We start from the raw sequence: 144,179 nt of genomic DNA, 5'->3' as shown, positions 1-144,179 counted from the left end.
TGTTATCTACTAACGTACAAGTTCAAACAAAGTTTTGACAAACAAGGTTTTATAAAAAGATAAACCTCACATATTTCAGCCTTTAAATCATTTTTATAAAAAGAATGAGTCAAAAAAGATAAATAACTGACATTTACAATGCACATTAGCTTATCTTTTATTATTAATAGTAAAATTCGGTCCGATTTTCCCGTGGCATCTGTCTTTGCTATGCAACCATATGCTCTCCACAACGACAAAGAAGTTTTTGTAGCTAATGGATTTCCACCACCGAAAAACGCTTGCTGTAGCTCTGCTACAAGATTTATTTACGGAGAAGAGAAAAACACCCGCAGTGTTTGGGTGCACCCCCATCCTTCATGTTGACTGAGCTTTCAATGTTGTTACGGAAAGAGTGAAGCTGATTGGTTGGTTCTTGTCACATGAACTGCGGTGCGCTCGCGGCATTCTGAAAATTTGAGGTGTTTTCATCTCGCTGCGCCTGGAAAAATGAGCGCATCGCTTCAATTATGAGCGCGCTTGCACAAGCGCCTACATTTGAAATAACGAACTTGAGCGCGCAAAAGACGCGATATGTGAACGGCCCCTTGGCGAGCTACCTCCAATCAGGCCACGAGCTACTGGTAGCTCGCGAGCGACATGTTGGAGACCCCTGTCCTAACACCACAATCTATGGTGTCCCCAGAATGTGTCTGTGAAATTTCAGCTCAAAATACCCTCCGCATTATTTATTATAGCTTGTCAACTGTGCCCTTTATTGGGTGTGAGCAAAAATGCGCCGTTTTTGTGTGTGTCCCTTTAAATGCAAATGTTCTGCTGATCCCCGCCTTCGTTCAGATCCTTTACACGAGCATCGGATATTCCGACAATAACAAAACGCGAATTTCATTCATCCAAAATCTCAGAAATAACAGTAACGGCAGCGGAGTGCAGCCTTACAGAGAGACTCAGGAAGAGGTTGCAACTTTTAGACGCACCTGGACATTTGAATGGTTAGTGGACACGTTTATGTAGTCGTTATGGAGTTGCATTCATCTCATCGACTTAACTTTTACACAGGTTGACACAGTTCCCTGGGGTCTTTTTAAGACAGCTGTGACGTTTTTTGATCAAATAGTGTTCTGTGCTTGTCTGTGCAGCCGATGACAGAACAGTTTGCATGCTTTGCTTGAACTTTTGTTATTGTGTTAGAACTGGTTATACTGTTGTCGCTTGCGAAAACCAAAAGGCGCCGCTGTGCGTGTAAACGTGCCGATTAAGGGGCGGTGATATTATAATAAGATTAGGGCTGCACGATTTGGGGAAAATGTCATATTGCGATTATTGAGGTCAATATTGCGATGCGATTGCGATATAATAAACAAATGGGTTCATGAGTCAACTTGCTTGGTTCTAAAGCAAAATGCACACACAGATTAGTGATAATTCTGAAATGTGTATTTCTCAACTCAAACTAACAACAACAACTAAATGATTGATAACACCTATAATGATCAATAAGCCATTGATGTCTGGATAAAAAATAATTTAATTTTAATTTAAGTGAACTTCAAACAATCCTCACATAAACCCATAATAAATTTCATATTTACCTGTGCTCTTCCTGTCTAACAGGTAGGACATATACAGAAATGGAATAAAGTTATCAAACAGTCTGCGCTGCATAAATTATAAATTATATGGACTAAAATCCTATTTAAAGCTACACAAGTTCTTTGGTCAAGAGCAGTGAGTGTTTTTCTCTGTTTCCTTTGTTCTTTGATTAACGTTACTGACAGAAAGCATTATTGGATGCTGGCCCTTTAAGATTTGCTGACAGAGACCAAAACAAAGTTGGGTTGTCACTTTTCAGGTTTTCTGGGTTGGTAGATGCACCGGGGACCCGATTATAGCACTTAATCACGTAAAAAGTCAGTTTTTCATGATATGTCCCTTTTAAGTCTTTGTTAGGTTTTCTGCCAGGACCAATACAGTAAGCGCTGCCCAAATCTTCAATGACAGCTTCTTGTCAAAGACTGCATTACATTGTTAAAAAGTTTCCCCAAACAATCTGAAATCTGTTAAGGTCGGACTGAAGTGATCAGGAACCTTGGAAAAAAAAATCCATGACATCAGAGATCGGCACAATGTTTGGCAGACTTCCCCAACATCGTATTGTTGGCTATATAACTACTGGGATAAAACTATTTTCTTTTTCTTTTGTTAAGAATAAATGTAGTCCTCCTTACTTGATCATGTGTGAGCTGGCCACAATTGAATAGCCAGACTAAATGTTTTGTACGTTTGGGTAGATGCTGAAATGGACAATATGGATGTACTGACAGCATCTAAAACTGAAGCAATTTAATGCAGGGGTGGGAAAAACAGTATCTCTTGGATGTGGCGACTACTAACTCATCTCAACCACTTCTCAAGAAAATAAAATGACTACAACAACAACAACAACAAACTCAAGACTACAACAGTTTCGGAAGCTTACTGACATAGAAAATAACTCTCTTTTGAGTGGACGGTGTAACTTTGCAGACCTTTTTTCATGCTCAAACAGCAACAACAGTACACACTGAAGAAAGTTGAAAATGTAAAACAAAAGAGAGCATATTATAATAATGACAGTCAAGTCAATTTTTTCAAGCAGGATTTTATATCAAATAAATGTTGGTTCTACAAATAGTAGTACATCAAACTCTTTCATTTCGAACCAACAAGGAAAAACTTTCATTTATGCGATTATAATAATCACATATTAGACTCATGTTATCAATCTTTGTGCTTGATGTTGTTCCTTTTGCAGGGCAAGTTACTGTGTATTTTGTTTTCAGAGCGATTAGTATGGCATATGATGATTTCATTTTATTTGAAATATAAGCACTTTTTCCAGTATCATTTTTTTTACTAAAAAGTGTATGCTTTGCAAAAAAGTGCAGTGTTTCAGATAACTCAACTACATTATAACTTCACACTCCTAAAAAGGCGAAACTAAAAGAGGTTTGATATTAATAACTTCGCCTTTAGTCCACAAAGAAAGCGAGGACAGTCATTAGATGTGGAAAGAGACAAAGGGTGAAGTAACATTTTCCAAAAGTTGCTAATGTTAGCAAGAACCTATAGTACATTCAGACACTATTGACTCTCACACCTTAATGGTAACACGTCTAGACATTTCCAGGCGCAGAAATACCTCAGTGTCTTATTAATTAATTAAAAACACTGTGGCGTCTGTTAAGATTACATCAGCATGCTTCTAGAGTCCTGGGATACTTCAATGTGAAAAGTCTTGGATGTTTTATACATTCAGTTTCTGCCAAACTGATATGTCCTGATTCTCTCTGCAAACTCTTGTCCCAGATATCAAACCTTTCTAAAAAATTATTCACTCTGAATCCAGAGTACCTTTTTAAAAAAAAGAGTTCCAAGCATTAAAAAAAGACCTAGAACAAATTGTCTTCATATGGCTAGTTTGTAGACACCAGCATTAAAAGCCTCGAAGTAAAACCCTTGTGAAAATGGATACTTTATCAATATATTTTAAAAGAAAAGAGTTAATTGTGAATTGAATGTAATGTTTTTTGACACTTAATTGCATGTTATTTACAATAAAATAATACCATTTATATTAAAATGCACTTTTAGTCAAACTTTAGTGTGCTTTTTTAGACTCAAGTACAATTTGTATGTAATTTCATAAATACTTTAATGTAATTTCTGTTGAAACTAATATGTATTTAAAAATAGTTGCAATGTAGTGCATTTAAAATATATTAGCATTCATTTAAAATAGCACATTACAGTTAAAATTATAATCAAGTATTTTGATGTGCTTTAGTATGTCAGTCAACACATCAAATTAAGTGTACTTTAAATTACAAGTACAATTAAAACAATGATTAAAAATGCACGTTAAATTAAAACTTTTCATTTGACATTATTACAACGTGCACTTTTTAAAAGTGTACTTAAGTGTGTTAAGAAACAGTGATTTTCTATTTAAGTACACTTAAGTGGACTTTTATTTAATCAATGTTATATTATCTGCAAGTACAGTCTTTTAAAAATATATATACTTTTAAGATTTGAAGTACACTACAAGTGCACATACAGTACAATTAAACACAATTCTTTTTCACATGTTAAGTCAGAATTGCCCCCCTCCAATCCAACGCTAACACAATAAAAATGGCATTCTTCTTCGGTTGGCCTGTTTGTTGTTTGTGCGCACCACAAAATTTCCTTTCGTTTGTCACATCTTGGTGCTCAATCAAAGATTATCTCCTCAGCCCATAAAGAGCTTTGTCACTTCTAGATGTCTAATTCTGATTGAGAACCCTCCCTCCTCCTTTCCTGCCATCCTTTTCTCCAAACTAATCCATAGCCTATAGTTTAGCCTTTCATAGGAAAGATTACAGAGAAATAGCTATTAAGGCTTTGGCGCTATCAATTCTGATATCGCAAAGCCACTTAAGGACCCAGCAGACTCGGTTAGGATTCTGGACCCAACTCTGCTGTGCAAGGAGTGAGAAAGAGAAGAGGGAGGGAGGAAGTCGAAAGAAAGAGAGAGTTATCTTGTTTAGAAAGATTTAGTCAATGTGCCCCTCTGTAGACCACTCTCTGGTCTTCTTTATTAAGATACCTACCAAAAATACATTCATCAGAATAGCTGTAGATTTGGTATGGGGATCCCACCAAATGTTTTGAAGAGTTTGATTTGTTTCTCTTAAAGGGATAGTTCACCCAAAAATGAAAAATTTGTCTTTATTTACTCACCCTCAAGTTGTTCCAAACCTGTATGAGTTGCTTTCTTCTGTTGAACACAAAAGAAGATATTTTAAAGATTGTCGGTAATCAAACAGTTGACGGTAGCCATTGACTTCCATAATAGGAAAAAAATAAATACTATGGAAGTCAGTGGCTACCATCTACTGTCTGGTTACCAACATTCTTTTAAATATCTCTTAGTAGAAATAAATTCATACAGGTTTGGAACAACATGAGAGTAAGTAAATGATGAAATAATTTTTTAATTTATTTTGAAATAATCTTTTTTTTCTACATTAAAAATAATTTAGTATGAAGGTAAAAGAACTATGGATAAGGTTTCTGATCAGTCATGCAGGTGATGTACTTTTAATAGTTGCTCATCAAAGTGCTGATAAATGAATTTACAAAGTATAAATTCTCAATTAATCTGAGTTTCTGAAACTACGGGTCCTATTAAATACCCGGCGCAATGCGGCGCAAGTGTCTTTTGCTAGTTTCAGCCCTACGCAGTTATCATTTTCACATCCTGCGCCACGTTGTTTAAAAAACAAATGCATTTGCGCCCATCTGTGCACCCATGGGTGTGCTGGTCAGAAAACGAGGTGTGTTCAGGTGCATTGTTAGCACTGACACCTGGTCTAAAGTCAATGTTGCAATATTTCTTTTTTGTTATTTAAAGAGCGTGTTAGTAATATGCGCCTATAGGCGGGTGCACAACGCGTGTATGCTCTGCTTATTACACACACAGGGACGCGCAGCAGCACACAAACATGTCAAATATTAAAAATAAATGGATTACAATGTAAAAGATTATTATTGTGTACATAAAGACATGATGGAATCAGGCTTGTCCCATAGACGGCCTGCTTGCGCGCTTTAAACTCACGCACGATCAGATCTTTTTCCTGTCTGGAAACGCGTTCGGTCTTTCCGCTTGCAAATTCTGCCATGTAAATAGCGAATCCGCCATGGCTCGAGCGCAACTGGCTTTTAAAGGGAATGGGAGATGAGACTCTGATTGGTTTATTGCACTTTACGCCTAAAACACACCCGTTACTCATTAAGAGAATAGGAACAACCCTTTTAGACCATGTGCCAGGCGCGCCGACCATTTTTCCCGTAGTTAAACTAGCAAAAGTGGATTCGGACACGCCCTAACTGCATTTGCGCAGTGCGCTTTAGACCATGTGCTTAGATCATTTAAATAGTCCCCTACATTTCTAATAATAACAATATGGGCTCTAACGTCAAGTCAACTGCATATTTACAAACCAATTTACAGTTAAAGACTTCATCAAATAGAGTGCTTCAGGAATGATGTATTTTTTTAGGCCAAAACCCATAAACAATTAGCATTTTGAAGTCAATGGGTTTTTGTTTAAATGCCTGAAATAAGGTCTGTGGTAAACTCAAACTCCAGATATTTTCACATTTTATTCTACACCAAAAATACACCGTAATACCCCCTTTGTGATTTTTTTTTAGATATGTTAGTGCAAGTTGATTTCAGTTAAAACACCTCAAACATGCATTATAGTCTGGGACTAGGCTTTAGCCATGTCTGTGTAACCAGGGGAAAGAGTTGTTGGAAGCTTAATGGTGGTGACGTTGAATTCATGGGACTGTGGTGAAGTTTGTTTATATGTGTAGCTTTTTACTTCTGCCGATTATATTTAGGCTTCAAAATGTTTAATAGTTGTATTGATTTGTTAAGGTGATCAAGATAAACAAAATCAGAATCATGAACTTGTGTTTGGTCACAGAGCTTATTTTCTGCAATAATCCAAAAGCCAATGGAAAAATCATTTTGTGTTTTTGTAGAGGGATCCAGGGTGATGCTAAATTTTGGGTTGTCCTACAAAAACATGTAAAAGCATTCAATAAAGCATTCAAGTGTTTTTACCACGCAAGTGCATAGTTTCTGTGCACTTGTGAGCTGCAATTTCTGCTATACCTCAATGGAAATTAAAGTTTAGGGCTGGTTCAAATAAACTCCTCCTGTTCAACTAGTCAGTTCACACAGCAACGCATATAACATCCAGCTGTGACTTTTGGAACAACTTGGTATTCAAGGTTGACTACAACATACCAGTTTTATAACTTCAACATTTGTTACCTTCTATAGTTTAATATAAAGTGTACTTTCTTTTTTACTGGGAAGGGTGTATTTTCAAATTCAAATGAAATGTTCGATTCTGTTCACTGCATTCTGCCGACACTTACACATAAAACAAACACAACAAATGGACCAAACATTTTGAAACAACGTTATTATAGTTTCCATTGAGTTGATAGCACCATTCTCCAGGCTCCCATTTTTGAAGACGCTTTAGTTGCCTCCTTTACACTGAGCAAGTCCTGGAGGACACGGCGGGAAGCCTGAATCCAAACAGCCAGCGTAATCAGTGAAATAGAAGGCTATCTATGGCCACTTTAGTTTTGTTAAGATACCAGATGAGAGCGGAGAGTAGTACATGAGCACATGAGCTGAAGTGCTACACAACTTACACTAACCACTAATGTAATGGAAGCAAGGCTTAGGTTGTCAGGTCGCACAGTGGGCAGCCGCAGCAAAGCTATGTGCCACTCGGCCTCGTGACTGCTCGCTGTTCATCCTTGGATGTGCTCCAAATGACACCCTATACCCTTTGTTGGGCGCCACATGTGACATCACCAATGGAGTGGGTTAAAAGTGTGCTAGGGGTCAGTCTGTGAGGGAACATACCATTTAGAAAGCCAAAGGCCAATGAAAGTATAGTGAAATGGTGACGTGTGGAATCAACCTTTGCTTTATTATCTCAGAGAATCAATGGTACATCCATTGGCACTTAAATGATATTGGCACGACTTTCCCAATTAAAGCTGGTCATTAAGCTTACACTGCAATGACAGCGACCATGAGTAACATGCATTTATGAGTCTTGGCATAACCTCATTCAGTCTTTATGCTCTCTTTACGAGGCCGTCTTTCAAAGAGTTGGAAACGTGCGGCATATTAATTTACTTTTAAAACTTGTTTGATTAGGATTGCTAAGACTTTGGCCACGTACACACTGCAGCTAAATATGGTTGTCAGTTCATCTTTTAGTGCTTAATCCTGTTCTGTACCAGGCCCTGTTCTACGGGGGTTTCAGATGGTGCTAAGAACCCTCAGTTGATACTGTAGTTCTATATTGGCAAAACAGATTTGGCAAACTCTCCAGTGCATATTTCTGTTTGCCCACTGGAAAACATCAAAGGTATCTATTTACAATGTGTTTTTGCAGTGGTGAGCAATGTAGCCTATCACAGACATAGTTTGTCGATCTCTTGAATGCAATGGCCAATCAGTGGTGTTTAAAGGGATACTCCACTTTTTTTGGAAATAGGCTCATTTTACAACTCCCCCAGAGTTAAACTGTTGAGTTTTACCGTTTTTGAATCCATTCAGCCGATCTCCGGTTCTGGCGGTACCACTTTTAGCATAGCTTAGCATACATCATTGAAGTGGACAAGACCACTAGGATTTCTAAAAAAAAAAAAATGACCAAAGAGTTTCGATATTTTTAACTCTGGGGGAGTTGTAAAATGAGCCTATTTCCAAAAAAAGTGGAGTATCCCTTTAAGTTAGTCAAAATCCACTCACCGCTCAAAACGAGTTTAAATTTATTCAGTGCTGAGACTTGCCTTAACAAACGTAATGATATGACGCAGGCTCTGAAAATAGGCTACCTTCCGTCAACACAACGGAACTATTTTCAGGCGCTGCGTCATATCATTACGCCTGCTGCTCTCATGGTACGGCAGTAAAGTTTCTTTATTATTACGCAGGAATGAGAGTATAGTTCCTAGCCATATCAGCCTAGAAAATCGCAACTTTACATTTTCCGTCGGTCTTAGTGCACGATGTAACTACAGAAGAGTCAAGTTTTAAATAGGAAAAATATCGAAACTCTTTGGTCAATTTTTTTTTAGAAATGCTAATGGTCTTCTTCAATGATGTATGCTAATGCTTAATGGTCCACTTCAATGATGTATGCTAAGCTATGCTAAAGTGGTACCGCCAGAACCGGAGATTGGCTGAATGGATTCAAAAACGGTAAAACTCAACAGTTTAACTCTGGGGGAGTTGTAAAATGAGCCTATTTCCAAAAAAAGTGGAGTATCCCTTTAAGTTAGTCAAAATCCACACACCGCTCAAAACGAGTTTAAATTTATTCAGTGCTTAGACTTGCCTTAACAAACAAATTGTAACACAATGTAAGAAAGAGATGTATTGTGCATTGTTGGCAGCTTCATTGATTATAACCGAACTTTGTGAGATTGCGATAAACGGACAACATTATAATAAAGCATATATAATATAGTTTTGTAAGCAACATCTACATATAAATGCTGGATTCACTCTGCATGGGACATAAATATGACATGGTAAAATAGTAATGCATTAAAGCAATGTAAAGGCAGACTAGATTAATGGAAAAATATTCGTTGCAAAATATTTTTGAAAATCTATTCCAAATAATCTTAAATGTCTCACTGTACACTGCTATGGTGGAGCCGTTGCTTATAGCCTACATCTGCACTTTAGAGCACCCTCAGTGATTTGATTCTGGATCCGGGCCTGTTCTGTACACACACAGTTCAGTCATTTACAGGAGTGACAACCGCATAACAGGTAAAAAATTATCGCCCTACAAAAAAATTGCTTATAAATTTCTCGGTATGCTATGTTATCACCAAATATTGGATTCAATCTTTTTGTCAACTTTTATTTCAATTAGGACAGGTTTTGTGGTACTTTTTGGAACTGATTGATCGTCTCATTGATCTAAGCTTAAGCACCTCGGTTTTTTAGTGAAATAAAGTCATTATGGATAATTTTGGCAATATTCAACAAAATATGGAAATAAATGGCACTGTTTATCACACTAATGTGCTTTAATGTTTAACCAGGAAGTTTTGAAATGCTTTTATTTTGTACAAAATGAGACAAAGTCACATTTGTGGTGTTCCCTGTCAAAAAATGACCGGCCTACAAAAAATTGCTTATAAATCTCTTGTTAGGCAATGTTATTATCACCAAATAATAGATTCAAACTTTTTTCACTCGAAAACTGAGGTGCATAAGCTCAGATCAATGAGCCCTACGATCAATCAAAGAAAAAAAGTGCAAAAACTATCCTAACATTTTTGGGAAGTAGCGTCATGCTGCACTTTCCCTTTCAGCGTGAGCAGACAAATTGGTGCTGACAACTTTACGTGTTGTGCCCGGTTAGGACATGTGCAATCTTTTGATTCATAGAGTGAGTGAAAGAACACGTTTGTTTCTCTATTACACTTTTGCTCAGTGTGTTTGTGTCTATTCAGTCCCCTTGTCCTTTCCATTCACTCAATACAAAACCAGTGAATGGAAAATAGCAGTGCTCGGTGGAAAAGTACATCGTACTCTCATTATAGTGTGTGAGTTTGATAGCACTTCTACCCTTGAAGGAGGAAACAGCAACAACATGATATAAAAACATTGAAGTACTTGCATATGAAATCTAAATTAGGCTAAATGGTTGCACCTGTTGAGGGTGTTTGCGTGGTAACTTTCTGTATGCCATTTGTGGAACGCAGTTTTGGCATTTCCCCTGAATACAGAGAAATGGAGGATCCATTTTGTATAAAGTCAATACACGTGACTGTACACCTTCCAGTCATTTTGTTAATTGTCCCTCCTCCCCTCCCATCCCCTTCCCTTGCTTTATAGCCACCGGTCTGTTGCTGTGTGCCACCTTTAAACCCCTGCTCACTTTGGAGGCAAAAAAAGCATTTTTAGGCAAGACTCCAGCTGGCCGGCAATCTCTCTCTCTCTCTCTTTCTGGCTAGAGATGGACAGAAGGTATGGTGCCATGATAAGGACAGCTGGCCCCAGCATTACTATGAGCCTGCGTGTGAAAGCACAGATACCTTTCAAAGCACGTTATCCTCTCTTAAGGAAAGCGATAATGACAAAGACAAAAACAGAGAGGGGGATGGGTTTGTTTACTGCTTCGGTTGTCAGATATTGTCAGCTTTTCCCAAACTGAACTTGTGCTGTAGAGCACAACGTGTAATTTTCTGATTATTCCTGTAACACTTAAGCAAACAAGTGCAATATCAGTGTTACTAAATTATAAAATTATGGTTAACATGCACATTTGCATGATGGATGGTTTTAAATAGTCACCAGCCGGAGTATACATATTTAAAACTGGCAATGTTTACATACTTAACACATATTCCCAATCTTACTGTGTACAATTCAGTGGCATTTTTGGTAATCTTTCATCAAAATGTAATAACTTGCTCCACCTCTGAAACGACTTTCCTTTCAGATGATGTCATCGGGCCTCTTTATTTTTCAACCAACCACTTTTTGAGAACTAATCATTTCAGGTCCTGACCTACATTTTTCCGCCCACTCTAACATACACATCACATTTTGGAAGTAAAATAGATTGCAAATGACTTTTTACATTGACAGACTTCATGATCTTTTGGTATTCGGTAGATCTATTAGCAATACTTCACCCGACTTATGAGTGAACAGTTGTCCTCATTGATCACTGGACAACATCCCCCACCCTAAACATAGTTGTCATTCTGACATTATAGAAGAAGAACATGTCCACTTCGCCAACCTTCTTGACTAGAATAGATCAGTATAATTAATTTGCTCAGGATTATTATAAGGTGGCACAAATCCGCGGATTGAACTGATAAGGAGAGGTGGCGTCGTTGATGCTGTTATCAGTGAAACCATTATCCACTTCAATTAAGATGAAGATGTAAATCCCTAAAGAGGAACTGCTTGTCAAAAGAGACTGGGGATTTGTTTCAAACTCTGTAAAAAAATATGTTATACTTGTAGCATGTAGCTATGACTTTGTTTTAATTCAGGGGCTTATAAAAAAGTGTGGCTACCTTCATTATTTGTACTGATTGTGTGTCTGCTCAGGTTTAAATATATGGAGAGATATAAAATTAAAAAAATTGAAAACACACCTCGTTTTCAGTCCAGCACGCCCATGGGCGCACAAATAGGCTCAAATGCATTTGCTATTTAAACAACATGGCGCAGGACATGAAAATGATAACTGCGTCAGGCTGAAACTCAAAACACACTTGCGTCGCGCTTGGCGCTGCATTGTGCCGGTTGTATGACAGGGCCCATTAACTCGCAATTCTGAGGAAAAAAGTCAGTCTTTTTTTCGTTAGAATTGGACTTTATAACTCACAATTATGAGTTTATGTCTTACAATGCAGCACCAAGCGCAACGCAAGTGTGTTTTGCTAGTTTCAGCCTGACGCAGTTATCATTTTCACGTCCTGTTCCACATTTTTTAAATAGCAAATCCCTTTGCGCCTATTTGTGCGCCCAAGGGCATAGCAGCACACGAAGTTTAACATATGGATATTTTTCTTACACGAACGCTTCACTTCAGAAGGCATTTATTAACCCCCGGAGACGTGTGGAGCCCTTTAATCATGAATAGGTGTGCTTTGAGGGACTTCGAAAGACAGACACCCATTCACTCCATTTATAAAGCTTGGAAGAGCCAGGACATTTTTTAATATCACTCCGATTGTATTCAGCTGAAGGAAGAATCTAATTTTCACCTAGGATGGCTTCAGGGTGAGTAAATCATGGCCTAATTTTAATTTTTGGGTGAACAATCCCTTTAAAGTCGTTATTTTGATGCTAAGTAACATAGTTTACCAAAAATTATTTTCGATGCATTGGGCAGTGCATTATTTTAGACAATAGAAGTAATTATGAAATTACATACCGTTTAGGCCTAGTTTCACAGACAGAGTAAGCCAGGATTAGGCTTTAGTTCAATTAGCTTTGATAAACGTGCCTTAGAAGAAAAAAAAAACATTACTGGTGTGAAACTTGAGACAACACAATGGCAGTGAAGTATTTTAAGATCTGTCAGTGCAAGTTGCTTTCAGTTAAAACAGTTCAATCATGCATTTTAGTCTGGAACTAGCTTTAGCCTTGTCTGTGAAACTGAGGGATAAATATGTACAACTTAACTGGGTCAAAAAGGACTCTAAATTTGGGATAATTGTGTTTAATATAGATTGCATTATAATACATATTCATTTACGGTAATTTCAATTAACATGGATTTAAGTGTCTTTTAGTACTCTATAAGTACTCTTCTTAGAAGGATGCTAAAGTGTACTTTTTCTCATAAGGGAAAACAAAAACACTGACATTTTTCTTTTCAAAATATCCTTCTTTACGATCTACTGAAGAAATAAGGTGATACAGGTTTGTAACAAGTAATTGGTGATAGAATTTGTATTTTGGGGATAACTATCCCTTTAAACATATTGGGCCCTATTTTAACGATCTGAAACGCAAGTGTCAAAGCGCAAAGCGCAAGTAACTTTGTGGGCGGATCCCGGCGCTGTTGCTATTTTCCCGGCGGGATAAATGCCTCTTGCGCCTGGCGCAAATCTAAAAGGGGTTGGTCTGAAGTAGCTTCATTATTCATAGGTGTGGTTTGGGCGTAACGTGAAATAAACCAATCAGAGCGTCATCTCACATTCCCTTTAAGAGCAGGTGCGCATGTTGCATGGCGAATTGCTATTATTATGGCGGATTTACCAGGCGCGCGCCAGGAGCGGTTCACAGCCGAGGAGACCGACGTTCTTGTCAGGGCAGTGAAAGACAGAGAAGTGACGTTGTATGGGGATGGGAGAAACCCACCCAAATCAGTGTCGGTTAAACAGGCGTGGGAGGAAAAAAACTACATTTTTTTACATCTTCATGGACACCGCAATGATTTCCCTCATGTGTTAATAGTTTTCCTTGTTATAATGTATGATTAGCAAAAATAAAAACTGCTGCATCTGTGTTGATGAGAGAATCAAAGTGTATGCGCGGTGTTCACCCGCTACATAATGGCCAAGCATGCGCGCTTAAAATAGCATTATGAACAACGCGCAACGCGCCACTGACTTTAGACTAGGTTTTTTCTGGTCAGTGGCGGAATTTTTTTCTGGAACTGCAAAATAGCACCAGCGAATATTTGCGCCGAAACACGCCTCCTTTTTGCGGCGACCCGCCCAGGGAGCGCAAGTTCATTTCCTAGTTTACCGACGTGCGTCTGTGGAGGAAAAAGCCTGCTTTGCGCGGGTGCAAAATAGGAATGATACATGCGTCAGTGTACAAAGTCATTTGCGCCAGGTGCAAGATAGGGCCCATAGTCTACTACATCAAAGTATTATGAATTATATATATCATTATATACCTAAGGAGGAGGAACCCCATAATAACCGATCTGCTGGGTTGAGATCATCCCCTATTATCATGTTAAATGATGCTGTCATGGTGCTGTCTTGAGCCTCCAGAGCATTGAACTGTTACTTTACATAAAGTTGTCGATATCATCAAGACTCATTCGATTACGAGCACAGTGATAGGGGTGTTACTAGACTTTGATGCGTGCCTTTTTAAATAGAACCCTCATCTTTCCACGGGCCCTGCTCTCGGCATGTCAACAACACACCAAATTAGTGTTTATTGAATCATTGTTCTATATGGGAAATGATAATTGCAAGAGCTGGTGGCCTTGCACATTACGCAAGTGCTGGTTCATGACTTTTCGAGAAAAACGGGCTGCCTTATTAAAGCTGGCTGCCCCAGCTCCTAATCTATTTCTAGGATTTCCGAAGTTTCAGCAAACTGGGGATTAGAGTTTTTTTTTTTTTTTGCTTCACAGATTTAGCCTCTGTCCAGCGCTCTCCTTGCTCCCAGATGGAGCAGAGTTGTTTGCGTCTGCGGTTTTTGTGGTAGTGCCTGTGTTTTGTCTGTATGTCTGCGGTGCTTTTGAGGTTTGTGAGGTCTTGCTTGTAAAACTGTTTGAAGCACAATAGTCCCCTGTGATAGATGTATACAGAAATGCAGTCAAAACATATTAGCATATTTTTGCAACATTCACCAAAGAAATGTGTCTATACAACGAATTTGCATGCGTGGTGCAATAAAAACATCATACAACAATACTTTTTTAATAATCAGCATTTGTTTTCCATTAATCAAGAGCTCCAATACACTTGCTCATGTGATATGCGCTCTCTGTAATGGCACCTGTCCTGTCTTACACATCACACAGGCTTTTTGCTTATTGTGGTCATCCAAATTCCCAAGGCACGCCACATCTCCTAAAAGCTTTTCTCTGTCCAGTTTGATTTTCTTTTGTCTGCCGATATCAGAGTTGGAGGTTGTCCTCAAAAGTGGATTTTGAATGCATCCCATCCTCCAAATAAAATATTTACTACTGATAATATGTGTGTCTTTGATAAATTAAATAATATGATTAATAAAACTACTGCCACAACTAAATGGCATAAATCATGCATTCACATATTTATTTGGTCAGTCCAGCTGAATTGCAGCTTACCATTTCTATTTTCATTTCTATAGTTAACATCAAAAGTTCTATATTCTACATTCTATAGTTTGCATGCAATACAAGTTATTGGGTAACTGTCAAATTCACTTTCCCCCCTGGTTTATTAATTATATTAGGTCAAGATTTGAACACACATCCCCTTGATCACATAATACATGTATGAATAATCAACGCATTCTCATCCTTTGGCGTCATATAGGTGACGCCATATGACAAAACGGCGAAATACTACGCACATGGCACCCTTTAGCGTGAATATAACACGCACTGTGATGGGTAGGTTTAGGTGTGGGGTAGGGTCTGCGTCTCATATTCACGATAAAGGATGCCAGCCAACTTTATGACGCCTTGGGTTTGCGTGTTATATTCACGCTAAAGGGTGCCATGTGCGTAGTATTTCGCCGTTTTGTCATATGGCGTCACCTATATGACGCCAAAGGATGAGAACGGGCTCGAATAATGTGTGTGTTCATGTTTGTCTATCCCAGTGGGGACTTCAACCTTCAACCTGAATGCACACTGACTCATGGGGACTCGTGTCACCGTGGGGACCTAAATTAAGGTTCCCATGAGGAAACAAGCTTATAAATGATACAGAATGAGTTTTTTTTGAAAATATAAAAATGCAGAAAGTTTTGTGTGATGGGTAGGTTTATGGGTAGGGTAAGTGTAAGGGGATAGAATATACAATTTGTATAGTATAAAAACCATTAAGTCTATGGAGAGTCCCCACAAAGATAACAAACCAGTGTTGATAATTTTTTGTCTGTAGTTCTTTTCTTGAATGTTTTTTTTTTCTTGTAATATTTGGTGGCTAACAGTTTAAACCTTCCTAATTATATCTTTACACTGAATGTATACTGTTACCAAGGGCTAAATGAAATCCTTGCATTTAAAAGTCGACTATGAGTATCGGCTAGCTGGCGGTGGCTTAAAATTCAAAGTGGCCTTGAAAAACTACCCCATGCTGATAATTGCAAGTGAGGAAAAAGTCAACATGGCATCTAACACATGAACCGCATCTTTATGACACAACAGCCGAAGAGATCAGAGCAAAACATGGAGGTCATGGAATCTGTCAAAGGTCAATGGCCCCTGATCTTTTAACATCCTGACTTGTTTATGTGTGAGTGTGAGAAAGCTGGGCTTTCAAAAGACTTTGCATATGAATTTTAAATATGAATACCATGAATACCTACAACCCATGCTTCTGTCTTGAAATAAGAGTCCAAAAAAATCTGAAACATTTTGTTGAACCTTTTATTTTTATTGACATTTTTTTTTAAATCAAAAGGAAAAAATATATTTTGTTGTTGAAAATATTTGATATGTCAGCCTTTCATGGCTCATATAGTATGATATAGCAGAATATGGAGCTCATACTCATGGAGGAAACATGGAAACATTAAAGAATAAATGTTCTTGTTCTTCAAAAGCCTGATGTATTTAAAAAAATATGACTACAAAGTTGAAATTGTGAAATTAAAAAGTCACGATTAAGACATAAAAAGTCGAAATTCTGACATACTAAATCGAAATTATGTGATTAAAACGTCAAAATTATGACTTAAAAATTCATAATTATGACATACGATTTTGAAATTATGATAGAAAGTCAATTATCAGAAGTCGAAATTATGGCAAAGTTACAATTATAAGATAAAAAGACGAAATCATGACGTCATAATTATGAGATAAAAATGTGAAATTATGACGTAAATTTAGACTTTTTAATCTCAGTCATAAGTTTGATTTGGTATGTCATAATTTCAATGGTTACACTTTATTTCGATGGTTCACTTTAGACATTCTAAGAACTATAAGTAACTTTGTCAACTAACTCTCATTAGTGTATTAGTAGACTGTAGTAGACTGTTACTGTTAGGTTAGGGTTACATGTTAGGGTTAGTAGAAGAAGTTGACAGTTGCAAAGTTACTTACAATATAGAATGTCTGTTGGGGAACATCAAAATAAAGTGTTAGCAGATATTAAGCAGACAGTCTACTAATACTTTATTGAGAGTGATTTATTTATGGTTAGTAGAATGTCTGAACTGAACCATCAAAAAACTATTACCATTTCAACTTTAAATTTTTTTTATCTCATATTTTCGATAATAATTTAATACAAAATAATAATTCTAATAATTTTGACTTTTTATGTCGTAATTATGATTCAGTATGTTATAATTTCATAATTATGACTTGCCAGAGCATGATTGAATGATTGATTGACTGATTGATTAAATGATTTTTTTTATGTGGTGGAAATGGGCTTCCATAATTCCATAAGAAATAATGTATGGATAATCAAGTAAACCTAAGTTGCTTCAGCCCAGTAAGTGTTCATCTTGAAATATTACTAACACTATAAGTTATTCATACACTTACTCAATAAAAATCAGTAAAGCAAGCTTTTTGTCAAAGCAAAAAGACACGTGTGTCACGACCTGGAGGGGGACATTTTAATTAATATTTTATGAATTTAATTCATATCTTCATTACATACGTCAAAGTGTGTCTTTTAATGCTGCTCTCTCCCAGCCTAGAATAATGGAAACGGGTGTCCCTCAGGGTTCTTCCCTAGGGCCCCTTTTATTTTCTATTTTTATAAATGATCTCCCACAAGTTTGCTTAGACTGTCAGATTCATCTATATGCAGATGACACAGTTATATACATCTAAAAACAAGATTCAAACCTCACTTCAATTTGATTTCAATCTTATTCAAACATGGTTCTCTTCTAATCTGCTTTTATTGAATAAAAAGAAGTCTTATAGCATGCTTTTGCAACCAGATCTGCACTCCATAAGCAAAATAATTCTCTTGAGGTTAAATTCCTGGATGGTACACCTCTAATGAATGTTGATGAGATTAAATATCTGGGGCTGGGCCTTACTTTCAGACCTCATATTGATTCTATTGTAAAAAACATAAACTGTAGCTTAAGAATGTTATACCGCTCAATTAATTGTTTTACAAAACAGATTCGATTAAAAATTATTACTCAACTATTATTACCTATAATTGATTATGCGGATGTTGTTTATCAGAACACAGCCGTAACCAATCTTAAACCTTTGAATGTGATTTTTTGAGGTGCCCATTTAGAACTCATCACTGTCAAATGTATCAGTCATTGAATCTTCGGTAACACTTTATTTTAAGGTGCTTGTAATAAGCAGTAATTAACAGTTAATAAGACACTTATAAGACCTTATAAGATGCATATAAGATGCATATTATCGTTAACTAATGATAATAAATAAATTAAATAAAAAAATACATTTCTCAAGTATCAATACATTGCACTTTTAGAACAGCCGAACAAACATAAATGGTAACACAAACTCCCATTCACTTAAAAATTGACCTTCCCAAGAGGGAGTAGTTTCCCTGATCTCTTCAGGGCCTGGACCTTTAATTAACCCGTATATGAAGTAGTTAATGCTTATATGCATCTTATATGCATCTTATAAGGTCTTATAAGTGTCTTATAAGGTCTTATAAGTGTCTTATTAACTGTTAATTACTGCTTATTACAAGCACCTTAAAATAAAGTGTTACCGAATCTTCTTTCACTAAATGTTAGACGACAGTATCATTGGTTGCAGTTTGTTCACAAATGCATTTTTGTCAAACTACCCATCCTATCTGAAACAATACTTGACTCCATATCAAACATCCTACAGCCTAAGAGACACTGACCATCTTTTCTTTTCCGTACCAAATATATCGAAAGAAAGTGGGAGTAGAGCCTTTAAATTTTAAAGCCCCTTCTGATTGGAATGGTTTACCTAAGTCTTTTTTTTCTCTTCTCAAAATGAATGACTATATGAATGACCTTAACGGTTTATTGCCTAATATCTAATGGTTGGATTGGGGAAGATATGGGTGGTTTTGGTGTGATAGAGATGCTTTTTTCTTTGTTCTGTAAGTATGTATGTATGTATGTGAAGTATGTTTTTCTTGAGGTCGCCTCGAAAACGAGATGTCACATCTCAAGGGGTTTTCCTCTTAATAATAAATTTAATTCATTTTTACAATTATACTAAATGTTCTTTTACTTGCTAAAAAAAACAAACTACATATCAGTCAGATGACAGAAGGCGTGTAGTAGAAGTTTTGATCATTTTGATCATTTAGAAGCATTGGAAATGTGTATAAATGTGATACATTAGGCTTTGTGGGGTTAAATGACCAGATAGCTCTATTCTGCAGAGCAAATGCGCACTGTGTGTCTGGGTGTTTTCAGCTGTTGGCGTCCTGCAATGCTGTCAACACACTGAAGGTGCTCAAAACACTGTTAATACCAAGTCTTGAGGACAGAAACTCTCCACTGTGGCCTCCTGTCACACAGTGTCCAATGTGAAACATTTGGCAGTGCAGCTCTTAAAAAGGCTGAAGGAACTGGAAGAGGAACGGGCTTTTAACTGCTGCAGTAGCACTTGAACGGAGTGGATGTGAAATTATATCTGGGGCTTTGACAAAGCGTATCGTGGGGAAGCTGGGGGCATTTTGGGGCACTTTAGAGAAGCGTGACGAGAGGGACAAATTGGTCACATGTATGTTTATGGTCTTACATGGCTCTGTGGATCCTGTGCCTAATCTTTTTAACAAGCAAACAAATAAAAAGTCTGAGATATTTATTTTGGCTGCCTTAACATTCACAAAGACTACAGGTATATCCAATATCAAAGCCGGCTCCAAATGCATGCTGATGCACCTGGCAGTGAAAGGGATTTTGATATGACGTTTCATTTGACTCGCACACAGAAAGCAAATGTTCTGCCCACCCTTTATATTACATCTGTGTGTCTCTGCTACACAAGATGTGTTTGATTAAACTACTCTAAAAGAATGTGCCATCATCTTCCTTTCAGTGAATTAAAAGATTTAGATAAGCTGTAGTGATTAAGAGTGGAGGACGGGTCTGCTAGCAAATCCCTTCCGACAGCTCCTCAATGTTTTTTTTTTGCATTTTGCATTTTGCATTTTGTGATTTATGACATTAAAACCAACATATTAATGCCATGATATCTAGCCAGTTCTTCTGCTACTGACATCATGTAGTGCTATCAGTGCATTCAATGAATAACAAACATTTAAGCCATGTTATCTTTAGTATTCCAACATTATAACACTCTGCTAATGAGATATCGGCAGAATAGTGTATTTTTAGTACACTAGTATTACTAGTATATAATATATAGTGGAAAACACGTTTCATCAATAGTCTGGTGAGAATTGTATAAGGCTGAATATGTAACTCCCCTGGGTTCAAGAAGTGTGACTGACGGGAAAGACTGCGGTCTATCATCCTTGTTAGCGCGCGCGCCTCCCATGCCGGAAACGGGGGTTTGAATCCAACTTGGAGTGGTGCAAGTAGAACCGGAGAGGTTATATTGGTGTCATGACCTGGATGGGAGTGAGGTTTAGGGGGTGAGTGTAACAGAGGGCAGCTTGTAAAGAGCTTTGCAAGTAAACCTCACTCCCCTGGCCTCAAGAGGCAAGCTAAAGACTGTGGGGTTTTTTTGTGTCCTTATTATTGCACCCTCCTCCCATGCCAGAAACGGCAGTTCGAATCCTGCTCTGAGTGGTGCGAGTATAACCTGAGGAGTTACACATACATAGTATAAATAGTCCGAAAATGGGCTAAAGGCCCTTTGTCCACCAAAGTGTTTTTTTTTTTTTTCTTCACGTGGCTGGCGTATTAATCCAATTGTTTTCAATGGGAGCGCTGCATTTTTAAAACTCCATGAGCCGCTGAGCATTTTTTTTACCGGTCGCCTAGAGTTGAAGAATGCTCAACTTTGGGTAAAACGCAGCGCTCATCACTGTCACTTTTTACCCAGCTGTCCAATCACAGTGGAGAAGGGGCGGGACAGAGACCACACCGACCAACTGTGACATTCTGCTTGTTCACCGTCAACAGATGACAACGAGAAGCATAATAACGGAACAAAATTATTTAAAACAAGAGCCAGAGCAAGTACGTTATATTGTATCGACATTTTTATATAGCAACAACACAGAAACAAACAATCTGTGAAATAAGTTACTAACACTTCCGTGGATATTTCGTATCATAGCAAGCAAAGCGTCTCAACTGAAAAAAACCCCCCCGCTGCGCTGCCAAAACACTCTCAAGCGCCCACAGCTAGGGGTTTTCAGCAGAGCTCCTTGCGTTTTCAGCTTCGGTGGACACACAGCCTTATATTTATTCTCACAGTTATACTCTTTTTTTTCCTCTTAATTATGGGTTGAAATGGGACCTGCAATATGTTTCCTTGAGATTCACAAATTCACTTGCTAAAACTGCATGTACTGTAATGAAACTGAAGAACAATGAAATGCATCTTGAAATGCTTTTTTTAATTGTTTTTAAGTGTGACGTATCACAATGGTTGCGTTCATGACGTGAGGTGCTAAAAAACGAACCAGTGCAACAGTCGAAGACATCCATCTAGCATATTTGCATAATAACATTTATCAGTGCTGACTGCTGACACAAGAACACGCCCTGTGTGGACGGTCCCTAAGTAAATCAAAAAGAGTGATTTTATTAAGTTTAAGGGGTTACGCACATTCTAACCCACTCCTTCCTCTGTGGCACCTTGTGATTATCTGACTCGGTGTGACATTTGTTGTGTGTATTGACTCTAGCCTCACCATTGTGTTCACTTATTGCCACTTTATCAATAAAAGGATAGTCCATTCACATGCCAATCAAGAGCAGCCACACTGGATTACTAAACAGATTGCTGACCTTCCCCCACCACCATAAAACAACGTCCTGCACAGGGACACACTTCCTCCTCTACTGTCCTTTCTTTTACAAGTTCTCTCTGAGGGTCAACTTGTAGCAGATTCGGCTAATTAACTGCCCTTGTGTTGAGCAGTGATAGCCAGTGAGGATCCGTAGATGCTTTGACAATCAATACAGCCTTGTCCTTTTCATTCCAGTTTGCATTTGGTAGACAATCTTTATCCAAAGTGACTCACATAAGTAATCAAGGGTTAAAGAGATGAAAATGTTATCGTCATTCAGCCTACTCATTTCAGGGCTCCAGTCTGCGACAAAATGGTTGCATTTTGCGACCATTTTTCCTGCCGGTGCGACCAAATTTTGATATAGGTCGCGCTGGAGTGACCACAATGTTGCCGAGCATCGAATACCAAACGAAATGAAAGTGGAACGAAACTGCGCTACTCATTTGTGTTTCACGGACGTTTATTAGTTCGGACCAATAATAGACAGTGCAGCGCATAGACATAATAAATACATAGACGGCCTATTGGCCGCTGGAGCGTACGTCAACGGCGCCGCCATATTGGGGATGGCAACTTTCCCATACCTCTCATACCGGGAAATGAGAAAAATGCCTGTTTTGTGCGCTGCTTGGGGCTGTACACATTGCCACACAATTGAAAACAGCTTTCGAGGAATCACCTTTCACAAGCAAGACTGAACGTTTGTTTTTGGTTGTATTTGGTCATGATTTAATTAGTAGTAACATTCAGAGGATAAATTAAAAAATACTACTGTTATTGTGTCACGAAATGTAGTTTTAATAGTTTTTCAGTCGACAATGTAGTTGTTTAAAGCTCAAATATGTGGTTTGTTTATAAAGATAGCGCCTATTTAAAAATTTGATCTGACGTTTACGAGTTGTAAGATGCGATCAGCGCTCGTCTACCCCGCCTGGAACAGCCGTACCTCGGCCAGTGCTTCTGACGTTTGGCGCTGGCTCGGATGTCTTTAGTCTAGTGGTTAAACGTGAGATATAATTAGTCTTGTGTATATCTAATGGGCGATCTTTGGTCTCATTAATCTATAAATGGTTCCCTGGTAAATCGTTTTGGCTGAGGGCAAAGTGAAGTTTCATAACTTTATATTTAGGCTATTTTAACGTTGTATCCTGCTGTATGTTTGACTGAAGCTACTTCTGTTATAATGGCTATTACTGATCAATAAAACTGAAATTTAACAAAAAGAGTTAAATATTAAAGTCACTATTTAGCTTATTTTTTATTGTGTATATTCTGTAATTGATATTTCTTATTCTATTGCTATTATTATAGTATTATTAATAAACTATGTTATTATCAATATTTTTATGATTGTATTATTGTACTTATGATATTATATAATTATACTATTCATTACTATTTTATTTGCTGTATACTATTTGTTTATTTTATTGACTAAACTATTTACTATTACTTCTCACTTTATGTTATATTTACTATTTGCATTGCACTGTAGTTGTACCATAACATATGTATTATCATAAAGGATCCATCAGTTATCTTTGTTATTGCTAAAATCTGGTCAATCACAGAAAATGCTTTTTCCACAATAAGAAAACTTAAATTATATCTCAGTATGGGGGTCTTCACCATTCTTATCCAAGAATAAAAAGCCAAATACATGACAAGCCTGAGCTTTGACCATTCTTTATTAAAAAAAATATATATTTTACAAGTCTAACTATCGAGATTTTAAATAACTAGAGATGGAACTTTTTGTACACCACATACAAACCACTGAAATCGGTTGATAAATGTAAAAACAGTTTGTTTTTATCCAGAAAAGACGCAGCTCATCCGTTTACTTACATTTGATTACAGTGCAGTCTTGCCCTCCGCAAAATGGCGGACCCGTTGACGTATTGCAGCAACATTCCAAAGCGGCCAATAGGGCGTCTATGTATTTATTATGTCTATGGTGCAGCGCCGCGATCTACTCGCAGTCGCGGGCCGATCTCGATCACGCGACACCGTTACTACACAGCGCTGGGAGATCCAGTGAAGAATTCCATTGAATTTGCCACAGAATTAATAACATCGCTGCGAGATCCAGTGAAAAAACATTCAGATTCGGATTTCTCTGTTATAAACCATAGATATCAGATCAAACAGCGCTGACTTGAAAACCAGGAGAAACATTGTGCCATGAATTAACAAGTTAGAGAAGGCTTTAAGTCCACAGATCAGCAACATTCACCATGGATTTAATGTAGTAACACTAACCGTAGCTATGGTATTGTGACAGAAATAGTCAAACGCTTACTACACATCTTTTTCCAGCACTTCAAAACTAGATTATCATATTTAAATGTTATTTTTAATGTGATGACCAAAAAATATTTTTTGTTTATCCTTCAAATATTGTCCATATTTATAAAATTAAAAGTTTCAAGATGTAACGTTTTATTTAAAAGTAAAAATAAACATTAAATTACCATTGGAAACGGGTAGCTGCAGACGCTTATTGGCTATATTTTCACTCCCTAATATCTATTTTTTTTCAGTCTGGATCCCTGAATTTCGTTCCAATCCTATATAACTTTATTTCTTCTGTGTAACACACACACACACAAATGGATATTTAAAAAAAAAATGTCCTTTGTCCACACAACAAAAGTCACTGCAATCCAATGTTGTTGTTTTGGACCATGAAAATCTATAGAAAAACAGAAAGATACTGATAATTTTCTGCCAGGACATTATCCGTCAAGTTTTTGGACATTTCCAAGTATTTTCAAGTATTTTATTGAAAACAAAGCATGATTGTTTCACATACAATATTGCCAAAGCAATGACGCATATACAGTGCATATACATACACACTAAAACAAATACTGTGATACAAAAAGATAATAACAACAACTACAATATTATTACTAATAATAATAACCCAAACACAACACAATGCAATGCGTAATTCAAAACACAGGTACAGTAAGACATTAGTAAAAGATAAATATAAAAAATTCTTTCTTATTAACACAGTACATTGTGCCCTACTTTTTTGGACTTTGAGTTTCATTGTACAAGCAAAAGAGTTGAAACTCTTCTTTTGTGGAGGGTGAGTAATTTATGATATCCTTTTTTGGGTGAAAGATTTGAAATCCCCTGCATAATGTGATAGCAGAAAGTCTCCAATATTTCGGTCACGCCCGTACCTGAGATTGAACATACTGTACTCATTCGCCTAAATAACTATGAGAGGTCTGTCATATGCCACAGTTTTAAATACACAGTAATAGCTGTGATTCAAACTACTTACTGGAATTTCACGAGATTTCAAGCAAAAACTACACTTAAAATGGACTACATTTCTCAGAACTATGTTTATGGAAAGCTGATTTGATTCTTGGTAGTGGAGGTTAGAAAATATGTGGAGCAAATTCCTGATTGGAAAGTTAATGTGTTACTTTATTTGAGATGTGTGCAGTGGATCGAAATGTGAAGTTACTAAAAATACTATATATAGATTCCACTATATTTAACAGGCTAGTTTAGAAAAGAATGATCGTGTTTCATCGTCATTGTAAAAAGGAATTGACAACAAAAGCTAATGATTAACTGCAAGTAAAGGCTTAATGATCCAATAAATGGCTTTGATGAGTAATTAAGAGCGCAGTGTTAAAGCGTTAAAATATAAGAGACAGAAACTTTGTTCTTGCGAGCCACACGTAAGTTGGTGTCTCAACATGGTGTTACTTTTCGCACAAATTACTCGGCTGAAAAGGCTTGTTTGAAAGTCAGGAAACAAAACATTATAGGCCATTATTAGGAGTGTCTGGGCTGGTGTGTGGTCATGACAAGTCAAACAGTAGCTAATTGGGATTGTCTCATGTTGGTCTCAGGCTAGGGTTCTGAGAATCAGATCTTCCCCATTTTTCTTCGCATAGCCAATGTTGCATTGCTACAACACAATAAACATAAACCTATACAGTACTAGAGCCTGTGCTAAATTGTGGAAAGAGTACAGCTAAAAAGCAGTGTTATAAGTGCAATATATATATACAGTGTATATATATATATATATATATATATATATAGCCCTTTATTGGAAACATGATTGTTTCACATATATTGAGAAAGCAACAGAGTGCATACAGTATACACAAAAAACTGTGATGACAACAACAATATTAATATTTTTATTGTTGTTGTTGTTGTTAAAACTGCACTTGCAGATAATATAATAATGATGAAATAAAAGGCCACTTAAGTGTAGAATACTTAAGCAGAGTACACTTTCATGACTCTTTCATTTAGTGACCTTGTTACATATGTTACATTTACTCACCATAGTAATAACAGTAAATTATGCATAATTACATGCAACTTACCCTCAACCAATCCCTAATCCTACCCTAACCCTATAGTGAGTACATGTTGTTAATTAATATTACTCAGTACATAAATATATAATTACACTGTGAAAGTGACACCTTAAAAATGTTTAACCCTATGTTTCTTAACACACTTAAGTACACTTTTAAAAAGTGCACATTCTAATAATGTCAAATTTTTATCTTTTGTAGAAGTACACTTATTTTAAAAACGTTGACTCACATACTAAAGTACATGTAATATGGTCAGAATTTTAACTGCAGTGTGTCATTTGATATTGCATTTAAAGTTAATATATTTTAATGTACTGGATTGCAACTTTATAATTAGAAACCTTTGATTACAAAAATATTTGAAATGCAAACGTTTCAATGCAAATGACATTAACATCGACTTTAATCATACTGCAAAGACAATAAAAGTAATAATGAAAGGACATATAATGATGTACTTAAGTCCTATCCTAAATAAGTGGCTCAAAAAAGCACTCTCAAGTTCAACTATTTGCATTTAATACAAATTTAAACTATAATACATTCTCATTTAATTGCAGTAAACATGCCGTTCAGTTTACAAAACTTTACATTCAGTTCTCACTTTAAATATAGTATTTTTGTTATAAGTATTTTTAAAAGTATGCTAAAAGGTACTTATTTTTCACAGGGGCTCTGGGATTTAAAGTAGAGATTTCAATACAAATTCAAACTATGCTCTAATTCAGATTGAATATAATGTCCAGATTCATCAATCTTTGTATATTAACAAATTTCCACTTGCACTTGTAAAACCACTCATGTGTAGGCTTCACCTGAATGGTCCAAGCGAGTTATTTGGACAAACCTGTAAACCAGTGCAACATTTTAATCTCCCTGTGTGCAAGCCCATCTTACAGAAACATATGAAGTATGTTCCAAGTACAGTGCTATCAAATCCAAATCTTATAGCGTGGCATAGGCCAGAGTTTCAGGTCAATACTCACGCTAAACAGTACAAACAAACAGCTCCTGCACTAGATCATTACTCATGTAAAATATGTGCATGTGACATTTCTTGCTGGGGGAGAGGATGTTGTGCACACAGTATATGGTTCATGCAGGCCATCAATTGCATTTCATGTAAAAGGGCTTTCTCTTCAAGGATATTAAATCTGTTGTGTATATAAAGCGTGTTGTGTGTAATGCCTATTTATGAAGGACTGTGAGTGATGTGCTGTGCTTATGTGTACTATATCTGCTAAGGACATTACGCCTACAAAGCTCATGCCCTGAATCATAATGCCCGTGAATGTTTTCACTGCATTCGACTATCGCACTGGAAGTGCAACGTACAACATCAGACATGTGATGGTCATGTGGAATATTTTGGCGTGTTTGTGTGTCAGAAAAGACAGGAAGTGAAAGGGAAAGTACGTAGACTGTTTTGACATAAACTCAGATCACTGTTTTCCACGATATTTCCTCTCTTGGATGTTGCTAAGACAGACCGAGGCTTGCTTTATAGAAACAAGTTCAAGGAAGCCATATTGTGACATTAACAATTAGCGTTGCTGCTTAAGGCTAATAAAAGAAGTCCCACTCCACCTTGAAATGTCAAGTTTCCGAGATTAATTTATGTGAAAGCGACACACTATGAGTCACTGTGAGAACAAAAAAAGCTCGGCACAAAAGCCTCGACTGGTTTCTGTAAAATAAGCATGTTAAACGCTGTATTTGCTGGAGTAACTTAATCTTCGTGGCATGAAATGGTGTTTTGGGGATAGGAAGTAAGGCAATTTGCATGTCAGAATGATGCGTTTAATAGGGACTGTAAATGAGGTTACTTGATATTGGACAAGTCCGCAAATCTGGTTTCCTAGCAATCTTGCATGAAAAAGCATACACGACTTAAAATAGCCAGTGCAGAGCCAATCATAATACTTTATTTTGAGAATGTAATTTTCTCAAGCCTCGCCAGTAATTAACCTCGCTACAAAAAAGGTATTGGAAGCACCACACTCACAATTCCAGCTACAGCACAGTAAAGGACCGGCCATATGATAGGGAGGAATGAGAGGGAGAGAAAGAGAGTGAAAAGGATTCAGCTTTATCTGTGAAACGTCGCTTCTTTTTTTTCCCGTTCTTTCTCTCCAATTTTTATTTAAAACTTCTTTCTTTGGCTTCTGCTGAATTGGGGAGTCATATTGTTCAGAGTTAATTCACTTCCAGCTCATTCTGAGCCTTCTCCGAGCTGCTGGGATCGCTTATAATGATGGTGGTCAAACACCTCGGCAGATAATTGACTGCAAGTGGTCCGACTTGTTTTCCAAAGGCCTAACAATGGAGACAAAGACCATTGAGGGGCGAAAAGAGAAAAGACCTGAATCTTGAAGCTCATTGCGTAGTCAAAGTGAGAAGAATGTGTCCACCTGTGCCAAATTGCTTCCTTTTGCTTGGTGCCAGACTGGAGACATGAGCTCTGTTCCAAAATCCAGTGAACTGTCTCACTGCCTAACAAAGGCAGCATCCCAACTCTCATGGAACCCTGATAAGAGACCGATTTTGGAATACTCCCACCACACATATAGCCTATGCTTAAAAGAAACTCGACTCAATTAATTTTGGTAGAGTTTGAAATTAGCATGTTGCCAAGCTAGTAGCATACAGTATAGTATATATACTGTATATATACAGTACTGTGCAAAAGTCTCAGGCACGTTACTATTTTCATTAAAAAATAATAATAATAATGCTTTTAAGCCATTAAAGTTATTTGTATCTTTTGCTTTAGTATGTCAGTAGGAAATATCAGTTTACATTTCTAGACATTATTTTTGCCATTAATTGTAATAATCCAGTGAGATGTCTGAATGCACAAGGAGTCTGACAATAGCCGGTATGCTCCACGCGGAGATCTGATCTCACCATTATCGGGTCGGTCTGAGATTACATAAAGAAACAGAATAATCTGAAACAGACAAAATCCAAAAGAACTGTGGCAACGTCTCCAAGACTCTTGAAGAAACCGACCAGCAAATCTAGAGTACTCTGAAAAGTTTTAGGCTCTAGTGTAAAAATGCTGTAAAATGAGGATGCTTTCAAAAATAATGTCATAAATAGATTTTATTTATCAATTAACTCAAAATATATTTTGAGCATCCTTTGCGTTTAAACCAGCTTTTGTCCTAGGTGAGTCTTCCAGGCCTCTGCTTCTCTCACTGTGCTTACTAAATAACCAAAAACGTGAACTGAAATTAAATCCACTACCCGTTACTGACAAAACAAAAATAATGACAATGAAGAACATTAAATATATGTTACTCAAAAGATGAACGAAAGCACCAAAAAAACAAACAAATAAAACTATAATGAAAATCTGGATCACTCCAGCGAAGCTGAGAGAGGCGGCCAGCGATCCCGCCATGAGGAAAAAAGACCATTGACCCCCTCAAAGCCTATATATTAGGAATCCATGATGATGTCACTCCACTCCCATTGATTGGGGAATCCCTCTCTAAACACCACCTATGGACTCACTTGTAACATCAAGCTAATTGAACCTCTTGCAAAAACAAAAAACAAATCCTTGTGACTATGAAATCATAATGATCTGTCTTTCTACGAAGGCTTGCTTTGGTAAATTCATAGTGTATAAGTGTATTCAACTACCTTGATACATAATAGAGTAAACAGCAATGCTGCTGAATGTTATGACAGTAAGCTTATATTTGAAATAGACATATTCCTGGAACTCTAGTTCTATCTGAACAGACAGATTCATGCATTATAAAAGTGATACGTAAACTGCTGCTCGCATTTTCCCAGAATCAGCATCCCTCCAATTTTTCAGATATAAATGGGTTCAGATGCAGTGCTATCTATGAGGGTTAGACAGTGACCTGACGGCGGACTGATCTCACAGTGGGCAGCCGGCCACTATCTGGTATCTAATGTTGTACTTTTTATACACCAAGGGTTATTTTTAATGGCCAGCATGCCTCACAGTCTCCTGATGTGGCATCACCCTGTGTTGGCTCATTGGCAGTTACACCTCTGACTTAGCTGCCATTTAAACTAAGGGCATACGGTGGTCAAACCAAGTAAAACTAAAAACTTTTTTTTTTTTTTTTTAAACACATTTTCGTTACTTGAAATAATACAAAAACTTATTTTAAACTTATTTTATTTCTGCTAGTTGCTACGGTTAAATAGATACCTGGGACCAGATTTACTAACAGCTTGTGCCAGCGCAAACCCTCTTTTGCCGTTAAAAAACGGCTGTCAGGATTTACTAAAGACGCAGTGAAAAAGGCGTGGACCAGGATATTATTTGCGACTGACCTTATTGCATATGTATTTGTAGGAGTTTCCCTTTCAGACGCAAAATGAATGCGAGGAGAGTATTTAATAATTTAGGTAATTCGCTCTGCTCTTGGTAGATTGTGTTGGTCATTATGGAAATTATCCGGCTGCGTCAGCGTTTTTTTATTTGTGCGTCGTCAGTAGATCACACACATAACTTCCCTTTGTTTAGTAAATATATCCCCTGATGTACTAAAAATAACTAAAATTGAAATAAAACTTAATACAAACTATAGAATTATATGAAAAAAACCTGACAGAAACTAAATGACTGATGTCACAAACTACCTTGTAACCAATCACGTCAATGTGTGATCATCAACTGGTGGATCTCTGAGCTGATGTGAGTGAGTGGAGGCGGGGTCAATTTGCATATTCATAGAACCGTGTATACTAAATGTGGCAAGGGTGTAGAGTTACATTCAAGCTATTTTAAGGCATAAATAAAAATATTTCAAGGATAAAACGTGTAAATTTGTCATTTTGGTGATCAAAGATTAGTTTTAAAGGATAATTCCAGTATTTAGCACTTTGAGTCTATTTTCTAGTTTGTTTGGGATGAACTAGAGTGGTGGACATATACATTTTGACGATGGGTCCTGTCTCGAATTTTTGACTCTTTGACCGCTTCAGAGTGGCTGTCTACCGGCATGCACAAACTTGTCCTTAAAACAATCCTTAACGTTCGTTTTCAAAACTGTGCAACTCACCGAGTGGTTAATGGTGTTCGTTCATGTTCCAAAAGAAGTAGCGTAGCGAAATACAGTTTCTGTCGTGTTTTATTTGGCATTTTTGTAAAATCGCATTGATTTCTGTTGGAGGACTCATTGCTCATTGATTTTACTGAGCTACCGGAAACGGAAAAGGGGGCTGTTTACATTTGGTTGTAGTCTTTTCGCTCGGTTCTCCGTCTCTCAAGAGACCTTTTTTTACTGTCTGCGCTAGACACCGTGTTCCGTACAGCGTCCTTGTACGGCAAAGTGGTTGTCGCCATCAAGTGGTCGTCAAGTGTGCTAACGCTTCAGACTCAAATATCGAGCGGAAGTTTATTTGCGGTTGTGAGGTTTCTGAAAAAAATAGTTCCCTATAGCAAATAACACGGATTGAAATCATACATTGTGCCGATATATTTGTTTTGGAATATCAACGAACACCACTAACCACTCTGTGAGTTGCACAGTTTTGAAAACGAACGTTAAAGGGTTAGTTCACCCAAAAATGAAAACTCTGTCAGTAAGTACTCACCCTCATGTTGTTCCAACCCCGTAAGACTTTCGTTCATCTTCGGAACACAAATTAATATATTTTTGATTAAATCTGAGAGCTGGGTCACTCCTCCATAGGCTTCTTAAGGGATCGAAACTGGCCGGCCCAAAAGTTATGAAAGACAACGTTAAAATAGTCCGAGTGACTACAGTGGCTCAATCTTAAGTTTATGAAGCGTTACGAGAATACTTTTTGTGCGCAAAAAACAAACAAAAATAACGACTTTATTCAACTACTCGTTTCCTTCCCTGTGGGCCGCCAGTGAGTTCACGTAGTGATATTGCGCAAAGCTTCTAGGTTGTACGTCACACGCATTACACACATGACCAGCGTCGGCCAATAGTGAGCCTACGTGTGACGTGCAACACAGAAGCTTTGCGCAATATCACTACGTGAACTCACTCGAGGCCCACAGGGAAGGAAATAAATAGTTGAATAAAGTCGTTATTTTTGTTTGTTTTTTGCGCACAAAAAGTATTCTCGTCGCTTGAAAAACTTATGGTTGAGCCACTGTAGTCACTCGGTCTATTTTAACGATGTCTTTCATAACTTTTGGGCCGGCCCGTTTCGATCACTTAAGAAGCCTATGGAGGAGTGATCCAGCTCTCAGATTTAATCAAAAATATCTTAATTTGTGTTCCGAAGATGAACGAAAGTCTTACGGGGTTCGAACAACATGAGGGTGAGTGATTACTGACATAATTTTCATTTTTGGGTAAACTAACCCTTTAAGGGTTGTTTTAAGGACATGCTTGTGCATGCCGGTAGACAGCCACTCGGAAGCGGTCAGAGGCGATTCTAAAAGAGTCAAAAAGTCGAGACAGGACCCATCGTCAAAGTTTCTGTGTCCACCACTCTAGTTCATCCAAAACAAACTAGAAAATAGACTCAAAGTGCTAAATACCGGAATTATCCTTTAAGGGATACAATTATTGACTACAGGGGGGCTTTAAAATGACTATGACTATTAACACTGACTATCCCACACAAACCGAACATATTTGAAGCAGCTCAAATGTATTAAGTCAAACTAGTCCTTCTCTCACACTTCCATTTGCACAATGGGAGTTACACTCCCTCCTCACACTCTTAAATGCCTTTCTCCTTTTCCCTGGTTGATACCTTAATTACCTCTTTCAGGGCCTCATCCCGTTCAAACCTCTAGGCTGTCGTTATAACATATTCATCCTGCCAACACTATTATTCAATGTGACTCTCAATGGCCATAAAGCAACAACTGCGTGTGGGCTCATTGTGACATTCTCACTAGTGTGCTAAATGGTGGGGCCGGTCTTAACGTACCCTCTCCTGACACACACTTATGGCTCCAACAGTTGGGCTTAGCAAAAGGGCAAAGGATGGAATGTTGCCTTTTAACTAAGGCAACCTTGACAGCACTAGCCTTGAAAATTGTCAGATATACCAGCCAACCATTGTCGTCCTCTCACACAGTGCCATAAATAGGTCAATGTAAATGGAAGTTTTTAGGGAAGCAACTTCCCTTTTAGGAGACACCGCTTTTTTGAAGAAAAGGAACAGAGGGGATGTCTTCTTTTGTCATAGAGAGAAAAGGAATAATTCAAATTCATCCGGCGACTAGCTGCTACTATTCTTTGCCTTCCCGATCTTCTCGGAGCCTTCACAAAGTAATTATTTTTGCATGCCCCATTCAAAATGACTATAAAAACACCACGGCAATGTGATACCATGATAATACGCTAATATCCTCCGCCTGCCTCAGAAATTAGTATATGATTCATCGATCCACAGTTTAGTAACTGGGGGAAAAAAAAGAGTTTGTTCACTGGCTCATGAGTCATATAAAGCCACTGTACTCTTTCCCCAACCTAAAATAGCAAAACTGCCTAAATACAGTCACAGAAAAGAGGACACGGTTTATGTGATGTTAGAAAATGTCATCACATTGTTGTGTTGTACTGGATGTTCTTTGCACTGAGACATCACAGAATTAGTTGATGTAGAGGAATGTGACTGTTGTTGTTGAGCCTATAGTTGTTGATACAGTATAAGGATGAACATGAGTGTAAGACTAATTGTTTATATTTATTTGATAATAGATAAAAGCATTAAAAAAGACAAACATTGTGAATTAGCAGTGCCCAACGCAGCCATTACATTAGGAAACATAATTTTTCATGGACCAGAAAATGTTTAAGCATGCAGAAAATACAAAATAAGTAAATAAATAAACTCTTTATCATACTTTTATACTTTGAAAGAATATACTTGTGCAAGCTTAATTCTTTGTCATTTTTAATAGTTTTGTTTTAAGTGTACTTCTTTAATGCATGACAAAAGATTAAAACATAATTATTTCAAATGTACTTTAAAGTAAAACTTTTAATTTGACATGCTTAAAAAGTGCACTTTTTTAAAAGTGTACTCTAAGTACACTTAAGTGGTATTTTATTGTATTAATATTATATTATCTGCAACTACAGTAAAACTTTTTAGATCTGAAGTACACTACAAATGCAGATATGATACAATTAAGCACACTTGTTTTTCATAACCAATAATGTGCAAGTCTGAGTAAGCTGAAACGATCTTGGCTAAACTTCTTGCCTTTTCAACACCTATTCAGCTGATAGGTTGGAATGCAAGCATGACGCATGGAAATTATGTTTGGTTTATCGATTATTTCCTTGTCCTGTGTGTTTGGATAAGCTAAGATATGGAACAGAGAGTTCAATTTTGAACCCAGTCCAAAAGTATTATCAATGCTTCACACAGAAATGCAAGATGGAAAAGTGTGAAGGCACAAGTGCTGAACTTTTATGATGACATTATCTAATGACAGGCCAAATGAACTTTCAGGCATCCAGAGTATTAAACTGACAATCTATTCTGTCACTCTCACATTTCACATTTCACAATCCTTTTAATTGCCAATCGCTTTTAACGCATAACACCGTGTCCAACCCAGAAGGGCTTAATGTGGTTGTTTTCATTGCCTCAGTTTATAGACAAATGTACAAGGCAGAGATCACCTAGTAGAAGAGCCACTCAAGGCACTGGTATTTTTTATAATAGGGTTTGAAGCTGCCAGGTTACTCTCATATACGTTAAGGTTCGGTTCCCCACAGGTTTTTAGAGACTGGCACAGAATGAGATGCCAGCTGGCTCCCACGTGATGCCAAGTATACTGGCATGCCCAGTAAAGCTCTGCTGGCCATGCAATGCAGAGCACCCACACCATGCCTCTTCATGCACTGAAAGGTTTCGATGGAAATAATCTTTCCGTCTTGATTTGCAATATGTCAGTGCACACGCATGCTATCCATTCATTTTCTGACACTCTTAAAATAATGGTTCCAAAAGGATGTTTTTTTTTTTTTTTTTACAGGAATGCCACAGAAGAACTATTTTGGGTTCCCCAAAGAACCTTTTAGCCAACAGTTCTTTAAAGAACCATTCAATAATCTGAAGAACCCTTTTCCACTATAAAGAACCTTTTGTCAATGCAAATGTTCCAGGGATGTTAAAGGTATATCATAGATGCCAAAAAACAGCCGTTATTTTTAAGAGTGTAAGACATAGGACTGGGGATCGTTCAAAAAATTTCCGATAACGATACCTTGACTTCGATAACGGTTCCTGAACGATACTTTTTCCGATACCAATTTTATAAAATCCGTTTAAAAAAAAATACATTACATTTATAAAAAAAAAAAAAAAAGGTCCAATGACTCACATAGGCCACTGGGGGCCGGGATATATGCCGCGCACGCATAAAGCTTGCTGCAAAGCACTGGCAAAAGTAACCTACTGGTTATGAATGTGTCGGGAAAAAATAGCAAAGAGACATTTTAATTGTTATTAATAAACTAGGGTTCCCTTTCAATTCGAGCTGCGTTTGAGACGCGGTGGGAACGCTCTGCGTGATTGCGTCATGAAGCACGTGTAAAATCAGTCCAATGGAAGCCCGATACGTCATAGGTGACGTCATAGACCAGGAAACTATAAAGCACCCTTGAAAACAGACCGCGCCAGCTTCTGTTGTCTTCAGCAAGCGCTCTCTGTGATTCTGTCCTTGTCTATTTATTGTTGTCTGTCCGATCATATTATCTATATATCTCATGATGGCGAGCAAGCAAGATTTCAAACGTTGTGTGGTTCCCTGCCCTCGTTTCATTACGGGTGGGGACACACATCAGATGTGTGTTGCTTGTTTGGGAGTGGAGCATGCCCAGTCGGTCCTCGAGGGGGCTGACTGTGAGCATTGCATGAGTTTGTCCATGAAAACTCTCCGCTCTCGCCGGGCATTCTTTGAGGAGGATGGTTCGGTTCGTGTTCCCCGAGGTGCGGGTCCCGCTGCTGCCGAGGCACAGCGGCGGCGTGCATCTTGGGGTTCACAGATGGATCTAGTAGCGGCGTTTGAGACAGGCCCAGCCCTTTCTCAGCCCTTACCTGCTGGTTCCGGTGTCCCAGCCCAGGAAGGAGCCCGCTCTGCGGTTTCTCCTCCCCAGGTTGAGGCACCAATGTTGCGGCTATCCAGTTCTGAGGAACTGGATGTCGTTGATATGGGGGAATTTGAGTTTTCGCCAGCTCATACCCCTGCTGATGAGGAGCTTATGGAGGTTTTATCTCGTGCTGTTACTAAATTAAATATTGAGTGGCCAGCTGATGATATTGATGTTGAATCAAGAAAGAGTCTTCTATATGAACGTTATTTACCATCTAGATCACGACCTCCTCGTCGGGAACTCCGTTTTTTTCTGATCTCCACACTGAGGTGTCCAGATCATGGAATAAACCGGCGTCTTTCAGAGTTCATAATCCTCAAACTAATAATTACAGTAAAGTTAGAGGTATTGATAATTATGGTTATTTGACAATGCCTCGTGCGGAAGAGACGCTTGCGAGCTATCTCTCCCCCGAGTCAGCGTCATCACTGAAAGCCCCGACGTTACCCACCAAACCATTAAAGAATACATCAGTGCTGGTGGGTAAAGCGTATTCGGCAGCAGGTCAGGCTGCGGCATGCTTATATACTATGTCGATATTACAAGCTTATCAGGCTGACCTGCTGAGGGACATGGATGATTGTGAGGAAGTTAGTGCTGATTCAATTCGAGAATTACGTCGCACAACAGATTTATCTCTCCGGGCCACCAAGGAGACGGCCAAATCTGTGGGCCGTTCTATGGCAGCCCTGGTGGCCACGGAACGTCATTTATGGTTAAATCTTTCTTAAATTAAAGATAAAGATAGATCTGTTCTTCTGGACGCACCGCTTTCTCCTACAAGTCTGTTCGGCGATGCTATAAATTGTGTTGTCGATAGGTTTCAAGAAAATAAAAAACAAGCGGCTGCGTTTCAGAGGTTTCTTCCTCGCCGGTCCAGTGTCCCCGAGGCTGCACGTAATATAAAGGTTGAGCAGCCTCGTCCGTCTACGAGCTCCGCACATAGATTCCAGCAGAAACAGAGCGTCGCTGCTCGGGCTCCTCCACAATCCGGGGTTCCCGAGTGGCGTTCGCAGTCCAGGCCTGTTGGGGGAGACAGGATCTGAGGACTGTCATCTCCAAGAGAGCCTGGACTAAGAAGAAGTCCTGACGCCAAGTGTGCCAGGCTTCTGAGGGTGGTCCCCTCCAGGGAGGAACGATTCCGAGGAACCGTTTCTCTTTGGCGCCCTCCGGGGGGCGATTCTCCGAGGAGAGTCGCAGCGTTGCCACATCAGTTGTTCCCTGCCGGTTCGCCGTTTCAGGGCGCCGATGTGTCAGCGTCCCCGTGCAATCCTCTGAGGAGGGTTGTAGAACGGTCAGTTCGGTTGTTCCCTGCCGGTTCGCCGCTTCAGGGCGCCGAAATGATTGTTCAATCAAATCCAGAGGCCAGTCTCGAGAGACTGGTTCCCTTATCAGAATTTCTGGCAGCGTGGAAACTTCTGCCAAATATTTCTTTATGGGTCCTGCACATAATAGAAAAGTCCAAATGTCCAAATGCCCAAATTATATGACCTGAAAGACGCTTACTTCCATGTATCTATCCATCCTCATCACAGGAAGTTCCTGAGGTTCGCTTTCGGGGGCGAAGCTTACCAGTATCGGGTTCTACCGTTTGGCCTAGGTTTATCACCCCGCACCTTTACAAAATGCGTGGATGCAGCTCTGGCTCCCTTGAGACTCCAGGGCATTCGCATATTAAATTATATCGACGATTGGTTGATTTTAGCTCAGTCAGAGCAATTGGCAGTTCGGCATCGAGATGTCGTTCTGTCTCACATAAAGGAGTTGGGGTTGCGGCTCAACATCAAGAAGAGTGTTCTCCTCCCTGCTCAGAGGACCACTTTTTTAGGTGTAATTTGGGATTCGACCACAATGCAGGCACGTCTATCTCCTGCTCGGATTTCTGCGATTCTCACAGCCGTAAAGAATGTGAAACTAGGCCAGTCGCTCACTGTGAAACAGTTTCAGAGACTATTGGGGCTCATGGCAGCAGCGTCCAACGTGATTACTTTTGGCCTGCTGTACATGAGACCCCTGCAGTTGTGGCTCAGAACCAAGGGGTTTTCTCCGAGGGGAAATCCGTTCCGCAAGATCAAGGTCACGCGGCTATGCCTTCGTGCCTTGGTCATGTGGAAGAAACCTTGGTTCCTCGCCCAGGGCCCAGTGCTGGGGGCTTCCTGTCGACGCGTCACGCTTTCGACGGATGCTTCCCTCACGGGATGGGGGGCGGTCATGAGTGGCCGCTCGGCGCAAGGTCTGTGGCAGGACCATCAACTGTCATGGCATATAAATCGTTTGGAGATGATGGCGGTATTTCGAGCTATCAAATATTTCCTGCCAGACCTGAGAGGCCATCATGTGTTGGTTCGTACGGACAACACGTCGGTGGTTTCATACATCAACCATCAGGGGGGTCTGAGGTCACGTCACCTTTGCAAGCAGGCCCATCAGATCCTCCTATGGGCCCAGGGGAAGTTGCTATCTCTCAGAGCAGTTTACATTCCGGGGCGTGGGAGCAGATATACTGTCAAGGCAGGGGCTGAGGCCCGGGGAGTGGAGACTTCACCCCGAGGTGGTGGAGCTCCTGTGGGAGAAATTTGGTCGTGCTCAGATAGACCTTTTAGCATCCTCAGATTCAACCCATTGTCCCATGTGGTTCTCTCTCACGCACCCAGCTCCTCTCGGACTGGATGCGATGGTGCAGATGTGGCGGAGGCTGCACCTGTATGCATTTCCCCCGATATCGTTGCTCCCGGGGGTTCTGGAGAGGGTTCGCCGGGAAGGGGCCCGTCTGCTACTAATAGCCCCTTACTGGCCGACTCGAGTTTGGTTCTCGGACTTGGTGTCTCTTCTGAACGGCTCTCCCATGGAGATTCCAATCAGGAGGGACCTGCTGTCCCAGGTAGAGGGCACGATTTTTCACCCTCGGCCGGAGTTGTGGAAACTGTGGGCCTGGCCTCTGAGGGGGCCAGGCTCATAGAATCCGGTCTCTCGACTGAGGTCGTTGAGACCATTCTCCATTCCAGAGCCCCGTCCACGAGAAGACTGAATGCACTGAAATGGAAATTATTCTCCACCTGGTGTGGTGAGCGTCAGTTAGATCCTGTTAACTGCCCTGTTGGTTCAGTTCTCGATTTTCTGCAAAACCGTTTCTCTGCTGGATTATCTCCTTCCACCTTAAAAGTTTATGTGGCGGCTATATCGGCCTACCATACCCCTCTGGGGGGTACTTCTATTGGGAGAGATCCTCTGATTACTCGTTTTCTCCGTGGTACATTGAGGTTGAGACCTGCACTGCACTCTAGAGCACCGGCTTGGGATTTAGCCATTGTACTTGAGGGTCTGGCTCTGGCTCCCTTCGAGCCTATTGAAGAGGTTTCAGAAAAATTCCTCACTTTGAAAGCTTTATTTCTCCTTGCTATTTCATCTATCAAGAGAATTGGAGATTTGCATGCCCTGTCGGTTGCTCCTTCATGTCTGGAATTTGCACCTGGTATGGTGAAAGCATTTCTATACCCTAGACCGGGTTATATTCCTAAGGTCCTAGTTAATGTTGGGGGCCCAATAGTGCTGCAGGCCTTTTATCCTCCACCTTTTAATACCCCAGATCAGGAACAACTGAACCTGTTATGCCCAGTTCGGGCATTGGATGCCTACGTTCACAGAGCTGCCCTGTGGCGTAAGTCAGAGCAATTATTTGTATGTTTTGGGTCACTCAGAAGAGGGTGCCCTGCATCTAAACAGGTTATGAGCAAATGGATAGTCGAGGCTATTTCATTAGCTTATGAAGCGACCGGTCAGCCTTCACCTATGGCTGTACGGGCCCATTCTACTAGGAGTATGGCGGCCTCTACGGCCTTAATTTCGGGGGTTTCCCTTCCTGATATTTGTAATGCGGCAGGTTGGTCCTCTCCGCATACATTTGTCAGGTTTTATGACCTTGACCTCTCCACTCCAGGGGCGAGGTTGCTTGCTTCTTAGTGTGCGCTGGACTTCTCACAGAACGGGCATTTGTCACTATGGCGTAGTGGGTATGGGGTTCCCACCGCGTCTCAAACGCAGCTCGAGTTCCCTTGAAAGGGAACGTCTCAGGTTACGTATGTAACCCTGGTTCCCTGATAGGGAACGAGACGCTGCGTTTGCCTGCCATACTTCCTGCATACCCTGATCGACTTGCTTCAGACTTTTCAGAAGCTGGCGCGGTCTGTTTTCAAGGGTCCTTTATAGTTTCCTGGTCTATGACGTCACCTATGACGTATCGGGCTTCCATTGGACTGATTTTACACGTGCTTCATGACGCAGTCACGCAGAGCGTTCCCATCGCGTCTCAAACGCAGCGTCTCGTTCCCTATCAGGGAACCAGGGTTACATACGTAACCTGAGACGTTTTCTGAGTCAGTGTTGGCTGCAAAGATGAAGTTGACGTTGCTGACTCATCATCTCCGCAGTACGGTTAACCCACGTGGCTATAGAAAGAAATGCACCGTTTATTTGGATTACATAACCACATAACCAGAGAGTATTTTTTTTTTCGATTCGAATTGGTTAATTTTAAAGTAGACATTTTAAGCTTTCTATATGCCTATTTCTCATGTCTGTGAGGCAAATATCCTATACGACGACACAAATTTTCGGTTCATTTGTGACATGCTCCAGTTCTTCTTGCAGTCGAAGACGGAGCAACTTTCTGCTCTTAAGTTTATTCAGTGCACTGTCAAGTGCTTCATCAAGTTTGTCGTGTTGCCTGTCTTGGCAGCAATTATCTTGTTGTAAATATTGCATTGTGCGCTGTTGGCATCGAGCCTGGTGAATTGTAGCCACACTTTTGATCTTTTCCACATCTTTTACATCTATGGGGTTTGGGACGCTTACAGCATCACGTGTGAGCCACGTCTCTGGGCGTAACCAGCGTAAACTACTGTTTTTCCTTGATGCCTCGCCACAACCAATCATGCTGCATGCTTATTGGCTCACTGATATTGACAAGATTAACCCCTTATACTGTAAAAAGTGATCAGTTGACTTAACTTTTAAAAAGTTGAGGAAAACCGTTGCCTTACAATTATTAAGTAAATAAACTTAAAATTAAAAGTAATGTGGAATTGTGAAGTTCACATAACTTATTTTTTTCAATTAAGCATTAAGTTTATTTACTTAATAATTTTAAGTCAACGGGTTTACACATTTTTTTTAAGTAAGTGACCTGAACACTTTTTACAGTGCGAAATATACCCAACTACAATTTTTGATTTTAGATGGTATCGAGGCAATTCAGTTGGTGCCTAAAAAGTATGGAACTTAATACTACCCAGCCGTAGTAAGATAACACTTTGATGATATGGAAGACATGACGCCCCTCATGACATGCATTTTGTAGTCAAACTCAAACAGATTGAGTTCTCGCCAAAAATCAGCTGACGGTCAGCAACGGAGGTCAAAAAGACCCAAAGAATATGTATGGGCCCTGCTGACGTCTGGATGAATCAGGCAGCATTAGCATAAAAGAGTTTAGTAACGAAAGTGGCCCCACGATGGTTGAAATCTGCATATTGCTCTTTTATTCACCTTTTTTTTTTTTGTCTTGTCACCATCCCCTGAATCAGAACGACTGTATGGTCTGGAGATATTTTCGCTAGCTTCGCATTTACTATTCATTTCAAAATGATTGTATCCTGAATAGGAGATTAACTTTACATTCAGGCTTCAACATGACAGGCGTTCAAATCTTTCGACTATATTTCTTGAATAGAGATGACTTCCTATCAACTCTCTCTGACTTTATCTTTATTTATTTAATTGTGACCAGTTAAAGCACTTTAAAAGTGTACATTTTCTGCTTGAACTTTTCATGAGAAATGAGGTTATTTGATCCTTAGACTTCAAAAGGAGTGTGTGCGTGTGTGTGTGTGTGTGGTACATCCACTGAATTATAACAGTATCCTGTGTAGCGAGGAAGAAAAAAAATCCGCTAAATATCTTGCATTATGAATTATTTAAAGAATCATTGATGATGTCCTGTGATGGTGGATAGGGAGCTTCATTTTTTGTTGCTAACTAATATCTATATGCTTATGGGGTGTAATAAAAATCCAATTACGTAAAATACCTGTGTCATTAACCTTACAGTGTTCATATAGGAATCAGCAGGAATTAATAAACAAACGCAGTAGTGCCTTCCACATGTGGGCTTATTAAAAATGTGCCATCATTATTTTTGTAGCGCACCACTTTTGAAGGCAATACATAGGGGGGCTTTTGTGAGTGAGAAAAATGTCATTGTATAGTCAGTTTGCTACTGGGATATATAGTTTATGATTAAGCCCACCTAAACTAAAACAGAATTCCACAGAATTCAAATGCAATTTAGTTGAAATGAGTTGGATAATCTTTAAATCCATTCTGTAGAAATTCCATGTATTCTCAATTCCTCGTTCCGAAACAAATCTGCAGATTCCGTCTGGACTTGCTTATGACATAATATTGACAGCCTTTTTCTCCAGAAGTTCTAACAAACACCTCCATCACTATCATACATGATGCTGGAAAATGTGGTTTTCCACTTTCTTTGACTGGAAATGGTAGTAGCTGTTTTTTGATGAACAGAAAACAACTGTGAACTGTGAGAAAAAAAAGATTTAGAGTGTTTTTGAAGAATTTTTCAAAAGCAGCTTTTCCAATACAGATAGAAAGTACAGACATCCCTTGTGAAAAAGTAGTGCATAATAAATGTGCATTTGTAAAGTAGTTTTACTTTAAAGTAAAAAAATTTTATATAAAGTAACATTTTTTAATATCATGTTTTAATAATCTTTTGATCTAATTTAATCCCCCTCAGTTTAAATCACAACCCCCCAGATTTGAGTCAGTTTGCAATCTTAAAAAGTTCCATTATAATCATTAATTTGTCTACACAATGAATCTCTTATTTACATCGTGTCTACTCTGAACTCTGAAAAAAAACTCTGGCATGTTGACCGGTGACTGGATTCGGACTAAATTAAACACCCCTGATTGGCTACTGTGTTCAAGAGATTAACAAACATGTCTGTGATTGGCCACACCGCTGCAAATACACGTGAAATAGAAATATTTGACGTTCTCCAATACGCACTAGAGAGTTTGCCAAATCTGTTTAAACGAGGAGGAAGCGGCACGCGATTTTAACCAAGGGGAACATCCACACCAATAAAATTCAATATTGAAAGTTAATATCATTTAAATGTACTAAATTGCATCTTCAACATTACAAATGTGTAATTACACATATATTTAAATACATGACATACAAGTTTCAATTAATAGAAAAGACACCAAACAAAGTATATTTTAGTTTATCATAAACGCTTGTCAGTACATTCAGCAGTACACTTTAACCATATTTAAAAGACAAAAGAATTATGAAATTTCATATAAAGATGTGCTTATGTCCAACTTAATAGGTCAAACAGACTTTAAACTTCAGCTAATCTCATTAATTTAAACACTAATATTTTTTCATTTAATTACAATTAACATGCAATTAAAGTGTCCGAAAACATTATACAGGTATTCGAATATATTATTAGTATTTTTTATTACGTAATAAGTACTTTAAAAAAAAGAAAGCATGCTAAAGTATATACTCCTTTTTCATAAGGGATTCATTGAACATGTACGACTTTTTACAGACCCAATGGTTTCAAATGATTCACGGATAGTGAAAGGGAAAACTTTGGACATTGGCAAGGGTGAGTTGAGGGGATCACGAGAGTCTGTGATGCCATTAGAGAGGGGCATGGCATGACAGATTCTCCCAAAGATATAGAGTCTGGCTGCTAAAAATAGCAAGGAAAAATGCCCTTGTGTAAGGTGTTTATTTTTCCACGCTGTCAAGGAATGATGACACTGTTTCCATATGCACAGACAAAGAGATATAATATCCCTTCCGGAGGATTCATGCACTCCTTTTCACTTCACCTTTAAATTACAGTTCCTCGCCAGGAATCGGTAGGGTGGAATTCGTTTATCGTCCCAGTTTAACATACTAATGCAAAATAAATATGGAGAAATATAAAGGACAAGTGAAATGGGATGTTTTGCGTGGCAATGCTTCCAGTAAATATCAAGAAGCCCTGACCTAGTTTGTCCCTCACCAGCACATATGCATACACACTTTTTTTTTCTAGGTTTCTCTCGTACTGACTCACGCTCTCGCTATCTCTTTCCCCCTCACGAGCATAAACTGAACCACTGATGGGCTCTGACTAAAGAATTATTCCTTATTTTCCCTTCCCCCCTCGCCTCCATCATCTTCTGCCTCCTCAGTTTCCCAAACAACTGTGCCGTACACACTGCAAGGTTAAGAAAACGGTCCTGAAATGAAGTATTCTTTTTCTTTTAATCCCCACCCCCCCTGGTCTCCATCCCTCACTCGACGGCCATGAAACTGACGTGATAAAAAACAACAACCAGCCTATATCTCTGTGAGCCATTTTACACACAATCACGGCTACGTGGCCTGCGCCCCGGCACGTCCACAGACCTCCACTGTGATGGGGAACCCGGTGCAAATTACCCTGCCACTATCATAGGTTATCAGCATCTCACAACGAAAAATCAGACCTCTGAGTTCTGTTGTCCAGGCTTTGCTGCTTTTTGAGCATTTCTTAGTTTTGTTTAATCCAGGGCTCACTTTTTGTCTCCCTGGTGAGAATAGGACAGGGCTTGGTTGTTTAGACCTAAAACAAAGTCATCCTAGTGATGTTATATTTCTATATGGTGGCATTTGATTGTTTTGTTTCTTCTGTTTATCTATAGACTAAGTCAAAAACATGTTAAAGAATGCAAATCACAATGACTTGAATGCACATTGACATTTTCGAGGGGGGCATAGTCATAAACAGTGCTTGACATTAATTTTTTGCTCACCATCCACTGTGGCTCGTGGTTTTCAAAAGTAACTACCCATGCAGCATTTTCACTGGCCACAATTTTGATCAGTATTTTCAATCAGTACCATGTTTAAAAAACTGCCATATAATTTTTTTTAATATTACGTAATATTTTGCCAGGTGATATACACTCACCTAAATGATTATTAGGAACACCATACTAATACTGTGTATGACCCCCTTTCACCTTCAGAACTGCCTTATTTCTACGTGGCATTGATTCAACAAGGTGCTGAAAGCATTCTTTAGAAATGTTGGCCCATATTGATAGGATAGCATCTTGCAGTTGATGGAGATTTGTGGGATGCACATCCAGGGCACGAAGCTCCCGTTCCACCACATCCCAAAGATGCTCTATTGGGTTGAGATCTGGTGACTGAGGGGGCCATTTTAGTACAGTGAAATTATTGTCATGTTCAAGAAACCAATTTGAAATGATTCAAGCTTTGTAACATGGTGCATTATCCTGCTGGAAGTAGCCATCAGAGGATGGGTACATGGTGGCCATAAAGGGATGGACATGGTCAGAAACAATGCTCAGGTAGGCCGTGGCATTTAAACGATGCCCAATTGGCACTAAGGGGCCTAAAGTGTGCCAAGAAAACATCCCCCACACCATTACACCACCACCACCAGCCTGCAAAGTGGTAACAAGGCATGATGGATCCATGTTCTCATTCTGTTTACGCCAAATTCTGACTCTACCATCTGAATGTCTCAACAGAAATCGAGACTCATCAGACCAGGCAACATTTTTCCAGTCTTCAACTGTCCAATTTTGGTGAGCTCTTGCAAATTGTAGCCTCTTTTTCCTATTTGTAGTGGAGATTAGTGGTACCCAGTGGGGTCTTCTGCTGTTGTAGCAAGGTTGTGCGTGTTGTGGCTTCACAAATGCTTTGCTTCATACCTCGGTTGTAACGAGTGGTTATTTCAGTCAAAGTTGCTCTTCTATCAGCTTGAGTCAGTCGGCCCATTCTCCTCTGACCTCTAGCATCAACAAGGCATTTTCACCCACAGGACTGCCGAATACTGGATGTTTTTTCCCTTTTCACGCCATTCTTTGTAAACCCTAGAAATGGTTGTGCGTGAAAATCCCAGTAACTGAGCAGATTGTGAAATACTCAGACTGGCCCATCTGGCACCAACAACCATGCCACGCTCAAAATTGCTAAAATCACCTTTCTTTCCCATTCTGACATTCAGTTTGGAGTTCAGGAGATTGTCTTGACCAGGACCACACCCCTAAATGCATTGAAGCAACTGCCATGTGATTGGTTGATTAGATAATTGCATTAATGAGAAATTGAACAGGTGTTCCTAATAATCCTTTAGGTGAGTGTATACTGCAGGTCAGAAGTTTGGAATTGTAAAGTTTTTTTTTTAATGTTTTTGAAAGAAGACTCATGCTCACCATGGCTGAATTTATATAATCAAAGATACCGTAAAAACAATAATAATGTGAAATACCAATACGATTTAAAAGAACTGTTTTCTATTTGAATATATTTTAAAATGTAATCTATTCCAGTGATGCAAAGCTGAATTTTCAGCATCATTACTCCAGTGTTAAGTGGCACATGATTCTCCACAAATCATTCTAATATGCTGTTTTGCTGTTCAAGAAACATTACTTATTATTCATCAATGCTGACAACTGTTTTTGCTGCTCAATTTTTTTGTGAATAGAATAGAAAATTCTGAAGAACCTAATTTATTCACACACACAAACATATATATATATATATATATATATATATATATATATATATATATATATATATATATATATATACACACAATATATATATATACACACACACACAATGTAATGTGTCCTTGCTGAATAAAAGTATGAATTTCTTTTTTAACATATCCCAGACTTTTGAATGGTAGTGTATCATGGTTTCCACAAAATATTGCAGCACAACGTTGCACAACACAGCACAAGTCTTCAGCATTGATAATAAGAAATATTTAATCTATTTTAATATTTAAGGAAATCGCCACATTACAATGATTTTTGAGCCTACAGTAGGTTTTCCCTGATTAGCACCATGTTCACAGTCTGATTGAACCTCTTGTGGCTCTACTCTTATATGCAAATTCACTGTCGCACCCGTTGCCCTCAACTGGAGGCCATCTGAGGTTTGGTCTAATGAACTATTGTTTAAAGAGTTGTATGAGCCACAGGCACGAGGGGACGAGGCGAAATAAATGGGTAAATAACTAAGCTGCAATTAAGAATGCCCAACGAGTTACTGCTAGAAAAAGCGTCATTTAGTACGCAAATTAGAACATAAGTAAGTGACCAGGAGCAAAAGTGAATTAGAATGGAAATAGATGAAGAGATAAATGAATAAAAATGTTTTGTAAGTGAGTTTGTATGTAAATGGGTACACAAGTGTGGAGGGGAAAGTAAATAAATAGCTTAGTATGTAAATAAATGAATAAATGTAAGACTTAAAGGAATGGGACAGAGCCGGGGAGCGAGCGAGTGAGTGAATGAGTAATAAGCGAGTGAATGAGTTATAAGATGAACTACTTATTGCATTTCAAAGGAGTGAGGGTTTACCGATTAGTTCTACCACCACAGAACACCCATCAGCTTTGAACTGCATCAAGAAAACCGAACTAGATTTCACATTTTCAGAAGAAATATGTGTTCAGCAATGCAAAACTCGCAGCTACAGTATGATGCTATGTGGTTCAAATTGTTTTGAAAGGTTTTTTTGTAGTGTTGCTATCTGAATCCTTCCATGGTAACTATACCGTAAATGTCTTGAAAACATCTTCATCTGGAGTATTTCTTACTTTCACTTTAAAAATGTTTTTGGAACACTTTACAATAAGGTCCCGTTTATTTACTACATGAACGAACAATAGCCATGTTTACATGGACACTTTTTGTTTCAGTCTGAATTAAATCATTCCGATTGTTGAATCCGAACACATGAACGCTAAATAAAGTGATCGAAAGCAAGCACTTGTGGGACAACGTTGTCCTGCACCACTTCACAGATGATGAGTGGAAAGAGAATTTCAGATTGACACGTAATTTATTATATTCAACAACAACAACATCAGTTAGTTCCGTGCGTCATACATAATTTTGCCATTTCTACTTTACTGCACATGCGCAAAACTTTCAGTTTCGGTTTCAATACAATCAAGTGTTAACATGTTCTATCAAATGGATTAGAAAAGGTTTAACCCATCCCAATCAAACCGATTGAAAAAAAAAATTCGATTGAGGTGTTTACATGCATTTTCATTCCATTTGGACTTTTAAACTGATTGTGATCCATGTAAACGCACCCAATGAACAATAATTCTACAGCATTTATTAAATCTTAAGGTGCAGTCACATTACTCTGAAGATTTTTGCAGGCAAAATCCAGTCAATCCACCCAATAGGGAATTTTGCGCAATAAGACTTCTCTGTGAGCTGTGCTTATATACTTAACGATAGCTTTTTTGCCCGTAAAATGTTGGTAATGCGACCGCACCTTTAGTTAATCTCAACATAACATGTTTTAAGTTGTTCTCCTAATATTTAGTTAATGCACTGTGACCTAACATGAACATGAACATTTTATTAACTAACATTATCAAAGGTTAATAAATGATGTAAAAATATATTGCTCATTGTTAGTTCATGTTAGGTAATGCTGCATTAACTAATACTAAAAAATGAGACCTTTTTGTAAAGTGTTACCATTGTCTCTGTGTTCGTTGGTCACTGTAACCGTTTTTGCATATCTCTGCTGAACGTATATCATCTTTCCTCGTGTCCAGATGATGTGCCAATTACTCTCTAATTACATGCGTCATCTGGCTGATAAATCCTGTTTACCGTACTGACAAGCCTCCCGGTGGTCACAGCCAGTCTCTGGAGAGACGGATGAAGGGATGGACCTCCACAAAGAGGGCGGCGAGAACAAGAGATAAGGCAGGCTGTTTCTGAATATAGCCCTTACAATGCCAATGACTGCATCTGAATAATTACTAACAAAGTTTGATATTGCGCTAAGGGCCGGGTAAACAATATAGACATGAACACATCTGTTCATTGGTACAAAGCTTTACCTGAAAAAGAGAAAAAGCCTAAATGATGATCATAGGTATTACTAGACTCTCTATCCTCAAACTCAGTCATTAACTGTCATTGAAATACAACATAACTGAGGTCATTTCACTCCGAATCCTCCAATGCCAGTCGTTAACAAAAATGTTGTTACATTTCAGTATTAAGGCCACAATAAGTGTAATCGAAGATTGAACTGATGTGACATCATTTCGAACAAAATCAGGCCAAAACGAAATACATTTGAAGTTCTTTTTGGGAGTTTAAAACTATGTTGGAATAGAAATATCCGAGTGAAACGGCTGCTCGACCAACAACAACAAAAAATACAATAAAAAATGGGGGACGGGACTTGATTGGATCATTGGATTGTTGTGGTTTGCTATTGCTGTGATCTAATGTGAGTGACAGGTTGTCCCGCCCTCACTCCAGTAAACACATCATCAGAGAAGAAATGTAAATAATTTCACCTATAAGTTATTTAGATAAAGATTACAATGGCACATACATAAAAAATAAATAAATAAATAATAATGTGCACGGATAAATCATTTATAATAAATACTACAATATTCTATAAAAAATTAGAATTGTCAATTTTGATTTCATAGTGACTTTAAGACCCTGAATCGCATCTGAAGAAGACTGTTAAAATAAGGCCTTGGTGCAAAATCATTTTTTTGTGACCAGAATCAGTAGCCAATCTGATTGTAAAGAAGCCTTGCTAGGTTCCGACACTTCGAGGTAGATTACACATTTGGGTATCAAATATCACTGTTATTGGATCACAGAAGTGCTAAGAACATTTCCTGGGTTTATCCATTCATTTAAGCTCCCTTCGTTTTGTCAGCTCAAAAAATTCATTGAAAACCACTACCATTGAATCACCCAACCATCTCTACCTTAATTACACAGGAATTGTGGAGTTGGCACTTTACTGCATGACTGCTTTTGAGGCCAACTCGACTGCTACTCTTTCCTCTACTACTTTAATGTACCAAACTATCCTCCATAGACTTCATGTGTCACAATATTAGTGGCTTGCCAGAGAGATATTCGTTAACCAAGGCTTGGGAACTGCTGTGTAGAATGAAACTGAAGTCAAAGAAACCCCATCTCATCATGAACATGGTTCTTGTGGTTAACCACTCAGGGAAAGATTTAACATTAACCACAGGCTCATGTAGTAATTCACGCATTCTTCTAGAATGTTTTTTTTTATGATGTTACTTAAAAAGCTCTACATTTGCCCACCTAATGAATCTATTTAAACTCACTAATCATATATATTTACAGGAAAATTAGTTATATGAATATGTGCAAGATGATATTCTTACAGTATTATTATTCTTTTTTCTCAGTCAATGATTGTAGCACTGAAAATGTGTGGAATACAGAAAAAAGTGACTACATTTTCTTCATGACCAGGACTTTCTGCCCTCCATGTATTGTTTTGGGTGGGTTTGAGTTGGGAGATGGAGTTAGTCATTTGTAATGCCTGATCAAATCTCTTGAAAATCGAAACTATTAAAAAACTGTACTTGCAGATAATATAATATTAAAATAATAAGCTACTTAAGTGCACTTAAAGAGAGTACACTTTCATGATGTTTCACTTTTACGTGCACTTTGTAATAATATCAATTTAAAGGTTTTACTCTAAAGTACATTTTGTTGTGTTAATATTTTGAAGTGTTTTAATTGCAGTTATGTAATTAAGAGTCTGAAAACATTGTATTCAGTATGCGCCTAAAGTATGTGTGTTATTTCCGTAATAAGTACTCTTAAAAGTATGCTTTGTTCATGACATTGATGCAGAACTATTTTTTTCCACCCCAGTGATGGACACACATGGAATGGTTTGAGAATTGCTATCATTTCGAATCCTCCTTAACTTTAACAGTTAATGGTTGTTTAACATCTTCCCATCAATCTCTCTCTTGTGTTATATGACCGTCTATGAATTCATGTCATTTTCTGTCTTCGTGATCTATCTATGTTAAGAAGCACTAAATCTGCATGTCTTCACTCTTAGTCCAGGTAGCTACGCTATGGCAATTTTGTGGGGTGGGGTGGCATATAGGAGAAATTCCCTCTGTAAGGGGAAAATAAGATGATGATACACTTTTTTTTTTCTTTTTTTTTTTTTGATGCCGTAAGGGCTTTCGCCTGTATGCAAGCCAAAATCTCACATGTTTTTCCCCCTCTCCTCACGTGTTCTAAGAGTAATTAGACTGGTCATGAGCAACGTACCACAACATTTCTAAAATTCTCTACCTGTGCACCTTCCCTCCCCCATCTTTCACCATTTCATGATACGTTTTTAACATGGAGTTTTCTTGCAGGCACACCACTCAAATAGTGACCTAATTCTTCCCAAGCATGCAGACACTGCTGAGAGAGCAAGAGAGGCAAACTCATCTTCCTCACACAAAGGGAGTTCGAGTTCTAATCATACCAGGTCTACAAAAGAACGGCCGCTAATGCGTTTCAACTCCTCCGTTTTAATGGCGTTAACAAGTATGACCGTTTTGATGTTGTGGCTTCAATCCATTTAATTCCACTCATTCTAGAACCGCCTTTCGCATTCTGTCGAATCACGAGAAAGTCATAAAAAATCTCCACTTGCATGCGAACGCATGTCGTTCGGAGCTTGTGAACACATCCCTGCTAGCGCTCGTCTTCTTGCATGCAGACTCATGTTTTTCTCCATGCATCTTTCATGACTGCATAGTGATTCTAACTTGCTGTAATAACAGCTTCAGATGGGGGAGCTTCTTCCATGTGTGCTGCTCCGAGAAAGAAACTGGAGCCAGTTTTTCCCCCCTTTTTCTTCTGCTTGACCCGTGGTATTTTTGTCCAACGGAGGCTTCAAGCTTTCTCTCCAAAAAAATATCACAGGGCTTTCCCATTGAGCCCATACTTCTCTCTTGAGTTATGTCCTTGGTGTGGATATGCTGTTGTGTCCCACCATTGTTATTTCCAATTTCATAGCTGAGTCCTGGCTAGCACGCCCCAGCCTCGCTATGCCATTTACTGCAATAATACACACCGGGCCCTCTAAGGTAGCAATCGGCCACACTCCAAACCTCCTGTGAAATGGTTGAATTCGTCAATAGAAAGCCTTTTGTTCTGATAGACTAGGCTGAATAGCTTTCTTTGATTCCTCTCTCAAGATGACTTCCTTTCAGAGGAACTGTCTTCCATTTGCTGCTATTATTTTGGGTTTTATTGTATCCGTGGTACGTTGTGCGGCAAGGTGATGCATCTTAAGTTAAGTGTATTTCAGAGGCCCTCATATTTGGTTGCTTTCATCTGGTTTTCTTATTCTGTAGAGGAGATATTCTAAGATTTACAACTACCTTAGCAGATATAGAAATTACAGCAATGCATTGTTTCTATGATCTGTCTGTGTCTACCAGCACATGAATGCAGTGTATTATCATTTAAAAGTTTCATCATAAAATAAAAATAATATTATATATGAAGAAAACAGTAAGATGCACATATTTGTTTTGTTTCTCTGAAATTTGAAACAATGGGGGAAGAATATCCCACAAAATAGCTTTCCAAATATACGCACAGATGCCTTTAAACTGCAAGGTAAGCTCCCAGGGCTTTGCCCCAAATCTGCCTCCAAGTCATGTTAATAAATGTTTTATAGTGCTGGTGTGTCTTAGCCGTATCCAACATAGCTGCAATGTATGCCTTCCAATACAAGATTGTGTGTATATATACACATCAAACGATTATTAAAACATAGTGATTTAAAATGTACTTTGAAGCAAAACTATTAATTTGACATTATAACAAAGTTCACTTTTTAAAAGTGTTTGAGTAGCTACACTTAAGTATGGAAGCTTGTTTCCGCCACAGAATAAAAAAAGGTAACTGCGACTTTTTATCTCACAATTCTGACTTTTTTTCACGCAATCCGCAATTTGCGCATTCTAAAGTCAGAATTGTGACATAAACTTGCAATTCTGAAAAAGTCAGTATTTTTTTCCTCAGAATTGGACTTTATAATCTCATAATTCTGAGAAAAGAAGTCAGAACTGCGAGAGGTAAAGAAGAAAGTTATAATTGTGAGATAAAAAGTCGCAATTATTTTTTAAATTGTTTTATTCCGTGGTGGAATCAAGCTTCCATGGTTAAGAGTCCTTTTATTTTCCTTAATATTATTATTTGAAGGTACATTTAAAAATATATATATAGGCTATTTTTAACATTAAGTGCACATTTAATAGAATTAAGCACACTTCTTTTTCACAAGGGATATATTTGTTCCAGAATATTCTGTTTATTTGAATGTGGCTGTTTGGCATTTATTCATTGACAGTTTAACAAAAAATGTACATTCGAAACCTGCTGTTCATTTAGACATTATGCCACCATGGACTACAGACTCGTGACAGGTTCTATCTGGAAAAGAATATCTTCTCTTGGAAATGCTGCCAGCACGAGGAAGCAAATGAAAACAAATCAAAATCCATTTAAAAGGAAATCACAACAGAGTCATATTTTTAGCTCACTATTTCTTAATTGCCATAAAGAGAACAATCAGATAAGGCTTTCAGCGTGTCTGTGCCAGTAAGAGAGAGAGAGAGAGAGAGAGAGAGAGAGAGAGAGAGAGAGAGAGAGAGAGAGAGAGAGAGAGAGAGAGAGAGAGAGAGAGAGAGAGAGAGAGAGAGAGAGAGAGAGAGAGAGAGTCACGTGCCTTTACATACAATGAGCAACCAACTAATTTTCATCCCTCCAGCTCCAGCCTTGATTACAATATGGCATCAGTGTGTCATCTGTGTGTTGCGTTAGTATTGTGTTTATGTTACCATGTAAGAACCATCTGAGATAAGAGTGGTCGCCTGTGGATATCCATTACACTGACATAAGCTCAAATAGGCCTAAAATAAAATAAAAATTACAGGAGTTCTGTTTATTATATTGAAATATGCAAACTCTTGCAAACCATATTTGTTTAAACCTCACCAACACAATATATAATATGAATTATTTTTCTCAGTGTTTTGGACATGAAAACTGACGATGAAGCTGATAAATAGTGGGCTTCCAGCTCTCAAAAAGTGGGCGGTCATCAGTGGTCGATCTGCGTTTTGTTTTGACTGTCTACAAACCTCGTGTTTTGGTTTTCTCTATCTGTGTTGCGTATACATGAACTGTTGATCTGTACACTTCGTCACCTGCTTCTTCCTGGCGTTTGGGTGAGGAAGAAAATCCGTTGTGAGCGCATTACATTGTCTTTCAGCCGTTATGACTCTCCAGAGCAGCCAAGCCGATGCTTAGTTTGCGGTGCCGGATGGAAAGTATCGCGCGCGGGGAGAGAAGGTGGGGGTGCTAAATGTGACACGACATCCAATGAGCTCAAAATGAAGTCAGTCCTCAGTCGGTCGGCGCGCAGTCCAGCGTATATAGGCTATATCATGAAACAGTATTTGAGCACACAACCCCCTCACACACACACTCCTGGCTGTGAGCATTCGAGTAAAGAAGATGCCTCGGGATATGGATTCAAAGTATAGTCTTCACAACTTATTGACCGCGCGTTCTCATATAACCAACCAATTTGTCCCGTCTTTATTTACATTATTTTCCTTTCGCATTGCAGCGGAGATGAACGATAATTTGCTTAATAAAGAGGCCTAGAGCAAGTGTTTACTTCGGTGAACGAAAGTAATTAGGATTAAAAGCTTTTCTTAAGCGGACCAATTATGATATGGCGAATGAGGAAGCTGTTCACAAGAGAGAGAAAAAATAATAGCATATCTGATGGATGCACTGATGGGTAAAAGGTCCCGGCTGACTCGTAAATTATCCCTCCTTTGACTGCGCTGACCGATGAGCTTCTAAACTGGCAGCGTTTATGTGTTTTTGTATATCCAACGTCGTGCATATAGCCGCTCCAAAAGAATCACAATGATTTTTATCCACTAAAAAGAACCGGTGTCATTCATTCGGTGCCGGTCGCGCTGTCGGCTGTTTGATTCACTAAAAAGAACCGGAGCAAGAGTCATTCGTTCGAGAATCGAACTGCATTGGTCCCTGTATGTTCCGCGCTGTACATTCAGTAGCGGTGCTGTGGCGCTGCTGAATAGATAAGACAGTGCTATTTTAACACGGGCTCGTGTTTGCACGTTCGAGAAACGTTCAGCATTCGAACGTCAAGAAAATCATTCGGTTCCGGTCATATTTTTAAAACAGGACCGGTTCTTGGTTCCCAACCCTAGCTGTTACTAGAGGCATGTTGAGAGGGGCGAGTGGTTTATAGTTGAGGAAGATTTACTATGCGCGTGCCAGACCCCGCCCTCCTTACGGTACGTCATTGGCGAGTAACAGCGAAGAGTCACTCCCCTGCCTACTTTTAATAGCTTTGTCATGTGATGGAAAGCAGTTGTAAGACAGGTGCCCTCGGTTCATTGTCAGTGAGGGGCGCGAGGGAACGAGTGGATTTTCTCTTTTGTCCGTAATTTATTTTTTATTTTTTCGTACCGTCATTCAGTGGCTGGATGGCGTGGGACAGGTGTAATCAGGACTCGGTGTGGAGAGAACTAGAGGTGAGAACTGATGTGCAACTTATTTTTCCAGGGCTGGAACACTTTTTTTCTTTTTCTTTGAGGAGACGGAGTGCAGTAAACGTCCGAGACTGGCTTCGGTAGTAGTTCCCGTTATGTGAAGTCGACCGTTCTTGTAAGATGCACGGAAGACACGGACGCTCCGAATGCACGGGGATTACACCGGGTTGTGAGAAAGTCGAATATGTTGGCAGAAATTGTGTGTGCTGTGATTTATCTGGTGATAGCGAGTTGGCTTTTCTCAAGCGGTGTCGGAGTTGAAGAGTGACAGGCTGTTTAGTATGTCTTGTCGTGGGGAATTGTTGACATGCCCGTGGATGGAGTGCGCGCTCGCTCGCTGGTAACGCAGGTGATGATGAGACAGGTATCTGCTTCAGTGAGAGCCTAGAGCCACTGCCGATGTGCTGGAATTACTAATATGTACTGTACTCAGGTATTGTACATTGAAACTTTCCTATCAGAAAACAGATACAGTCTCGATGAAGGCTTATTTGCATGCATGCGGAGCGCGTGCTGGATTATATGAGAATGCGCAGGAAATCGGGGTTCGGCAAAAAAAGCTGCTGAACCTCGTTTACTTTGTATTTAGCAAGACTTCATTGCAAGGTTAAGTGTTGCTCCAGTGCAATACACCAATAACGATTGCATAGTGTAGCCTATGACATAGGTGAATCATTAAAAATATGCTGTTCGATACATTTTAGGTTTGTTTAAAACACGTGTTACTATGTTTCGCTCGGCGAAATGTAAGAACGATAATTTAGCGACGCACTTTCATGTAGTCTACATTAGCTACGTTATGATTTCTATCTATCTATCTATCTATCTATCTATCTATCTATCTATCTATCTATCTATCTATCTATCTATCTATCTATCTATCTAGGCCTATCTATCGCGTATTGGTTTATTCATAAAGCAGTTATTCAGTATGCCTAGCTAAAACTTTTTACTCACTATATATAAATATATTGCTGCGCTGACTGTATAGCACCTGTCTACGTTGCATATGCACGTGCGCTATTGTTATTTTCGTTTTAAAAAGGTTAGTTAAGTGTCTCAGTCGGAGCATAAATCCATCTAAACACAATCAGCAAATTGCTTCTCGTTTCCAATTCTAATCATATCAGTTCCAACACAAGTAGCTATTCTCTCTCTCTCTCTCTCTCTCTCTCTCTCTCTCTCTCTCTCTCTCTCTCTCTCTCTCTCTCTCTGTGTGTGTGTGCATGTGCTCGTGATTAAGCGTGAGCGTGTCCGTATTTTTTAGAGGAAAAAGGGGGAGAAGGCTTTCAAGGTGCCGAGGCAGAAGCATCTGGTGCATGTGATTTTATCTTATTTTATCATTACCTGCTATACAAATGGATGTAACCGGTTTCCCCGGCGTCTATAAATCTGTGACAGCGGAAGGAGATGATTTGTGTCATAAATAGATCTAAATCAGATAGATAGGCTACCGATGATGCAAGTGTGAGGTGTGTGAGAATCTTCTTTGATTTCAGATTACTTAATGCAGATTGCTTGTTGTGATGTTACATTTGTGTCAGTATTGCCGAGAAAAAAAGCAGAGTTGTGCGATTTGGGACGCAGTATCAGTAGTTAACGCGCGCTGATGGAATAATTTCGACAATCGTACAAAATAAACATTTGACTGTTCACGACAAGCATCACTCTACAGCACCCTCCGCCGTCTGTCAAAACTCTACACACCTGTGCGCACGCACTGCTGGTTTAGCTCCCACCTCCCCTCTACTCACAACATACTCACTGAAATGAAGTACAGTATTCTGACCAATCAGAGGGCGTGGCTGTCGCGCTCTTCCCTACGACGGACCGCCCCTCCCCTCTCGCAACCAATCACAGAATTATTTGTTTTCTGGTTGGTTATGTTGTAGTGGTTCCAGATGCAGCAAACGTGTCTAAATATGATGTTTGGTTAGATTTATGTTTCTCTCATTTGGTTCTTAATATGTCTAACTCCTCTAGTTCGGCATAATGAAACCCGAATGAGTACAGGTTATTAAATTCAGCAGTGAATGAAGTAGCTTTTTCATGTTAGTTACACAGGTGGCAATTACGTGGGTAAGTTACACTCCCTATGAATCAAATAAAGGATGAGTTATTGGTGGTTACATCAGTCACACACTGTGCAAATAGACAGGTGCAAATTTTTTGAGATATTATGGCATGATGTGGCGCAATTTGTCAGTTTTGCTTATGAAGACTTGATAGAATTAAGTCTGTGTGTACAGTGATTCACTTTTCTGATGCTCAAATAGTCGTTTTATGGAAATGTAATGTTTTGCTTTCAGTGTTTCACACAATTCATTTTTAGCATTTAATGCTCAATGAAAAAAAGGGGTACAACTCCATATCTCTTTTAAAACATTGCCCCATCTTAAATACTAAACTGTCTCAACATTCACATTAAAGTTAGGACATTTCATTTTTACATCATGTCAGATTATAGATACTGTACAAATGCAAAACATTAAACAATTATGCCTCATTCTCAAGAATCTTAGCATTTTTAAGTATTATTGTGCATGGTGTGTTAAAACATGACAAAGCATCATTGCCTTAGTTTACTTATTGGATTAAAAAGTCAAAAGCAATACAAATATAGGTTCACAAGCTTATTCCAGGAACATGTTTATTGAGACTGCTGTCAATATACAAGGTGTTGTAATGCTTGACCAGTACTGAATGATTGATTTGTTGATCCCACCAACAGCAATGTGATAGTTTATTTTATTTGTATTTATTTTTTGTGTGATTTGAGCTCATTTTAGCTGCAAAGTTAGAGAGTTAAAACAAAATGTTAACCAACAGTAAAACACGTCGAATTCCATTTGATCAATTCTACTATCACTGTAACTGGCCCAGGCCATGAAATATGTGGCTTTTTTGGAAACTAAGCGCTCATTTCTACATAAACACTTAATGAAGATGTTTAACATCTTGGCAAATATGTGCTCAACAATCTCTTCTCTTTCCCAGTGTGCTGCCTTGGTTGGTGAAGACCAGCCCCTTTGCCCTGACCTGCCTGAGCTTGACCTCTCTGAGCTGGATGTCAGTGACCTCGATGCAGATACCTTTCTGGGAGGACTCAAGTGGTACAGCGACCAATCAGAAATCATTTCCAGTCAGTATGGCAATGAAGCATCAAACCTGTTTGAGGTAAAGAGGGTCATTGTGCTGCGACGTTTTTCTTATCTGATCATGCATGCTTGTCTCTTGTAAATCTAGATATGATTCTAGCCTCGTGCAGTTTATTGTGGGAGATTGTAACTGTGAGTGTGGGATTCTTCAAAAGATGGGCTTGTCAATCAGTGCTGTTTATTAGTTAATAACAGAGAGTTAATTAGTTAATAACTCATTGGGAATGAGAATTCACCCATGTTGTCTGATAATGAGGTATCATGATAAGCTCCCAACCTTTGTCCAGTACTTAAGGTCAGTGTTTGTACCTTTTAGTACAATCTTGGGCCCGAAGCACTATTTATGGCTGTTTATATGCATGTTCCTCTTGATGTTCCAGAGTAATGGTCAGTTATAATAGAGTGCGACAGTGTTTGCCCACTTTTTCAGCGACCTTTGTTTAGGTCGAAGTCTTTGTTTAGGAGTTATAAGCCATGACCAACCAGCTAGGTAATTCACAAATTTTGATCTGAAGCAAAAAAAATATATATATATTTGAAAATCAGACAAAAAGACAAAGTTACAAGAACTTCACATGACAAATTGGGAATGACATGATCAAATTAAAATGATGCATACTAATATTTAAGCAGTTTGAGAGCATGATTCATTTGCAGTGCTTCATGGGAGCGGGTGGGTGCTAAAGTATTATTTTGGTGTGATCTGTTTGTTGCAGATTTCTGATTATTGGAGATTTCAATGTAGGTAATTGCACTGTTGAACATATATATTTGTTTAAAAGTTGACAGCTTAAATAAAAGTATATAGATTTTACCCCGTAGCTCACAGGTATGTCTTTAAAGGTTCATAAGTACAAAATCAATTCCCCTATGCCTATGGAGAAAATGATTGACATTTTGTGCAAATTTTATGCATACTAATATTTAAGCAGTTTGGGAGCATAGGGAAACCGACTCTATCACAGTGCTTCATGGGAGTGGGTGGGTGCCAAAGGGTTCTTTTGGTGCGATATGCTCTTTGCAACTTTCTGATTGGTGGAGATTTCTTTGCACAATTCATTGGTGATGTAGTTTTCACCAGGAATTCCACTTCTGAACACAATCATTTTGCTTCAACAAAAGCATACAACTTGTACCTTATATCTTACAGGTTTGTCTTTAAAGATGTATAAGTTCAAAATCAATTTCCTTATGCTTATGGAGAAAATGAATAACATTTTTACTTATAGAAACCCAACTATTGCACTCTGGTGGTGACAATGGTATTCCCAGTGAACATATCAGAAATCATTCAACTTAGTCACTAACACTGTTGTAGTTTATTTTAATTATACAACTGGTCTCATCATTACCTCTGAATCATTACCTTAATCTAGATGGTCCACTTTTAACCGGCTTGCTCCTGCCCCGGGTTGTCATGTTGAAAAAGGGAAGAGGTAAAACTTTAAACCTGTTGCACACTTGCGCTTCTTCGTCACTGACAAAGAAAGCAAAGTCCATAGGAAAAGAAATGAGGCGGCTAAAACAAAGCAGCACTGGCCCTGGCTAGTTCATTGTCTTATCTGGGAAGATAGAGAAGAGAAATGATAACGCTGCATTGCTTTGAGTGCTGGCAAATATAGCGCTGGGTCTGTTGCGTTTTTTGGGGTTTTGTGTCATGGTGTGATAGGGAATTCTTCCACATTCCTATCCTGAACCATGTGGTGAGATAATGATTTTATGGGGCCCACAATTAGGAGTGCCAAGGAACCGGATAAAAAAATAATACTGTGTGTGTATGTTAATCGACATGTTAATAATTTACATGCATTACTGCTACTGCGATAGAAGCATTTTTGAAATTCGTATTGATTTAGAATATTTTTGACCGTTTGCTCTTTTTTTTTGTATACCCTCATTGTCTGATTTAAAATGTTAGTGGCGACGGAATAAGCACAAGGTGCTAAAGCAGCTGATCCTAGTTCAGTGAGATGGGACATGAGGTGTCAATAGTGATGAATGTGTGCATTGTATATGCATTTCCAATACTAGCCTATGTGGGTCAGTACAGTGCCCAAGAGCAGAGTGAAGACAGGTTAATGAATGGCCAGCTCTTGTGTAAAGCTAGTTGGCAGAACTTTTTCTTCCTCCCCCTGCACTCACTCAAACCACTGGCAATGTTTTCTTAACCTTTCTGACTGCAGTGTAGTTAATGGGTGGCCTGGTGAGTCCTCTGATGTCACACAACAAGCAGGCCACAGAGAGGATATAGAGACTCACTCAACGCGCCTGCGCTGTTTAGGGTCTGAGAGAGAACAAGGCCATTTTAATAATCTAAAAAAAGTTTAAATGCACATTAAAGTTAGGGTACATTTATACGACAACGGTACGCTTAAAACGGAGAAGTTTTTCCTTTGAGTTGTCCGCGTACTAGTCTCAGCCTCAGACGTCACGCCCACGGAACGTTGGCTAAACGTCTGATGCATATGGTACACTTAACTGGAAACACTTCAGGAATGTCGAAGTCGTCATCTGATTGGTTGAATTTTATCGGATTTCCGGGGGGCGCGAGTGTCGCGTTTATTTTCGGTCCGCCGGGAAACAAAGCGCAGACATGTGATTGCGGAAGAAAAACTGTTGTTTACATGAGTGACAATGAGCATTTATCAAGATCAGCTAAACGTAGGATTCTCAAAAGTATGCGAGGTTCACGGCATAGACTCTTGAAGTGTTCTTCTCCTTCTTTGATTTTCTATGCTGACTGACTTGTTGCACGCCGGTCTGTTGTTGTGGGGACATTTCCACGCCCCGAAACGTGACGCTGAATGAAACGAACTGTAATTGGTTGTTTGACATGTCGGTCAAACGGCCTTATGGGTGGGCCTTGGCCAAAGAAAGCTGCTATGAATTCCGGACCTTCAGCCGTCAGTCTGAAGGTCAGGCTACGCGAGACTATCCGCGTACAGACGACACCATTGTCACACGGATTCGCAAAAATGACTAAAACGCTGTATTCTGCTGCCAGGCCGTTAGATGGCGATTGAACTCTATAGACTGAACACGTAATACACATGTGCATGACGTCATCGTCTTCAGAGATTCTCGTTTTTGTTGTTTACACGGACACCGTTTTCAAAAACCTGCATTTTGAAACCCGTTTTCAAAAGTTTGCGTTTTCAGGCACCCAAAACGCTGTTGTCATGTAAATGAATGGCCAAAACACATTAACAGTATTACGCTTTTATTCGAAAATGGTGTCGTGTAAACAGCCCCTTAGATCTCCAACCCTACTCCTGAAGAGCTTCTTTCCTGCAGACTTCAGTTCCAACCCTGCTCCAACACCAGTCATTTCCAAGTAACCCTGCACACCTTGATTAGCTGGTTCAGGTGTATTTGATTGGGGCTGGAGCTGAACTCTGCAGAATGGTAGCTCTCCAGGAGCAGGCTGTGTCCAAAAGCTTAAAAATGCTGCCTTTGGAGGATGCATTCCAGGGTAGGAACTAAGGCATCAGGGCACGTCCAAATCCAATGTTAGCTTCACATCCTGTCTCCTGAGATACCTTCATCTGGGGTGTGTTTTCCGAAAGCATCGTTAGCCAACTATGGTCGCATGTTCCGTCGTTATCAGCATAGTTCAACAAGTCGGTGTTTCCCGAAAACATAGTTCTAAAAATAACTGAGGAAAATGAGAAGTTGCCATGTCTGTAATTTATAGCAAAAAAAAAAAAAAAAAACGATCATTAATTTGATCTCAAACAGATTCATTAAAATAAGTTATTACTCCACCACGTGCGTGACATCCTTAACCAACGTGGTTAAACAACCAATTTGCGACAATACGGTTTCGGGAAACAGTCATGACTAGCTACTTGATTTCCTCAACGATGCATTGTACTATAGTTAAGCAGCGAGTTACGTCATTGTAGGGGAAACGCAAACCTGATAAATTTAAGGCAGCATAGAGGTGTCCTTCACTGCCTTTGATATCCCACAATCCAGTGCTTTCTATTCTATGACAGTTAAGCTAGAAAAATAAAGATGGTGTCTGAATGTTGCGTTTGGTGTAAATGTACGTTTTTTACCAACCAACTTGATGTAATTTCTAGCGAGAAATTACTATTGTAGCAATTTAATATTTGCTTAGTTATCACCAAAGCTCGCTTTGCTGTAGATAAACCATCACGCTGCCTCAGAAGTTCGTCTGAAATCAGTTTTGTGAGGTATACCTTCGTGCGCAAACGCTTCCTGCAAAGTCATTGCCTGATAAGGCCGTGAGGCAACAAGTCAGCTGCCTAAGTTTTCAGACTCGGTCTATGCATCTTTTTTTGAGTATCATATTTGTTATGTCAGGCATTTATGACTCCTATGATGTAGGACATTGAACATCTGAGCCAAACTGAGCAAAATATATGCAATTTTAATGCTGATATTTATATGGCAGAAAAGTAAGATGAAATTCAGACTACTTGCATAAAATGCATATAAATATCATTTGTCACTCTATATCTCCAATAGTATGTGTCTGTATGATGATATTAAAATGTTTATTTTTATGATCAAAGCTGTAGTTTTTATTTCGGGAGGCAAAACATATAATGCAGTGCAGTACGATGATGATTGAGAGATGAACAAATAAACATTCCTCAAAGTGGCTTCAATCCAGTAAATGTTCATCTTGAAATAACAATATAAAAGTTATTTTTACATTTACCTAAAATTTAGTTAAACGTTCACGTGCCACGACCTGAAGGGGGACGTTTTTACAATTATACTAAAAGGCCTTTTACTTGCCAAAAAATGCATAAACTTCTATTACACACTATCAATCAGACGATAGGCATATATTAGATTGTGTAAACAGGTTTTTCAGCAAAGTTTTGATTATGGTGATAATTTAGAGGAATTAGGAATGTGCATATCAAATATGATACAGACACATGGCATGCGCATTTAAACACGCTTGCGTGCGACACAAAGCTTTTCTCACTATAATGATTCATTATTTCCTGTCTTCCGCTTTCCTGACATTTTGTACATGATGTTCCATTATTGCAGGGCCGTGTGGGGCAAGCCGGCAGGCAGATGAGAGTGAGCGATAGCAGCGGGCAGGGAAACGCAGCCTAGAGATTTTGTGTGACGGGACGGCTTATGCCTTTCAGTGGCAGTTCAGCCCTAGTTATCAAGCCCATCTCAGGGGCTAAAATGGTTCTCTGGAGGTGGGGGCCGACAGGCAGCTCGCTTTGCCCCAGGGAGAGGGGCCTGACAGCACGGTCAGCCTGTCACCGGCAGCCCCTCTCTCGGGAACAGGGCCGTGGGGAGGTTAGAAGCACTCACTCAGACATGTAAAACCATGTTTTGAGTCAAGTATATTTGCTCTTTTAAGCATTAGTTGAAAGTGTAGGGCTGATACATTTGTATTGAGCCAATTGTATCCACTAAATGGAACATTTAGTTCTCATGCATAGTGATAAATGTGAAACTGTGCACAAGTTTATCATACAGGATGTTATCTTACCTTTTTTTCAGGAATTTTAAAAGCAAAATCACATTAGATAGCGTTTTTTTAGGATAATTTAAACACATTTCATGGCAGATGCTTTAGTATCAGGCTGCTGTGACAAATATTGTAGCTTTTGTGCTCCCAAAACAGTGCTATAGTGGTACAGTGAAGGTAACGTCATTAACACCATGGTACTGATAGATTACCATATGTACATACTGTACCATGTTATGTATTTTTATTCAGCTTAGGCTAATTGGAAAAACGTGTCTATGGCGACATTTTGCAAAATAATTACGTTACTTCTTGCTCGTTTCATGACTCTTTCAAAGGGAAATGTCCAATTGATTGGCGCTAAAAGCTTGTTCAGTTTTATCCGAAAATAGACGTGAATCTGGCAATGTTTGAATCTGGCAATGTTTTTATTATATTGGTGGTTGTACGTATTGCACCGGCTCAGAAATCAAATGTCCATTGAGTGGCGCTAAAAGGTTATAATGCTCCATTGCGTTTGAAAATAACGTACCAACTAAACTAAACCTTAAACCGATAGTGTTAAGCAAAGAAAAAATAAGATAAAATGCATTTGCTGAAGCAACCTTCCCATTTGAGCTTGTCTTAAATCATGACTTGTGTTTCACGACACTGCAAGGACGCAGTCAAGTGCAATGCTGTACCAGGTGAGCAACATAGCAAGTTTACTACGTCAGAAAAAACAAAACAAAAAAGCTTGTAGCTGATTATGTGCTGGAAAAGTCCAAATGGATTAGTTTTACAATTCATGCACAATGGTAATGTTTTGAGGTCATTACATAGTAGAACCATGCAAAAATAAGTTATTATTAATAGATAATCTGCCCTGTAATCATAATTTGTGTGAAAAGTAATAAAGGTTGTTGCTGTTTTACTGCCCCTAGTGTTCATTTCAGTGAATTGTATTTATAGGTATGTTTTTGGAGTTTTGCAAAAATGTAGATATGAGCCCATGTTGTTTTTATTACTCATAATAAATATATATATAACAAATAATTACTATTTATTTTAATTTATACAAGACACTTCAAAGTACAACATGGTATATATGTCTAAACATGCTATTCCTATGCTGCCATATCCAAAACACTGGTCAAACCATTTTACATTCTGTTGGTGCAGAAGAATGAATAATCAAATTAAATATAAGGATTTGCATTAAGGCATTAAGCTGGCTAAACTCGAAAATGTTGGCATATAAAGTGTTTTTTAAGCCTTTGTTGATAAACATGTAGTCAAGTTTCAGAATAACTGATACATTTTCAGCCAATAGTTCAATGTAATTCAAGCTGTTCTCTGACTAAAATGTTATAGGGTCTTATAATGTCGCCTTGATCCCCCTCTCATTTGATAAACAGATGACTGGAGTGTAACATGCGGCCTTTAGCTCTGAATCCTGGCAAGAGTTCTCACTGTTCTATCCACTGCATGGACAATGTGTGGAATGGAACACTCCCTGAATCCAAGTGATTGCCGCAGCTATTTATTTTAAGGGCACTTGACAGCTAGTCAAAATAACTCCCTATTTAAGCCTGTACTGTATTAGGTCATCCAATAAGGGCCGTGTGGTCGGGTTGTGTGATGTTTATATCCAAACATGAATCTATGCCGCCAAGAAGTGTTTGGAATTACAACTTGGTTGAAGGGTGAAAGAACTGGCTTTGCTTTGTAAGGTGAGTGCAGTTACTGATGACCGGTCAAAATTTTGACCAGGCTTTGACCTAGCTATAACTGGTGAGCCAAAGTGTGTGTGGATGTCTAAGTGTGAAAGCGGCTCCACAGATTAATTGCTGAAATAAATCACAAGCACACTCAAGTACACACATTCACTTACACATAAACGCATCCATGTAAACAGGTCCTATTTGCTTCTTGCTTGTCTAGTAATTTGTAAATCTATCAAACAGAAACCTAGAGCAACAGCACGGAACCGTGATTGATAAAATCGGCCAAATGTACTGTAGGCCTACATCTCTCAGAAGACAGAAAAATGCTCACAAGCATATCCACGCCAAGACACACACGCACATGGTGTTAACGGTGACTGCTGATGGTTTCGCATTTTTAATTTGCAAATTTATGCTGACATTTGAAAACACACCATCAGTTTAGCTGCACAAGTTCAGCTGGGCCAAGCATATTATCATTTTGTGCTGTATAATATGATTTCCTCAAGTGAACACTTACATGCACGCGCATTCACACACATGCACCACACTTTGACTCATCTCCCGACTGTGCCTATCGTTGTTTGGTGTCAGCCTCCTCAAAAGCACCACTAAAGCTTCTTTTGTCATGTCCAGTGTTATTTTAGAATTATTTATACATTATAGTATTTATTCATATTTTCAGGAGCTAGATTTTGTCATGTTTTTATCATTCATCTCGCTTATTTTATTTTTATTTTATTTATATCAATTAGTTGCCAGGGTAACATTTACAATTTCTGTTTAAGTTTTTTAGGTTTTATTAGCCAATTCATTAGCTCCTTTAGGCAAATAACTAGATATAAATAGTTTCAGTTACCTTACCACAAAACCACACTGGTTTTGTCTAATTTCAATTTATGGTTGTTTAGGATGTTTAGTCAGCTGAGAACTAAATTAATTATTGCGCTTCATAGTGAATCTGAATGGTTTAGTGCAGTGGTTCCCAATCCTGGTCCCGCAGCACTGCACATTTGATGGTACGTTTACATGAGAACGATATGCTTAAAACGGAGAAGTTTTACCTTTGAGTTCTCTGCATGCATACAGACGACACCATTGTTAAAACGATCCGCGAAAACGACTAAAACCCTGTATACTGCTGCCAGGCCATTAGATGGCGATTAAACACTATAGATTGAACATACACTCACCGGCCACTTTATTAGGTACCCCATGCTAGTAACGGGTTGGACCCCCTTTTGCCTTCAGAACTGCCTCAATTCTTCGTGGCATAGATTCAACAAGGTGCTGGAAGCATTCCTCAGGGAGTTTGGTCCATATTGACATGATGGCATCACACAGTTGCCGCAGATTTGTCGGCTGCACATCCATGATGCGAATCTCCCGTTCCACCACATCCCAAAGATGCTCTATTGGGTTGAGATCTGGTGACTGTGGAGGCCATTTTAGTACAGTGAACTCATTGTCATGTTCAAGAAACCAATTTGAAATGATTAGAGCTTTGTGACATGGTGGAAGTAGCCATCAGAGGATGGGTACATGGTGGCCATAAAGGGATGGACATGGTCAGAAACAATGCTCAGGTAGGCCGTGGCATTTAAACGATGCCCAATTGGCACTAAGGGGCCTAAAGTGTGCCAGGAAAACATCCCCCACACCATTACACCACCACCACCAGCCTGCACAGTGGTAACAAGGCATGATGGTTCCATGTTCTCATTCTGTTTACGCCAAATTCTGACTCTAAGATCTGAATGTCTCAACAGAAATCGAGACTCATCAGACCAGGCAACATTTTTCCAGTCTTCAACTGTTCAATTTTGGTGAGCTCTTGCAAATTGTAGCCTCTTTTTCCTATTTGTAGTGGAGATGAGTGGTACCCGGTGGAGTCTTCTGCTGTTGTAGCCCATCCGCCTCAAGGTTGTGCGTGTTGTGGCTTCACAAATGCTTTGCTGCATACCTCGGTTGTAACGAGTGGTTATTTCAGTCACTGTTGCCCTTCTATCAGCTCGAACCAGTCTGGCCATTCTCCTCTGACCTCTGGCATCAACAAGGCATTTCCGCCCACAGAACTGCCGCTCACTGGATGTTTTTTCTTTTTCGGACCATTCTCTGTAAACCCTAGAGATGGTTGTGCGTGAAAATCCCAGTAGATTAGCAGTTTCTGAAATACTCAGACCAGCCCTTCTGGCACCAACAATCATGCCACGTTCAAAGTCACTCAAATCAACTTTCTTCCCCATACTGATGCTCGGTTTGAACTGCAGGAGATTGTCTTGACCATGTCTACATGCCTAAATGCACTGAGTTGCCGCCATGTGATTGGCTGCTTAGAAATTAAGTGTTAACGAGCAGTTGGACAGGTGTACCTAATAAAGTGGCCGGTGAGTGTATAATACGCATGTGCATGACGTCATCATTTTCGCAGATTCACGTTTTTTTTTGTTTACACGGAGACCGATTTCTAAAACTTGCACTTTGAAACCCGCTTTCAAAAGTTTGCGTTTTCAGGCACCCAAAACGCAGTTGTCGTGTAAACGAACGGCCAAAACGCACCAAAAGTTTTACGTTTTTAGTTGAAAATGGTGTCTTGTAAACCGCCCTTTTAGGCCCTGTTTACACGAAAACGATTCCGGGTGAAAACGTAATAATATTTTATCGGATGTGCCTTTCGTTTACACGACGACGGCGTTTTTGGGGCTTAAAAACGCAAAAAAGTGAAACCACCCTCCAAAGTGGAAATCTTGAAAACGCTCCACCGTCGCGTTTCCGTTTAAACGGGTAAAGACGCAAATCTGCTCATGGCGGCTCTCGTCGCGTACGCATTTACGTCACAGGCATGCGCCAGTACAGGAAAATAACAACCAACATGTCGGATTATTTCCATACGTCGGACCTTCAAGTTGCCCTAGCAGCTCTGATAAACGTCCAAGAGTCTTTTCAATTTCGCGCTACTAGGGAGAGAAGTAGAAGGAAGGTTGTACGCAGGCGCACGGACTTGTTGTTGTTGTGTGGCAGTGCTTCACATTGCCACCTAGCCGCCTGGAGTGCATACTACATCGCATTTCTAACACTTTTGCGTCTCCATATGCACGCAGATTTCCCCCCCATAACGCTCGTCTAAACGCAGAATAAAAAGTGAAAACGAAACGCCACTTTTGCGTTTTCTCTTCAGATCGTTTCCGTGTAAACATGGCCTTAGCTGTCTCCCTAATCAAACACACCTGATTCAATTCATCAGCTCTTTAATAAAGACTCCAAGGCTGAATCTGAAATCGCCCCTATACCCTCAAATACCCCTTTTCCACCAACAAGAACCAGGTGCTGGTTCAGAGCTAGAGCTAGTGTCGGTTCGGAGTTGGTTCGACTGATGAGCCTCCAAAGAACCGGTTTGCTTTTCCACAGGCTAAAGAGCCAGCACAGAGCCAGGTCTTACGTCACTGTATACATCTCATGTTGCCCAGCAACGCTAGCGCGGCAGCGCCAAACACAAACACACCAGGCTTGTTCAAGATGCATCGGCTTCTCGCAGACCGATTGGCGCTTGACATCAAAGCACTGCAAACACGATCGAAAAGCACAAGGAGTCGTATGCTCTCCACACACTCCCGCAGCTCCGATCGGTCCGCGCCGCTCCGATGCATCTCCAACAAGCCTTCTATCAACAATGGCGGTCGCTGCGTTACTATTGATGCTCATGGCTTTGCGAACCTAACGTACATCGGCATCCAAACACGGCGAATACAACGCGTTCGTGCAGCTCGCCGTAACTTGCATAAACGGAGATTACAATCGAGCTGCAAAAATGAAAAATTCAAAAATGGCGGTCACAAGTTTCTGTTCGTCTTGTTGGCCACGGTAACCCCGGCCCCAGCCGCTGACGTAAGCGGTTCTTACTTCTAGACCAGCAATGATTTGGTGCTACTTAAGAACCACTTTTACTGGTTCGGAGCTGGTACTTTGGTGGTCGAAAACCAAAGAACCGATTTGAAACTAGGCTCTGGCTCCGAACCAGCACCAGCTCTGCCTTGGTGGAAAAGGGGTAAAATAGGGCATTATTTGAGGGTACGGCCATTTGTAGTGGTGTCCGAAACCATAGCGGACGATATTGAGTGCACTCATTCTATCCCACATTGCACCGCAATAACAAGTGTACAGCCGATGTACGTTCAAAGGCTGTCCGAATTCTCTCACTCGTTTTCATTCACTCATTCAAGTGAACTGTATTAGTGGACTAACATAGGGAATAGTGATTGAGGGTTTAGGGGTCTCAAACTCAGCTCCTGATGGGATACAGGGCCCTGTCGAGTTTAGCTCCAACCAGCTCCAACTCACCTGCTTAAAAGTTTATAGTAATCCTGAAGACCTCGATTAGCTGGATCAGGTGTGTTTAATTTGGGTTGGCGCAAATCTCTGCAGGGCTGTTACTCTCCACCCCTGCTCCAAGACCTCAAATATGTATGTTAGAATAGATAAGAGAGTGCACATGTTTTGATGTCTGTTGTGGGTACTCCAGGATCAGGATTTGAAACCATTGGTTCAGTGAATTTCACTGGTTATATCTCTCATTCTGCGTGAACCAGTTATATTTAGGTATATGTCATGGCTCCATCTTGCTTCCAGAGGGCCACGTTCCTCCAACACACCTGCCTGGAGGTTTATAGTAATCCTGAAGACCTTGATCAGCTGGCTAAGGTGTGTTTAATTAGGGTTGGAGTTGAGCTCAGCAGGATGCCGGATTGGACATCCCTAGTATAAGTGGTATTTTCCTGGAATGATAATGGCTATGGGAGCAGTGGCACTGGTGCCACCATTGGGCAATGCAGATAATTGGTTTGGGCTGTTTCATCACACTTATGGAGTGTTTGACTTCTGGTGTTTCTCATATGCAGTGAATAAAAAAAAAAAAAAAAGAAGAAAAAAGAGGGCGACCACTTAGTTGCAATGGTTGCGAAATGCAACAGAGCCTTGTCATCAATAAGAAACCTCTGAAGTTTTGATGGAGAAGCTTGTCAAACAACCGTAGAGAGAGTCTGAATTCCAGTGGGCATAAGCAAATTTATTCACTTTGCAATGAAGGGAGGGGAAAAGCAAGGGAGTGCAAGGAGGAGGGAAAGAAGAGGGAGGGTAACATCACTTGGAGTTGGAAAATAGTCCCCGCAGGGCATGTTTGGAGAAGCACAAGTTAACATAAAGCTTGTTGCTCGGCTTACTAGCATACTCTTGCATTCTGCTTCTTTCCCAGGCTCTGGTTTCCTGTCCTGTATTCATTTCCATGCTTCTGTCATCCTCCTCTGTCCATACACACATCTTTTATTATTTTATGCTTGCTTTCTCATCTCTTGCTCTCTAAAGTGGTGGTTTCTTGTGGGGCCTTTCTTCAGGGGCCTGTAGCCTCAGCTGATCTTCATTCTTAGCCACCTGATGCTCATCACAGAGCCAATTTAACACCCCACACACATCTGTGAGAGAGAGAGTATGGGGGGAATTTGTTGCCAAGAGAAATGGAAGTCTGTGTGTGGAAAAGAAAGAGTAATTTAATTATTTTTTATTAAATTTTGTGCCTGTTATTGGCATGTTCATATATATAACTTTCAGGACATTTTGTTAATGTGATTGACCGAAATGTTTTCTGCCGTGTTTGACTGTGTCAACGTCTGTTTCGTGCACACAATAATCTGTCATTATCATTATGTCAATTTTTAATTTACATTCAATATCCATATAAGTCAACTAGAAGAAAAAATATCACTGAATATTAGTATAAATTACAGTGTTGGTTCTGTTGACATTTCAGGTGAACCGAGCACACACTTACATTAGTCATTCACTGAAGTCAAAACGTTTGGTGTTTGAAATACAATGCCTTCCAAAAGTATAACTATATATTTTTTTTTTAGCTTGACGAAAATTTCATTGAGGAGGGAGAGTCTGAATTAATAACTGCAAACATCACTTACTGCTGCATATTGATAAAGTGCAAAAACACACAGAAAACACTCACACTCTCGCACACTCTGTTTCTCTAAATTTATCTTGACACAGAATTGCTCGGTTACTTTAGTCGAGTATGAAATGAACCTTGTTTTAGCGCAATGCTTGATTGACAGGTGAGTAGGAGGTATTTTCTGGAGCATATGAGGACGGATTACACTACAAATGCAATATTGTCGCATTCGTTTCAGACTGCCTCGGAGTGAACCGAACATATTCTTTGAAGTACTTTGGAGTACCATGTAAATACCCTGGTATATGAAGTACCATGGCGTGGTATGCTGGATCAAAGTATTACCGTGCTAGATAAATACATTATTTCTGACTGTCATCTTCATGTTGTAGACACATCTGATTATACATTTTATCTAATTCCTTCAAGCCAGCGATATGAATTACCTTAAGCTTTGATCTTAACACATATCTCCTGTGTTTGTTTCTGTGTACAGCATGTTTGTACCGTTCAAATGTCTGTTACAAGGTTTTTGCTTGCTTTGCTCTGGGACACACTATGTTCTGCCAGTTGAGTGTCATCTGATGGCTGCTACCCAGAACTGAAGCACCACAGGTGGTGTCACACATGAGACCATTTTTTCCATGTCTGGGGACAAGTTGGGGTTTTCCTTGGACATGGTGTTCAGCCTCCTTTTTATGGAGTCAGCTTAGACAGCTTGGTGGAAGTTGCACTGATCTGGTGCCAAAATTCATCCCGGTCCTGATAAATATCCTACATCAACAGTACAACCAGTAGGGGTACAACTGGGCTAAAGGCGCCTCGGGGTAAAAAGGTGCCATTGATTTGATTTTCCTCTAAACCACTAGATGGCACACAAACTTGCCGTAGCACTATTAAAAACATCCGCTTTTCAAGATGCATGTATAAATTTGGCTGAATTGTCTTCCAGTTTTGTTCAAGGTAATTAAAGCAACAGTTTTTCAAGAACAGAAGAATATGTAAAAGTATGGTATTTGGGGTAAAAAGCACCCCTGCTGTGACACAATAATTAACATGATCAACAAGACACAATAATTAACATAAGAAATAGCTGGCTGACTTTTCCATTTGTTGACATGACATGGTTAGATTCAGATCAGAGTTTGGTGTCCACCTTAGAGATAATCACCATATTTATAATGAAACCATCATATTTAAAAATATGATATTAATTAAATCATGTAATAAAATATAATGTATTGTTACTACTGTGAATCTATTTCAAAGTATTATGGGATCTCCTTCAATGCTGTCAGAATCTTTACTTTTTAAAATAATTTTGTTTTTGTATTTTTAAAAGATATTTTTGTATTAACATATTTTAATGACAGCATATTTATTGAATTTTTAATTTCCAAAATAAAGAGAAAATAGTACAAACTTATTAACTTACATACTTATTAGTACAAACTTATTAACATTAACATGGCTATATTTACTTATTTTGGCTAAAGTATTTGTATCAATACTGTGTGCCTTTTATAAAAGGCCTCCCACACCACCTCATATATTTATACGATTTTTAAACAAAATAAACCACTTTTATGATTTATTTTCACACAAAAATCTGTTGCTCCATAAATGTTCAATACAAATATATTCTTTCTGCAATCATACACTATGGGGAGTAGTGAATAGCACATTTTTCTTAAGGTGTGCCTTTAGCCCGGACAATATGTTGTACAACAATGCAACAAACACACACACACACACACACACGCAGTCGCCCTGTGCAGTAATATTCACATTTTGTAACGTGTCACCAGTCGTAAGTGCGGGATAGCCATTGTGGGCTATTTTTAGTCTGGGACGGTAATCTCTTCTAAGAGCCTTTCAGGGCCCGTCTCTTTCTAACCTGGCCGGAAATGCTAAGCCAATAAGCCTCAGGCGTCTGGCTCAACTCGAGGCCAGGAGAGAAAGTGAGTCCCGGTACAGGCGTTTCCTGGATTATTTAATACTTCAGCATCGCAGGGAGGGGGAGTTTGAATCTCTGAATTCCAGGAATGCTGGTTCTTTTAGGGCTTATGCACTGCAGGGTACAGAGTGTTTTGGACATAGCTTAGTGGCGTCACACTGCACACTTTCATGGAGTGGGTAAATTAACAAACAAATGCTACATTTCTGCAATGAGGACTGATCTGATTGGGTGCATTGTAGACTTGCATGGGCACATTTTTAATAGCTCTGTTTGCAAGCTAAAATGAACCACTGTAACATATATTCCTAACAGTTGCCATGAGACAGTTTTTTTTTTCCAGTCTCATTCCTCCATCCATCTGTAGTTCATCCTTTTATTCCCATCAGTGATATAAAGTGTGAACATATATTTTGAGCGGCTGTGAGTGATGTATCCTTGTCACTTGTTGATGGTTAAAAGATGTAATTCAGTTCTGTACACAAATATTATTATTTTTATGTGCACAAATGCACACAAAAGCAAATTTCTTTGCTTTTGCGGACCAGGCCAAGCCATACCTTTTAAATGTTTACATGCACGCTTATACACATAGTCCCTCCAAAAGTTTAGAATTTCTCTAAGTAATATGAGCATAAGTCCTTATCATCTCATGGCGTAGATGCATTTTGAAGTCATTTGTAATTATACTTGAAGACCCGCAGATGATTACATAATAATGACAATATAGACATCTTTAAGGAGGCAATAACACAAGAAATGCTCGCAATACGAAGTTTCAAACATTGTCCAGAATAGAGATCATAAATGGCTATGTTTTCTAGATACTGATTAATTCATTCGTTGATTTGTTTGTTCACTCGTTCATTCGTTTTGTGTGTGTTTGTTTAAATTATTTGGGTTGCAAAGTGATGATCTGGATTTATGCTGATATTGTCCAAAATGTGCATTTTACAATGCCTTTTAAAAGTTTGGGATCAGTAGGATTTTCTTTGTTTTTTAAATACGTATTTTCTGCTCACCAAGGCTGCATTTATTTGATCCTAAATACAGTAAAAGGCTGTAATGTGAAATATTATTACAATTTAAAACAACTGTTCTCTGTTTGAATTTATTTCATTCTAATACGCTGTGCCGGTAAACTTTACATCCGCACCACCGCGGTGGCTGAGTAGCATGTGAATGCTGTTTTACATGAATATTACGACACGAGTGAACCACAAAGCTTTGTTTACAAAATAAATAATAGGTTAGCAAATAAATGTTACATCGCAGCCATGGAAATATTTGGAATCATGACGAAAGAGAGAGTTGTGCCTGAGCCCATAAATTTAAGCTTTGTCGGCTTTGTATTCTGGTTTGCGATCTGGTCTCCCGATTATCAGCGAATTTAACAATATTCTATTAGTTATTCCACTGGGCATGGAATCTCTTGTTTCTTTCCCCAAATCTTCACTCACGTCTCATCCATTTTCGCAGGGGATTAAAAATGTTTTTTTTTCCTTTGGTTCGCTTTTCATTAGGCCTATTATATTCGCATTATTTACTGTGGTAAAGTAGAAAAACGCTGTAGGACAGATAGCCTACCTTTTTAGTTGCATGTCAAATTCTTTTCAACACAGTCTGTGCTTATTATTAGACTTCAAGTTTCAAGTTTATTTGTAAAGAGCGTGATTTTAGTTTTGCTTTCTCTGGCAGCGCAAAATCAAACATAGCCTAAATGTCTTGCCCTTATGGAAGATACAATTTGCTCTTCAGACCTTTTACAACAAGTAGAAAACATGAAGATATCAGAAAAGAGATCGATGGTCTTTTTCCTGCTATATATATATTTTTTTTTCACAACACCTACCAACCACCGCGCCACCGCGGGTAGTTAGTCCATTACCACCATGGTGGTAAAAAATGCCACCGTTCACAGTCTTGCTTGCTCAAGAAACATGTGTTCCTATTATCAATGTTGAAAACAGTTGTGTAGGCTATAATTTATAAATTTTCATAACATTATAAATATCTTTACTGTCACTTTTGATCAATTTAATGCATCCTTGCTGAATAAAAGTATTCACTGACCCCAAACTTTTGAACAATAGTGTATAATCTTACAAAAGCTTTCTATTTCAGGTAAATGCTGTTTTTTTTTTACTTTCTATTCCTCAAAGAATCCTGAAAAAATGTACACAACTATTTTCAACTGATAATAATCAGAGAAGTTGCTTAAGCAGAAAATCAGCATATTAGAATGATTTATGAAGGATCATGTGACACTGAAGACTGGAGTAATGATGCTGAAAATCCAGCTTTGCCAACACAGAAATATTTTAAAATATATTCAAACAGAAAACTATTAATTTAAATTGTAATAATATTTCACAATAGCACTGTTTTTACTGGGGTTTTTTATATTTTATTTTGCATTAAATAAATGCAGCCTCTGTGAGGATAAGAGACTTCTTTCAAAAACATTTAAAAATCTTATTAATCTGCAGTGTATACACAAACAGAGAGAAAAAGCAAAAGGGGGGAGGGGGGAAGGGGGGAAGGGGGGAAGGGGGGGGGGGGGGGGGGGACATGTTTAAAGTGCAATGGGAATAATCGTCTCACAAAGTCAAGGTCTGGTAGATCTCCCCTCACCTACAGGAGATGGAAGTCAAGGTAAAAGATAATGCATTTATTTAGTAATCAGCAAATAGCTTTTATCCAGTAGGGGTGAGAGCAGTGCAGTGGGTTCTGATAAGATCATTTGCTTTCAGGTGTTTTGCTAGCTACTGTACTCAGCATTGAGTGTAAATTGAATAGCATGACCTTTTGCAGCCGAATCAAATTGACTGCGTTTCCACACACATTTGGTGGTTTCAATTACCATACATTTTTTTGATATTGGAGTCCGTAACCCCACTCGTTCCTCATGGATACTCGAATGGGAGCATGTGTTCATGATAGAACACGCACGCATGCAGGCATGCAATCTAAGCTTTTTTTGGCTCTCTGCTTTCTGAATACAGACGTATTCAGGCAATTGACCCTTGTGCAGTTAACACATATGCTTTATTATAGAAAGAGAACTATAGTCACGTCTTTCTCCTTTGTTGTCGCTCCTCCGCGTGCTTGGTGCAGTGTCGGTAATGATGTGCCCTGCTGCTGATATCATGGTGACAAATGACGGGCCGCCCTGCGGTTTGATGCTCATAAGCCTGCCAGCAGCCGAAAGGTCAGAGGGGGATTCGAAGGGTAACAAAGCACTTTTAACAAGAGAAGAGGGTGACTTTACATGCTTAAATATCAGCTTTATATGTCCACGTTTCCACATGCATGGCTGTTTCTCTGCCCTGCTGCATTGGAATGAAACAGGACTCTCTTTCCTTTCATACCGTTCCTCTTTCCTTGTATTTTCTTTGGCTGTCTAGCACATCATTGCATGATCCCCATCCTGTATATGTTTATTCTCACAAAAGATTGCCTACCTCTGCAGATTTGCCACCTCTGACTTAAGCGAAGTTCTGTTCACATGCACGTTTCAAAAAGGAATAACGATGTGTGTTTTTTTTTTTTTCTTCACTGCATTTACATATTTAGACTCCAGCTCTTTAGGAATCCGAGCACCCTAGTGTCAGCATTATTGGACAAGTTTCTAAAATAAGTAGTGCATCAATATGTCTGAGCACCGAAAACTACGTTTATTCTAATTGCATTAGAAACAGAGCTGTGGACCATCTGTTGCACCACTGCTAAGAAACAGCATGTAAACTCCCCTTTCTCTCTTCATGTTTAGTGCATCCATTTACATTGTCAGTTTGTTGTAGTCCCTGTCATCTCTTTCACTTTTCTCTTTCTCTTTGTAAGAGCAATTATCTCTCAGTAGAAAGTGTTTGTGGTTCCGATTATCAAGTCATGGGCACTTGCAACCACATATAAATTGGCAATTATATTTTAGGGTGTATTCCAGGAAAGTCCGATAGTTCACTTGCTTTGGTCCGGACCAAATACCTTTTTTTTTTTTTTTTTGGGTATGGTTCGCTTTCACACTGCTCTTTTTGCAAGTGAACCAAAATTTGTAAACAAAACCACACGTGTGCTTAGGTCGTCCATTCATTGGACAAGGATTCTCAAGTAGGGAAATCAGGAAGTGCAAAAAAGGCTCAGCATGGAGATATTTTGTACTGCAATATTTGTTCTTTTACTAATTTTGTGTTATTCTGTGCTACATGGGCAGCTGTGCTACATGGGCATCTGCCCAAATGTTAAAGGGATACTCCACTTTTTTTGGAAATAGGCTCATTTTACAACTCCCCCAGAGTTAAACTGTTGAGTTTTTACCGTTTTTTTATCCATTCAGCCGATCTCCGGTTCTGGCGGTACCACTTTTAGCATAGCTTAGCATACATCATTGGAGTTGACAAGACCATTAGCATTTCTCAAAAAAAAAATGACCAAAGAGTTTTGATATTTTTCCTATTTAAAACTTGACTCTTCTGTAGTTACATCGTGCACTAAGACCGACGGAAAATGAAAAGTTGCGATTTTCTAGGCTGGTATGGCTAAGAACTATACTCTCATTCCTGCGTAATAATCAAGAAACTTCAATGCCGTACCATGAGAGCAGCAGGCGTAATGATAAAGGAAAAATATCAAAACTCTTTGGTCATTTTTCTTTAGAAATGCTAATGGTCTTGTCCACTTCAATGATGTATGCTAAGCTATGCTAAAAGTGGTACCGCCAGAACCGGAGATCGGCTGAATGGATTCAAAAACGGTAAAAACTTAACAGTTTAACTCTGGGGGAGTTGTAAAATGAGCCTATTTCCAAAAAAAGTGGAGTATCCCTTTAATAAGGCAGCTCGTCTCTTCGAAGCTCCAGGTCAAACCACGACTCATTTTATCAAATGTAGTAGGCTACAACAGATCACTTTCCCATAACGCAACTCCGACTACGGAAGCCTGTTAACTCAAAGGCGCAGTGCTTTCTTGCAATTGGGTCGGTTCATGTTCACACCGTAAACGAACCGTACCAGAGTTCGTTTGGAACCGTACCGAGACCACCTCTTCAGCTGGGTTCTCGGTTCGGTTGTTTGGTCCGCTCCCGAGTTCGATTGCTGTATTCACACCTGCCCAAAAGGTCCGCACCAAGGGGAGGGGAAACGAACTAGAGTTCGATTCAATCGAACCAAACAAGGCAGGTGTGAATATTTCCTTGCATTATTCCGATTGCTTACATGATAAAATAAGCAATGGCTCTTGTTGCTGATGAGTTTGATTGGTACCTGTTCAAGCTTCTGGTCGTGGTGTTCAGACAGTGTCAAGGGGGTGGTAATGTTGGTGAGGGTTATGAAAAGTTAATCTTTGCCATACTCCGTCTCTCTGTGATCATTGCCTCTGGAGCAGGCATGCCTCGGTGCCCAGCTTGCAGGATCATTTGCGGGGGAAATGAGGTTTGAAATAGTTCTAGTGATTCCACTGGCAGAATCCTATTTTTGAGTATGACATATGACTGCTGTGCCATTTACGTATACTGTGACACAATCTGGTTAGGTTTATTGAGGGAGGCTTACGTTGGAATGTTTTTGTTAATGTCAATATGTGTGCCTTTCCTTAGGTATGGTGGTCTTTTTATTTTATTTTTGCTGTCCATGAATTAAATTAGTGTCATATTCAGTGCTCTGTACCATGTTTCTCTCTCTATTCCTACCCACAATGCTATGATGACCAGGCCAAGCACACATAATGCAGCACGTTACTTGGATTTATTAGCTGTGGAATCAGAGGTAAACTAATCACTCTCTTTCCATAAAGCCTATAAACCTTAAACGTTTGTTTAATCTTTTTTCAAAACTTTCAGATGAGGCTTTGTTCAACCAGTGTTTTTAAGTTAAAATGTACAGTTATAAGATTTTCTTATTTCCAATTCTACAATTCTCCATCCTGCTTACCACCACCTCTATTCAAATTCTGAATTTGAACTGAAATTCAAAAGGCATTCATAATCCAGTTCTGAATGGCATAAAAAAACCTTGTTTGTGTCACAGCAAGAATTAGTCAAACTATAGACAAATATTGAAATGGGCAAAACAATATTCAGAGATGTGAGTTTTTAAAAAACTGTTTTGGTTTTAGAGAGAATAAAAAGAGAAAAAAAAATCCATCAATCTTCACTTTAAACTTTTTCCACATATATTCTAGCTCATTTAATGTCTTCCTTGTGATTGTGCAAGGCTTTGGTTGTAAAACTCACTCTGAGTAATTGACTTTCCAGGTTTTATTACCTGCAGAGTTTTCCTTCTCTGTCGCGGCGGAGATGCAAGGCTGCAGACACACAGGAAATACGAACCTCATATTTTACTATCTTTTAAAAAAATTCTTTCGTCACCTGTGGGGTATTCGCTCAGATCCCTGAATGAAATTGGATGGATTATTTTTCAGTTTGCAGTGAAGTTAATTATGTGGGTAAATTATGGGGTAAAAGAAAAGGACCATGCTACCTGTTATCAGTGGCATAAGTTATATCTCAGGAATACAATGGCTTAGGTGGAACTCAATAAAAGAGTTAAAGCAAGGACAATTTCAAAGACAAACCTGTCTGATAACAAAAGAACGCACCTGATAATGAATGAATGGTGAAAGCTGGCATGCCTCTGAAGTACTAAGGGAAAGGAGGGGAACTAGATGGAGTGTGACTACCGAGCGCTTGCCAGTGTGTTTTATGGCTAATTGAAGCATTTGTGGTAAAACAGCCATGAATGGCACCCTTTAGAATTAGAGCGGGTTAATATATTGTGATCCCACAATTAGCCCACGATTGTTAAGATCTGTTTAATTCGGTGGGGTCCATTAAGCGGAATGGGAAAGGTCCTTTCTATTTTTCTTCCCTTCTTACTCAAGACCATTTCTCTTTGGAGCTGCCAGAGGCAATCGATGGCTGTGGACACGGCTCCAGAGGTTGCCAGGCAAATCTGACCACTCTGGCACTGAGCTGGATGTACTTTGCAAATGTTGGTTGCACTTTGAATTATGAGTCGGAATGGAGGACAAAGGTTATTGAGCCTGTTTCATAGAATACGAGATAACCAATGTTGAAAGAGGAGTGCAGGTTTTGGCAGGACGTTTGATTGCTGTATAAACCCTGGAGCACCCTCTGTCATTCTAGATAAAGTCTGAGCTAGAGTTCACACTTAACAAGTACTTTTACTAACCTTATTTGCGTGCATGCTGCTATTGAGAAAACTGTTTCCGTAAAGAAGATCCTCAAATGAATAAAAAACGTTTCTCCTTAAATCAAATGATGAGCATCTATGGGAAGTCATCCCGAATTAGCTGGAAGGAAATACTTATTGTTATTGCCCTCTGTTTTATTGGCTGCCTGGGTTTTTATGAAGTTGCAGAAGACAAATTGCGGGAGACAGCAAAAGCATAGCTCAAAGAAAGGACATTATTAGCCAACCATTAAATGGCAGCAGGCTAAGTCACAGGCTGTGAATTTCTTTCTAGCTGCTTTACGTCAGAACTCAGGTGTCCCTGTGAATGGTACGTCTCGGAAATATGCGCTGTGTTATCTAATCCAATACAGAATTAGGAAACATGTCCTGAGGAGGGCATTATGAATTCAGTGAAGCCGGGCTTAGTATTTTCCTCCCTGTCAGTGCACTAATCAAACGTTAGCACTATCAGCACTAAAATCTCTTAAATAGAGTGAGATAAGTAAAATGGCCTTGTTTTGATGTCTCAAAAGCTGCTCTCGTGAGCATGGGGAGATGCTGGTGTGTAATCGTGGGAAACTATTAATAGAAAAGGGATCAAACGGGGTGATCGTTGCACATGGGACTGACTGGAGGCTAAGCAATGCAACACTTCTATCTAAAGAGGACAGTCCCCCTGCAGCCACCACGATTGTGCCCGAACGCTATCAGCAAGCGATGCTAATCCTGTGGTGTGCATAAAAGGATTTGTTCTTGTTGGCCTGCATACGCCACGTCCCCCAGCAATTTTGGTGTTTATCTTTTGCAATTGCTAAGTCCCGTGGGTTTTGGTGCTGGAACTTCCAGTGCCTGTGACTTTTCCACAGCCACTGCTCTACAGAAACTACCCCTTCTGTGTTACCATCTGCAGAAGAGACAGAGATGGGAACATCAAAGACTGGAAGCAGCGTTTAGCATTTGATTCTGTAATCACACTTCATATGCTCAAAAAATATTGCATCTATTTCAGTTCACAATAAGGCTCCTTATCTATGGATTGCCAGCTTGAATTTTGTTGATGAGCCATTTGAGACGTCTGAGTTAGCGATTGGAGGAACTTAACTTCCCTCTTTTTGTTTCTTACCTCTTTCTCGCTACTTCCCTGGGTATTTGCTGTGTGTCAGCTCAGTTAATGGGTTTCTTAGGGGAGATATTATTTTGGTCCAGTAAGCTGCATGTTTAATGTATGAGTGACAGTGCTGACTCATGTGGCTTAGGCAATTTGTAGTTGAAAGAGATTTTGTAGTAAAAAAAAAAAATGTCTCCATCCTCTATTAGCGATTATAGAGCACTGCTTCACTCAGTCTGAAAACAAAATGACTTCTCCAGACTAAAATGTCCTTCTTTTTTCACTGTTCTTTTTCTTTCCCCTTTTCTTTTCGCCCCCTTAAGAAGATAGATGAGGAAAATGAGGCCAACTTGCTGGCAGTGCTCACAGAAACCCTGGACAGTATCCCAGTGGACGAAGACGGTTTGCCTTCGTTCGAGGCCCTGGCAGATGGGGACGTGACCAATGCCAGTGATCAGAGCTGTCCTTCCACCCCCGATGGCTCGCCACGCACCCCAGAGCCAGAGGAGCCTTCCCTGGTAAGAGACGCTCCTCCCGTGCTTCCCGTGTGCCCAATCCTGTTTTGCCATGAAGCAAGGCCCTCTCATTCTGTTTCCTTCCATCGGTCTTTCTCTGTCCCAAAGTGTTTCACTTTTCCTGACTCCCTCTGTCTGGTCTTCACTAGCACCAGATAAGGAAATGCTGCAGGCCTATCACCAAAAATGGGTACAGACTCGCCAGACAACAGCTCTGGCAGCCTCCTATTGATGTCTGCACAGAACATTACCATAGCACTGTTGAAAAAGCAGATCAAAGTAGATCAGCGTTCCTGAGGTGTTAATTGCATTGTTCATTACTGCAAAAGGAAACATGCACAACAATGTCAAGCTGAAGCAGTGAAGAATATGCTGAAATAATTCAATTTAATCACGTAGACTCTTTTAATCTTTTACTCTAATATTATAGCATTTTCTCTAATAAACCAGCAGCAGACAGCAAAAGTTGAAAACCACATAGCATTTGTTTTGTTGTATGTTAGCAGATTTATGCTCATCACATCAGAATCTGATGAGTATCACAGAAAAAGCATTGCACCAGGTCTACCTGACAAACTGCCACAATATTAGTTTGATCTGACTCATATCCTACCAAATTAAATCCTTAAAGTTTAAGTTTGCATCACACATATACAGGCATATATTGCATAAATGTTTTGCTTTCTTCATTTATGCACATGATACTGCTGTCATCAAATAAATTAGTTTGTCAACTTACAGGATTCTTACATATTTTGACATGTAAATGGCTTGCAAGGAACAATATTTACAAACACCAGAGCATGGTGCATGGTAACAATGCCACGGTCATAGGTTTGATTCTCAGAAAATGCATGAACCAATAAACTCTATACCTTGGATTCAATATAAGTCACTTTGGAAAAAAAAGTAAAAAGCCAAATGCATAAATGTAATGTAATGTAAATGTAATATATATATTTTTGGAGTTCTTTGCATTTTGTAATAAATTCATAGCTTTAATCCTTATGATCTGTTTCTCTGCTGTGTTTGTAGCTGAAGAAGCTCCTCCTGGCGCCTGCTAACTCCCAGCTCAGCTATAATCAATACCCAGGTGGCAAGGCACAGAACCATGCAGCCAGCAACCAACGGATCAGACCAACACCTGCTGTTGCCAAGGTAGCTGCTCGCTGCACTTCTTGCATCAAAGGCCTGGTGTGTGAGCTCATCTGCTAGTTTCATGTAATTTTTTGCTTTCTGATAAATTATACAAATAGTCCAAAGCTTGATTAATTTGTGTCTGTGACGGAGGTGTTGTGGCTGTCTCATCTAAAAGTCTGTTACCCTTAATGACGTTCAGGACTTCTGAATGGCACCATCTCATTTCCATGAAAAAAGAAAATGTGCAGATGTCTTGATAGAATTAGCATTGTTGGTCTCATTGTCACAAAAACAATGATTTATTACCACTGGCACAGTCGTGTTGTAAACTAGAAGAAAAATGAGTAGTTATTTGAGGTGAACATCATGCATAATTCTCTCACCTTCACACAAACACGCTCACACACATGCACAACTCTCTTTGAGGAGTTAATTTTCCATAATGACTTTGACTCTGTTTCTGGAGCTCTGCACATGGCAGTGTCCCAGAGGACACCGCTGTCTCCTCCTGCTGCCTGCATGCAGATTCTTCCTGGAGCCGTCCCAAGACCTCGTAATTAAGATGATGGGCAAAGCACACTCACGTTGCCTTTTGGGAGACTAAACCACCTCTGCACTAACCCCCTGTTCTAATCTACCTATGTTACCAGTGTCCCCTGTTACATGCCATACTCATTCTGCCCCCTCTCTCTCTCTCTCTCTCTCTCTGTTTCTCTGATTCCTGTTCTTTAGACAGAAAACCCCTGGAACAGCAAACCACGTGGGGCCTGTCCCAACCGGTCCATGAGACGCCCTTGCACTGAGCTGCTCAAGTACCTCACCTCCAGTGACGAGGCCTTCCAGACCAAAGCCAGGGAAGCCAAGAGCACCTGGACAGGTTGTGGCAAGGACAGGGGAGGGGCTTGCACCTCTTCCTGCTCATCTTCTTCCTCTCCATCGTCTTCGTCCACCTCCTCTTTCTCGTCTCTGTCGTCCTGCTCCTCTTCCACCGCCTCCAAAAAGAAGACGTCCTCTGCCTCCCCATCATCACAGCAGCAGCAGCAGCAGCAGCAACAGCTGGCATTGCAGGCCCAGCGAGGTGAGAGCCAGGCAGCCAGCACGTGTAGTGTGGCTGGTGAGGGGGCGGGGAAGTGGCGGCGGTGTACTCAAGGGGAGCAATCCGCCCCCGTTGTGCTGTCCCGTGGAGGCGGCTGTGGCCATGCTTGCTCCGGCGAAGAGGGGAGGCTGCCAGGCCTGCAGCCAGCTGTTGACCCAGGCAGCCTGGCCGCTGCCCGCTTTATTAGGTACATGCACTCTTACTCTCTCCCGCCTAGAGAGACGGGTCATGCAGGCAGCTGTGGTCATTGCCTTGAGGCAGGCGGCTTGGCTGAGGCTGGCCATGCTAATAGGCACATCACGGTGACCATTAGGAAAAGGAGGCAAGAGCTAGAGCACCCCATGCTCAGTCAGATGCTCACCTCCAGGCCCAGGCCAGCCCGTTACCGGGCTCACCTGCAGTTGCCCAGTGTCCCCCAGAATAATAGGCGAGACCTACCTGACTTGGCAACTAGAGTCCAAGAGAGCCACGGACACTTAGAGCAAGCTAGCCGTGATCACCCAAGAAAGACACCTAGTTTACATAAACAAACATTTAGTGTGGCCGACCAGAGTGATCTTAAGTTTTCAACCGGGCTTAAATTAGACCTAGAGAGCTGGTTAAGCATGCCAGAACAGGTGACAGGAGACCGCTTGCATGATCTGGTAGGCCAAGCTGGGGAAGATGTTTTTGAATATGTCATAGGCAGCCCCATGTCATTCTCACAGGGCCTGCCAAGCCCCTTGTTCCCAGACTCTTTAGTTCCAGAGCACACGCCCTCCGACTCACAAAAACAGGCACTCTGCAGGCACCTTGATGACCAAGTCCCACCAATGTTAGGTAATCATTGCTGCATCCCTGCCCTCTCTCCTTTGCCTCTCCTCCTTTAACTGCTTCCCAGTTTGACCACACACTAACCCCAGCACTAACACAAACCTAACATTTACTTGGGAGCAAAAACAAAAGCAGACAGCCACACATTTCCCTCCAAAGGATAAACCTCTCAATTGGCACAGACCCTTGTCTGTAGATTAATTATAAATGAAAGACGAGGTATGCCTGTAACACTTTACACTATCACGTGCCCAATTTCAAACTCAGATCTGTGCTGAAAAGCTTCTTTGTCAGGCTGCCGTAATATAGCTGTCTAACTGAGAGATACTCCCTAGCTGCAGTTGGAGACGGTCGCAGCCTCAGGCAACTGCACACGCTTCCTTGACTCTTCTTTCTTCCTCTGCTTTGGTTTCAATTGCATGCAAAATATCCTCTTTTTAGACATAATTTTAGCAGTATGAAACATTTGTGCCATTCTTTTTCATGTCATAGTCTGTTTTACGTTTTCTACTCATTCTGACTGTTGGAATGTGGTGGACCTTGTATGATGGGCTGAGAAACTGAACACATGCCATCACTCCATCCTGCCTCACAAAGTATGCAGTCAGATAAAGACAAAAACTATGGGGTCAAGTTAATCCAAGTATTCGGTTTTGGCTAAATTTCTGGCTAGAGAGCCTTTCAGTGCAGGGTTGGATTTGCAACATTGCTGTCACTGATTGAGTCTAAGATATTTAGTTGTAGATGTGGACCTGAAATATCGTGGGCACAGTGTGAACTAGTAAATTAATTACCCATGCTCCTTTGTGTTCTGCAGCCAAACCAACCATCTTGCCACTTCCTTTGACCCCAGAGTCTCCAAAGTAAGTGAGAGAGTTTTTACACAACTTTTGTAGAGCAGACTGAACTCAGAACAATCTGAAAAAAAAAAGAAGAAAAAAAAGATGAGGCATTTTGTTAATTTCATTTCCATTTGTAAGTTCACACAAACATTTTCAGCACTCCATTCATGTTCTCATAATTTTTTTTCCCTTTGTGTTGCAGTGACCACAAGGGATCTCCGTTTGAGAACAAAACCATTGAACGCACATTGAGTGTGGAGATCTGTGGAACCCCAGGTAAACAAACACAAGGTCTTTGCTCATAACCAAGAAAAGAAAATGAAAATTGTACCAAAGATAAAAATCTCCCTCTTTCCTCCATTTGTCTGATTGTTAATCTGAAATATCTTGCTGGTTTTCTTTTATTTTTTATCATTTACTTGTAAAGATAAAACTTATTTGGCAAAAGGCAGACTCTCCAACAAGCCTAGTTTGATAGTTTAATCAAAGCAAAGGGTTCAAGGTGAACTGATGGAACATGGTCAGAATTTGACACAGTCCTCCATTGATTACTTTTTCCATTCTTTGTGTGATTTATTGGAAAGTTTCACTCTTCCCTTTTCAACAGTTAGTATTCTCTCTTCCTCATTTAGACTAATGCTTTTTGACTGGGCAGCTCACTACTTAAATACATCAGAGATACATTTTTGTGTTATTATTATTGTTTTAATTGGTTTTGCCATGCAATTTGGGTTTGCCGATATTATCAGCATCGTTGTTTTAGAGAGTCTGGCAATTTGATTAGGGACATTAAGGTAATTTCCTCTGTTAATTCTGCTATTTATGAAAAGGGCCCATTTGTGAAATTGAGCCAAAGCATTTTTTATGTAATTGAAAGGATATATATATATATATATATATATATATATATGCGTGTGCGTGCATGTGCATGCATGTGTGTGTGTCTTTTCATCTATTTATTTTAAAACGCGTTGGTGTTGACCAAAAGTAATTATAACCAGACGAAGTTTATGTCAGCTGGGGCTGAAACACAACTCTTCAGCAGTTCTCCCCTTTCTCACTTTCTTTCTCTCAGCATAAATCATGCAGGTAATTATTTCTGTATCCCCCATGCAGAGATTAATCATTCCAGGTCAATAAAAACAAAATGGCTGCCCTTTCCCTCTCAAAATGTGTCATGGTGAATGGGCAATTTGGTATTCACTTACTACAAGGTAATGGCCCTCAGTGTACAGATTTGACCTAGCCGGAGGGTACAATGTAACTCTATGTTTGGTGTATTTGCTCAAATGTGGATTGTCATAAATGTTTATAGGAACTACACATTTTGTGGAATTTTGTCACTTCTGCAAGATATTCGTGTTTCCATGTATTAAATATGTGTGTGTTAGCTTTAAGATTAAAAAGTCATGTGAGGTCAACATTACAGCCTCTTATGCAAGGCTAAGGGGTTCATTTATTTTTTGCACAAATGTATTTTTTTGGGTATTTAATGCACAAGCTTGTGCCTACTAATTTTTTTTTTTTTTTTGCCGATGCCCTCTTACACAATTCAGATTTCGGATTCAGTACTATTTTAAAACAGGAAAGGGAGGGAAAGTGCTTTGAAGTTGAAGTTCTCTGATGAGGATAAGTTTACATTCTCCTAGTGTCTGCTGTCTTATAGACTACCCTAAGCCCTTCATACTCATATGTGTTTACTGATGATCATACCAGATTAACTGATTACAAGTCAGTATAAAGCCAGATGAGACTCTGAAGTCATACAATAAATAAAATTTCCGTTGAGGTTTGTGTCATCATGACAGCGGTGTGAGAATCCATATTTATGGAGCTGTTGAAATAGAAAATGTCCAGGTGTTTCACTGCAGGACACCCGCGGAATAGCCAGCACTATGAAAGTGCCAGATTTAATACCATTCCCTAATCCCCATTCCTCTAATAGATTAACTTGAGCGGGGGTTCCTTTAATTATGGTATCATATGACACCCAGGTCAGTCTGTGTTACGCTCCTTGTGTGGCATTTTAAGATTACCACAGGGATCAGTTCTGTAAGCTTTAAGTAATAATTCGTTCAGAGGTCCCAGCGTAATTCACACCCTGCCAGAAACAGACGAGAGAACCCACCGGTATATGATTAGTGTTTGTATCTGTGTGCATACATCATGGCTGCCTTGAACTGAACAGCACATATTTATGTAATGCTATGTAATGTAATTTATGTAATGTAATGTAAAGGCGATAATGGTCCTTGGTTTATGACCCTGCATGCATTGTTTTGCCCAGATGGTGTTTGATTGGTGCAGCAGAAGTTCCATTGGCAGTGCATGCTTTCTTTTCATAGCTCATTGCATTGGCATAATGATAAATTTAGTCAAGGCCACTGTTTTGTATGCCGAATCAGGCTCGTAACGGTTGCAGTACTGTATCCATTTAATTAAGTGATTGACATAGACTGATAAAGAAAGAAAAGGAGAGATTTTTTTTTTTTTTTTTTTAAATACCTGTTTCGGAATATGGTCGTAAAAGTATGTGATACTAAAAATTTTTAGAAAATGGTTGTAGTTTGATGCACTGAAAGCTGTTTTTAATCAAAATAAATAATGTATAGAAAGGTCATAATATGTGTATGAAGCAGGAAAACAGAAATCAGGAGAGGTGTTGAAATAGAAAGAGAGAGGGAGAAGTAGAGAAAAATAAAGAGGAACTACCTCCGGTTGCTTGTGCAAGTGCATTATCCATGCCATAAAGCAACACATCTCAAGACTTCCCATATAAATGCCATCTGTTGGCACATAAATCTGTCAAGATGGCTGGGGTTCATGAGCAGAAAAGGTGGCAAAGATGAAGAGAATGATAACAGCTCCTGCATCACTGTGCTTTCATCAGAGTCCCAGGAGGGTGGCATTCATGCATCTGTCGAAAGCACCAGTATTACTATAAGATCTGACTCTTTACTTTCTAATGAATTAGGATTGTTTATGGTCTGGATGAAGTTTAATTGAGTAACTCTGTCTGTATCACAGTGCAATCGGAGGTCACATTAATCTGTCAGGGTTGCAATAAAATGTGGATAAGGATTAGGTCTAAATGAAAGGGAATATTTTAATCAGGCTCAAGTGTGTGCTCGTCCAGTCACTTAAAGACAGACCAAGCACTGTTAAGGAACATGAGGGATCTCATTTGGTAAATCTTCTGTCTCTTCTTCCCTCCAGGTCTGACACCACCTACCACGCCTCCTCACAAAGCCAGTCAAGAGAACACTTTCAAACTATCACTCAAAAACAAGCTTTCTTCATGCTCTCCCTCGGCCCTGACAAGCAAAAGGCCCAGGCTGAGCAATGGGGGCTCTTGCCCTCAGCCAACCAGCGGCTCTATTCGGAAGGGCCCAGAGCAGACTGAGCTCTATGCCCAGCTGAGCAAGGCATCCTCCACAATGCCCCTAGGGGGCTTGGAGGAGCGTCGGGGCAAGCGGCCCATGCCCCGCGTCTTTGGCGATCACGACTATTGTCAGTCTACAAGCACAAAACGAGACAGCACCACCACAGCTACAGCGGTAACTGGGCCAATGGAGGGCCGGCATGTGGAATGTAAAGACTCGAACATGCCGACCTCCTCTACTTATACATCATCATTGTCTTCCACCACCCCTTTGTCTTCCTCTCTGGCCAGGCAGCTTCAGGGCCTTTCCCCCACTGCTCAGGAGGCTTGTCCGGACACAGATGCTCACGGACAGGACCACAAGTCCACTTCAGGCTCCAAAACATCAGTGGATTGCAGTTCTGCTGGAAGGAAACTACTAAGGGACCAGGAGATCCGGGAAGAGCTCAACAAGCACTTTGGAAAGCCTCGGCAAGCCTTCTATAGCGGGGTTGTGGGAGAGCAAAGGGACAATCGGCCGCTAGAGGACAGTGACTCTGGGGATGAGTACCCCAGTCTTCTCAGTGACTACATGCACCCGGGTCTGCCTGACTTTGAGGACCTTGAGGTAGGCCGGGAGCGCCTGTTCTACTTGGGGGAAGGTTCTCCACTCGAGCTGCTCCTCGAAGGGTCGCCCTCCAGCTCCCCTTCCAGCAGTTCATTCTCATGGAGCTCTGTCTCACCTCCTTCCACTCAGCTCTCCCCACAGCACCTCCGCTGGCCACGCTCCATCTCTCGCACCCGTTTCTCATCTCACAACAGATACAGATCCCTCTCCAGGTCTCCATACTCCCGCTCTGAGTCTCCCGACAGCCGTTCTCCCTCTTGGTAAGTTTTTGTGTGAGCCTACCGCCTGTCTCGGAAACACGTTTACCTAGCAATCTTTTTGGACACAAATCCACATATCTCGGCAGGAGGGGTTGTAAAGAATGTAAACATCTTTCTGTGGCTGTCATTGCTATAAAGCGCCAGTCTGGGTCTCACAGCATGGACACTGAAGTCATTATGGCTGATTTTGCACAACCAGAGAAAAATTATGTTCAGTATACAATAAGCATTGGCTTTGAGAGACACAAGATAAAATGAGCTTGGAAGATAAACAGTATCTTAGATGGTAAATTGCTCATCTACACACTTGGAATGTTCTTGCTGTTACACTAAGCGAGCCATTCCAAACCTGAGTTTAGACATTCGCTCACCATTATAGTGATACACTGACTTTTCATAAATTGCAGACTTCAGAGGAGTTTTGAAGTTTCATTTCACTTATCATTCGCAAGCTGTGCAGATGACAAATAGAGTCCAGCAGAGTCATTTCTTGGGCAAACAAGCTTGAGGAACTTGGGAGACTTATGGAAGTCTCACATTGTTTCCTCAATGGGCCTTACACCCTTTAGCTTGAATTTTAGATTAATTTCTCTCCAGCACTCTTTGATGGGGCTCTGTTGTTTTTAGTAGCAGCTGTTGTTTTGCTCGACAGCGTTGCCCGCTCCATCCCCGCGAGATGAAAGAAATGCCCAGTAAGTGAAGTCCTGAACACTCTAAAGTGGTTTACATCCAGATAGCATGCCAGCAAGACAATATTTACAGTGCCTCCTTTTGATGTGTGTGTGTGTGTGTATGTATATAGGTTTAGTAACACATGATAAAGTGATTGTACTGATAAAGGAGACTTCAAAACCGCTATCCAGAAGATTTCTCTGATTTTTTTTACCTCCTTTTCAATATCTAGTGACATTGCCATTGTTCATGTTTACAAGCTCTCGAAACTTCTAATGGCCTATATAGCTAAATGGTTTCTCATTAGGATTGTTTTCCCCTTTTTTATTCCAAGGTTACCCCTTTATTTCCCTTTTTATTTGCTTATATCTGTTACTTAAAGTTACACTATATACTGTATAGATTTCACTTGCTGATGATCCTTTATAAGTAAAGAAAGTGTTCAGTTTAAGACTAAGGTACAATTTTATGTTTTTTCTGCTCATACACAGGTCTCCTCACAATATGGATGATAGCACTTTTATTCCCAGGATTTATAGAAGCCCTCGGTCCCAGTCTAATTCTATTTTTGGTCGGAGACCCAGGTAAGTGCTTGCGCATGGCAAATGCTTTTTTTTTTTTTTTTTACTCTTTAATAAACTGTATAAATATATGATGTGACACTTATACTAGAAAAAATGCGTATATGCTGATATTAAAGACCTGTTCATGAGACAGACTTAAATAAGTGCTGCAAGATAATGTACTGTGTCTGCAATACGTTCAGAGTCTGTCCTTATGCAAAGGAAGCAAGTCACTTGCTGACTATGTCTAATTGATATGATGAGTTATCATGATACATCATTTCAAGGCCTTAACTTTTCAAACTTTTACAATAAAGCTTTCGTTGGCAAGAGCAGCTTGCATTAGGGACCCACTACCTCCCAGCTACACCTTTTCCCTGATGGTGCTGTTGTCCTCTCATATTGTGCTTTTACACCATGTTGCCTCTTTTGCAAATGGCTGTAGAAAAAAAGTTGCACTTTTTGGACGTAAAGTTCAAACTAAGCAAAAAGTAATGGCATGTGAAGTTGTGCTGACAGACACAGCTGCCAAATTTCCGCCATATTCCCTTAAGAGTCCTGCCATTGGGAGCTGTAACCTTTTGCGATGTAATGAGACATCTTATTAATGTGTTTGTTTGTCTTCCACGCTAAGAAGAATGGAAAGCAGTCTGCTCTGAGCTAGCTGATTCCCAATGCCACTTGAGGAAAACAGCAAACAATACATCTATGTATTCAGAAAAATTGTATTGCTCAGAGGTTGCTCTTTCACAGCTCAGAAAACTTAATCGAGTTCTCCGTTATATTTAATTTAAGTTTCTTCAACAGTTCCCTTGAAAAAAGTCAAACGAAAGATATGATGTGTATTTATATACAGGTGAAACTCGAAAAATTTGAATATCGCGCATTTATTTCAGTAATTCAACTTAAAAGGTGAAACTAATATATTATATAGATTTCATTAAAGTGAAATATTTCAAGCCTTTATTTGTTATAATTTTGATGATTATGGCTTATAGCTATGAAAACCTTTTCACAATATTCTAATTTTGAATTTGGGGTTTTCATAGCTGTAAGGCATAATCATTAAAATTACAACAAATAAAGGCTTGAAATATCACAAACACTTTGCATGTAATGAGTCTATATAATATATTAGTTTCACCTTTTAAGTTGAAATACTGAAATAAATTAACTTTTGCGCGATATTCTAATTTTTCGAGTTTCACCTGTATATGATAAGAAGTAGACTCTCTATTTAATCCCATCTTGGAGAAACAATTTAGATACTAAAGATAATCTCTTTATATTTCTTATAGTTGTGTGTTTATTTTTTTATGGAATGTTTTGTCCTTTTCAACTACAGGTACGACAGCTATGAGGAATACCAGCACGAGCGTCTGAAGCAGGAAGAGTTCCGACGTGACTATGAGAAACGGGAATGTGAGAGAGCCGAGCAGAGGGAGAGACAACGGCAAAAAGCAATAGTAAGTACACCCTCTTCGGTGTTTTATTAAATTATAGGATGTGTTTTCAACTATGGACACATTTATATCCCTGGAGTTGTTTTTTATTAAAACCTACAGGTTTAAAATTGTGTTGTTTTTTGTTATATAAAGGGCATATAAAACTTTCTTGAAAACTAGTACTCTGTCTTAATGATTTACTTTTATATTTTTTTCAAATGCCTTTTATCCATAGATTTTCAATCAAAATTCATCATACAAATATTAATTTAAAAACATTGACAAGACTGTTTAGATTGAAACATGATAATCTCAATATTAGTGAAATAATAATAATAATAGGGCTGGGTAAAAAATATCGATTACTCGATATTAATCGATTCTCATTTTTACGAACCGATATCGATTCTTAAATCTCAAGAATCGATTAGTCATTCTGTTTTCATTTGAGGAATGAATGGAACATTGTAGCGCGCATCCCATCCAATAAATCGCAATAATCTTTGTGCTTTGTTACTACTGATACTAAATAAAGTCTCAAATGTCAAATTACGTCCATTTTCTTATGAAATTCAAAAACATAAACCGTTTTGGCGCTGTGGCGTGAGATCGCTCTGGCTCAGCTCAGCTCAAGAGAAGCAGCAGCGCGGAGCGGACATGATCTCCTCTTCTGCCTTAATAATACCAGTTACAGCGCGAAATAAACATGAATGAACGTCTGAAAGTGTGTTAAAAGATAGAGTAGGCCTACAACTTATCGAAATCCGTATCATGTCACATGGAATCGCTCAATCAGTGTTTCAACCGTGGAAAGACGTCAGTAAAACAACTTGTAAACAATGTCATGTAACGTCACATTTACCTCACATATAAACTCGTTAGTCAGCTAGAAAAATTAACTCTAAAGAGGAGCATTTTGCTAAATATATGCACCATATTACATATTCATTATAATTTTTAATGTTCTTCGATATTTAATGCATGTTTGAATAAATCTGGCAAGTTTTTATGACAGCCACCATTTAAATGTGTATATTTCATATAACTTTATTATTATAAAAATAAATAAAAGTGTAATTTAAGTGTTTGTATAGCTACAAATCAGTTAATTTTTACCTTCAATATTATAGTAGGCTAATGAAGCCTAGTAGGCTACAACTGACTCCCATAGTTTACAGCATTAGTTAAGAGATTTGTTTTCCTTGAGAAAATGTGCCATGTATTGTACCTGATATCCAAAATAATCAATATTGAATCGAATCGAATCGCAAGCTTGTGAATCGAAATCGAATCGAATTGTGAAATTTGCGTCAATACCCAGCCCTAAATAATAATAATGAAAAACTTAATTAATTATTAACGAAATTGTGCATAATTTCCAAGATGTAATTTTGTAAAATTATCAAAAGTGTTATTAAAAAAAAATCTATTTCCATCCCAAAATGCTATTAAACACAAAATATCATTTTAAATGTGATAGTTATGGCTCTGGGATTAAAATGTTTAAAAAAATATTTTATTTTAAATGTCTGTCCACTGTTGGACAATTTAAACGAAATATTGAGTGTGTGTTTTAAGAGTGTTGATTTTTCTCAAAGTCCACAGGGCCAAACATGCCCATAGTTGACAAAAACCCTATTATGCTTGGAGGTGTTTTTTCAGTTGTGGTCTCTCTCCTTCTGGCAGCAATCGTACATTAGCACAGACGTTTATCCTTCTCTCAGGCTTTCTCTGCCTCCCTCACTGTGTATGCCTACAGAAAGCTCGAAGCACACAGCCATCCCAGCGCGCGCGCACTCTCTCTCACTCAAAAAGTGAACTCATGCAAAGACTGCACTCTGAATCATTCAGGCTACACGCGTTTCCTCTTTATCTCCCAGTTGTGTATTTTTAACATCTCTGTGGCGTTTCCGAATGGTGCCGGATTCAATTAATCACACCATGGGCTAAATGCTTTCGACCAGACAATTGAGGGAAAAGTTGAAATAAGATTTCCCAAATCAAAGGTATGTTAATATGTGGGCTCAAAATGAGCAGTTTAATTTCTAACACTTACATATTTGAAATGCAGTTCTCTGAGATGAAATATCAGTTTTGTTCTCTCTCGCTGTGCCTGACCAGACTGTGAAATGAGACGGCTTTCCAACTCAGTTCACTGATAAATGCACACGTCAAATAATGCACGCATGACTCGGCCCTGCGTACGTTTTTTTTTTTTTTTTTTCTCTCTTTTTTTCTTTTTCTCTTTTTTCTTCGTGTTCTGCGGCAGCAAGACAATTACTAGCGGCGGCGGCTGAGCTGTCAGAAGAGGTTTTGGGGGGGCAAAGGATGTGAGAGCTTCATATGAAGCGCTAGTCTCAGGGTGTCATCTTTAAAACCTCACCGCATTTATCAGCTGTCAGCAACAAAACCACCAATTCAGCAAACACTTTTGTCTCCTATTGTACATGATGGAAATGTGAGGGGAGTTTCAGAGGAAATGCAAAAAAGAAACCCCTCTCCCAGGTGTTCTAGCTAATTTGTTGGTTTTTGTTGTAGCTGTCGTTGTTGTTGTGACACGGTGACATCATATACACAGGTGAATTATGACTCTGTTGTGGGGCAATAGATACGAATCATAATTTTATGTATGACTTACAAGAGACCTCAGGTTATTGTTCAGGATCATAAGTATATTTTGTCACACATAATGGCAGGTACATGAACAAATGAATAAGTAATGCCACGTAATAAGGCCTGAGGCTTGTGCTTTGTCTCAAGATTAGCAAACTAAATTAAATACCACCATTTTATATATTCAGCCTGATGGGGTCTTTACGTTTTCTCAATCTATGTGTTCTTTTGCTTCAATGAATAATGGAACAAAGTCATATTAGCCTGTAGCTAAAATTGATGATAAAACTTGACAGTACATCATTTCTATTTTAATGTGACTAGTTGCTTGGCAACTCCCTACATTTAGGCATCTTATTTGGATAAAAAGAACTGATTATTATTAAATGTTTTGTTCATCACAATGCTGTATCTTAGTGACAATCTTAGTATTATCTACGGTGGCCCAGTAGTGCACAACAACGAAATTGTATCGCCCCACAACGAAATTTAAAAAAGCAAACAAGTTCACAACACAACGAAATTAAACCACGACACAACGGAAATGAGCCACAACACAACGGAAAATGTAGACTACAACACCTTGCCATTGTTCTATAGAGTCAGCAGTCTAAATATATCAATACCACGATTAGTTTTAACAGTGTAACCATTGTATATCGACATCAAATATTACTTCAAAATCACCTTCATGAATTATAGCTGCGTATTTATTCTCGAGAATGCTTGGACGTGCTACCGCAGTCTGGCAATTCCACCAAGTGGTTAAAACGTATAATTTGTTATAATATAATCTGATAAATAAAAATAAAAACCATTTGGTGAATTGCAGAATTACAGGAATGTATTGGCACAATTTCACCTGTAATAAGTCAGTTTGGTCACTAGGAACCTACCACAAGCTTTGTGACATGAAAAAAAAAAAAACTTTTATGTGATTTACAGTTGGCCTAATGTTTTTATAAAAAATAAATGGTGTATTGTGCATACAGGGAGCTATTGGCACAATTTCACCTGTTGTTTGTCAGTCTGGTTAATAGGAACTACAACCTTTGAAACATGATAAAAGAAAAAAAAACTTTTACAGAAATTTCCTAAAAAATAATTGTTTACTGTAAATACATGAAGGGAGGTATTGGAAAAAAGTCCCTTGTAGTAAGTCAGTCTACTACCAAATACAATCAAGCTCTGGATTTTGAACATGTCTGTTTTTGAATGTTAAAAGTAATTTTAATTAATACAAATGATACGTTTTAACAACTTGGAGGAATTGGCAGACTGTGGTAGCGCGTCAAAGCATTCTAGAGTATAAATATGCAGCTGTAGTGTAGGTGATTTTGAATTAATAAATGTCGATATACAATGGTTAGCTACATACTGTTGAAAACTAATCATGGTGGTGTTATTAAAAGCACTGTGCTGTTCCCCGGGTGGCTTTCTTTATGTATATAGTATTTTGAATCTGCTCGGCAATGATGCTGTTTGGTTACAATGAAAGTGTGGCAAGCAGGGCGAGGCTGAGAGCCTTGGGAACGGAACGAAGCCGGTGACAAGATTGCTAATGAGCGTCACCCGCTCGCCACACCGGTCTTGAGTCTCATGGAAGGAGATCCGGAAGGATAAAAGGAGGAGTGACGGCAGTGCAAGACGAGAGAGGACCAGGTCTGGACTTTATGTTGTGTTTTTTGTATGTTAAGTTTATATCCGGCAGTCGTCCGTGAGGGGCTGCCGCTTTACTTTTGTATTGTTGTTTGTTTATTTTAATATTAAAGTTTATGTTAAACGTAAAAAATAAATTAAAAATACATACGGCAGCCACCCTTCCACAACCAAGTTAGTCCGTCTCCCCCGGCAAATCACACCAGCCCATCACCTTGAGCGTCGATGTTGGTAGACTCCGCTCAGCTGGATGGCACTACGGATTTCCCACAGCAGCAAGTGCTCTTTGACAGTGTGTTCCTCCTTCCTCCTGGGTTTTGGCACCAATGTAGGCTCAGGGAAGGAGGAGGCAGAAACAGGCGAACGATCAACGTAAAGATTGAATCAAAATAAACAAACAACAAAACAAAAGTAACGTGTATAAACACAATAAAAACACAACATAAAGTCCAAGTCTGGTCCTCTCTCTCCTCTTGCACTGCCGTCACTCCTCCTTTTATTCTTCCAGATCTCCTTCCGTGAGACTCAAGACCGGCTCATTTGCAATCGCGCCGCCGACCTCGCTCCGTTCCCACGGCTATCGGCCCCGCCCTGCTTGCCACAGAAAGGTACCCTTTAAACTATTTAACAAAAACAGAAATATCAAGATATATATTGAATCTATATCAAAAAGAATGAAAGCTTTTTTTTAGCTGTATCACCCAGCTTTTGTTACTCACAAATCAGAGTGAAAAAGATAAAGGAGAGTCCTCTAGCTATTTTCTCCAGACGGTTCTTGGCTTTCCCACAGTGGTGGATGTTAATTACAGTCATGGGGTGAGGTTGAGAAAAGTCAAGGAGAGGGGGACGAGGAAAAAAAGTAGCAGAAGCACTATGTTAGACTAATCTCTTCTCTCTCGTTCCCTTTATGACCAGGAGGAGAGGCGAGTGGTGTATGTGGGACGTCTTCGTGCCAACAGCACACGCACAGAGCTCAAACGCCGCTTTGAAGTCTTCGGCGAAATTGAGGAGTGCACAGTCAACTTGAGACATGACGGGTAAGACTGTGGGCCTGTGTCTGTGTGTTTTTCTGGATCGCGTGTGTCAAATGTTTAAAAGGAGTCAATATTATCTTTCAGCATAAAAGGAATCTTCTAAATCTAGTTAATGATGTACTTGTGGCCATTGGACGGTGATTAGGAGAGCAGACTTAACTGCTTCTCATTGCACACGCATCTGTCACAGACAGCACAGGCGTGTTTGAATACAAATAGGATTATACTGCAACAAAAAGCGAGATGTCTCATATTTACTGATTCCAATTTTGCATTTTGAATGGGGAATGAAAGATGAGTACGCTTTTTGTTGCGCTCTCGTCGACTGACGCTTCATTTTCTATTTTTCAACCCAGAGACAACTTTGGCTTCATCACCTACCGCTACACTTGTGATGCGCTCGCTGCCCTTGAGAATGGACACACCTTGCGCAGGTCGAACGAGCCTCACTTTGAGCTCTGCCTTGGTGGACAAAAGCAGTACAGTAAATCGAATTACACAGACTTAGGTAAGTACACAGCCTGGCTGCATTTTTTCTTTTTTTTTTTACAGCTGACTAGAGACGCTACTAATAAAAACCGCAGTCAACAACAGCAATATTATATTATATTATATTATATTTAGTGTCTTTAACTTCTATGCACTAACATTTAAATGTAATCATTTTATAGAATGCACTTATTGTGAACTTAGATGTTTTTACATTGTACTTATAATTAAAAAAACTGCAATTACAGCTGTAATTCGTTTCTGTAATCTATAATTACTAGGGCTGGGCAAAAAAATCGATTTTTCGATTAATCGTTTTTTTAAATGTGGTCGATTCAAAATCGATTCTCAACGGCCACGAATCGATTTTTTCCATATTCAGGGCTCGCGTGCTGCGTCTTCTCACTCTGCACAAGGCAAGCGTCAAGCGCTGCAGGCGTCGATACACACTCGTGTTTAGGAGTCGGGACATGATTCACTTGCACAATCGGGCCAGCATTGCATCGTAACTAACGTTTATCATTTTCACGTCTTTTTTCAAGCAATTTTAAACTATCCTGTGCTCGCGCACTCGTGCATGTTTTTCATTGCATGCAGCCTAAATCCGCCTCACAACAAACAGCTCGCCAGTAACAAAAGTTCTTTTTCGTGGATTATATCGCTTTAACAGTTAAAAACACACAAAATGATGTCAAAACTCTGGTCTTGGTGAGTAACCTCGTAAAGACAGTCGGTTATGTCTTAAATAAGCATAAAACGCGTGTGACAGACAGTATAATGAAACGGAAATGGATCCGTGCACTAGTTCTTAAAGTGAACGCAGCCATATGTGTCTGTCATTAATTTTGTTGTCAAAACAACAAAATATAGCATTAATTGTAAGGAATCAGAATTAATAGCCTATGTATTTAATTCAGTCAGGACTAAAAGACTATCCAGTGTTATTTTACATTGGATTACTTTATCCATATTCATATTTCTTTTTATGTCTCTTTATCTGTCTTTTTAGGCATATTCTATTGTATTTATTTGTGCTACTTTTTTCAATTTAATTCAAAGATTGAAATCAAGCTTCCATGTGTTGCATAAACTCTTAACAAAAAAATTACCCCATTGTAAAAACCAACATTTAGGTGAGATCAATGTAATAAAAAATTGTCTAAAAAATGATAACTGATATTTAGACTGAGATTTGTATTACATCTATATTCATTATAGTCGAATCGAGAATCGAATCAGGAATCGAAATTTGAATCGAGAATCGAAATCGAATCGAGAATCGAAATCGAATCGAACTGTGAGCTTGTGAATCGAAATCGAATCGAATTTGAACATCTGAATCGATACCCAGCCCTAATAATTACACTGTTGACGCTTCCCTTACCCCTTAACGCACCTTTATCCCTACCCATACCACCAAACCTGTCCATAACCTTACCCGTATCCCACCTCGATAGCAAAAACTGTTTGCAATCCAACATTAACTCGATAAGTAACACTAAAATAACGCTGGCCGTCTCTGTCCGATCCCCATGCATTTCTTTCTTTCACTCTCATCCCATCTCTTCCTCACACAATACCTTGAGGCTTTTAAACAGCATGCGCTTCTTTTCATATGCACCATGCCCTCTGTCCAGGATTACCAAGGTGACAATCTAGATCAGATTGATGGATCTGTGAGCGACAAATTCCTTTGTAAAATGTTATGGGGCTTTTTCCTACCCATGATGCCTATGATATGGTTGTGTCTGTAATAGGCAATCATCTCCACCCAAAGGGGAAAGTGTCTTTTGGGGGAAGGGAAGAGATACAGAAGGAGGCAAACGAATCGAATCCTAAGGGCAGCGCCTTCACATGTTGGTGAATTCTGCCCTGTGCAGCCATGCAACATGAGACCATTACTTCCTGTTATAACAGGAAAAATGTGAGGTTGGAGAACAGCATGCACTTCAATATTTACTCAATGCTCCACTCCGCATTTATTTTCTGCAAAATGTGAGGTCAGGGACGTGTAATGGTCGGGACGTTGGGAGGATCCGTCTGAGTGGCGTTGATGGTGCTGCAGGTCAATGGAAAGGAACAAGAGCGCTTTCCCTCAAATAATGGGGACATTACCTTATACTTCAAAGGCTCAGGGTAAGGCCAAAGGTATTCAGACTGTGGACATAATACGCTCTCCAAAAGTAAGCGTGGAAGCTTTGGTTAAGGGCCATATAGCAGAAGCATTGTATTTGGGATTGTACCCCCACCTCAGGGCAGATGTATGAGTTGACCTTCATTTTCTTGAGGCCTTTCGCTAGATACAGGGTTTTACGGTGAGTGTAGGCTGAAGCGCAGCGACGGGTTCAGATGAAGAGGGAATGGCGGGAAAAGAGAGAAGTGACTAGAATAGCACGCCACAATAGCCTGAGAACCTTCCTCTCAATCTTCTGCCTTTCTCTTCCTCTTTCCTCCTTGTTTTCCGAGACACCGTCCATTAGTTCGAAGTAGAGCGCAGGGGCATTTTTCATCTTTCAAGGTGCGCTGCATGACACCATTCTCCCCTTAGCCATAGCATTAGATCACGACTGGCATCTCCTGCATGCCACGGTCATTCCCATTTCTCACGTGCTTCGACTTTGCCGCTGTGCATATGAGGGCACCATTTGTGAAGCTGTCTCCTACTAGAGATAAGACAGCCGTATTTGTTATCCTGGCCACAAATCAAACCGTATGTCTAATGGCCGTTCGGCTCTCATCTTCGGGAAGTTACTCCTGACTGTTTAATAATTAAACTGGGTGGTTCAAGACAATTGATGATTATATTACAGGAAAGGTTGAGAGAGAAACCTAGAAGACTGATTTTCTGTGGTTTAAATGGATGACCCCTGCATTTTAGCGTAAAATGTATCATATTGCATAATATTAACCCACAGTGACAAATAAGTCTCCACGATAAAGAAAAGGATTAAACGAGATAAAGAGAACTATTTTAAAGTTTAAAACACATGTGCCAAGTTCATAGAGATGCACTCTTTGTGTTCATGTTGGTTTCAAATGGTTTTGAAAAGTTGACATTTTATGTTTTAAAAATGTTCCTTGTATCTTAATTCATGTGAGGGTACACATCTTAATTATATTCAAAATGGGGTTTTTTTTATCTTTTTTTTTTTTACAAAGATCATGAATTGTTCATTCATATGTAAATAATAATAAAAGTATTTATATGATATCTTGACAGCTGTACAACACTGACTTTTTATATATATCAAAAATGAATTTTAATTCAGAAATTAAAAAACCTTTTTATCGTTGAACAGGACTCAGGGACATTATGAAATTATTTGTCTGTAACAATTGCATCGCACAATGGAAGCCCATTTTTGCCACATAATAATGCAAAAAATATGTATAAGTACTAATCAATTATGAAATGCACAATTGTGACATAAAGTCAAAATTATGACAAAAAAAGGCATAATGACATAAGAAGAAATAATGACAAAAAGTCTAAATTATGCGATAGCATTTCATATTCATAATTGACATAAAATGTCAAAATTATGAAAGTCAACATTATGAGATAAAAATTCATAATTATGACAGTCGAAATTGACGGACATAATGTTTTGACATAAAAATTCTAAATTGACATAAAATTAACAAGATTATGCCATAGTCACAATTATAAGATAAAAAGTAAATTACGACAGTCGGAATTATGAGATAAAATTAGTAATGCCATAAAAATTCATAATTATGACAAAAAGACTAAATTATCACACAAGTCATTATGACATAGGTCGGAACTTTTAAGTAATAATCATGATTTACCAAAGCACTTTTTTTTTTTATGTAGGTGACAAAGTTGGCTTCCATACAAAGGAGCTCTTGCAAAATGACTAACACACCTTTTAAAATGAGGCCATTTTCCACAGATGTTCAAACGTGCCATTTTCTCCTTTCAGATTCCCATTCTGATGACTTTGATCCAGCCTCCACTAAAAGCAAGTACGACTCCATGGATTTTGACAGCTTGTTGCGAGAGGCCCAGTATAGCCTGAGAAGGTAATGAGCACCACTGCACCGGCTGGCTGCAAACAAAGGGATTTGCAATACCTCACTGTTGTTTCTGTTCTTTGAATACAAGACTATAGACGTTTTACACTTTCTGTAAGTGGAAAGAGTATATGTGGACAATAAAGTTCTACGTATATGAAGGGATATATGCGTTTATCTGCAAGCAAAGTTTACATGAACCTAGCTGCTGCGAAGCTGAGGAGAGACACTTACCTGTGGGGATAACCAGTGAAGTAGCGCACACTACTTTAGTGGACTACACAGATCCGTGTGCCGCGTGAGGCTCTGTAAGAGACACGAATCTTCGTCAGAGTTCGCTTCACACACGCATCACCCTCGGCACTTTGAAAGGGGAAAATTGCAGCTCGTTCAGTCTGTTTTTATTGTTTGGAGTTTATTTTTGTGGGCTTTTTCTGTTCCTTTTTTAATCTGGTGTTTGGATGTGGTGTTACAGTATCGAGAAGGGTTTGGGGAAATCTCTTGGATGTTCAAGGTAACATTGTCTACATTTATTGAGAGGGGGAGGGGGGGGGGTGTAGTCGCCTATTTACAAAAGGAATATTTTTATTTGATGTGCATATCAGCGTTCTTTGTTTGTTACAGCTATGCACTGTAAAATGCAGCCTTTTTAAGATGAAATTTTCTTAATCGAGAATGTTGATCTGTAGTCATTATGATGATGTATAACCTACATGGCGTTTAGATGACGTGATTTGATTGTAAAAAATATGTATGGAGATTTATTGCTCTTTTTGGGGGAGCATGCAACAAACTTTTGTCTGTTTTTCTTTTGGTTTTTCTTGTTTTGCTTTTGTTTTTTGTTTATTTTTATTTCATTGAAAAACTCCATGTGCAGTTTTATCCGATTTTGAAGTTAATAACTCAGTGTTTTCCGTATATACATGCAGTGTAAGATAGATTTTCAAGAGTTTATGTTCACTACTGTGTAAAAAAAAGAAAAAAGAAAAAAAGATAAACCCCAAGATATTTTTTTATCCTTTATGTCTGAAGGAATCAATAGATTTTATTTTAATTTCTCGGTGCACACTAATAATTGTTATTGTTCCTGTTTGATAATACACTTTCACAGAGATGATTACTCTTCTAACACAGAATTACTCATGCTTATTTATGTATTTATCTCAGTATTCTAATCAAAATATTTATGGCAGCCATCTCACGTGATGCGCCTTACAAATTTTGCTATTTATATTATTTGTTATTCAACAATCACTGGAAAGGATGTAAATTTACAAGTTCTAAAGAAATATCGTTTTTATATGCCTTCAGAGATGGAACAAACAATATATTGTATGATCATATTCTAGGCTCATGATGAACTTTGCTGCTCCAAAACTCAAGTGATTTATTTGTTTTTCTAGCTCTAAAACATCCACCTTTTCATCTCTTTTTTTATTACATGAAGCAATAAAATAATTTTGCAGGTATTTTGTTGTACCACAGAAAATCTGTGTCTTTGCTCCACACTTTTGATTATGTGAATGCCAAACTAAAGTTTACAATTTTCTTTCCTGAATTTTTTAAAAAGAAGAAAAAAAGATGTATTTGATGTAAAAAAAAAAAATTATATATATGATGATACTAATCTTGTCATTACTCACAATAACTCAAAATAATGAAAAGTAATAATGGAATATGAAAATGTGAATTAAAAAAATGAATAAATAAAAAAGCAATAAATTATTTTTCAAAGCTGTATTTTAGCTCATGTTGTTGTATGGTTTTAGACATGACAAATTACCCAGACTCTGTTCAAATACGGGGGATCCATTCCAGTGCCTCAACACAGATCTTAAGAACACCGTTGGAAAGAGAAATTGGTTGTGAATGCAGCTTGTGTGTGTGTGTGTGTGTGTGTGTGAGAGTGTGAGCAAATTCAAGAATTCAATATAAGCAATGAAAGAAGTGGAAAAGCCAAAAATTGCATCTATGAGATTGAGTCTCTTTCCAAAGCAAGAGCTATTTTTGTCTTTGCTGTGGTTTGAAGGCAAATGAACTGTTAATAATTTGAATCGCCCAAATACAACAGGCACTTGTCACGGACACTTAAGGTAACCTTTTTATGTCGATTAACAGCAGGTTTTGTCGTAGCCCATATTAAAAGATTCACAAACCATTGCTGTCAATGTAAATGTCTGGTTTCAGAAATGTTTTGTACATTATTTTCTGCACAGAGCTTGGGTATGGAGTCATGTCGCGTTCGATATGTGTGGCTTTAATCGATGCAACATGTATGTTGCAAATCTGCTTTGTAAATTGCTGTAGCAATATGTTACAACACCCTGATGGGGTGTATCTTTTGGAGTGGCAGACTTTTTACCATAGTGAAAACTACTACTGAAGGATTTGCCACTGCGTCGGATGATTTTTTGTGTTTCCATAAAGAAGCAGATATATCTAAATGAGGCTGTGTGTGATTTTGTGTGTGGATTTGATAGAGTGTGCGTGTATTTCGGGTCAAGGGGACTGTGTTTGACTGTGTTATCTTCTATTTGTCTCCTATCCATGTTGCCTTCTGCTGAGTCCTAACCAATGCCTTTGTAGTTGTACGTATTGTACAATCTTTGTTGTGGATTTTCTTTTTTATGTGTAGTTTTCATCAGCCTCACCATGCCAATAAAGGGAATTGTGTCTAATTTATTCTGATCCTCCTTTTTCTTGTACATTCAAACTAAATACATGTAAAAGAAGTTGCAAGCAAGCAAGCAAGTGTTCAGGCTTTTGCGACGTTCCTATTGACTAAAGCGCGCACATGAACATCATACGAACCCCTGCCGGGTGATGCTGTTTTCTGCGTATCATCGCTGTAAGCTGTAGAGCACATTGTTTTGGATGACTCACTTGCAGAGTCAGTTATTTTTGGCGGATGCTCGTGTTTTCGCCAACTCTGCACGACCCTGGAAAATGACTGATGATAATCCCGTGGAGCTTGTTTCTTAATTCCCATAAACTCTTTTTGACAGGTTTTGCATGTGCATCCGAGCGAAAGCGTGCCTATAAAGGGGCCGAGAGAATTTGATGGCACATCTGTCCAGATGAAACCTAATACTGTATCATTACTATTCAGCCTGTGAGTATAGGGAAGGTGAATAACCCCTTCTCTTCTTTGAGAGATGTGGCAGGAGTGGACATTAAATTTTAAAAGAAGAGGATCCAATTGTGGATTTATTTATTTATCTTTTTCATTAATGCTTCAGTTTAGCCTCGGAGAAAAGAGACTTCTTTCATTTTGCCGTCACAATCATCCAGGCAGGAGGTCTTTTGCAGTTTGCCCTTTTCCACACAATGAAGCTGGAAGCTCAAGAGCTTCACTTCACCTCTGTCTTTTTGTGTGATACAGGTACTTACTCTGGCAATCCATCCTTATCTTTCATTTCACACAGCCATTTGTAAAAATGGCTATGTCTGCAGTTTTTGAGGGTCTTCTACCTGCTATCCTAAAATATATGACTATACATGATATATAGTGTATTCATACACTACCAGTCAAACGTCTGGACCACGGTCATTGAAACTGAATCAAATGACACAAACTGCAGTATGAAAAATGTGTTGTGTTTATATCTATGTATATATATATATATGTGTGTGTGTGTGTGTGTGTGTGCATCACAGGTGGCTGTATATAGAGCGCACAAAGATGAAGAATGCAAGGAATATAGTCTTTTAATTCAATAATCCACATGATCAGGGCAGATAGATGGAGTAACATCCACTTCAAAGACGAGATCGTAAAAAGAATTGAACAAAACAGAGAGTATATATATATATACACAGACTAAATGAGGCATTTACCAAATGACAGGTGAACGGAATGATTAATCAAACACACTCGGAAACTGGGTCAAATTACAGGGACATGGGCAACCAGGAACAGAACTAAAACACAAAGAAACTAAGTCAAAACAGAACATGTATGTGACGACTGAGGAGGGATGGTGGGGGCTCTGGAGGAGGACGATGAACAGGAGAGAGACGGACACAGTCAGGGGCAGGCAAAACAGTCCAAGGAGGAGTGGAAGGATGGAGAAGCCAGGAGCAAATTGAGCTGGATGATGACCCAGAGAAATGGGCCCAGCCAGGAAGTAGGACCACGGCGGCGTCGAGGGAAGGATAAGCCATGTTGGAGAATCCCTAGATGATACCATGGTGGCGACTGATGGAGACTGAGGAGTCTCAGGCGGAATGGACACCCAAGGTGACACCAGTGATCTGGAGGGCCTGCAGGCTTGCAGGACCGAGTTGGAGATGGGGGCTCGGCAGGGCGGGGCAGAGCGAGTACCAAGGCAGCGCTGGAGGGAAGGAGGAGTCTGACGGAGCCAGAGGGATGGAGGGACGAGGCACAGCCAGATGAGTGGAAGACCATGGTGTAGTCAGGTGGAGGGAGCCTGGTGGAGTCCGTGGACTGACGAACCCCAGTGGAGCTGAGGGAACATGGAGCCAAGGAGACGCTGAAGGGTCAGAGGGTCGAGGTGGAGTCAAGGACTCAGAGGACTGATATAGAGCCACATGATCCTCCTTCCAGGACTGAGCTGATTACTGGAAGCTCAAATGTGCATCAATCCAGTACAGCGGGGTGGATGGAGGAGTAGGGGAGCTGTAGGGGAGCTGGAGGGGACCAGCGAAAGCAGGACCGATGCACTTTTGGTTTTGGTAGAGGAGGTGGGAGAGGAAGGCTGAATGGGGACTCTGGACACTCAGAACTGGACTGAACCAACGGAGAAATAGGGGAACTGGGGCTGGGCAGGACCAGAGGGTATAGGAAACACAGGGCAGCATTCTCTTTAAACTCATCCATGCCATGAATTTCCACAGAGATCAGATTCAGGATTTTCTCAACTCCGGTGGTGTGGGCGGGGCTCCACTCCATGCCCTCGAACTCCACGAGTAGCCCCACAGGAATGGTTGATGTAGCCGGCACACACACCTGGTCAGACTCTCTGGGAGGCAAGGCTTCTCTCTCGAACCAGGCTCGGGCACTCTGTCTGTGGTGGGCTCATGCATAATCTCTGTCACTATTGTGGTTGGTGGCTGCCAGTTCTCTGGGTGAGGAGTGGGGATGGCGGTGTCTTCCTCAATCGGCCAGATGGAAAAAGGCGATCTGTTACACGTCAGTACCCATTTCACAAACACGGCGATATTTTCCTTTGGACCATCCACTGGGAAGCATGCCATGGACCGCTAGTGTAAAAGAAAACACAGTTGATAGCGAGTCTGGCACACCAGGTTGATAAAGTCCAGGGTATGGTCCTCCAATGGATGATCCCTCTGCTACAAACGGAGAAGTTGAACTGCAGGTAAATCCATGAGGGGGAAATTAAATCAAAAGGGGAAAAAGAAAACGCAGCAAAATTAAATAGATCCGGTCTTCTGTAACAGGTGGCTGTATATTGAGTGTACAAAGACAAATAATGCAAGGATAGTCTTTTAATTCAGTAGTCCACAGGATACAGGGCAGAAACACGGGGTAACCCATACACTTGCCACTGTTGCCTTTGGCTTGCTCAGTTGGGGATATTCAAATTAAATGACCCATCATACCACTGATCAGCTCTACCAAACTTGGATGTCTTTTCCAGTAATAAACTAACACTATTAAGTTGTTTTGATTGATACTGTGAAGCAGCTTTGATACAATCTGTATTGTGAAAAGCGCTATATAAATATATTTGACTTGACTTGACTTGACACTTCACAAAGACAAGACCGGACAAAGAACTCAACAAAAAACAGGGAGTATATATACACAGACTAAATGAGGTAATTAACTAAACGACAGGTGTACGGAATCAATAATCAAACATAGGAAACTGGGTCAAATTAAAGGGCACACAGGCAAACAGGAACAGAACTAAAACATAAAGAAACTAATTTACTTTATTTACTAAATTCTACATAGTCTGTACATACACCTCTCTGGTGCATATTAAAATACGTATTTCGAGAAAGACATGTACGTGTCACTCATCTTTATGTGTGGTGCAATAAATCACAGGGAAAGTGGTACGAGCCTGAATCGTGTTGCCAAGAACAACCCATTTAAAAATGAAATAAATGGAAATGTGTTATAATAGCCTATATAATATACAGTAGTCAGCATTTGAAGTGGATCAAAAACAGTTCATAAAAGTTGTCCTAAGACAAAAACGGGTATTGTTGCATTGGTTTCAATTATAACTTTAATGAAAGGTTTTGATCCACTTCAAATGATGACTATATATCGCTGTATGAGCCAAGCTTTAACAACAAACCCAAAAATGATTGTAATAAGTGGACAAGGCAACTTTGGCCTTTGAGCAAGCCCTAAACAAAACACAACGCCTCCGTCGCCTGTGCTTTAGATAAAACACACCGAGTCTTTTGTCACTGTAATATTACTTTGGTCAGAATAGTGGATACCAAACATGCGAGACGTCAGAGCGTTGCTATATTACCACGGTGTCAATCATGCAGTTTCGGGAGTGAGTCGTGTTCCATAAACACATGGAACGATAATTTATAGGGGACTCACTCCCGCATTTAAATGCATTTGTCACTGTCCTGAAACTTTGCAGTGTGTACGTGGCCTTAGTCAAAACAGAACATGCATGTGACTGTGTGTGTGTGTGTGTGCTAAAATGCAAGACTGTACTTTTGACCATTTTAATACATCCCTGATGAAAAAAGTATTAATTTTTTTGAAACAAATAATATTACTATCCCCAAACTTTCTGAGCGGCATGTTGTTTGAAAATACATATTCTCCTTTCAGCTGCATTAAAAGCAAATAATGGCAGCAGAAATAAGGCAACACGAACTGAATTCACCGTGAGATTTATTAGGATGGAGTTCAGAAGCTGTTATGATGATGATGATGAAACAACATCAAAGGAGCAGTGGTGAGCTGATACTCCAGGATTTCAGTGAGCTCGCCAGTGTGTTATTTTGAGGCGTCATCGACACTGATCCCCAGCCTCATGCTCCATCTCTTTCTGTTTATTTTTAGAGTGCTTTATGACTGACACGCAATTCCATTGTCTCGAGGTCTATCAGATTTACTTTCTCATGTAGGACAACAGCTGCAAGTCCCCAGACATTCAGCCAATCACCACCTTTAGAAATGAGTATATGAGAAACATTTAGGGTGTTTACTCTATATTAACTTTGAAAACTTTTAAATATCACTGTGGGTAGCAAATATGATGTTATATGGCTTAATGCATAAGATATAAACCCCAGTGAGGTGGGAAAGGGCCCAGATTAATGTCAATGTTTTATAAGGGTTTGATATGAAGCAGGAAAACATAAAACGACGTGTTTAATACGTTTTTTCGCAATGTGTTTTATAAACACTTTAACTAATTGTTTATAAAACTAAGATTAATTAAAATTAGTAAATGCTGTAGAATTATTGTTCAATCTTAGTTAACTTGTGTTAACAAATGGAACTGTATTGTAAAGTGTTACCAAATAATACAAAATGAACACTGCTTTGACAAAACTTGCCATGTTTATTTTAAGTCTACATCAAATATTTTATGGAGTGTGTTAAATAAGCCAATAAAGCAATGTGTAAAACCAAACAATTAGTCAAGTAATGAGCAAAAAGCTGAGTGTGAGATTTCCCGTGCCTTCTGCCAGCTGCTCAACAATAGCCCTCCCTCCATCTCCATCTCCACGCTGCCATTTTAAGCTTTAAAGAGTAATGAGCGACAGAAGGGATGGAATTCTTCTTCTCCCAAAGTATCAACTTTTGGGACCAAACGTAAACTTCGCTTGATAATTAATGACACCAGACAAATGGCGGCTGATTGAGCAACTTGCCTTTATTGTCAATCACCATCTGGTCCACAGCGCCGACGCAACACAACGCTAATTGGCTCGAGTGCGCTTAAGATGCCTTTATTAATTAAAAGTGAAAATAAAAACGGTTTTAGGGACGGATTCCTAAGCGTGAGTATCAAACCCTTTGACGTGTGGGTGGGAGTGAAATGTTGTGGACTGGATTTGGTGGGTCGTCTGAGGGGAGGTACCCAACATGCCCTGAGGCCAGCGCAGGCCTTTCAGATTGCTGCGGATGGCAAGACTCAGCGCGCGCCGGGGACATCAGCAGAAAGTCGCGTGACCGAGGGGACCGCCGCTGACAAAGCCGGTTAGGACAGCGAGAGGTAGATGGGATGTTCTTTTTGTCAGTGCTTTACCTTGGAGGCCGGTTGGGGATGGATGGATAGGTCGAGGGAGAAAGATGGGAACAATGGGATGGGAATGAGAGAGTGACACAAAAGTAGGGGAGTGAGAGACAGGACTTGACATAACTGTCTAGTGCTTTACGATGGATGGCATACGGCTGCACGTTTTGGGGGAAAAAAACAAATCCGCTTAAGTCGTGACGTAAAGAATACTGGGTAACACTTTATTTTACAGTGTCCTTGTCACATATGTTTCATGTACTTACCGTAGTAATAACAGTAAATTATGCGGTAACGCTTCCTTTTACAGCCCTGTTACCCATGTACTTACTATGTACTTATTATAGTAATTATAATTACTGGGTAATAACTAGGTACTAACCCTGAACCTACCCCTAACCCATGTACTTATCTTATATTAGCCAGTACTTTCTAGGTAAGTACACTGTAAGTACACGTAAGTACTGTACTGTAAAATGAAGCGTTACCAATTATGCATAATTACATGCAACTAACCGTAAACCAAACCCTAATCCTACCCAAAACCTATAGTAAATACATGTTGTTAATTAATATTACTTAAATATATAATTACACTGTAACATTGACACCTTAAAATAAAGTGTAACCGAATACTGTTTCCGGGTCCAAGCCTTTCACTTGAGAATTCTCAACAGCCATTTATGAGCAATATTTATTCATATTACACATTTAAGCTATGCTTTTAAAAACGTACAGACACCCATATTTTAACGATTTATAAAAGATGAATCACTTCTATATGGAGACAAAGGTTACTATCATGATTTTTTTGTTGTTGTTGTTGGTGGTAGTGTTACATCACATTGTGACGGTTTTATATGGATAATGTTTTTAAAACACTTACGCTGCATCCGAAATCGCATACTCTTTTGAGTACGTACTTATTTTTAATAAGTAATTGCTGCATGAAAGTTAAAGAAGTATGTTCTATATAGTATGAATGAGTGTAGTATGAATGTAATCTGGACATACTACATTTGCCATGTTGCCCTTATCATGTGACCTACCAGCATCAGTTAAGGCCCTGTCCCAAACAGCACCCTAAGCACTTGCGGTCTTCCAACAAATCTGCACTTTCATGACGTAACACTACTTTGATTGTCGGGAAGAAGTCGGCTGCGGAGCTCGCATCAGTGCGGGCTCGACAATAGTGTGCATCGAGGGCGTATATCGACCTCAAAGGGAGCGCTCGCGAGCACTCTTCTGAAACCTAAAATGACAAATGGGACAAATGGGTCTCATGGACTTAACGGACACGCCAACACATTCTCATCCTTTGGTGTCATATAGGTGACGCCATATGACATTTCGTCGAAATCTTACGCACATGGCATCCTTTAGCGTCAATATAACACGCACTGTTATGGGTAGGTTTAGGTATGGGGTCGGGTTACGGTTATGACGCCTTGGTTTCTGCGTCTCATATTGACGCTAAACGATGCCATGTGCGTAAGATTTCGACGAAATGTCAAAAGCGTCACATGTATGACGCCTTGGGATGAGAACGGGCTGGACATGCACACGGCAGCCGTTGTAAGTCCACAAGACCGAAAGTGCATATTAAGTGTGGCATTTGGGACAGGGCCTACGTCGATTCACTGCCATTCACAAATCCTCTGCCGTGGCCTCATGGGATAGTAAAGTGTCCATCGTAAGCACACTTCAGAATCTCGCCAGAGGAATGAGGTCTTCTGGGTACTTTTTGCCTTCTCTTTTATGAGTAATGTGAATTCAACATACTTTTTTTTTGTCAAATACGGTTTTTCACCCACTATGTAGTATGGAACTATGCGATTTCAGATGCAGCCCTACTCAAGCGAGTGGCGATTGATTCTCTGGACGTCTCTCAACATGCGTTCTTAAGCGATCTTGCATCCTTGTGTTCTCATTAACCATCAAAGTCTGGTTCCAGCACTCAAAAATGCAAGTACAGAGAATGCATGGAAATATCGAGGATGCGTCAAGTGCAGACTTGAGAGAATCGAACCATTAAAAATCCCAGAAGTCATCGCAGCCGGACAACGTACGGAAGCCTGTAAGCTTTAAACTTCTCTTGTTCTTGCTCCATTCATAATTCATGTCGTGTCGCCTTGTCGTAATTACCATAAATAAAGCTCTGCACACTTTGACTCGCGTTTTAATGGTACTTTGATGTCAAACACCAATCAGTCTGCACAACACTGCCTAAAGTCGAACACACAGTCTCTAGTGGTCAGGTGGTACAGCGGCCACGTGATACAAGTCGTAAGCTAATCATGTGAAGGCTTTTCACTGTTCAGAATCGTTACGGTAATTATGACATGGCGTGAACACATCCTCACCTTCAAGAAATGGTTATTCCATGTTTCATTTCCAAATACATGTTAAAGCAACCCAAAACCCCAATATTTTCTGAGAACTGAGCCCCTCTGAGACACTTCAAACACTGGCGGATCATGTTCTGCTCACGTGTAAATGAACACAGTGCTGCCCTTCACTCTAAATCACATGGAGCATATATTTGTTTAATAAAATCACAGCCTTTGCAATTGGATAATCGCACTAAGCTAAAAATTTTATTTTATTTTTGGGGGGTTTTATTTAAAATAATCGTGCAGTCCTAGGACAACGTAACATTTTATGTTGGTGCCAGATCCACTCGTGTTGAATAAAACATGCAAATCTAATGATGTGCAATTATTTTCCATATCATCAGTAATTTGGTTTAATTTGGTAATTATCAACTGTCATCAGTTCTCATTAATGTAAAAGCCAAGAGTCACATTGCTTGAAATGACGGGAAGCGACAGTCTAAATGTCTTCACTTCCACCGTGGGATAAAAGTTTGCTTCAAACTGAGAGGATCCATCCATCCAGCTAGACAACAAAATGCTGCCTATCTTTAAAAAAAAATGTGAATATTTCCAAGCTGTCATAACTTGAACATTTTGACATGAAAAATTATTTGACATGGTTATGTCCTTAGCTTTCTGTCAATATGATTTGACATGCAAGGACGAGAGAAAATATTACACTGACTGCCTGAGCACAAGGTTTCAGGCGCTTCTGTGGACACTTTTTAAATGCATCTTGTAAATGAGGTGTTGTTTCATTGTTCTTTTTGGAGGATATCAGAAACATCCAAAAGAAAAAAGCATTACAGTATAGTCCACATTATGCTAGCTAATCCCAATGTTTAGCATGACAAAACAGCAGACAGAAAGCCATATAGTATATAAACAGCTGTGAGTGCATAGACAGTGAGACCATAATTGCTTGTTAAAAATATTGGTGACCTTAATCCACATGCTAATAGCATAATTAAAGTGGTGTTTCATGGACTTCGTAATCTTCTGTGACAAGGCTTAAAATTCAATTAACCCCATTTTAACACTTTTGTTTCAACTGCATTTAGAAGGCTAATTTGCTTCAGATTTAACTCCACAAAACGTAATTAAGATTTGAAAATAATTTGGTCTCAAAGTATACAATCACAGGATGTTTATGTCTTAAGCGCACCGATTTGCTTTGCTTTTTAATATAGAGGATGACAAATATGTATATTTCAGGATAAATTATTGAAATTCAATTCAAATTGAACCTCCTTTACCTTACAATACGTAATAATAATAATAACAAAAGTAAAACTTCATTAGGTGGAGGTCACCATAAAATATCTTTTTAAATTTACAATGAAAAAAGCAGCTGTGGTTGTCAGAAATTCAAATAACACACACACACACACACACACAAAGAAAATACAGTGACAATGTTTCAGGGATAAGTGATATGATAACGTACTAATCTACTTAAACTACCAGAATCTGCTTTTTAATCTTTAAAATGTACTGATAACAAAAAATTAGAAGAAACAATTTAAATGAAATAATCGTATCCTGTGTCACACATGGATACATTATACATTTTCTTAGATTTTACTTGCAAAAAACAATAATTTGACAGCATTTTATAGTAAAGGTACATATAATGTGATGTTATCCCATTTACAGTTTTTCACTGTAATTACAATTAACCATGAACAGTTTAACTGCTGCATTTTTACTGTTTTCAAATGTCTTTCTACAGTATACAGCTATTCTAGATACCAGTAATCGAGGACATACTTTTATATCTCATCTTACATCTGTCAAGCGAATGCTGTATATCATCTCACTTTTTCTTTAGTTTTGCCAAAGTGTTCTGCTGCAGGTTTAAAATGATCCCGGCTTCGTTCTTGTCTTCCTCTATTACAGCCGCTGTGACATATTGAGCAAAGACGTTTTCCATGTTCTTGTGGAGAAGGTCGACGGGCCAGCCCAAATCTAGTCCCTTGAAAGTGAGCCAAGATTTCCATCGGTGTCATTCAAATTAGCATTAGACTTGAATGCGGTTTGTGGGCAGATCAGACAGTGTGAAGGACAGAGCCGTCTCCCGTTCACGTGCTCCACTCCCCCACTGTCACAGCACGAGGCGCAGGCCTTGCCGTTTCTATGCTATCAGGGAAATTAATTGTCCTCAAACCACTTTTATCACATCCTCAGGTCCGTGGCTCGATTGAATAAAGAGTTGCATTAATGCTACAGCTTGGGACTTGCTATTGACATGTCTGATCGATACTGTGGACTGCAAAAGTGAGTGTGCTACTAATCAGTATTGATAGACAAAATACAGGAGGTTCTTTTTGAAGCTTTCTTGAGCAGTTCGTCTGTAGACGTGATTATATTACAGCATATTATATTACCGTGTGACCCAAAACAGCCAAAGTCTTTATCGTACATAAAAAAGAAAAAAAGATCAGGCATTTATGGCTCATATATGATAAATGATATTGTGAGAATATGGAGCTCATACTCAATAAGGGAAAAAACACCTTAATTTTATTCAGAACCCCGGAATGAGACGAAATATGCAATTTGGTGCTATTAATGTAACCAAAAAGATGAAATTATAATGGCTTGTAATGTAAATCAATGAGATTTGTAACAGTATCTGACTATTTACATAAAATGCACATAAATAACAGTTGTCACTCTATATCTCCTAATAATATGTCTTAGTAAGATGATATTTAAATGCTTAGTTTTATGATCAAAGCTCTGTAGGTTTTTTTTAAAGCACGTGTTTGAAACACGACAATATCATTGGCCGACGACAAGCCATGACGAGCTGCCTGAAGAGTTTGGAAAAGGTGTGGATCTTTTTTACTTTTCAGTTGCCGATTCAAGCAAATATCTGCTTCAGGACGTGGTATCACTTGTATCATCCGATCCAGTAGATAGCGCTCCACTGGCTTTCAGCAAGGAAGAGCAGGATGTGGCTGAGGAGGGGGTGAAGAAGCTGGTGAGCCCTCCCAGCCTACCTGTTTCGCCTGCCAAGCTTTTCAACACATCCGTTGAGACGGTGGTTACAAAAGTTAAGGGTGGCGAAGGCACAGTAATCGATGGAAAGAGGTATTTGCACAGACTTGCAAACCCTTTTGGTTGTAAGGCACCTTTGGCAGTTCTGAGTTAGGGTTAGGGTTAGATCTTGGTATGAGGACAGCTGGTTGTATCTAGTATTTGGCTAACTCCCTTTAACCAGCAGACCTTCAGGTTCTTCTGAAGAGTGATCCTCCCCCACTGTTGATGGTCTTTCTCCCCAAGAGCTTTGTCCGATTCCTGGAATCATATCTCTATAAGACAGCAAGGTAGAGTGGTAGTAGTTAGCGCTTTTGCACCTCACATTGATAAGTGAGTCTTTAGAGTTCAGTGCAGAATAGTACACCCCTCACTCCAGAGGGTTTTCACCAGGTTCCCTTAAAGGTAATATCTAGCATTCAGAGCTGACATACCAGACCCTTTGGTCTTGCTCTATTGCTTGGCCCTGTGACGAAGGGAAGAAGGTTGAAAAGGCCGGGGACTTTCCATATGGCATTATGCTTACTGTAGGTAGTGGCCCTAGGGCATTTCTTCACTGAGGGTTCTGCTGCTGGTGCACCTGAGTTGGGGAGTCTTTAACGTTCGAAATGGAACGCTTTTCTTTTACAAATGTAACCCTGGTTCCCTGAGAAGGGGGAACAAGACATTGAGTCTCATTACCATGCTCCAGACTTGTCTGTTTACGTCTCCTTCAGACAAAGAATTGGATGATGTGTACTGCAGGTGCCCTTTTTTACTCATGGTTGCACCTGTATTTTCGTCGACCAATGATATTGTCGCGTTTAAACGGGTGCTTCAGACACCGGTCGGTCACACTGGAGGCATTCCCCATAGCGTCTTGTTCAGACACAGTGCCTCATTCCCCTTCTCAGGGAACCAGGGTTACGTTTATAACCAAGATGTTTTTCAGCAAAGTTTTGCGATACAGTAGGCTTTATAGAGTTAAAATCAAATTTTAATATATTTAAGCTGAATAGGATATCTGAAAATTTAGTAAACTTGACATTCAGTTTACTTTAGTGGAGTAACTAGGGGGCCTCAGTGATCCTCCAGGGGGCCACGAGATATCGAAAGATATCAAGCGTAGCGTCAGTTCTGGCAGGTCACGTTAGTCAAGCTCGCATCAGCTGACTCTCAGCTGATCCACGTCTACCTATAGGAATACGACGCCTATCACTGTATACATAAGCTCCTTCAGTATTATCAGCAGCTATCGCGTTTCTCGGGAGCCAATTCCCTCCTCCATCCCCAGCTCCTCCTCTCGCCCAGTCAGCATTTGGCATTCTGATTCCCCTTGAATCAGAATAAATTCTCGAATTATGTTGTATTATAAAATCTTGAATTAATGATACCTGCAATACATTCACGTTGGTTCTGTTCTGTTTACCCTAAGGGGAGTTATTGCTGCTCTCCCTGCTATTATTATCGGCTGCATGGATGCGCAGGGAGTTCTCTCCCAGAACGGAACCATACCGCCAATCCTAACTGTGTAGCTAACTGTCAATCGTATGTGACGATAGTGGTCCTGACAGAAATATTGATATAATTCATAACATTTATTTTTATTACATTAAATTAAAACATGAACAAAAAAATGGACTAAAATGTAAAACAACCTCTCTCGTATGTATTCTGTGATTGTTTCGGAGCGTCCCAAGTCTTTTCTCATTGCGCTGTGTGAAATATAGACTGAACGGCGGCTCAAAACACACAACTGAACATGGGATATGCAAACTACATCTCTCAGTTGGATAAAGAAAACCAGTGTTGCTAATAAAGTCTTGCTAAGTAAAATATACTTGCTTATACAAGCTAATATATATTATTTGATATAAAATCAGCTACATTTTGTCTTGTCGTATCATTTGTCCATCGTGCTTGTATATCCTAACTGTCTATAAGAACAGGCTGTATGTTCCTACCCAGAAAGCAGAACAAAAGGCAGCTCACATATTCGATAGGTCTATTTTTACCAAGGCCATGAGTGCAGCAGGCAGAGCAGGTGAGGTGAGGTGGGACGAAGTTTTTGGGGCCCATACGGGAGAGTGAAACAGCCCACGTTAATCATCCAGACAGCAGAGACATTAACTGTGCATGAAGCCGAGTCTCTGGACATCACACCAGAGAACACACTCTGCGTATAGGGGGGAGACCAGGGCAACAACTCTGGGATTCACACACTGCTGCTGTTAGACTGAGTGCTATTGTAACTTGCCGGTTCCAACTTTATTGGCCACTCGCCTTTGTGCTTTGGAGGGGGAAAAGCATCCTTATAGTCATACTGCATCAAAAGTGAAAGTTACATAAAAGCCTCCACTGCTGACATCTGAAGCTGATATATATAGCTAATATATGAAGACCATCTGATATTTTTCTTTTAAAATAGTATTTTTATCAGGCTCCTACATTTAGGTTAAGTGAAGTCAGTTATTGAAATGCATTATTTTTGAAAATGTCACTTATAAGAGTATAAATTCAAAACATAAAAATACTAATTTCAAGAAAAATTAGACAGAGGTTTTTGCATCTGTCTTCATATGGATAGATATAGATAGATATAGATATAGCTGGGTCAGTCTCTATTATTATTTCAAGAGTGACTGATTCTCCATGACCTACTTGGAGAGCTGAAGGAGGCTCTGTGTGCACGGATGCATTGAGTACTGTCACTTTTTGAGGATTATACATCAACCACGCTGATGAGTGTCGGCAATAGTGTTCCACTGCCACAGTGCTCCAACATATGAAAATGACTAAATGTATTTTCTTGTGGTAAATTAACATTACAGTTCTTTAGGACAAAACATCATTTGCATTCATGACGCATAATCAAGACCGTTAAACATTTTAAACACATCAGTGTCGGTTGCATTTCTCTGTTTTATCTCCAGCTGTATTCGTGAGGTGCTTTAACGTCGATGTCAGGTGGCTGTCAGGCTAATGTCAAGTTTATAATAAGCAAATGTTTCCTGATTGATGGCTCGCATGTCATTGCTCTGCTCTCGGTAGACACATTACAGACCTTTTTCAGTGATGCCAAAAACGTATTTTTTCTTGCATTCCTCAATAAAAAAAATAAATACTCTCACCTGCCACTTTAATAGGTACGCCTGTTTAACCTCTCGGTAATGCAAATATATAATTAGCCAATCACATGGTAGCAACTCAATTTAAATGATTTAAGTGACTTTGAATGTGGCATGGTTGTTGTTGCAGACAGGCTGGTCAGAGTATTTCAGAAACTGCTGATCTGTTGGGATTCAGTAGACAAGTAGACCTACCAACATTCAGTTGGTAGGGTCAGAATTTGGCGTAAACAAAATGAAAGCGTGGATCGATCCTGCCTTGAATCAATGGTTCAGGCTGCTGGTGGTGTTATGGTCTGGGGATGTTTTGTTGGCACACTTTGGGCCCTTTAGTACCAATTGAGCATCGTTTAAACATACAGCCTTCCTCAGTATTGTTGCTGACCATGTCCATCCCTTTACGACCACAGTGTCCCCATCTTCTGATGGCTACTTCCAGCAGGATAATATGCCATGTCACAAAGCTCAAATCACTTCAAACTGGTTTCTTGAGCATCAAGTGAGTTCACTTTACTCAAATGGCCTTCACAGTCACCAGATCTCAATCCATTAGAGCAGCTTTGGGATGTGATGGAATGGCAGATTAGCATGGATGTGCAGCCGACAAATCTGCAACAACTGCGGGATGCTATCATGTCAATATATCAAATATCAAAATCTCTGAGGAATGTTTCCAACACATTGTTGAATCTATGCCATAAAGAATTAAGGCTGTTCTGAAGGCAGAATGGGGTCCAACCTGGTGAGTGTGTATATATATATATCCCTGCTATATGCTATTCACTTTCACAGTGTTGCTAAAAATAAATGTTACTTTCTACAATATTCAAATACCATTTCTCAGAGATGACAGAAAATGGACCCCCGACTTCTCTCATGCGTCAAAACAGTGCAAACTGGATGCACTAGTAAGTAGTTGTATATTTTGCTAATAAAATGATTGTGCCATAAGAATAGAGTATGGACTTTATATCTGGTCTCTTGGTATCATCTTAGCGAGTTTTTATGATGTTGTACACATGCGCAATGAGATAATTTAATGTTTTCCGACAATTCAGTGAGGATGAGCAACTTTGGGAAAATTCTTGAAAATGCTAGTGTGGACAGAAAACGTTTTGAAATGATTACACTGTTTTAAAATGTATCCAGATTAATGTAGAGATAGCCTGAGGAGCTGTGTTGGAAAGACAAAACTATAGGTTCTGTTGTAGCGATCAATGTAGTTAATTTGCTTTGATTAACAAGAAATCCAAAAGGTGTGTGTTGAGATTTTCTTTTGTTAAAATGTCAATAGGACATTTAGAGCTCCATCCTTTCAGCATCAATACATGAATCCCATCAATCCTTTTTGCATCTTCAGGTGTTATTTATTATCCTGCTGTTCTTTATTCTTACATGGCCGAGAATTCAAGGTATAATCTTGATGCCACATTCATCTTGTGCCTTAAATAATGGGCGTTCAGCAATCATCTTCAGCAGAGAGCCTAAATCCTGTAATAGTTTCCTCTGCCTGAGCTATGGAGAAATTCATGTGTTGAACTTTTCACACAGCGGAAAATGAATAATTCTCAGCAATACGTTCCTTCTCCGAGGCTATGAAGTATTAGAACGTGGAGAGGCTTTTATGATAACAGAGCTGTCTTAGCACAGATATTACCTTTGGAAATTGTGGGATGGATGTGTGTACATGTGTGCACATGACTAATATTTACAAGAACAATAGCACAGAATTTGTATATGGTTGTCAAATTCTCATTTCACAGTACTTTGACATCACACAAGCTTCACCACATGACAGAATCAAAGCAGAATCAGTTCTGCTTGAAAGCCTATTTGCAAATAAAACATGAGTTATGAATACTAAACCATCCTCATTTTTCTCAATGCTGGTGTTAGACAAGAAATAAAGTCAGTGTGGGAGAGAGCAAGAGAGCCAGACGAACATATAGTGATGAAAAAGAACAGAAATACAGGTAGTTTGCAGCTTTTATAGTTCCTAATAAGCCCCTCAAGGCGCTACAACATTACAACCTTCGCCTTTACAACCGACGATGGGCTGAACGCAAAGGCTCCAGAGGGGATTTTAGCCGCAGAATATTTCCTGTCACGTTAAGATTTGCCTGTATATTTGATGCCGAGTTGTTCTTCCCGATTCTTCTCCGTGATCATTTGCGTAATAAAAAGGGGGGACATTCTTCTCACGGAGAGAATAATATCTGACTGGCATCCTAATGAGGGACTGGAGACATTGACAGTGTTGTCCCTAGGTGTACATCCTCTGCGCTGATGTCTAAATCACATCGTGTCAGGTGAGTGTCAGAGTTTTGTTCTTCTCATACTGGGTGACATGGGAAGGAAGGGCTCCTTGTGCATCATCCTCGGCCTAAAATCTATCATCTTAAAGAAACCCTGAAACTGATCTTTTCATGTCTTTTATTTTGTAAATAGCACAGTTTCCTGTCTAGTGTCATGTGACTCTCTCTTCCCCTCATGTGATCTGTTTCCCGCTTGTTTATGTGTCATGTTCTCATTGGTTCATTGTCTTATCATGTGTTTATGAGTGATTTTTGCTTATTGATTGATTGTTTACCACGTGCCACGTTATTGTTATCAGCCAAGTCAAGTTCTTACTTTTGGTTTTTGTTTAATGTAAAGCTCGAGCTTGTTGTTCAATTCATAATAAACTGCACCTGCGTCCTTTACACCATTGTCTTTGTCTTCTTCCATGTAATATAGCATTACATATAAAAGACTAAATTGAACTTGAACATTAACAGAACTTAAAACAGATGTGACAGTCATTGATGATGATATGATCAATGTAGTTTATACCTTCATTATAAACCTCCACTCTACTCTTTAACACAGTGGTAACCACAACAACTTCAACATAACAGAAACTTGTTTAAATGTCAAGCATAACAGCATTAAACACTAACAGGTATTTCCCTTTACTAAAAACACATAATATAACACTTAATTTCAACATTTATCCTCCTTATCCATTCTTATAATGGGAGCTAAAAATTCACTCCCCAATTTTGAAAGTTATCAAGACATTACAACGCCATCTCACGACCAATTCGTACGAGTGATTAAAAGGTGGCTAATTCATACGAATTCGTACGACATCACTCGTACGAATTTGTGCGATTTGTCTAAACCCACGTGATGGGTAGGTTTAGGGGCGGGGTCAGGGGTATGTCATTCGTACAAATTCATGCGAATTGGGCAACTCGTAAAATATGAACGATTTAGCAAAAATCGTACTAATTCGTACGACCGAATTAGCCACCTCGTAAAATTCGTACGAATTGCCGTGAGATCGGGTTGGACATTACCACGACATTTTTTTTAAAAGTTGCCGCATAAATTTCAGTTTAAATGACAATATTAAGCTGATTAAATATTCAACATTATATCAATGGAATGTTTGCATCTTAAAACGTTCAAATAAATCAATGAATTAGAATTTTTAACTTGCAATCATGCATTTGTGTAAGTTGTGGTACTACGTCCCCTGAATTTTGTTTTACAGTGCATCAATGTCTACAAGGCATTTTGGGTCAGAAGGGTTTAAGACCGTTTGGAGACCACAATGAACTCCGTTGGATGAGGCTGCAAACTTTCACGTGGTTTCGTAGTAGCAATATTTGTACAAATGAGGAGTTTCAACCTCTCTGCAAATACACTTTCTGTCTTACATGACAGTAAACTTTGATGCGGCCCCCTCCCAATCCACCGGCGCATTATTGTGACCCAAAGCGATCTTTTGGTCCAGGTGAACCCAAGTGAACTCACAGTGCCTTAACTTTCTATTTGTGCTTCTACTCACAGTGTGCGGTGTCAAGGGTTCAGCTAAATGCATGTTGGAGAGAGCAAGGCCATGTTTCTGAACATATCCAGTCAAGTGTAACCATTGATTTGATGCTCATTGTTGTGGCTGGAAGCTGCCCTTTAAGCTGATAAGAGGCATGTTGTTTGATGGTGTGGGCGGAAGTGGCTTCCATACTCTGTTATTCACAGCTGCTTTCTTCCAAAGAGGATGAGTAAGTTTTGGGGTACTTTTATTCATCCAAGCTAATCCCAATTTCTCGATCTGATTTCATTGATCTTCCTAAATATGAACATGTGCACTGATTAATTTATTAACCCAAACAAAATAAATCATAACTAATATACAGTACTACAAAAGCCCAATTCTACACGTTGAGCAGTTCACATTTTTTGGGTGCTTTTTTTTAAATTATGGGTTGATTTTTAATCAAAAATTTTTTTCATTTTTTATTATTTTTGTTATATGATCATACTAAAACAAGTTTTCAAGTTCCAAGTTTTATGAACTTTTGAAACTTATTACATTTTATTGTTTTCCCTTGTCCTAAACCGAGACTTTCAATGTTAAAGGTGCCTTGTGTAATGTCCGCCAAAAAATCTATTCATACTCCACATTCCATACCAGACGGGGGCAGTATACCTCCAGAAAGTGAGTTGGTCTACTCTAGAGTAACAAACGAGAAACGGCATAGTCTCTATGCTCCGCCCCTACCTTCACAACGACCCTAGAGCCATAGCCAAAGCCGGCCTAAGTTAAAAAATTACTCAGATCAACACAGCAGGTACAAATGTTATGCCTCTCAGATCCCAAAATCAGCTGGCCAGTCGATCGCCACTGCATAACTTCGCCATCACTTTACCTAACATCGTCAAAACTGTTGTAGTTGTAGTTTAGTTAAAAATTATGAAGTATTCTTAGCTGGACAAATACAAGTGAAACTAGGGACAACATCTATTTAGAGTGTTACGTATGCTGCCCGCCTGATGCTAATTTAGCAGCATATTTCAAGTTTGATTTTCATTAGCAATACCTCTTCTTGCTAAGTTATCATTAGTCACCAAAAAACATTCGGTCTTATTACACCTTGCAATGTTTTCCATTACGTTTCGTGCGTCCATTTGGGGTTCATTATCATCGAAGACATTTCAAGCTTCTTAGCTAATGTTACATTTTATCATCAGCTTGGTAGAGAAGGGCTCTGGTAGATAACAGGTGAAAACCGAATCGGATCTGTGGGTAGAGCTAACTATCAAACGCTAACAGATACGGTTAGCCATCGCTAACATTAGCACTTTTATCGAACAGCCTTCGATACATTTCTATGTTATAACTTCCCGAAAAAACTAAACAAACATATAAAACAAACTTCTAGCGAAATACTAACAGCATCTTACTTACCAATCCAAAAAAAAAAAGAAATGTTGCAAGGTCGGAGTCGAACCTCATTTCTTTCATATCCATTATTTGTCTCTAGCGATGGAAAGCAGTGCCAATGTTTACTCTGGTTCTGCTCCTTTTTTTATTTTAATTTTAATTGTGATTCCGAGCGCGTTTTTTTCCCTGCAGCGGGTGGTTGTGGTGGTGGTAAGGGTCTCTTGCCAAGGGCTTCAGCCATTCTTCCGCTCTCTTCCCTGAACTGAAATGTAGTAGTGGGCTGTACTTTCCACACGGTTGACATCAGGTTCAAGTACGCCCACAAGCCGAGTTATTCGTGTATTGCAGTTTGGCTGGTGGTTATGTTGCCCGCATACCGCCTCCTATGGCCGAAACTGGTGTTATGACACCTGTCGGCCCGTGGCTAGTAATTTAGCATGCTAATTCAGGTTGATATCTCTGCAGCACTATAACTTGTCATTTTTTTAATGACATCATCGCCCTTATTTCTTCTCATTCTTTTGATGCGTGTAGCTAATTTTTTGGATATTTTTACCTCAATTCTTACACATGGCACCTTTAAACTATGAAAATCAATCCTAAAAAAAAGGTGTAGTTTTGTCAAATTATGTAAATCATGCAAAAAGTGTGAAAATATTTAATTTTGTGTTTAGAATCATGCAGAGCTACTAAATTAGACATAACAAGACAAAGGAGTTAGCCATTTTATACTAAAACATAATTAAAATGTCATTTCTATCACCGTCATTTCCACCACAGAATGCTATTAAACACAATACATTTGAGATGTGGTTTAAATAGCACATTCATTTCAGAGAGAGAGAGAAAAAGCCATTGTTAATATGAAATTAAATTAAATTAATTAAATTAAATAAACTAGTGAGATTTTATTTTGAAACGTTATTTCCACAAAGTGCCCATAGTTATAGAGACACCCTTTTCCCAATTATATAATTTTATATAATTCTTGGAGCATTCCATGACACACTCTTGCATAAATCTTGTGCAAATATAATGTTAACTCCAATAAGATTCGCTGTTAAATCTCTGCTCTACACTGTAAACCCTAACGCTCAAAATACTTAATTGGTTTGAGTAGGAAAAACTTAAATTAAACTAATTAGTTCAGTCAAATTAACTTTTAAGAGTATTTAGCACTTTCTTTTTTTTTCAAGTTCACAGAATGGATATATTTTAAGTAAACTGAACTGTTTCATTGTTTTGAGTTTTATGAAATTATTTCTTTTAATTTAGACGAACTTAAGTTTAACTGAAACGGCTGGGATGTATATTTCCCAGCATGCTTTGCCGATGGCACTCGAAAGGAAGAGTAAATGCTAAAATTAAGTGTAATACAATGTTTTTTTGTGCAAGATTAATGTTAAGCGGGTGATTTAGTAATGATTAATGTTTCGTTATGCTAATTTAGAAGAATTTCTGTTAATGTTGGTTTTAGGATAGTTACCATCATGGTGACAAGTGGTGCATGAGCTTGATTTGAGAGCAAATAATACCTTTATATTGCTGCAAGTGTTACTGTATAGCATACTATTGTTAAGAAGTTAACAAAATAGTATGTTAGCAAACTAGCTTGTTAAAGCTAGCTAAGTTTATACTAATAAAAGTGTTCACATTGAGATTACATGAAATTTTAAGTTAAATGTATGAATTAGTGTACTCAAACATTTCAAGTTAAGAACAATTCAAATGTACAAATACAAAATAAAAATATGTCAGTTCTGCTTACTTAAACTTTGAATTTCTTAACTTAAAAAATTCGAGGCAATTTATTGCCTTAAATTTTTTGAGTTGTGCCAACTTATTCGGGTTTACAGTGTATGCCTGAGTGTTCAAAAACTCATAAAATTATTCTGAAGAAATGCCTCACCTCACCTGTGCAGTTTTAGTGGAATTATTTTCAGTTTTATGTGGCAAATAAGAGGCCATCCATGTATGAAGAGAGGATTTGATTTTGATTAAAGGATTATCGTCTTGTCTATCTCTAATAATGTAGCACACGTTGTTCTTCAAAGTTGTTCTGTCATCATATCCATCCAACATTAACATATACATAAAAAAAAATAAAAAAAAACTTTTTAGCACATCTTTTGCTGACAGCATTAATATGTGTTCAGGTGCAAACCAACAAAACAACATTATCAGCAGTATGAGCATCAGTGATTTTAAGAGAGATTGCAATACACACACAGCACTCTAATTTCAATGGGTTGTGTTCAGTATTTGCCATGCAGTCATGTTGAATTTGAGAAATGTATCTATTTTAATGCATATTAATGTGAGAGCACTAATTCCCCATATCTAATTAAAGAGCACCTACAGATGAACTTTTCTCAAGTACCCATAGGCATACATTGAAAGAAATAGCTCTGACGGTTGACAGGAAGGGTGCACAATGTTTGTTGGGTTTAGGAGAGTTAACGTTTTTTTTTTTTTTTTGTCTGTGATTAGTCATTACAAAAAAACATTCTTACATTTTTAAATTATCAAATAATCCTTAAAATAATACTTTCAGTCAAAGAAAATTCATACTTGTAGGTACGTATGAAAAAGTTAGAAGTGCAATATGGCTAGCAAACAGTCACCATGAAACCAAAATTGACAACTCTTATTATTTTTTATTGAATATTGCCAAATTTATTATAAGTAATTTATCTGTGCATATATATATTTTTTTATTCATGTGCTCTCGTAGTCTTTAATCAAAATAACTTCCCCTCACGCTTGCAGCGACATCTCTTCTTTCCTCTAATGATGTGTTTACTGGCGCGAGGGCGGGATCAACCTGTCACTCATATGAGATCCACCAATAGCAAACCACAAACATCCAATCAATTCCCTATGGACAAAATTAAGTCCCTACATTTTTTTCTTGTTTAAGAAGCCATTTAACTCAGATATACATCACAATAGGTAAGAAAAGACTATCGCAAGTTCCGTTTCATGCCGACTTTAATATGCAAATGAGTTTTATTACGAAATACTTTTAAAAAGGAGGATTTCAAGTGTTCCATGAAAGCTTCAGGATTATACATTTCACTTGGACGTGTTCAAACACAGATTCACAAACAAATATGTGCACAGAAACACACACGTTGCCTGTACACACCTGCGTGTACACACACACTTTGTGTTTACATGTTTTATGGGGACATTCCAATAGACATAATGATTTTTATACTGTACAAACTGTAATTGTCTTCAAATTGTCCCCATAATGGAGGGTTTTACCAGGACACACACACACACACACACACACACACACATAGACGCTTCTGTTTTAAAGCTTCCTGGAATGCACATGACCATAAAATCAATGGGTCTAAAAATATTTAGACCTTCTGGATCAATGAGAAAGATCATTCTCATGCCTTTGTGCATCATGTATAAAAGAAATAGCCTTTTGATTGTATCGAGTATGGAACCTTTTTCAGCCCTGTGCTGCTGCGTAGGGGATGCTGTGGCCTTACACTCTTCTGTGATGTAGCCTTTCATAACAGCTAAGTATAGACACAAAGAGGTTTGTAGTGAACAAAGTCTTACGGAGGTTTAAGAACATTCATGATGCAGTAGTAAAAAGCAAATTTACAAGCACATTAGGTCAACTTTTCTTGTTTTGGAGACATTTAGTGCATGCATTTATGTGCCTTTTGTCATTTCGCAGAGTGAAGGTGAAACATCTCGTTTTCTGTTCAACACATGCCTACATTGTGACTAGTCATAATTATTTAGATTAGTGCTGCTGACATGTCAAAATGTCTTTGAAAGCCCTTTTCATTTTCAACCAACAAAACAGCCGTTACCTCCATCTTTGAGATTTTGTCTGTCATTGGATCCATATGTTAATGCTGCAGTGTATCAAACAGAAACACAGCTTGCAGAGTAGTTTGTCATGATTCAACCTGAAATCGATGAGTGTCCAAGATTCCAAATATGAGCTGTTTGTGTTGTGGTCTCTGAAATCTTAAATTCAGTGAGTTTTACAGTGGTCACCGTTGAGCCACTTGAAGTGTTGACCTCTCCTCACCTCTTCTCGGGTGTCCATTACTGCTTAACACAGCAATTCGGCATCAAAGGCCACATATCTGGGAAGGGGGATTGGAAACATGGAGGTAATGTGTTTGGGATTAGCAGACAGAGTTAACAGTTATGGCACTGAGAGCCAAGATGCATTTTAGACCTGTGCTGTGAATGTTTGCACCTATTGAGAGGGATACTCTTGTGAAAAAAAGAGACCGCCGACCCCAGAGGGTTAATTGACCGTTCGCAAAAGCCACGCCCCCTAGTTATTGTTACTACGCCCGTCAAACAAATGGTCAAACATGACCAGCGCGACAGATTGCCATGACGGGAAGAGGTATACCCGTGCGTGTCAGTGACCTTTTTTTAAGCAATACTCAGCGATATCCTCCAGATCGAGGCAAAAAGGGTTACAGTATGCAGTGGAGGGATATATTCAAAATATAAAAATACGCAATGAAGGAGACACGACTACTATCGAGGCGAATGCTTATACCGGTCTCAAGCGAAATCTGAGAAACCCCATGACCTGTAACTTACCTCAAATGCAACCAGCACAGCCTTGAAGAAGATTTTATAAGCTGGTTCAGTGGCTAATGTTTGGAGTTAGATATATATAACTCGCGCTGCATATTTAGTAATTTTGCCTCAGATACATTCGCTTTAACAAGCAGGTTGTTCATTACCACGGCAACCGCTTGCGTGTCATGCTGAATGCGATTTTCGTGTTTAAAAAGTAACTATACATAAGAGACGGAAAGATGCAGATAACCATACATTATTTAAGGTTATTTCTATTCGTTACGATATTGATATATGAACTGATGTTAAGTAAGCTTCATGCTTTCCGTTGCGAGCGTGCACTCCTCTAAACTGTAGTCTACGGGTGCTGCACTGCTAGTTGACTGCTGCTCATTTCCCTCCGAGAATATCATGTTGTCATGATTTCAAAATAGCATCATGTTGTCATGATGTCAAAATAACATCACGAAATAGGTCAAAAATTAAAGTCATATTGACGTCAAAGTGTCGGTCAATTTAATGTTTGATTTTGACCTCTGATGATTATGTCAAAACATAACCAACACCATCAGATCACCTTTATTCTTTGTTCATCTGGCTGTTCACCACTCAGTTTCAGCAGCCAACAAAATCTAAAGTTAAAAACATTAGGGTCAAGAGCCCAACTAAAGCAAACATTGATCACCAAAATGGTGACTTAAAATTGTGATTTTCTCCTTCAGTGATTCTGCTTGTTAACATCAGGTGTTCATCAATAATGACCAATCATATACTAACATATTAAGCACATGTACAAAGCAAGTTTCAATAGAAATATGAAAGTATATTTTAGTTTACCATAAATGCTTGTACACTTTAACCATGTTTCAAAGACAACAGAAGTAACTAAAAAATGTAGATGTACTTAATTCCAACATTAATGGGTAAAATAAAACACTCTTAACCTAATCTAATTGCATTTAATATATTTAAACGATAATACATTTTCATTTCAAAACATTATTCAGTTCGCACTTAAGTATATTCTTTTAAAGTAAAATATTTCCGTAATGAGAATTATTTTGCTGAAGTGTATTTCTTTTTCACAAGGAATAATTTACTCAAAAAGGAATATTCTGTTATTATTTACTCACAGTTGTCATGTGATCCTGTCAACAAAATTACTGTTGAAAATGTTCGTCAAAGTGAAAAATGTGTATCATGGAGATTGATAAACAGTTTAAAATAAAACATATTGATGTAAATATTGTATATTGGGGGAAAACACTGCAAGACCTCAGTGCAGTTACAATGTTTTCATGATTTACAATGTGTGTGTTTTTTTAAGGAGAATATGATAGAATATGATAATTTCAAATAATCCAATTCATTATTTATTATGGTGAAAGGGGAATTTAAAAAAAAAAGTTTTCCATACATCAGTGGTTCATAAAGTGCGGCTTTTACAAAAATGTAGTTTTTTGCTTTACACATGAATGAAAGTCAAACAGGTTTGTAACGGCATGAGGGCGAGTAAGTGATGCCAAAACATTTATTTTTAGGTGACCTAGCCCTTTCACACTCAAACTCACTGCTTGTAAAGACTTCTGGTGTCAGCAATAGATTCAGCGAGATAACACAGATAACCCAACAGCCGAGAGAGATAAGCAGTGAAGGAACAGACAGGAAAGAGCAGCAGCAAATGAAAAAAGAAAGGGAGAAAGAAAATAGAGAGAAACAGACAGAGGGCAACAGGAGGCCTTGGCCTCCGCTGATCCTCCTCAAATGATAAACAGACAATTAACTGGTCAATTCTACCCGTGTGTGTGTGTGTGTGGTTGCGGCAAGGACCAATGAGCCATACGCCCTGCCTGAGGACGGTCGTTCCCATCACACACACACACACACACTCGGCCATCCGCCCTCAGGGGCCCATTCTATAGTCAACGCGCGACTGCTTCTTGGCACCCTCCATTATTTAGAAGCCCCTCAAACGAGGCAGCTCATTGGCAGTCCACTTACATGAAAAGGTGAGGAGCCACACTAGACCTGCTCGACTCCCCTTTGGACAAACGTGTGTGTCTGTGTGTGGGTGGAGTGGAGGCTTGAACGCTTAAATAGATTGTTTGGTGCCCCTCCAATGTTATCTATGGCTATCCTCGGTTGGGTTCAAGAGCATTGAGCGTGCTTTGATGACCTGTATACTGTATAGGTAAACGCAATCAACAATGCTAAACTACAAGGACATGCTGAGGATAAAGACAGGAAATAACTTGAAAGGTTACAGTATAAACACAGTTTGATATTAAAACACTCGACTCCTGTCCAACTACAGCACGCTCCTTTTGAAAAAGAGACATTTTAGTATACTTTTGCATGTAGAACTTATATACTTTAAAATAATTGACTTAAGCGTGAAATAAATGTAATGTTTTCGGACACTTAATTGCATGTTTATTGCATTAAAAGATTGTTTATGTATTATAAATGTATATTACATACTTTAACTGTAATATTAAATAACAGTTTAAATTATAATGAAGTACTTGACAATGCATCAAAGTAAGTGTACTTCTTTAAAGCATGACAAAGATTATTTAAAATATTATATAAAGTCATTTTTAAGTAAGCTTTAATTTTTCAAAGTGAACTTTAAAACAAAGTGTGTTAAAACAGTCATGAAAGTATACTCTTTTTTAAGAACACTTAGTAGTATTCCTTTAATATTATATTATCTGCAAGTACAGTTTTTGAATATAAATATATTTTTAATATAATCTGCATTTTTTTTTAATTGTTCTTTGCGATCCACTTATAATGTTGTCAATATTTTTATTTATTAATTTAAAAGTATTGTGCTATTTTTAGGCTACACTGTGAAACCCAACAAGTTAAGCTAACTCATTTAATTTGAAGAAACCGATTGCCTCAATTCATTTAAGTTTATAAAAAACGTCTCGGTTACGGATGTAACCCTCGTTCCCTGAGTAGGGAACGGAGACGTTACGTCGGATGACGGAGAATGGGGGTTTCGCCAGAAAGCCAATCCTCTTCGAGTATTAAAAAACGAGCCAATGGCAAAGAAATGCCATGGGTCTGCGGAATTTGCATAATGTATCTCCGCCCCACCGCGTGGGTATTTAAGGAGAGACACCTGCAACAGCAGATCATGTCTTCGCTGAGGAGCCGAGACTGAACTCAGGCGTCGACCCAGCGGTACAGCGGAAGTGGCACGGAGACGTAACGTCTCCGTTCCCTACTCAGGGAACGAGGGTTACATCCGTAATCGAGACGTTCCCTTTCGTAGTCACTCCGAGTTACGTCGGATGACGGAGAATGGGGGTCCCCGTGTAATCACGCCACCTTCACAGCTGTCTTCCAGTGCCCTGCGAAGTCTGACCTCCCTGTCGTGATATAGGCACGGACGAAGGAGTCCTACTTAACACAGGAATACCAAGGTACACTGGGAAGCATATCTCAGGAGAGATATGCCGCAGCATGCCTGCCCGTAGGGAGGACTTAAGAATACACATATGGCCCGAGGGGGCTTCATATGGAGGAACACGGGAGTGACCAGCCCGTAGGGTGGCATCTACTTTCAACTCCAGGAGTGGCAAGGTGGCTTGCCGAGGGAAAGACACATGCTCAAGGAGGCTTACAGTGGAAATACACATGTGGGGGTTGCTCGGAGGAGGAACCATGCACACGGAGGCACCTAGCCGACGCACAGGCAATAGACACTGGCGCCAGCGTCAACAGTGCTGGAGGAACTCAGGGCTTCGGAGAGGAAGGCTACCTGAGGAAATATCGCACGTATCCAGTCCGTGGAGTGGAGTGGCGAGCAAGCGAAGACACCTAACGGTTCCCGTGTTAGCTTGAAAAAGACAGTACACGGGAGGAGACTGGCTCCACTCGGAGATTGTAAAATCTGGCGAATGTGTTAGGTGTCGCCCAGCCTGCAGCTCTGCAGATGTCTGTCAGCGAGGCGCCACGCGCTAAAGCCCAAGAGGACGCCACACTCCGGGTGGAGTGGGCGGTCACACCAAGGGGGCATGGTCGACCTTGCTGCTGGTATGCCAAAGCAATGGTTTAGTTTCCCGAACTCCAGGCACGCTTCGTCAACGGAGAATGCGTGCAGGTCCCCTACCCTCTTGATGGAGGCCAACGCAACCAGGAGCGCTGTCTTCATTGACAGGATCTTAAGCTCAGCTGATTGCAGAGGCTCAAAGGGAGCCCTCTGCAGGGCATTTAAGACCACTGAGAGGTCCCAAGAGGGAACGAGAGGAGGGCGAGGAGGATTCAGTCTCCTCGCTCCTCTCAGGAACCTGATGATCAGGTCATGTTTTCCAAGAGACTTACCTTCAACTGCTTCGTGATATGCGGCGATAGCGGCCACATACACCTTCAGGGTGGAGGGAGACAGCCTTCGCTCCAACCCATCTTGCAGGAAGGAAAGCACAACACTGATCGAGCAACTCCTGGGGTCTTCTCGGCGAGAAGAGCACCAGTTAACGAAGAGGTTCCACTTCAACGCATAGACATGTCTCGTGGACGATGCTCTAGCGGAAGTGATGGTAGCCGCCACCGCTGGTGGCAGGGTACTCATACCTGCCTCGTCCCGTCCAGGAGCCACACGTGGAGTCTCCAAAGATCGGGACGAGGGTGCCATAGGGTGCCCCGTCTCTGAGAAAGGAGGTCCTTCCTCAGAGGAATTGGCCAAGGAGGTGCTGTCGCGAGGAGTATCAGTTCGGAGAACCAGGTCTTGGTGGGCCAGTATGGGGCGACCAATATGACCTGCTCCTCGTCCTCCTTGATCTTGCACAGTGTACGTGCGAGAAGGCTCACTGGGGGAAACGCATACTTGCGTAGCCCCTGTGGCCAGCTGTGCGCCAGTGCATCCGTGCCGAGCGTGCCCTCGGTCAGGGAGTAATACAGGGCGCAATGGGATGAGTCGTGGGAGGTAAACAGATTTATCTGTGCGTCCCCGAACTGGTCCCATATCAGCTGGACCGACTGGGGATGGAGTCGCCAATCGCCAGAGGTTGGCCGGAGCCGTGACAGCTCGTCAGCTGCAAGGTTCCGCACTCCTGGAATGTAAATAGCACGAAGGGACCTCAGGTGCATCTGACTCCATAAGAGGAGGTGGCGTGCGAGTTGCGACATACGGCGAGAGCGTAGACCACCCTGACGGTTGATGTACGCTACAGTCGCGGTATTGTCCGAGCGGACAAGTACGTGTTGACCCAGGAGCAACGCGTGGAAGCGGTGCAGGGCAAGGCGTACTGCCAGCAACTCGAGGCAATTGACATGCATGAGGCGCTGGGGTCCTGTCCAGGAGCCCGCGGCTGCATGTCCATTGCACATGGCGCCCCAGCCCGTGGCAGAGGCATCTGTGGAGACGACAACATGCCTGGAAACTCGTTCTAGGGGAACTCCGGCCCGTAGAAAACTGAGGTTCCGCCACGGGGTGAAGGTCTGACGGCAGGTCGGAGTTATTAGAACTCTGAGCGTACCGCGATGCCATACCCACCTCGGGACCCGATCGCGAAGCCACAGCTGAAGCGGTCTCATATGAAGCAATCTGAGTGGCGTTACCGCGGCTGCAGATGCCATATGCCCCAGGAGCCTCTGAAAAAGTTTCAGTGGGACCGCACTCTTGCCCTCGAACTGTCGAAGACAAGTCAGCAGTGAGTGTGCGCGCTCGCTCGAAAGCTGCGCGGACATGGCGACCGAGGCTATCTCCATACCGAGAAAAGAGATCCTCTGCACGGGGCAAAGTTTGCTCTTCTCCCAGTTGACCCGAAGGCCCAGACGGGCTAGGTGCCGGAGCACAAGGTCTCTGTGTTCGCAAACCTGATCTCGAGAGTGAGCTAATATTAGCCAGTCGTCGAGATAATTCAGGATGCGAACCCCGTGTTCGCGTAGGGGAACAAGGGCTGCCTCGACGACCTTCGTAAAGACGCGAGGAGACAGAGCCAACCCGAATGGGAGAACCGCGTACTGGTATGCCTGCCCCTCGAAAGCAAACCGAAGAAACGGTCTGTGTCGAGGTAAAATGGAGACATGAAAGTAGGCGTCCTTCAGGTCTATCGCTGCAAACCAATCCTGTGGCCGCACGCATTCGAAAATGCGTTTGGCCGTGAGCATCTTGAACGGCAGCCTGTGAAGGGAGCGGTTCAAGACGCGCAAGTCCAGGATTGGCCGTAACCCACCGGTTTTCTTGGGGACAATGAAGTAGGGGCTGTAGAACCCTGACCTCATCTCGGCTGGAGGGACAGCCTCGATTGCACCCTTCGCCAGCAGGGTAGCAACCTCCGCTCTCATGACCGGGGCATTGCCACCGACCATAGTAAAGCGGACTCCCCTGAAGCGGGGAGGAGACCGTGCGAACTGAATCGCATAGCCGAGCCTGATAGTTCGGGCGACCCAACGGGACAGATTGGGGAGCTCTAACCAAGCCCCCAAAAACTGATCCAGCGGAATCATCCGAGCCACAGACGTCCCCCCGGAGGGGCAGCGAAGCGGAGTGACCGGCACAGGCAAGGGTGGCATAGCGGCCCTGAGCGTGTGCACAGCCAAGCTCCGCGCCCTGACAGAGGAGACCAGGGAAGGACCAGCGTTCCACGGGGGGCTGCTCTGCCAGGGGTCTGGCGATAGAGGGGGATGAGAGTGGTGTGGTCCGGGGACGGCACGCACTGTCATCCTCGCCCTCAGAGACAGAGCAGGACGAGAGTGGCGAGGCACGGGGGCGTCGCACACTGTCATCCGGCTCTGTATGCTCAGTGATGGACATTTCGGTTCTTTCTTTAACCACATTAGGGTGCTGCCCACCCGTGGGTGAGCAGCGGGGAGTGGAGAACAAAAGATTCTCCCCCGGCCCTCCACCGGGGGAAGGAGGGGGCCTGCAACCGCCTCCTGGGAAAAAACTGACACCATCACTGAGCAGCCCGTCTCAGGAACGCCGCTTGGCCTGGCGTTTATCGGGGCGCGGGGCCTGAGGGGGCTGGGGCGCCTTCCTGCGGCTTCCTCCACGACGCAGCCGGGTGAAGGCTGCTGCTGGGGCCGTGCGGGAGGGGCGGGAGCTGCAGGAGGGCGCCCTCGGCGGCGAGCAGGCTGAGGCGTCTGTGCCGACGGCTGGGTGGAGGCAGCAGCTGGCCGTCGGGGCAGAATATGTTTGATCGCCTCAGACTGCTTCTGTGCGGTCGAAAACTGCTGGGCGAAGTCTTCAACCGCTCCGCCGAAGAGGCCGGCCTGGGATATGGGGGCGTCGAGCAGACGAGTCCGCTCAACGTCCCGCATATCGGCCAGGTTCAGCCAAAGGTGACGCTCCTGGACCACATTAGTGGCCATCACCTGACCCAGGGAGCGTGAGGCCACCTTCGTCGCCCGGAGAGCGATGTCAGTGGCGGCACGCAGTTCGTCGAACGTCCCTGGGTCAGTCCTGCCCTCGTGCATGTCTCTGAGCAGCTGGGCCTGGTAGACCTGTAAGGTGCTCATCGCATGCAAAGCGGCAGCCGCCTGTCCTGCAGCTCTGTGAGACCTCGCCACCATAGATGACGAGAATCTACAGGCCTTGGACGGGTGCTTAGGATTACCACGAGAGGAAGCGCTCTGAGGACACAGTTGCATCGCAACAGAGCGTTCCACCGGGGGAATCCCAGTGTACCCATGGACAGCTGCGCCATCGAGGGGAGGAAAGGCGGAGAAAGCTGACGAGCGTTCACGGGAGGTCAAGGGAGCCTTCCATGATCTCGACAGCTCCTCATGCAGCTCCGGGAAGAAAGGAATTGGGGTTGGCTGAGGCCGTGAGGCGGCAGCCGCACCCAAAAACCAATCGTCCAGCCGCGAGCGCTCGGGGCAGGGCGGAGGGTTCCACTCTAGCCCGATGCTCACGGCTGCCCGGGACAGCATGGCTGTCATCTCGGGATCCGACACGGGCAACGCTGGGACTCCCGAAGGAGGCAACGCAGCCGCATCCTCACTTCCCGAAGAATCGAGCCCACCTTGTGATGCCGCGATCGACATCGTGTCATCCTCTGGAGCGCCGAATGAAACACGCGGGGCTTCCGAAGAAGGACCCGCCTGAGTCACCGCGGCACTCGCGGGTTGCAACACAGCGGAGGGGGGCGTGGTCCGAGGACGCATCGTCGGATTGCTCCACACCGTCACCCTCAGATCACCCTGTCCCCCAGCCGAACTACCACCTCTCGTGGAGGAAGCAGAACGGTGGTGGACGCGGGGACTCACTGAAAGATCATTGAGTCTTAATCTTAGTGTTGCGATGGCCATGTTCCCACAGAAGGAACATGAGTCATCCACGAGCGCTGCTTTAGTGTGTTCAAAGCCCAGACACACAAAGCAGCGCTCGTGCCCATCAGAAGATGACAAATATCGACCGCAACCAGAAGAACACGGGCGAGACATCTTTAAAAAGACGTGCCACGTGCAGCTCTTTTAGGAGAGGAAAAACTCTGCAATGCTGAGGCGACCAGGGAGAAAACACAAAGTCAGGCAGACCACTGCACCGATCGCAGGCAATGTGAAGACTCGCTGGGTACCGCCGTCACACCAACACTGGAGAGTTCGCTCGTCTCGAAGAGGTGAGTCACTTGTATCTCAGGTCTTGTGGCTGTGGAGTGAAGAGGTTCTCTTGGCTCCGAAGCGAAAACATGATCTGCTGTTGCAGGTGTCTCTCCTTAAATACCCACGCGGTGGGGCGGAGATACATTATGCAAATTCCGCAGACCCATGGCATTTCTTTGCCATTGGCTCGTTTTTTAATACTCGAAGAGGATTGGCTTTCTGGCGAAACCCCCATTCTCCGTCATCCGACGTAACTCGGAGTGACTACGAAAGGGAACAATAGTTATGAGTACTCTGAACTTATTTTAATCGAGTTCACTAAAATAATAATATTTCTTAAAACACATTTAAACTTCACACTGCATTTAATAATGTATATAGCTGAGACTTCACTTTATTGAGTAAAAGCAGTGTAGTTTTAGACCTCTCTTTAATACTCTGTTTTGATAGGTGTGCCACATTCAAGACTTGGAAGTAAATGCCCACTCCTATGTGTCACGGGGCAGGTTATACACGAAGATGAAGATGAAGGCAATAAAGTGATATATTTAATAAATCCAACAGGTAATCCAAACGAACAGAGCTACAGAGCTGTCGTCTTCCTGGTTCTACATCAAGCAGGGGCGTAGTTTGCGATGGGATTAGGGGAGGTAACTCCCCCAATAACCACAACAAGCAAGTACAACCCCAATATTGAAACACAAAATCAGGCTATTACTTCTATACATCATGCGTTCTGAGCTTTTGTAAGAACTACATTCCTGTACGAACTGCATGAGGCCAAGTAAAAGTTAGAAAGAGCTTTAAAGTCTAGACCTTCTTGAGTTATTGACAAAACAATTGGTTTTCCCCATGTGTAAAATGTATTCTTTTAATAATGACATATAGGAAAAACCTGGCTTTCAGATATTCCAAGGATGACAGGAAATAAACATTTTCAGCAAATACATTTTTTTTTAAATTCAAAATTCAACCAAACTGATAAGGTTTTAGGTGTTTGCACCCCAACCCCCCTCATCCCATCATCTCCTTCCTTATGTCCAGGGGTGTCCCGTCTGCCAGCTCTATGCAATGTTTAGCTGGAGGATAAAATGGTGAAAAACATTATTGAAGGAGGAATCTGGGTCTTTTTGGTAAGTTTTGCATAGCCACTCATTTTCCAAAGAAATTGTTAAAATCTTGTTCAAATATTTGAACATACACTACTATGTACTTGACCTCCAATATGTATTTGATTTAAAGGTGTCGTTGTAAATCTGAAATTTTTCAGATTAGCGGAAATCACATGTGTTTGACAAAGAAAAAAGTCACTAAAAGCCAATTGGAAATGTTTTTTTCAGAGCTATCTTGGTCACCGTCAGTGATAAAATGTCCGTTTATCATCCAATTATTCAAGACGTACAGGCAAACATATTCTTCTCTTCAAGATGAAAAGCAAGTGTAGATAACAGAACTGACTTGGTTGTGGTTTGTTTTTCATCAAATCTGACTAAATTCATTGTGTATATAAGATAATTCAGAAGTGAAAACGTGTGTATAACGATAGAAAGAGACACTGAGAAAAGAGTCTTTCTAAAATAGTCTTTTCTTGCTGAAAAAACATCCTAAAGGCTAACTAAACAGTGTGCTGGGTGGGTACACTCAATTGCTTCCTCCACTCTTCCCCATCAAAATCACTCAGATTCGCTCATGTAAAACATGATTTCTAATTGCTATATTTAATATGTTAATGATTTAATTATTCTTTTAATTAATTTGTTACGACTAAATGACTGACTTAATTCAAGGGCTCTCAGCTTATCTGGGAGAGATGAACGAGTGAGTGGCAGTTGTTTGCTGATGAGTTACGCGCAACACTTGGTTTAGAAAGACAAACTAGAGTTGTATTTAGAAAGACAAACTTGTGCACGGGGAGACTGTCTACAGAAGAGTTAGTGGAGCATGTAAAATACCATTTAGTAAATCATTTAGAGCCTACAAGCCCATTGTTAATGGTGCATCCTCATTCCGGCTTGTAGATAAATTCTCACCTTTCTTATCCCATAGTCCTCTTCATAGATAGATAGATAGATCGAACCAGAGCCAGCGCAATTCACTTCTCTGCTGAAGATTAAGAGGTCATTATGAAAAATATCATGAATTTAAATGCATTTACAAGGCAATTTTGTCTCTAAAATTATTTTACTGTAAACTGCTTTAGAGGGGAGTGGCTTTATTGCATCAGATGTCCCTACTCACAGCTGATTGGTCCAGGTTTTGGTTTGTGATTTGTAATCTTAGCTGTAAAAACCAATCAACCTTGAAAAAACTGAGTTTGCTAACACTAATCTCAAACTTCCCAAGTTTGGTAGCAACTGAAACCAGCTTCATGCAACAGGCCTCTGATCTAACTCCTTTATGTTTGTGTTTCTGTATCTATTTGTTTTTATGTGTGCACAAAAAGACTATTTAGTACATTTCTATATAATACCTTACAACAGATACAGCTCCAATACGGAGTGACGGCTGAAGTACAACATGGCACGAGCTTGTCTCTCTGCAGGCATATCCTTCCAATAAAAATCTCAAAGAGCCTGCAGCGTCTCATGTAGCCGGTCGACAACGGGAGCACGTTTTGTCTTTAATTGCTGCTGCTGTAATGTATTATGCAGATCATTTATTCAATTTGGAGTCAGCAGCCAGTGAAAAACACAAAATTTGGACTTCAAAGGTCAAGCATTAGTATTCCAAAGTGTATCTGTGCTGTTTATTCTTTAGCAATTACCTCACCAAATAAAACAAAGCACGTGTAGGGTTTTTAAAAGGACAGAAAAAAAAAGCTGGCCCTGATTGAAAGCACCGGCTTATTTTCACAATGAGAATATCATCTAATGATTAATCAACCTTGAATACCTCAAGATACCATTAGGTATCTCTGAAAAGCCCTGAATGTGCTCTCTACAGGACATCCAGAAAACTGCGACATGTAGGCTATGTTGTCAGAAATTCACTTATATATAATATCAACCCGATCACATTAAATGCGTCTCTGTAGCACGCAGTGTGTTTGTCGTGTAATTTATACGCGAAAATGAGTTTTTACGTGCATAGGATACGCATGGGTTGGTTAGGGTAGGTTTAGTAGTGGTGTGGGGTGCGTGTGTATTATACGTTTGGGTAGAATTAGTGGTGTGTGTATTACACGCAAATGAACTGAGTATCAAATGCACGCAAAAACTGCGTATCATATGCACGTAAAAACTCATTTTCGCGTATAAATTGCACGATAATACACAATGCCTGCTATAGAGACATTTACGTGAGAACAGGCTGATAATATCCACTGCATCCCAGGAGAAGTTTTATTTCGATTTTAGAAAATAAACATGCATTGCTTTCCTCACAAAACAACTGTTTCTTGTTTTTCACTGGCATGTCTGTTGGGTGTTGAGGAGTAGTGCATTTTTGAGCCTACATGTACATTCAGTGCGAGTAAACTACTTAATACTGTTAAAATCAAATGCTCTAACCCCCGGTTTCACAAGGTTTAAGTCTAGTCCAGGCTAATATGCATGTTTGCGCTGTTTAATCTGAAAGCAACTTGCACTGACATATCTTAAAATATTACAGTGCCATTGTTTTATCTCAAGATGCACACCAATGTTTTTCTTTTTAAGGCCCGTTTATTAAAGCTACTTAAATGCCAATTGAAATAAGGTCTAATCCTGTCTTAATCTAAGCCCTGTCTGTGAAACCAAGCCTATGACTTTTACTCAAGCCGTATTGGAACTGGAAACTTGTAATGGAGTCACTTTCACTGTAAGGTATCTACTTTTACGTAAGAAAGGTTTTTAGGTACTATTTGCACCTTTGCAGTTTTACAGTGTAAATCTTGGGCATTGTTATGGATTAAACTATGTATCAGCCCTCATTTTCCAAAGAATACATACAACATCAATAATCACAGCAAAAAAATAAAAATTCTGAACAGCGTGTTCACTCACACTAATGTCATCACTTGTAATCCCTCTCAAATGAGGCTTCTTCCTTCACATCAATGTAAAGATTACTGTGTAATATATCCAACGTGGCACTAAAAAACCCTAGATATTTGTTTTTACACTCTTGTAGGGCAGAGTTGGTGTATTGCAGCTTGTGTAAATACCAGCACAAAGATGGCGTTTTAGCATGATTACCTGCGTGATAGAGAGCCGAGGAGAGTAATAGGAGATTAATTATGGGACTTCAGCACGGCTGGTTCAGCGAGCGTGCCGTAGCATCTGTTGCTGAGAAGAGCTAATCTAGAATGAGTGTGGATTTGGTAGAGATGTTTGCTCTCATATATATGTCACTTTTCCAAGAGCTTGAGTAAGTGCAGAAACCGCGGTGCTTTATTGACGGTTCCTGGAATTAAACACAGCGACCAGAGGTCACGATTTGCCTAATGCTCCAAAACAGGAGTTGGGAAAAGCCAGATCTATAAACCTAAAACCAAAACCAATATGGCCCAAAGCTGCTTAGGTTTTGTCAAAATGAGATTTAGCTGGAACTGTCTCTGCCATCTGAGCTTTCAAAGAACTCAATCACGTTGAATAACAGAGACAGAACAAACTGCTAGAGATTTCCGTTTGCCATGAACATATTTGCCATTTCTCCAGATCTGATCCCTGAGGGATTGTGGTAAGCCAACAGCATTGCAGCTTTCTTTAACCTATGAGCTCATACAATCACTGATAAGACCACAAAAACCTCTATTTTGATTCTCTGTTGTGCTAATTTATATAATTACAAAAGCCACATGTAGATGTATTTTTTGTGCATTTAAATGTCAAAAATAAAATGTTCTCACCCAAATGTCATTCCATACTTAACTTCAGCATACTTTTATAGACAGTACTCAATATGGAAATAATATACTTCAAAATAATACACTTAAGTGCAGACTGAATGCAGTGTTTTAGGACACTTAATTGCATGTCATTTACAAATAAAAATGTAATATAGTTTTAATGCAATTAGCTGAACTTTAGAGTGCTTTTTGACCCACCTAAGTTAGGACTTACTGTAAGTACATATTTATATGCAATTTCATAATTACTTCTATTGTCTTTGAAATATGGTTAAAGTGTACTGGTGAATGAGCTGACAAACATTAACACATCAAAATAAGTCTACTTTAAAGCAAAACAAAAATTATTAAAACATGTTGACTTAAAATGTACTTTAAAGTAAAACTTTGACATTATTACAAAGTGCACTTTTTAAAAGTGTACTTAAAGGTACAATATGTAAGAATTTTGTAATACAATATCCAAAAATCACTTGTACAGTGTGATATATTTCCTGCAGTTGTGTACTTACAATATCCCAAAAGTCTCCAAAGAT

General features: G+C 39.9%; 1 protein-coding gene across 8 annotated transcripts; it reads left to right on the top strand.

Annotated features, from left to right (window-relative positions):
* Positions 1–55,803: 55,803 nt before the first annotated feature.
* On the top strand, positions 55,804–106,408 carry ppargc1a (peroxisome proliferator-activated receptor gamma, coactivator 1 alpha). Of its 8 annotated transcripts, none has more exons than XM_056243058.1 (13): positions 55,806–55,998; positions 59,014–59,193; positions 82,882–83,076; positions 84,109–84,231; positions 84,946–86,128; positions 86,940–86,985; positions 87,167–87,240; positions 90,181–91,213; positions 92,377–92,469; positions 93,794–93,914; positions 99,081–99,202; positions 99,556–99,707; positions 103,636–106,408. In XM_056243058.1, the coding sequence occupies exons 1-13, from the start codon at positions 55,951–55,953 to the stop codon at positions 103,737–103,739; spliced, it is 3,474 nt and encodes a 1,157-aa protein (XP_056099033.1). In that variant the 5' UTR covers positions 55,806–55,950; the 3' UTR covers positions 103,740–106,408. The 8 variants fall into 8 exon arrangements, with proteins under 8 accessions (XP_056099040.1, XP_056099033.1, XP_056099035.1 ...); XM_056243063.1 differs by having other exon boundaries at positions 55,810–55,998; positions 84,109–84,267; positions 84,946–85,291; XM_056243064.1 differs by having other exon boundaries at positions 55,812–55,998; positions 84,946–85,291.
* Positions 106,409–144,179: the final 37,771 nt, after the last annotated feature.

The sequence above is a fragment of the Rhinichthys klamathensis genome, unplaced genomic scaffold (assembly GCF_029890125.1).
Source record: "Rhinichthys klamathensis goyatoka isolate OS25496 unplaced genomic scaffold, OSU_Roscu_1.1 h1tg000774l_1, whole genome shotgun sequence".
In the NCBI taxonomy this organism is placed as follows: domain Eukaryota; kingdom Metazoa; phylum Chordata; class Actinopteri; order Cypriniformes; family Leuciscidae; genus Rhinichthys; species Rhinichthys klamathensis.
The sequence above is the reverse complement of the archived record's forward strand: the minus strand, read 5'-3'. Positions and strand labels throughout refer to the sequence as shown.

Bases quoted from the DNA above. Each gene is read 5' to 3' on its own strand.
- ppargc1a (XM_056243058.1), top strand. From the start codon at position 55,951: ATGGCGTGGGACAGGTGTAATCAGGACTCGGTGTGGAGAGAACTAGAG. The intron at 55,999-59,013 runs GTGAGAACTGAT...TCTCTTTCCCAG, and splicing joins CGGTGTGGAGAGAACTAGAG to TGTGCTGCCTTGGTTGGTGA. The intron at 83,077-84,108 runs GTAAGAGACGCT...CTGTGTTTGTAG, and splicing joins AGCCAGAGGAGCCTTCCCTG to CTGAAGAAGCTCCTCCTGGC.